The sequence below is a fragment of the Eumetopias jubatus genome, unplaced genomic scaffold (genome assembly GCF_037043125.1).
Source record: "Eumetopias jubatus isolate StellerSeaLion01/CBP00866 unplaced genomic scaffold, mEumJub1_p1.0 scaffold_2, whole genome shotgun sequence".
Taxonomy (NCBI): Eukaryota; Metazoa; Chordata; class Mammalia; order Carnivora; family Otariidae; genus Eumetopias; species Eumetopias jubatus.
The window spans coordinates 21292879-21419047 of NW_028274808.1; the positions used below are offsets into that span (position 1 = coordinate 21292879).

At 40.7% G+C, this 126169-nt stretch overlaps 1 protein-coding gene across 1 annotated transcript; it reads left to right on the forward strand.

Moving 5' to 3' along the window:
• The first annotated feature begins 16090 nt into the window (after positions 1–16090).
• MTMR7 (myotubularin related protein 7) lies at positions 16091–121623 on the forward strand. The gene is made up of 14 exons (XM_088021389.1): positions 16091–16361; positions 57862–57984; positions 59270–59432; positions 66276–66433; positions 76538–76666; positions 84021–84155; positions 92847–92979; positions 109895–110004; positions 111364–111489; positions 113273–113322; positions 114562–114762; positions 116020–116160; positions 117698–117824; positions 121261–121623. Exons 1-14 carry the CDS (start codon positions 16338–16340, stop codon positions 121621–121623), a joined length of 1983 nt encoding a protein of 660 aa, XP_087877515.1. The 5' UTR covers positions 16091–16337.
• The last annotated feature ends 4546 nt before the right edge of the window (positions 121624–126169 follow it).

Below are 126169 nucleotides of genomic sequence, written 5' to 3' on the forward strand. Positions count from 1 at the left end.
AAACTTGATGTCTTCTTCCTTCTGGCTTTGACTCTTGATAATTAAAGCTAAATTTTTGGAATTCAGAAATTTTTTTTTTTCAGGTTTCTGGCTCTCAGCTCAACCTTCTGCTACTCAAAGGCTTTTTGGTTCTAGTTTATACTTGACATCTTAAGTGTAAATGAAAGATGTTATAGTTTACTTGAGTAGTGAGAGGAAAGATAATGATAAAAGGAAGTGTAAGGAGAGAGAACTTCAATTAGTATTTCAAATATTATCTGCTACACTAACATGCGCTTTCAGATTGATAGTACTATTGAGTGATGTGACATTAAGCAACCCTAAAAATCTTTAAAAATAATCAGTATTGGGTGTGTGTGTGTGTGTGTGTGTGTGTGTGTGTGTGTGTGTGTGTATTCTCAAATATTTGGTTTCATTGTTTTTAGGTAGAAATAAAGAAAAAAACTGAGTTGTAAGTCTAAGAGGACAGACCATGGAAGAGAGGCAACAGGACCCCACAGCCTATGTTGACTTTCCTTCTCATCTAAAAATCTGCATACATTTGGATTTTCATGCGGTATGGACTGGATTCAAGCCAATTTTATCTCAGAGAGTGAGTATAACCCAGTGATATCTGGGTTAAAGAGCAAATGGTCACTGAACGTTAGCTAATTGTAGTCGTAGTGGTAGAAGTAGAAATTGTGGTGGTGGGAATGTTGTTGAAGAAGCAGACGTCCTGGTACCAACTATCTGAGGAAATAACATGAGATGAGACCAGCATGGTGGGTATTCCCTTAGCAACACTTGCTCGAGTCCTAAGTGAGAGAAACTGAGACTGATATCCTAACCCACCTTCTATCTTCTATAAATCATTACCAACAATATAAAGTGGTGTTCCAGAGGACCTCAAAATGGTAATCGATCAGTGTCTGGTTGCTGACCTTGAAGCAGGTGATGTCTCTGAGCATCTGTTTATTTGAGTTGCTATAACTGAGTACTTTTGGATTGTCTGAAAGAGGATGGGATAAGTTCTCCTGAGAAACAGAACCAATAGGAGATATATATTAAGTGTGTATATATATATATATATATATGAGAGAGATTATAGGAAATAATATATATAAATATATATTTATAAATATATAATCATATATATAAAATAAAAAATATATAAGTATATATAAAATTGTATAATCCTATTATCCTATATGTATTCTATATATTCTATGTCTATAAATCTATATCTATTCCTATCTACTCTTTATATTTAGGTCTAGATCTAGATAGATTTATTTTAAGGAATTGGCTCACGTGACTGTCAGGGCTGGCAAGTCCAAAATTTGCAGAGCAGGCTGTAAATTCCAGCAGGAGTTGATGTTGCATTCTTGATCCCAAAGGTAGTCTGGAGGCAGAATTCCTTCCTCTTCAGGGATCCCAGTCTTTTCTCCTAAGACCTTCAACTTATTGGATGGGGCCCACCCACAATAGGGAGAATAATCTGCTTTAATCAAAACCTATTGATGTAAATGTTAAAAACATCTAAAAAATGTTAAAAGCATCTAAAAAAATACCTTCACAGCAACATCTAGACTGGTTTTTGACCTAACAGCTGGGCACCTTAGCCCAGTTAAGTTGACACATACAATTAACTGCCAAAATTAGGAGTTTCACTTCTATCTTCTTTAGAGACAAGGGCGGTTAGAAGCATAACTGCCATGATAACATTTGCTCCTTGTTGGGTTTGAGCACCAGTGTAAAGATGGGTGAGCCCCAAACAAAAGCAGCCTCATGAGAAACCTGTGGACTCTGGGCTCAAGCAGAGCTACTCTACGATTCAGAAAAAATGTGGCCCAGAGTTGGGAAGAGAGGCATCCTCCACCTCTGTGGGAAATCCAGTATGGCTCTGAACTGCCGAAATAGTCAGCCTGGAGGTACCAGGAAACAGCCCTCTCAGCATGGATGTTAACACCCTCACTGAGGGTAGCAGTGGATGAGGTACCCCCAGCTGGGGTTTTTGTGACAGAGGCCAGAGACCAGCTTTTGGAGAACAGGTGTTTCTGGGCGTATCTGAGCAAGCCTCTAGGAATGCCTTCCCATGCCTGAGGGGAACATTTCAGGAGGCAGGAATTTCTGTCTGAGCAAGTGGAGACAATGAGCCAGTGGAAGACAAATCCACAGGCTAGCAAGACTCAGAGACTTCTTGGTTATACTCTTGTTACTTTATAGACTGTGAATTCAACTAATCTCCATTCAAATTTTGAGGATTTCGTAAGAATTCTTACAGGTATTGTCATCTAGATCTATCTACAAACTGTATGAACTCTACCTAATTATTAAAGACCAGTCTGTGGCTCAGGCTGAGCAAAACCAGCTCTGCTCAAGGTATACTGTGTAGACGTATACATGAGTGTGTTAACTTTGTACAAAATCTGGTTTTTGGTCAAACTGATAGAGCTATCTGAAGGTCAGTTGAGTTAGTCTAATGAACTTAAACGAGTAAGTTAGCTAGTTTGATGAACAAGAGCTTAAGATATGGGATAAGATAATAATGAATTCAAATTCTGGTACCACTTTGACTCCTCTGTGACTTGGATTAGTTGTTTAATGTTTAAGTTTTGTTTCTTCCTCTCCTTACATGTCTGTTATGAGCTCTGGCATATAGAAGGGGTTCAATAAACAGTAGTTGTTAATCTTATTACTGTCTACTTCATCTATCACCAATTCCATGCTTTTCCCCTTCAACTTTAGCTGACATCTGTGAAAGTAAGGGTGAATTCTCTACTGTGGTTCTTAACCTGGATGGGCCTTTGGAACCAGGGGGCACTTGTGGATGCTTTGAGGGAGGGACTATTTTTGCTTGTCACAAGGGGGATTCCACTCGCATTTAGCGTCCAGAGATCAAGGACAATAAATATCCTGCGATTTGTGGATCAGTTTTGCACTCCGAATTAATTGTCTCACCCAAAATACCATTAATGAGAAATGCAGCATGCCTCTCAACACAGTGAAATAAAGCAAAACTAAGCAAAAATAATTAAGACAAAAAACTCACTGTGAGCTTTGGGTTTAGAGTTTCCAGTGATAAATGAAAGTTCTTTGTTTTTGTTTTTTTTAAGCTGAAAAAGATGAAAATAAAGTGATTTTCCTGAATAGTGTCTCTCATTATGTCATGGGAGAGACAACTTGAGGAAAGTATTCATCTCAGCGGTACCTTGCACACTTAACTACAATCTGGTTTGTAGGAAATGACTCTTCTCGGTGCAACGAACGCTGTACGTACGTGTGTGTGTGTGTGTGTGTGTGTGTGTGTATGTATTTTTATAGCTTCTACTTAATAGAGATAAATTTATATCAACAGATTTTTCACTCTCCATAGTATTCTAGTTGTTCGATATTAAATTTTTTTTTCAGAAAAGGTGTTGCTTGAAGGATGAGGTGAAGGAGTAAAGATAATACCTTTACTTACAAATAACCTACATGACTTTAAAACAATCTGCACATCTAGTGCATAATGATGACCCCAATTTGCAGACTCTGAACTTCTACTTATCAGCCAATGAACACACATTCAGAGGTGTCTCACGATGATGTACTGGCCACATAACACGACTTTAAACTAAGCTGCTTTCTTTTTTATTTTTTTCCATAAAACTACTTGAATTGACTGTTTTATTACATTTTGCCATTATTATAAATAATTAGTAATAGGAAACTTATACTAGTGACATGACAATTGTAGCAGATATAAATAATTAGCCATGATCAGGCATTTAGCTTTAGTTATGAGCCAGAATTTTTGAACTAAGTCTGTCAGGTATGTATTAAATTATGAGGGAAAATTTAAAAGGTACAAAATGCTGGAAACGGATTGTTGAAGTCCATGACTGATAGTTGGAAGAGTACTTGTGGTGGCAATGGAAAAATCTTTAAAATTAAGGATTGGGAATTAACATCGACAACACTCCTGAGACCCAAAGGTTCAGGGGAAGTTCCAGAGCCACCACCAGAGATATGACTTGCAGCAGCTTCCTCTTCCAAAGCACAAAGGCTTCAGGTGTCCAGTTTTCACGCAATAAATATTTTAATACAGTCAGTGAACACTGTCACATTCTTCTGCTGGATCCTAGGCAATTTGTTTTCTCATCGGCTTCTCCTAACATTAAAACAAAATGCTTTGTTTCATGTCAATGCCACCTCGAATAACCTAAACGTATTGAGATATAAAATTACTTTAGAAAAGTCTTTTTTGTCTCTATGAATTTGCCCTATTTTTTGGTGTTTAGGGTAGGCATTATGTATCCTGCAAAGAGACAAATAATATCAATTTATACCACTATTGGGAATTTTGTAATATTTTTAAAAGATATATTTATTTATTTGAGAGAGAGGGAGAGAGTGCTCCCATGCATGCGCAGGGGGAGAGGGAGGGGGAGAGAAAGAATCTCAAGCAGACTCCCTACAGAGCAAGGAGCCCCATGTGGAGTTCTATCTCAGGATCCTGAAATCACGACCTGAGCCGAAACTAAGAGTTGGGTGCTTAACTGACTAAGCCACCCAGGTGCCCCAAATTTTGTAATATTTTTAGGCTTTCTAGTAAAGGAGGCTCTATTTTTAGTCTGTTGTGAATCTGTTGTCCTGCTTTGGTTTTCAGGGATCATGGACACACAAAAATGGGTCACTAAATATAAGGTCATGGGGAGTCATTGTTGAGACACCCCTACCCCTCCCTCCTCTCTTGTGTTCTTTAATTTAAAACTTCTAGAGTTTAAACAATGCTTTCAAAGCTGGGCCAGGATATTGTCAGTTAGAATAGATTAAGATCAGTTTTTATCAATTTTCAAAAAAAAACCATTATAGAACTATCTCTATTCAAAATTTTTCCCCTACAAAAATGAAGGGGGAGAATCGGAGGGGGAGATGAACCATGAGAGACGATGGACTCTGAGAAACAAACTGAGGGTTCTAGAGGGGAGGGGGGTGGGGGATGGGTTAGCCTGGTGATGGGTATTAAAGAGGGCACGTTCTGCGTGGAGCACTGGGTGTCATGCACAAACAATGAATCATGGAACACTACATCAAAAACTAATGATGTAATGTAGGGTGATTAACATAACGTAATAAAATAAAAAAAAATTAAAAAAGGGAAAAAAAATTTTTCCCCTACAAATTTTCTGTTTACTGTTCCCAAGACCAAAATGAATGAACAATTGCTAATGAATAATAACAAATATTACCATAGAATTCAGGTATGGATGAACTGAAGCTATGACGTGGTTCTACCTGAAAATAATGGGATTCCTATTCTGTGCTGTGTTCAAGCTGTTTTGTGCAGTGGTGAGGCAGTCCATAATGATCGCCAGATCTAAATGCGAATATAGGTGGTTCTCAGCAAGTTAGGTCCAGATCAAATCCTTGTTAGCTCACCATTTTGAACAAATCTTGTTCACTGCTTTTGTTTACAAAAATGTTCTCTCTGCCAAAGAAGAGAAGAGTTTTCTTGCAGGGCTGTCATTCAGAATTACTCATTATCTCCACAAGAAACCATAATGCAGCCCAAGAACAACTCTTACATTTGTTTATTAACAGTCTTGAGTTGGCCTGGCTATGAGTTCCCTGTTCATATACACTTTGCCAATATTTAGCGTCTGTATCCAAATAAAAAGAGGAGGGAGATTAAGGCAGGTTTTATGTAAATCCCATGGCCCAAACATCAAAAGTGGATTTCAGATTTTTACTAAAAGTTAAAGATCAATTAAGTCATTTTTACAGAACATTGGCTTTAAAGCACCACAGAACATTCCTACAAACTTGACTGTACTTCATAGAAAAATTTTTGGCTTTTTTTTTTTTTTTTTTTTTTGGTATTAAAACAGCACTGCCAAGATCCTGACAACTCAATAGGGAGCACCCTCCTCTTTTTTTTTTCCAGCTATTGTTTTACGTTTAGGATATTTGCTTTTATTGTTTCCTCATGGAGAATTAGCCTGCTTTTATCCTTACAAAAGGATTACTTCTCAGAAAGATTATTTTTGAATTGAAATTTTAGGAAGTATATACTTAGAAGGTCTCTCAACACTTCAGTATCCAACTTATGTTTTGCTTTAAAAAAAAAAAGCAAAATAGAGCTTATTCTCCACAAAAATATTTGCTTTGAGTCATGACGCTATGTCATGATTATTGATTATGGCTAGTTTTGATTTGAGATGGCCTTTTAAAAATCATGTTCTTTATAATTATTAAAATATGCACTGTGAATATTTGTAAAATATTTTTTAAATTTAATTTTAGTCAACATACAATGCAATATTGGTTTTTGGAGAATTCAGGGATTCATCACTTACATAAAACACCCAGTGCTCATTACAACTAATGCCCTCCTTAATACCCGTTACCCATCTAGCCCCCCCCATCAACCCTCAATTTGTTCTGTATCGTTAAGACTCTATTATGGCTTGTTTCCCTCTCTCCTTTCCCCCACCCCTTCCCATATGTTCATCTGTTTCCTTCCTTGAGTTCCACATATGAATGAGATCATATGGTATTTTTCTTTCTCTGACTTATTTCACTTAGCATTATACTCTCTAGCTGCGTCCATGTCATTGCAAATAGCAAGATTTCAATTTTTTGATGGCTGAGCAATATTCCATTGTGTGTGTGTGTGTGTATGTGTATGTGTGTGTGTGTATATATAGATATATATATATACACACACCTCTTCTTTATCCATTCATCAGTCGATTTGGGCTCTCTACATAGTTTGGCTATTGTTGATAATGCTGCTATAAACATCAGGGTGTGTGTACCCCTTAGAATCTATATTTTTGTAGCCTTTGGGTAAGTACCTAATAGTGAAATTGCTGGATTACGGGATAGCTCTATTTTTCACTTTTTGAGGAACCTCCAAACTGTTCTCCAGAGTGGCTGCACAAGTTTTGTAAAATATTTTTTAAAAATTAAGATCACCCATAAACCCACTTACCCAGATGGCATTGCTCTATCTGTATATTTCTTTTTTCCATTTTCTCTTTACTTTTGCACATATATACACAGGCACACATGGATTTTGAAACACAACTTAGATCATACTGTATATATAGTTTTGTATCTGGCTTTTGTGCTTAAAATTTTGCCAGAAGCATTTTTCCTGTCATTAAGTATTCTCTGAAAAAAATTAAAGCTCATACAGTATTTTATATATGACCACACAACATTTTATTTAATAATTCTATTTATTTTGATATTTGTTTCTAATATTTCACTAATCAAAATGTGACCAGGAGTACTGGCTGGACTGGAACTGGGGCCCAGATGCTTCCAGATTGTTAGGTAAGGCAAATCTTGCCCCTTAGGGGTCCATTGGAATATGATTATTTCCATAGGAGCTGAAGAGCCTCCTGAATTTACAAAAACTTGAACCTTGGACAGATATTTGCTAATGTCTGAAGAATTAGGGAAGCCTGTGATGCAGGCTGAGTACCAACCTACTCCACCAACGCACCCAACTGAATGCACAACTGAAAATGGGATAAAAATGAAAAGCATATCCCCCGACCACATGTAAAGCTAGTTGAGGCCTTTGCCAGTTCATTCCTGGATGATCTGAGCCCTTGTGCATCTTTCCTGTAGAGGGCTGCTGCATCTTCTGGTGTTTTTTTTTTTTTTTTTAAGATTTTATTTATTTGACAGAGAGAGACACAGCGAGAGAGGGAACACAAGCAGGGGGAGTGGGAGAGGGAGAAGCAGGCTTCCCGCCTAGCAGGGAGCCCAATGTGGGGCTCGATCCCAGGTCCCTGGGATCATGACCTGAGCTGAAGGCAGATGCTTCAGGACTGAGCCACCCAGGCGCCCCTCTTCTGGTGCTTTTTACCTCTGGACAAGGCAGTGCTGCCGAGGAAGTATTCCAGAGGCTCCCTGAGTTCCAGACATAATCCTCAGTGCCTCTACTACTCAGCAGCAACCCTGTTTCCCTCTGGATACTTAGGGTCAATCTCCATGGCTAACGACGTATCTCTTTTCTGGTGTGCTTTTGGTTAAATGACATGAGGAACATCACAGCAATCTCTATTTCCAATTCAGTGTCCCCCAGTGGAAGCATTTCTACCTTAGTTTTTACAACCTCTAAACCAAAAGTCCAAAAATTGTAGAGTCAGGGAGCAACAAATAGTAAGTGTTTGAATAGGTTTCCTAATAAAAGGTGCTATTCCCATTTCCACCCTTGGACTCATATAGTCTACCCATAGGAAACAGAATATAATACTGGAAACTCATTCCGGGCATACACTCTATCGTGTAGGACATCACCCTACTCTTTGAAGGTGTTTATTTCTTAGTTGATGTCATAATAGGTCATTCTATGAGTTTATGAGGCCAAAAGCTTCTGAGTGAATGCATATATGGAAAGACCAATGATTCCTGTGGACATTTGCCCATTTCTTATTTTTGTGAAACACATTTTTTTTATTTTTGGTGCAAAGAGAGATTTTGTGGGATACTGTGAGAGTGAATAAACATGAAGTAAGTCCAATGATGAGGTGCTGACAGGTATTATGGGGACGAAAGACAAATTCATATTTAAAGTAAGTGTTTATTCTATTGAGAAAAAAATATCTGCTCCTTCCATAGTGGGAGGGGGTTGAGTATATCAACCTACCACAGGTGGCAGGCTGTTTCACCAGGGATGGTGTCCTATAGGATAGGGGAAGGGAGGGGCTCAACCTCGGTCTCTGCAGACCGGGCACCCAGCAATGGTGGTACTGATTCAGACTCAGTGAGGGAAGGCCACATTGCGGAGTTCATATACAACCTCGATCCCTACCACGATGGTCACTCATACATGAGTCAGTACAGTAGGCTCTGCCGTGGTTGGGAAGGTCTTGAGTGACTGACAACAATAAAATGGATCATCCTATCCATATAATTATTGAGAATGTCGCAGTGTCACTGAATCAGCTGTCCTACAGTATTTATAAGGACAGTAACATTTTCATACTCTGGGCTCATCCTGAGACATCAGTCCATAAACATTTTCCTTAGTTCTCATTGCTAATCTCCAATTTTTTTCCTTCCAAGTTCCTGACATTTGAACAAATTGGTGGACACGTGACTTAAACTGGCATAGATCTGTACACCTAGCCATCTGTCCTTCGAGGCATATGAAGTTCCCAGAAAAACTGCACCAAGTGCTCTCCCCTTCATCCTTTGTGGCTGGGGGCCTGGGGTGGGGGCAGGAAATAGGAAGTTACCATTTTATGGGTACAGAGTTTTAGTGTCATAGATAAAGAGTTCTAGAAATGGATAGTAGTGATGACTGTATAACAATGTGAATGTACTTAACACCACTAAACCATACACCATACCCTTAAAAATGGTTAAGAATATAAATTTTGAGTTATGTGTATTTTACCAGAATTAAAAATAAACGAAAACTTTTTAAAATTAGCACAAAGGCACTGTGGTGGGCTATGCCAGGGACCACATGTGATTCTTCAACTGCAGCTTGCCAGAGGCTATGTGCCACATCCCTATCTGCTGCTGCAGATGCCTTGAGCATATTTGGATCTGCTGGGGTCAAAGGCCACAGTGGTAGATGTGTTTTCACTACAATGCAAACCAGCTGGACAGCCTTTTCTTGCTCTAGGCCCCACTCAGAGCTGGTAGCTCAGTAATACGGTAGAGCTAGAAGTGGTCGGGGTGCAAGGTGAAGCAACACGCCTTTCACACTGGAGAAGCTATTTCAATTTCTGGGAAGTTAAAGCTATGTCCCAGACTACTGCATCTCTCTGGAAACCTCACTGAGGTGGCGGGCCCCTGAATTTTCCTAGAATCTATCACCTACCCTCTGACACATGAGTGCTTTGCTTGGGCATCTAGGGCACCTGCTACTTTCTGCTTATCAGATCTAATCAGCATGATGTTGTCAGAGCAGTGGGCGAGCATGTATTCCTGGGAGAGTGGACCAATCAAGGTCCCTCGTGGACGAGTTGTGACAGAGATGCATAGAAGCGTGCTTCTAGATGCAAATAAACTGCTTATGATAATCTCTGCTTATTGGAATGAAAAGACAAGAGCTATTTTGGAAGCACTGCATCTGGAGGGAATACTGAAGTGAATTTTGAAACCTCAAAGAATTTGACAGATAGGAACCATCGGAGCAAAGACAGAGAGATAAGCCAATATAAGATACAGAAAGTGATTGGTTGACTAATTGACACATTAAAAAAATATTTGTGGAGCACCTACTATGTGCCAATGGCTCGCTTTGCTGAGTTTGTGCAAGAGAAGGGCAGGGTGTGGTCGGGCCTGAAATGACAGAATAAGGAAATGGTACTTAATTCGGAAGGCCACTGGAAACCTCTGGAAGGCTTGTCAGTTGGAGAGGGCCATGATTGAAGTGGCTTTTTACAAGGATGAATCTGGCAGCAGAGACTACCCCACAGCCAGGATGAAGCAGTGGGACCTGAACTAGAGTCATGACTGGAAATTCAAGGAAGGTGGAGGGACCCACTGGAGAAATGCCTGTGAGGGAGGGAATCTACATAGGTCTGGACATGGGGGCCAGCAAGAGGCATAAGCCAAAAACAGCCCCAAGCTTTCGAGCTTGAGTGATTGGGATCAACACGAGAACTCCTGAGGTCAAGAGGAGGGTCTGGTATTAGGTAATGGAATAACTGGTATCCTTAGAATGAAGTATCATGAGGGCAGGGGCTATTACTGCTTTGGGTCATATATTTTTTTTATTACGTTATGTTAATCACCATACATCACATCATTAGTTTTTGATGTAGTGTTCCATGATTCATTGTTTGAGTACAACACCCAGTGCTGCACGCAGAACGTGCCCTCCGTAATACCCATCACCAGGCTAACCCATCCCCCCCCACACCCCTCCCCTCTAGAACCTTCAGTTTGTTTTTCTGAGTCCATAGTCTCTCATGGTTCGATGGGTCATATTTCTATCCCCAGTCCTTGGCACAAGGTGAGCACTCAAAAAGTATTTGTCACAAAATATGTTAAATGCTCGATCTCACTGAGTTGTCACACCCACCCTAAGAAGGAAGTGTAATTCTCTCCTATATTTTTTGCTATTATTTTTTTTATTTTAAACCACTGAAGGCATATAAAAATATAGTAAATAAAATAAACATCCATATATAGAGAAACAAAGTAATACAGGTTTTATCATTACACCCATCTTACAACTGAGAAGCCTGAGGCCCAGAGTGGTTAGAAAACTGGCTTAAGGTCACACAGCCTATACACGCCAGAGCTGTGATAGGAAAATAGGCCTGTCCACCTCGAGAGCCCATGTTCTCAACCACACCTAGCTGTGGCATGGGTGAAACCTCTGGGTGGAGATACTCAGCAGGTGGACGGAAACATAATACGTGAGGCAGAGAGAGAATTGAGGCCTAAAAATACTGATATGGGAATTATTCTCATCAAAGTGATGGTCAAAGGGATGGCGGTGGAAAGGCAATACACAGTCCTAAGTGGTCTGAGGACAGACTTGGACTTGAGCAATGTGCCTTCTTGGAAGGAGAACAAAATGTAAGAGACTATTTTAAAACCTTGCCTGTTCACGGAGTAAGTGCTGTTTTTATGCTGCCCTAGAGTTTCCTTTTTGGTTCCTAGAAAAAGCGCAGAGCTGCCTGCAATCCACGGAGCGCTCACTCTCTATAACTAGCATCGGGCGAGGCCAAAGAAGGCATCGATATTTTGTGTCATTGAGTGTATTAAAATCCTGAAGGGGGAGGATGCTATGTTTTTGTTTTTGTTTTTTTCCAGGCAGAACCCCCACCGCAGGTCTGCTTCTGTCACATTGGGTATCTAATACATGTCTATCTGAGACTGGACTTTTGAGAAATATGTGCCCTCCTCCACATATAACTTGGACCATGGAGGTTTGATAGTGCTGAAGGGGACGGCATTGAGTTTGTAATCATTAGCAATACTACCCCCTGAGGAAACATTTCTTTTTTTGTCTTCACTGCCAAATCAGAAGTTTTAGTTGCCTCAGGAGAAATCTAAGTATTCCGGAAAAAAAGTCTTGCAAGTACTTGATAAGTATCCAAATCTCCTCAGGCCACTGAAGATCACAAGATTTTGGGAAAGTTCCCAGTTAGTATCAAGTTTTTGTTTAAAAAATTCCTATAGCAATACTATTCACAATTAGAATAGCTATGTAATAGACATTTCTTAAGATGTTCTCCAGAAGGTTGGTAATATATACAATAGAGTGCTTTAGGTCTTGGCATATACCATATGTTCTTAGATCTCTTTAAGGACGGTCTTCAACCCCCTTTAAAAATGCCAGAAACACAGAAGGTAGAAACAGGATATTATGTTGACTCTCTGTAAAGTCAGGATAGGCTAGTCTAAGTACAAAACTTAAACCCTTAAATCTCAGTGGCTTCTTGCAACAACCACCACCATTCTTTTAACTCGAAAGAATTGGCTGTGACTCTTCAGAGTTACTGCTTTCCAAGTAATGACTTGGGCAAACAGTCTCTTTCTTCCTTCATTTCAATCTAATGCTGAATAATTTTGGGTCACAGTCACATCATATATTTAGAGTGAATTTACCATCATTATTTTTTCTATAATCTTAAGATGTGATCTGCAAATATCAAGACAGGGAAGAGGGGGTGCCTGGGTGGCTCAGTCGGTTAAGTGTCTGACTCTTGATTTCAGCTCAGGTCATGATCTCAGGGTCATGGGATTGAGCCCTGCATAGGGCTCCACGCTTAGCGGGGAGTCTGCTTGAGATTCTCTCTCTCCCTTTCCCTTTGCCTTGCCCCCCTACTCGTGTGTGCTCGCTCTCTCTCTCTCTAAAATAAATAAATCTTAAAAAAAAAAAAAAAGGCAGAGAAAGCTGAAAGGCCTCGCTCCGGTTTTGCAGAACTTTGGCTCCAAAATGATACATGTCACTTCTCACAATCCACTGGATGGAAATAGCCACATGGCCCCAACCAACAATAACAGAGTTGAAAAGTATAGTCTCCTGTTTGCCCATGAAGAACGGGATAATTAAATATTAATGGGTACAGTCATATCTCCCATTTTTACAGGGTAAAAGCCAGTGAAAAATGAGACACTAATAATAAAATGAGGACAACCATGTTGTGCCCTAGCAAGGGAAGAAGTAGTCTGATGAATAGGCAGGTAACTAGATCTTAACCCTACTGTCTGATATTTTGCTTGATGATGATAAGAGTTTTGCGGAAATATACTTATTTTCCATCAAGGACTCACAAATACTGGAGAAAACAGCCATTTTGCAACCCACTGTGCAAAGGCTGTTGTAGTACAAATCTAGGTGTGCATCCATCTGCAAATTATGTAGTGTTTTAAGAGTAAGATCCCCCCCCCACCTTCTCACTTCTTGGTTCTGGGGCCAGATGGAGAGATTTCTGCTTCCTGAAGACTCACAGAGGCAGCATTCACCCAACTTTCCCACGGTTTATTCTAGACACACCAAATATCAAACTTCAAGAACTAAGTCTATGATTCTGAGTCTGCCCATTATTTTCTGTATAATTAATATGGAAAATGCAGGAAGTGAATCAATCTCCTTGAGGCTTCTTTTGGCATTTCCACGTGCTCTGTTGCTGTCTTTGTTGGTGTACTTTTCATTCCCTCTGTGTTGTCTGCATCACCGTTACGGAACTTAGTAACCTCTAACTCTCCTTTCAGTCTCCCAGTATCTGCCACAGTAACTCGTGCGTGACCATCAGTTAATCATTGTCAATTTTTTTAAGTTTTTATTTTAATTCCAGGTAGTTAACATAGCATTTTATTAGTTTCAGGTGTACAATACAGTGATTCAACACTTCCATACAACACCTGGTGTTCATCACAAGTGCACTCCTTAATCCCCATCCCCTATTTCACCCATCCCTCTACCTGCCTCCCCTCTGGTCACCATGGGTTTGTACTCTATAGTTAAGAGTCTGTTTCTTGGCTTGTCTCTTTTTGTCCCTTTCCTCATCTGTTTTGTTTCTTTAATTCCACATATGAGTGAAATCATACGGTATTTGTCTTTCTCTGACTGACTGATTCGCTTAACATAATACTCTCTAGCTCCATCCATGTCAGTGCAATTAATGTCAATGTTTCTTAAATAAAGGAGTGGCTAGTTTCTCTTTTTGCCCTACTTTGTTTTTTTTTTGTGTGTGTTAGAAATGTCTTTAATGATGATATATATTTAAGAATGTGCTGGTTACACAGAACAAGAAAAGAAGAACATAGAGAAAAATGAATTTCTGAATATTGGAAGCTTTCATCATCTCTTTGATCAACATTGTTAGCATTTCAATGAGGTACTCTGCATTTCCTCATGTCATTGCCCTCCAACTCTTGCTGCTTTGTTCAATCTCTTCTGCCCCAGTGAGTGGTATTCAGAGAAGCAGTGAAACTTGGGGATATGAGGTAGGGTAAGAAGAAAGTGCAGAGTGGCCAGCAAGGGTCAACACAGTGTGTGATCTAATAATCTGAATACTGATTGGGGCTGAGGGACAAGCGGGGGAGGGTTCCTCAGAGAACTGTTAGATCAAACTAAAATGTCTACTTATAGAGATTTCTTTCCCTGTTATTTTATTTATAAATTTTTATAAATATAAATTTATAAATTTATTATAAATTAACAAGCTTGTTCTATGCCAATTTACCCTGATAATTTGAACACACTTTTTGACTCATTTTAACCTAATGCGGATTTTATAGCTATGATAATGGAAGATGTATTTTTGAACTAATCTGGAAATTGTTTCTTAAAATTAGGCCATTTATATCATTCAGATTTATGTCTTTATGTACCAGTTAGTGTTGTGGGTGCTTAAAAAATATGCTAATATGAAGGTCAGTTGTATGCAAAAATTACTCACCAAGTAAACTCTTGATTTGCCCACCAGTGGAGCGATAGAGGAGCCCTGAAGTCACATAATTCCAGGATTATTATCCCATTCAGAATGCAAACCCCAAAGTAAATATAGGATTCTTAGTACTTACGGAACTTGGAGATGGACGCTCCCTTTAAGATCATTTAGGCAGATGACTTCCATTTTACAAATGAGGAGACTGAGGCCAGTGAGTTGGGATAAGGGTGCTCCTGACTCTTCCTGGTGTTCTTTAGTAAGGTAGAAATTATACCCTGGGTCAATTTTGTCAAATGCAAACATCAGTTTATGTTCTTGTTTTAATTGTCTCCCAGGGCGGTAGGAGGTTAAAATGCTACAAGATATGTGAAAAAGATCTCGAAATTTTAAAATAAAAGTAACACTATTGATTAAGCATTTATTTGGAAAGCTACAATGTGCTTACCACGCATTGAACAACAAGAGCTAGAAGCCAGAATCTCTTCAGTTAAAGAATTTACAATCCAATTAGAAAGAGATGAATAAAAGCTAGAAAAAAAAAACTGAATGGATATTATTCTAAGAACTATGTACAGTCCTGTGAAATTTTAGTTATAGTGGAAGGTTGAGCACTTAGGGTTGCAAGAAAAAAAGGTTGGGGGGTAGTGGTGGCATCTCTTCTCTGGCTTTTCCCCGATAGCTTAATACTAACAATAGCAGTAGCTACTCTTAATATCATAATAGAAAATTGTTATCTTATAATGGATGTTTTGTATCTTTACCTTCTAGTTCAGTCAGAGCTAAGTGAAGATGGCAAATGCACACCCAACACGGTGCCAAGGGAAGGCATCTCTTGCAACAGCTAAGTGGCAGGTTGATGTGAGATTCCTGAATTAACAGAACACCTCCTAAGGATCTAACACTGTTGCTCTTATTGCCACCCTTATCCCAAATGCTCTACCAGCTGCTCACGTCCTCAAACATACAGACATAGCCCACCAGGCCGTCCCGGATCGGGAGTGCAAGTGGCAGCCTTTTTCCTGCCCCACCCTGAAGTCCTATCGATCCTGGGACTTTCGGGAAGGAAGCCCATCAGTGCGCGGTGCGGAGCTGCGCGTACTCCCCAGCAATCGTCCAAGAGGCCACACCCAACACAAGTCCCCCATTGTGTCTTGGGGAACAGTAGCCTCACAGTATTATGCTGGCTGCCCCTCTTAAAGAGCAGCCAGCGGCTCTTGGCGACCCCAACCAGCAGTGGGCTGGGCGGCCGCACGCAGGACAGGTGGCAGGAGCGCAGAGGCGCGCGCGCTCTACGGCCGCGCCGGCGCCCCGGGCCCGCACGCCGGCCTCGCGCGGGCGCCGCCGCACCTGGAGGCGGAGCCAAGCCCTGTGGCCCGCCCGCTCCCGGGCGCGAAGCCCCCTCCCCGCGCCCCTCCCGCCGCGCTGCAGACGCGCGCAGGTGCGTGAGGCCGCGCCCGCCCAGGACCTTGCAGAAGTGGGCCCGCCATGGAGCACATCCGCACGCCCAAGGTTGGTGGCACGGGCGCGGGCGGAAGAGGGAGAGCCGGAACTGGAGGAGGGATGCTGAGCGGGCGGGAGGCCCGGCTTCCCTGCGGGGCGCTGGCCGAGCCGGCACGGCGAGCGAGGGAGGAGGAGGCAGCGCTCGAGCATCTCCGGGTTCGCTGTGAGGCTGGTCTTTCTCTCGCTGTCTCACAGGCCTAACTGTGGCTGTTGCTGGATCTAACCTCTTGTCCTTGAGAGTGCGCATTGGACAGGGGTGGAGGGGAGGGAACCCCAATCGTCCGTTGAGTAATAGAGCTGCTGATAAGCTGATAAACGCTCCCATCTAGTCTGGCACTAGGTTGCGGGTGCTGCCCCCCCCCCCTCAATTTTCTGTTGGCTGCTCTGAGCAGTTGAAAGAGAAACAAGCATTCCTGATGACAGGTGCAAGGGAAGGAGTTACGTGCAGGTGGATTAAAGGCACTCCGGAAGCTTGTTGAATCTAAGGGTTTCAGACCCACAGGGCTCACCCTTCAGCTACTCCATCCTCGGGTTGTCAGCTGCAGTGCACCTTACACGGAGCGGATGATCAATATTCGCTGTGGGGTGAATGTTATTATCAGTCCTTCCATCTTCTTGTCTTTTCCGCCAGTTTTCGTTCATTGAGGAGAAGGGCGCAGCTTACAGATTCACCACTGGTGTGTTTGAAAACAGCAGCAGGTTTTGCCACTTAACACAAGCGCCTGGTCCCTGGTCATTCCAGATAAATTACACTGGAATTGTTGATGGCTGCACCAAACTTCCCCACTCATAGTTGCACTAGTAATTTAGAGTGAAAACGATGATCAACATTCCTGTCTGATAAAAACCCTAAACTAGTGATAAGAATATATTTCAAGCCAGTTGGCTATCTCTCCTTATTACCACCACAGCTCCTTGTCAGGATGATCTCACGTTCAAAATCTAGGCCCTTGATAGAGTTCAGTCAAAGCTGGGTCTGTGTGGTTAGAATTTAGGCGGCCCCAGGGATCCCACTCATTTCATGCAAGGGAGGAGGGGGTGGGCATCGCTTTGTTATAAGTCCAGTAAGAAGAATTCATTCCTAAATTCTAGAATGGTTCCTAAGTACCTCTTTGTAGAAGCCGCTTTACAATGATCTCAGGTCGGTGGAAGAATAAATCTTTTAGTTTGCTAGATAGTGTCAGTTCCAATAGTAAATTTAAATTGTATTGATTTTGCACTATAGAATTAAATTGTTGCTTTACTATTGAGAAATTGTAAACATAGAAGAGAGCACCATAAACCACAAGGTAGGTGGCTCAGAGCTTTCAGGATTTAAGTGCTGCTAAATAATTTATTCCCGAATGACAAATTTAACTCATGGACTCCCCTCGTCCTTGCCAAGGGCATTTTTTCTTTGTCATGATGAAGGGGGCCCTTTATAAAAATGATATCTGATGTGAATGTCAATAGCAATAGTGATAGAGTGACATGGCACCATAGAATATGAATTTGGGGAGTAAAGACCTTTTCTAATCTGTGTTCAAACTCTGTACAAAGCCACGTGTGTAAACCTGAGCAGCAAACAATATTCTACTTATTCTTATAATTGGTTTCCATGAACATCCTCTAAGCAGAAATCCTCTTCTATCAGGAAATGGAAAAAAAGGGGGGAAAATGGAGAATCATCTGAAATGTCATTGGATTGAGGGTCATTAACATTTAGGATAACGCAGGTGGAAAAAATTAAATATAGAGATTGGGTGGAGCAGATTCATTTATTCATTCATTTCATCTCACAAGCCTTTGAGAACCTTTCATGTGTGAGGCTCTGTTAGGTCCTGGGAGCATGAAGCATCAAGGAACTCTTTGTCTGGAAGGGGAGACAGTTGTAAGTCTGGACAGAGATATATACAAGAGACTGGATGAGAATGAGCTCAACCATTAAGGGTGAGCGAAGTTTTCTTAAAGAAGAGTGGAGTCTTAACATGTAAGGAGTCAAGGAGGACCAGGAGCACTTGAAATAGCTGTCATGCAGTTGTGTCCATATGATGTAAGATGACAACCTCAAAGAAGCTGAAACCTTAGGAGTGATAAAGATGGAAATGATGAAATGATTGCTTGAGGCTAAACAACATCTCTTTTCATTTTGCATTTTTAAGTGCAAAACTGATTTTCACAGTATAAATGAACAATAGAACGTGGCTACTTACAGAGTATGTGTTGCAAAGTATATCATTAGTAATGGTTATATTCATCTTTATTATTTGCTTCCAGTATGCTCTGGGGAGCTGGATATGTAGTTTGCCTTAGATTTCATGATTCATGTCTTGGGCTATAAGGAGGGATATAAGGATGTTCGCAAGTTTTGTTTTTCTGATCTGTGGGTTTGCAGTGATATTTACTATGTAGATAGCAGGCTTTTATTTTAAGAATAATTCACTGGAAAAGAAGTGCACACATGTATGTGTATATAATATACAGTTGCTTTGCTACTACAATGAAAGTCATTTCCTCTTCATAAGCTGCATGATATCTATCACAGCCTCTGTGTTCTTCTTCAGTCTCTGGAGTGCAGTTTAAGGAGACAGATGCACATGAATAATCTGGAATACTTTGCACATATTTCTTTCTGTGTGTGTGTGCATGTTTAACTGAAGCCTTTAACAGAGCATATGTTAAGCAGGGTGTTTCTCTCCCAGAATGGTTCCTTTATAGAAAAAAAAATGTTCTAAGGACAAGCTAGTTTGCAGTTGGGTCAAAGTGAGGACACCAAGCATTACCTGCACTCATCACAGTGAACTTTTGGGTTTTTACTTCACTGTCTGGAATTTTTTTTTTTTTAACCAGTCTGAAAACTTGCTAGTAAGAAAATACCCTGCAAGAAGCTTAGGGATAATTTGGGTTCAGTTATATGAAAAGGCTGCAGGACTCCTGGACATAGCTTGAAGTGTTTTGTAGGATTTGGTTTTGTACTGGACTGAAGCTAGTGTGTCTAAGATCCTGGCTAAATAATCTCTACTGTTTATGCTTTGATCTTTCCGGGAAACTTTTTTTTTCTCCCACATCAGTAAATTTTAGTTGTAAAATAAAATATGTGAAGACCTCCCAAACTGCAAAACTGATCTTGAAGATGTCTTCTCTTTCCACCTCTTCCTCCTGGTCTGAGCCATTACTGGAATAGCCTACTCACTGGTAACTGTCCTCTGCTCTTCTCTACCCCCTTCTGCGCAGAGGGAGCCTGGGGATGCTTTGATGGCACAATTTGGTCATGTTACTTGCTCGCTGAAATTCTTGGGTGGCTTCCCTTTGTTTTGGTCTCTTTTTAAAGATTTGTTTATTTATTTTAGAGAGTGTGAGTGCGGGGTGCGGGACAGAGGGAGAGGAAGAGAGCATTTCAGTCAGACTCCATGCTGAGTGCGGAGCCTGACAGAGGGCTCTATCTCACAGCCCTGAGATCATGACTTGAGCCGAAATCAGGAGTCAGACGCTTAACCGACTGATCCACCCTGGGTGGCTTCCCTTTGTACCCAGTGTATAAAATGAGGATGCTCAGAGTGTCCCATAAGGCCCTGTGTAGACTGACCCCTCCTCACTTCCCCAGCCTCATTCTGTGACAATCATTTCTTATTCACTACCCTCTGGTCACAACTAGCCTTTGTGTGTTTCTCAAATGTGAGTTCTTTTCTGCCTCAGGACGTCTGCACTGCTGTTCCATCTAGGGGATACTCTTATTCTCACTCTCCCCCTGGCTAAAACTCATCTCTCTAGTTACAGACTAGATAGAATTTCCTCAGAGTGGTTATTGCCCAATTCCTCCTGAGTCAGGTTTGCCTGTTATATTGTATCACCAAACGCAATATTTCACCTTATGCTCCTTGTTCCAAGTTTTAGATTTATTTGAGTGTTTAATGTTTGGCTCCCCTGCTAGACTAGGAGCCCTGTAAAGGTGAGGATCATGTCTTGTTTACCCCCAACACAGTTCCTGGCACCGATTAAGCATCAGTAAATAAATTAATAATTGAATAATAGTAGTTCTTGGTTTCAGTTCTTCAGTTTTTACTATTTGCTTTAGTGATCCAGGCCTTGTGTGTTGTACCCGTGACTAGGGACAGTATTGTAAATCCTCTAATAGATCTAGTGTCGAGTACTTGTAGATGTCAGTATATTATGTCACATATATATAATGATGTGTATTTTGTGATTATATGTAGTTTTAATGAGATAAAATCCAAATAACATTAAATTTACCATTTCATTCATTTTATACAATTCATGTTTTTTAGTGCATTTACAATGTTGTGCAACCATCACCAGTCTCGAATTCAGAGCATTTCATCACCCCCCAAAAGAAACCCAGTGCCAGTTAGTAGTCAGTCCTCATTCCCCAAAGCCAACCACTAATCTACTTTTGGTCTCTATTAGATTTGCCTACTCTGGACATTTCATATCATAATCTAAGATATGGCCTCTTGTGACTTCTTTCATTTAGCATAATTTTTTCCTAGGTTCATCCAAGTCGTAGTATGTAATGACACTTCATTCCCTTTTATGCGGGGTAATATTGTACTATGTGGATATACCACATGCTGTTTATTCATTCACCAGTTGATGGGCATTTGTGTTGCTCCCACTTTTTGATCATTATGAATAGTGCTGCTATGAACACTCCTATACTTGTTTGTGTGTGTGTGAAAATAAGTTTTTTTTTTTTTTTTTTTTTGAGTATGGTTGACTCACAATGTTACCTTAGTTTTAGGTGTAAAATTTAGTGATTTGACAAATTTATACATTATGCTATGGTCACCACAGGTGTAGCTACCACCTGGACTATTACATGGCTATTACACATCACTGACTGTATTCCTTATGCTCTTTTATTGCCAAGATTTACTCATTCCATAACTGGAGCCCTGTATCTCCCTTTCCACTCATTTTGCCCAATCCCCCACCCCCTGAAAATAAGTTTTTAATTCTCTTAGGTGTATCCCTAGAAGTGGAATTACTGGGTCATATAATAATTCAATGCTACTTTTTGGGGAAATTATGGTTACATCTTACGTTTGATATTACTAAAACTTTCCTCTTCATGTGATTCCAACAATATAGAATGACTTGTATAGTATACAGAACCTAGATACTTTGGAAACAATTGTTTAGATGGTCTGGATAGATTTACATCAGAAGGGAATATGGAATTTAATTGTTGAACATTTAAACAGTTTCTTAGAAAACCAACCCAGTGAGCATGAAGTTATATTTCTATCATTCCAAATTCAATTCTAATTTGTGACAATGGCCCTTTTTACATAGTCATAGTGTGCTTTTTCCTCTCATACTGAACTTTTTGCCCACTGTTATTTTGTATATATATTTTATGTTCAGAATTCACTCACCTATTTATTGTTTTATTTTTTTTAAAGATTTTATTTATTTATTTGAGAGAGAGAGAGAGAGAGCATGAGAGGGGAGAGTGTCAGAGGGAGAAGCTGACTCCCTGCCAAGCCGGGAGCCCGATGCGGGCGGGACTCGATCCCGGGACTCCAGGATCATGACCTGAACCGAAGGTGGTCGCTTAACCAACTGAGCCACCCAGGCGCCCCTATTTATTGTTTTAATGAGTGTATATTATTCATGTAAGTAGTTTGTGTAACCTGTCTCTACTATTAGGGATTTGGATTTTGAGCCCCTGTGAAAATCCCTGGTAGTTTTCTTAATATATATTGCCCAGACTAGAAAGCCTTAGAGTAGGAACAATCTTAAGAGGTTATTCCATGATATCTTTCAGTATTTGAAAGATTCTCATATGGCCCAGTGTTTAGGCAAATTCTTTATAGTCTTAGCAGAAACAAAGGATAGAGATGGCAGAGGAGAAAGTCCTTGCTGATATAGAGGAGTTGTTTCCCACAGTTATATCTGTTTGTATAAAAGACATTAGTTTATCTTTTAAAAGAATAGAGGCATCTAACAGTTGACTCTTGGCAGTGAAGATATGGAGGTATTTCAGGCATCTGAGAAGAGAATGGACTAGAATCATGTTTTTTTTTTTTAATTGAAGTATAGTTGACATACAGGATTATCAGTTTCAGGTGTACAACAGTGATTCAACATTTACATAATTATGAAACGATCACCACGATAAGTCTAGTCACCATCTGTCACCCTACATGGTTATTACAATATTATTGACTGTTCCCTCTGCTGTACTTTACATCCTGTGACTTATTTATTTTATAACTGGAAGTTTGTACTTCTTAATCTCCTTCACTTACTTTGCCCATCCACCACTCCTCCCATCTGGCAACCACTCATTTGTCCTCTGTACTTACGAGTATGTTTGAGTATGTTTCTACTTTGTTTTATGTTTGATTTTTTAGATTCCACATATAAGTGAAATCATATGGTGTTTGTCTTTCTCTGTCTGACTTCACCGAGCATAATATCATACCTCTAGGTCCATCCATGTAGTTGCAAATGGCAAGACTTCATTCTTTTTTATGATGGAGTGATTTTCCATTTCATAAATATGCCAAATATTCCTTATCCATTCATCTATTGAGGGCTCTCGGGTTGCTTCCATATCTTGGTCATTGTAAATAATGCTGCAAAATGCTCCTATCTTTTTGAATTAGCATTTTTGTTTCCTTTTGGTAAATACCCAGAAGTGGAATTGCTGGATCATATGGTAATTCTATTTTAATTTTTTGAGATCCTCCATACTATTTTCCATAGTGGCTGCACCAATTTTCATTCCCCCAACAGTGCATGAGGGTTTCCTTTTCTCTGCATCCTTGCCAACATTTGTTATTTCTTATCTTTTTAATACTGTCTATTCTGACACGTGTGGGGTGATATCTCATTGTGGTGGTGATTTTTCTTTCCCTGATGATTAGCGATGTAGAGCATCTTTTCATGTGTCTGTTGGCCATCTGTATGTCTTTTTGGAACATGTCTGTTCAGGTCCTCTGCCCATTTTTTAAACGGATTGTTGTGGGGTTTTTTAGAGTCAGGTTGCATGAGTTCTTTATATATTTTGTATATTAGTCCCTTATCAGATGTATCATTAGCAAATATCTTCTTTAGTAGGTTGTCTTTTTGTTTTGTTGTTGGTTTCCTTTGTTGTGAAAAAAGCTTTTTAGTGTGATGTCCTATTTGTTTATTTTTGTTTTTGTTGCCCTTGTCTGTGAAGATAGATCCAAAAAAATATTGCTAAGGCTGGTGTCATTGAGATTACTGCCTATGTTATGTTTTATGAGCTTTATGTTTTCATGCCTAATATATAGGTCTTTAATCCATATTGAGTTTAGTATATGATGTAAGAAAGTGGTCCAGTTTCATTCTTTTGCATGTAGGTGTCCAGTTTCCTCAGCACCATTTATTGAAGAGACTGTCTTTCCTCCATTGTTTATTCCTGCCTCTTTTGTTTTAGATTAATTGACCATATAAATGTGGGTTTATTTCTGGGCTCTGTTTTGTTCCATTGATCTATGTGTCTGTTTTAGTGCCAGTACCATAATGTTTTGATTACTATAAGTATGTAGTATAATTTGAAATCTGGGAGCTTGATACTTCCAGTTTTGTTCTTTCTCAAGATTGCTTTGGCTATTTGGGGTCTTTTGTGGTTTCATACAAATTTTAGATTTATTTATTCTGGTTCTGTGAAATATGCCATTAGTATTTTGATAGGGATTGCATTGAATCCATAGATTGCTTTAGGTAGTATGGACATCTTAACAATATTGATTCTTCCAATCCATGAGCACAGTATATCTTTTTATTTATTTGTGCTGTCTTCAGTTTTTTCATCCATGTCTTCTAGTTTTCAGAATACAAGTCTTTAACCTCCTTAGTTACATTTATTTCTAGGTATTTCATTCTTTTTGATGGAATTGTAAATGGGATTGTTTTCTTAATTTATGTTTCTGGTATTTATTGGTGTATAGATTTATTAGCAACAGATTTCTGGGTATTAATTTTGTCTTCAACTTTACTGAATTTGTTTATTCTAATAGTTTTTTTGTGGCGTTTTTAGAGTTTTCTATACCATTTTGTGGGCAAATAGTGACAGTTTTACTTCTTCCTTACCAACTTGGATGCCTCATTTCTTTTGCTTGTGTGATTACTGGGGCTAGGATTTTCAGTACTATGTTGAATAAAAGTTGTGAGAGTGAGCATCTTTGTCTTTTTCCTGATCTTAGAAGAAAAGCTTTCAACTTTTCACTGTAGAGTATGATAGTGGGTTTGTCATATATGGTGTTTATTATGCTGGGGTATGTTCCCTCTATACTCTGTTGAGAGTTTTTATCATTTTGTTAATGTAGTGTACACATTGATTGATTTACACATATTGAACCATCCTTTCAAAATCCCACTTGATTGTGCTATATGATCCTTTTAATGTATTGTTGAATTTAGTTTGGTAATATTTTGTTGAGGATTTTGTGTTCGTGTTCATCAGGGATATTGGCCTGTAATTTTATTTTATTTGTAGTGTTTTTAGTTTTGATATCAGGGTAATGCTGGCCTCAGAGAATGAATTTGGAAGTTTTCTTCCTCTTCTATTTTTTGGGGAATAGTTTGAGAAGGACAGATATTAACTCTCTTTTAATATATGGTAGAATTGACCTGTAAATCCATCTGGACTTTTGTTTGTTGGGATTATCTTGATTACCTATTCAATTTCATCCTAATACTTGGTCTGTTCAGAATTTCTATTTCTTCCTTGTTCAGTTTGGAAGATTTTATGTTTCTAGGAATTTATCCGTTTCTTCTAGGTTTATTCGTTTTTTTCTAAGTCCAGTTTGTTGGCATATAATTGTGCATAGTAGTTTCTTATAATCCTTTGTATCTCTGTGGTGTCAGTTGTACCTCCTCCTCTTTCCTTTCCAATTTTATTTATTTTATTTTATCTCTGTATTTTTCTTATTGAGTCTGGCTAAAGGTTTTTCAATTTTCTTATCTTTGGACCAGACCAGCTCTTAGTTTTGTTGATCTTTCATATTGTTTTTAAAGTTTATATTTCATTTATTTCCCTTCTTATTTTTATTACTTCCTTCTACTAACTTTGGGCTTTGTGTATTCTTCTTTTTATAGTCCATTGGGTGGAAGTTAGATTGCTTATTTGAGATTTTCCTTATTTTTTGAGGTATTAATATAAACTTCCCCCTTAGAAATACTTTTGCCATGTCCCATAGAATTTGGACCATTGTTTTTCCATTCGTATTTGTCTCAAGGTATTTTTGGATTTCCTCTTTGATTTTTGTTGACCCATTCGTTGTTTAGTAGCATGTTGTTTGACCTCTATGTACTTGTGGGTTTTTCCCCCCAGTTTTTTTTTTATTATAATTAATTTCTAATTTCATATCATTGTGGTTGGAAAAAATGCTTGATTTCAGTCTTCTTAAATTTATTGAGACTTGTTTTGTGGCCTAACATGTGATCTATTCTGGAGAATGTTACATGTACACTTGAAAGGAATCTTCTGTGCTTGAATGGCATGTTTTTTATTTATCTATTAATCCATTTTGTCTAATGTATCATTTAAGGACTCTGTTTCCTTATTGATTTTCTCTTTGGATGATCTGTCCATTGATGTATATGGGGTGTGAAAATCTTCAATATTGTATTGCTGTCAGTTTCTACCTTTATGTCTGTTAGTATTTGCTTTACATATTTAGGTGCTTTTATGTTGGGTGCATAGATACTTACAGTTGTTATATCTTCTTGGAGTGATCCCTTTATCATTTTGTAACGACCTTCTTTGTCTCTTGTTACAGTCTTTGTTTTTAAAGTCTGCTTTGTCTGATATAAGTATTGCTACCCCAGGTTTCTTTTCATTCCATTTGCATAGAATAGCTTTTTCCATCCCTTCACTTTCAGTCTGTGTGTGTCTTTAGGTCTGAAGTGAGTCTCTTGGAGGCAGCGTATATATGGGTCTTGTTTTTTTATCCATTTAGCCAGACTGTGTCTTTTGATTGGAGCATTTGGTCCATTTACATTTTAAATAAGTATTGATAGGTATGTATTTATTGCTATTTTTTTTAGCTGTTTTCTGGTGGGTTTTGTAGTTCTTCTCTGTTCTAGATTCATGTTTGAATTTCCTCTAAGCCAAGTGCCCAGCTACTCCAAGTTTCATACTTCTCGTGCACAGAACTCACTGTGTCCCTTGGCAGTCCATAATGACCATGGACAGCTCTAAACATTAAGAAGTTTTCTTTATATTTAGTAAAAATCTGTTTCACTTTAGTTTTTGGCAGTTAGGTCTACCTCTGTTCATTGGGAGATTGCCCAGTAGTACATCAACCGTCCTTCCAGGAAAGGGCCCTTCAAGTATTTCATTTGATGCTGTCATCTCCCTAATGCTTCCCTCCTACCTGAGTAGTTAGCTTAGTGCCACCTGTTCTGGTAACCAACCAGTGGCTTCGTTTAAGTCCCTTTACCATCCTGGATGTTTTACTAAGTGAGTTACAAAAATATGTTTACTGCAGGTTTTGTTGAATTGGGAGAAAGTAAAATTCAATAATGATTTTTAAATCGTGTGTTCCACAGAGCCACATCTCAGTGGCCTTTTGGTGAACTGAGTGTGGAAGAGAACCCTTAAGTTAGCTCCACACATTGTGCTGTGCAGTCAAGCCTGCCCTGCCTTTTCCTTGAGTGATAGTGTCTTACCCTCATCTTTGTTGAGTGTAGTCTCATTGGATTTGGTTTATTGCTTAATTGCTTATTCTGTCTTTTGATCTGCTACACTTCTGCCCCTCTTGGTTTGTACCATTGGCATTTTAACAAGCTCACCTCCTGTTACCTCATCCATGATCTCATCCAAGAAAGAAACTAGGTTAGGTGGATGTGACTTCCTAGTAACCAAAGCTACTTTGCCCCCATCTCCCAGGATCTCAATCCTGATAGCAGATTAACTTGTTCTTTCAGTTTGGTGCCATCTACCATTTGAGAAACTTGTCCTTTATCACCTCTCCAGATAGCTTATTGAAGAAAAAAATGAAGTTGTCTGTGATGATGACTGAGTGAATCCATAATGTTCCTGCTGACTGATGGTTTCCTTTTCTAGGTTCATACAAAATTCCATTAAAGAAGCAATTTTAGAATCTTGCCTTGAATTAATGTCAAACTTACCAACTTATAATTACAAAATTCCATGTCCCCCATTTGAAAATAGTGATCTGATTTGCAAGTGTTCTCTGTGATTGAGAGAGCTCAGTAGACTCCTGAGAAGATTCTTTTTCTGTGTCATTCACTACTAGTATATCATTAGCACTAAGCGTTATCTCTTCTTTCAATTTCATTTAACAAATAATAATTTTCAGGTTATAAAAGTATTATTTTTGATTCTATATTAGAATTGATATAGAAATTAACTGCTGTTAATATTTGAATATATTTCCTCCTGCCATTTTTTTTTTATCTCATGAATACTCAACCTTTTTATTTGTTTGTTTAGAAATTAAGGATCACCCAGCTCAATTTTGTAGTATGCCTTTTTTAACTTACTGTATTGTGGTCTTTGAAAACATGCTTTTAGAAGACTATGTGATGTTTTATAATACAGAAATATCATTATCACATTAACCATTTCCCCATAAGGCTATTACAATAATGTTATGATGAAAATCTTGTTTATTAATTATTATCTGCATATGTGATTATTCCCTTAGGATAGAACCCTAGATGGAATTACTGTGTCACAGAAGATGAATGATTGATATATATTGCCAAATGACTTTACAAAAACATATCAAGTTTTAGAAATTGATTTTAGGTATAGTGTCCTTCTCACTGTGCCATTGCTTTATTATTTAGAAAAAAAATTTGCTACTGGGTATTATGAATCACAGACCTGTAGGTCTGAAACCAATATGATATGTTTTTAATACAAAAAATAAAGTCAAAGAAAGCCTAAAAAACAAAATAAAAATATTTGCTAATTTAAAGAAGGAGGATGGTACTTCATTCTTTCATTGTGGTGTTTTTTTTTTTTTACTAGTGATGTTGAAACCTTTTCAAACATGATTTTGGCATTTTGTTTTTTCTCTATATTACCTACTTATATCTGTTTTCATTTTAATAATTGGTGATTTTATTATGTGGATGGTGTGTGTGTGTGTATATATATTTACATATATATTTAATAACTTTACTTAGAATTCACATACTATAAAATTAATTCTTTTAAAGTATATAATTGTGTCCTTTTTTGTATATTCACCAACACAATTATCTGATTCCAGAACATGTCTTCACTCCAAAAAGAAACCCATACTTAGTAACAATCACTCCCATTTCTCCCTCCTTATCCATCAACCACCAGTGCACTTTCTGTCTTTGTGTATTAGCTTTTTCTGGACATTTCATATAAATTGAGTCCTACAACATGTGGCTTGCTTTTTTCACTTAGCATAATGTTTTCAAGGTTCATCCATGTTGTAGCATGTATCAGTACTTCATTACTTTCTATGCATTCTATGGATATACAAGATTTTGTTTATCCACTTATCAATTGATGGATATTTATCTTGTTTCCATTGTTGGGCTATTATGAATAATGCTCCTATGAACTTTTGTATACAAGTTTTTGTGTGGGCATATGTTTTTCTTTCTCCTGGGTGGAATCTCACTTCTCTAAGAGTGGAATTGCTGAATCATATGGTAACCCTAGGTTTAGCATTTTGAGGACCTGTAATGAAGTCATTGTAACGTTTCAAAGTTCCACCAACAATGTATGAGGATTCCAGTTTTTCTGTATCCTTGTCAGCACTTATTACTGTCTTTTTTCTTTTATTCATCTTAGTGGGTGTAAAGTGGTATTTATCATAGTTTTGATTTGCATTTCCCTAATGACTAATTATGTTGCCTGTCTTTTCATGTGCTTAGTGACCATTGGTTTTATCTTCTTTGGAGAACCATCTGTTTAAATCCTTCAATCATTTTTAAGTTACATTATTTGTCTTTTTATTTATTTACTTATTTAGTTGAAAAAAAGTTCTTTATATATTCTGGATACAGGTCCCTAACTAGATATATGACTTGCAAATGTCTCCTCCCATTCTGTCAGTTTTCTTTTCGTAGTCTTGATGGCATCCTTTGAAGTATAAAGGTTTTTAGTTTTGATGCACTTATGCATTTTTTTCTTTTATCACTTGTACTTTAGGTGTCAGTCATATCTATGTATATTTTTTGAAAAGCCTTTTTTTCTGCTTATAAAAGTATATCACAGAAAATTTAGTTCAAAAGAGCAGAAAGAAAATAAAAGTCATGCGTATCTCAAAACCCAGGAAAAACTGCTGTTAACTTGGTATAGATTTTCAGCCCTTTCTTTACATATAAATAGAAAAATAATATAAAGAGTTAAGTTCATTTTCTTTCTTTGTATATAATTTGGGGGGATAAGACCTGGTTTTTTATATGTCATAATACACTATAAATATTTTTTCTCATTTTATTAAACATTCTTATGAAAAGCGGTCATGACTACAGCATCTCACGTTGGATACATCGTAAATTATTTCATGTTGGGAGGCGATTCTCTGTGGCTCTTAAATGTTTCTGCGCTTTTGCTCTGAACTACCTTCTCAAGGATGATTTTATTGCAAATGGCCTTGGAAGATAGAAATAGTTTCTCCCTCAGGGGCAAAAGGAAAATTTGTTTGTGGTCCAAGATAATAAACATTATGTTTTCCTTGGAGGCAGAAGTTGGTTAGGGTTGCTGGCATACTTCTTATGAAATTGACTTTTCTTAAACTCTAAGCTCCGAGTTTCCTCATCTGTGACACAGATCTACTCTCTGTGCAACATCCATCCAGGCTGCTCCATCTTGCCCCTTAGACTTGGAGGTAGGGTGGGGGCATGGAGAGCTGATGGAAACATGATACTCATGATTCTATGTGTGCAATGAGTAATAAAGTCCTTTGTTTCTGACCCAGGAGTCTCGTGTCTTCTGTCAGCAGCCATGAAACCATGAGAAGCTAACTTATATGTTGCAAGTAGGTTAAAATCTCAGACACTTCATAGTTTTTGACAATTTATCCCCTAGTATTTGATACTTGTCTCCATTTTTGTTCCTATAATAAAGAACTGTGATAAACATCAGTGTATTTAAATTGTTGTGCAATCCCTGTTGCCTCAGATTAAATTTCTAAGGTACATTGTCAGGTTCTTTTTCTATATATTTTTATTTATTTTTAATTGTTATCATTGAAGTATAGTTGACATGTTATATTAGTTTCAGGTGTACAACATAGCGATTCAACAATTCTTTACATTACCCAGTGCTCACCATGTTAAGTCACTCTCTGTCACCGTACAATGTTAGTAGAGTATTGACTATATTCCGTATGTTGTACTTTTCATCCCTGTAATTTATTTACTTTATAACTGGAAGTTTATAATTCTTAGTCCTCTTCACCTGTTGCCCATCCCTCCACTCCCCTCATCTATTGCAACCACCACTTTGTTCTCTGTATTTATGAGTCCATTTCCGCTCTTTTGTTTGTTCATTTGTTTTGTTTTTTAGATTCCACATGTAAATGAAATCATATGGTATTTGTCTTTGTGACTGATTTATTTCACTTAGCATAATACTTTCTAGGTCCGTTCATGTCATTGCAAATGATAAGATTTCATTCTTCTTTATGACTGAGTAATATTCCACCGTGTGTGTGTGTGTGTGTGTGTGTGTGTGTGTGTGTGTGTGTGTGTACACACACACCACATCTTCTTTCACCATCTATTGCTGGATACTTGGGTTGCTTCCACATCTTGCCCATTGTAAATAATGCTGCAGTGAACATTGGGGTGCGTACAACTTTTCAAATTAGTGTATTCATTTTCCTAGGGTAAATACCCAAGAGTGGAATTATCAGATCATATGATATTTCTATTTTTAATTTCTTGAGAAACTTTCATACTATTATCCACCGAGGTTGCACTAATTTACATTCCTACCAACAGTGTACAAGGGTTTCTTTTTCTCATCCTCATCAACACTTGTTATTTCTTATCTTTTGGATGCTAGCCTTTCTGACTGGTGTGAAGTAATATCTCATTGTGGTGTTGATTTGCATTTTCCTGATGATGAGTGATGCTGAGCATCTTTTTTGTGTGTCTGTTTGCCATCTGTATGTCTTCTTTAGAAAAATGTCAGTTAAGGTTCTCTGCCCATTTTTAAATCAGATAATTTGCTTTATTGGCATCGAGTTGTATAATTTCTTTATGTATTTTGGATATTAACCTTTTATTGGACATATCATTTGCAAATATCTTCTATTCAGTAGGTTGCCTTTTTGTTTCGTTAATGGTTTCCTTTATTGGGCAGAGCTTTTTAGTTTGGAGTGGTCCCAGTAGTTTATTTTTTCTTTTGTTTTACTTGCCTGATGAGACATATCCATATATCCATAAATATGTTGGTAAGGCCAATGTCCAAGAGATTACTGCTTGTATTATCTTTTTGTAGTTTTATGGTCTCAGGTCTCACACTTACCTCTTTAATCCATTTTGAGTTTATTTTTGAGTACGGTATAGGAAAGTGGTCCAGTTTCATTCTTTTGCATATACCTGTCCAGTTTCCCTAGCACCATTTATTGAAGAGCCTCTTTTCCCCATTGTGTGTTCTTGCTTCCTTTGTCATAGATTAAGTGACCATATAAGCATGGGTTTATTTCTGGGCTCTCTAGCCCATTCTGTTGATCTATGTGTCTGTCTTTGTCCCGGTAGTATACTGTTTTGATTACTGTAGCTTTGTAGTATATCTTGGAATCTGGCATTATAACACCTCCACCTTTGTTCTTTCTCAAGATTGCTGTGGCTATTTAGGGTCTTTTACAGTTCTGTACAAATTTTAGGATTGTTTATTCTAGGTCTGTGAAAAATGCTGTTGGCATTTTGATAGGGATTGCGTTGAATCTGTGGATTGCTTTGGGTACTATGGACATTTTAACAATATTCATTCTTCCAATCCATGAGCATGGAATATCTTTCTTTCTAGTTATTCTTGTCATCTTCAATTTCTGTCATCTACATATTAAAGTTTTCAGAGTACAGGTCTTTCACCTCCTTGTTTAAATCTATTCCTAGGTATTTCATTCTTTTTGGTGCAAGTGTAAATGGGATTGTTTTCTTAATTTCACTTTGTGCTACTTGGTTATTATATATATTTTAAACCTTTTTGATGACTTATACTAGATTTGCCTCTAGAATTTTCTGCAACCAGTGTAGCAGAGGAACTTTCTTTTTATTATTCTTGAGAATGGTATGTGAAGGGTGGCTTCTCATTAATTTATATTCTGCCTTTGGTAAGATGGAATGTTTTTTGTGGCTGCTTATAACAGTAGCAATACAGTAATAGTACTGATGAAAGGAAATCTTTAAGTAGTACTGCTAAGTGTTAGGCACTATATTAATTTATTTGCCCTAAAATTACGCTATGAGGTAATTTCTATTATTAGCCCCATTTCACAGATGAGGAAACTGAGGTAAGTCAGCCAGCTATCGGGGCAGAGTGAGGATTCAAAACCAGACAATATGGCTTCAAAAGCCTATGCTCTCAACGACTACACAATCTTGTGTTTTGCTGTTGAGAGCAGGCAAGAGAATGCAGTTTGGGTTCTCAGTGGTTTTACCGCCACAATCCTGGGAACTTCTGCGGTCCTTTCTTGCATTCTTGCCTTCAAGTTAAGGGATTACCTCTGTATTATCAAACATTCCCCTCATGTTTTCTTATTCTTGCAGCTTGGTTTTATCAAAGGAATCAAGCCCTACATTGTGTTTTGATTCAGATCTGTCTAAAGACAGATTATTGCCCAATTGTTAGAGGTTCTTTTATTGCACAACATTTAACAGTATTGGGAGTAGTCTTGGTCATCAAATATGCTCTTATACTTCAAACATGAGGCTGATAGGTTATAGTAAAACAATCTACTTAGAAGTGGAGCTGTGACAGTTATATTTTCTTTAGTTTTGCAAGTGGGAATGGATTGTCTGAACCAAATTATCACAGGAGTTGTGGTTAAGCATTCCTTAAAAACCACTTGCACTTCTTGAGATCCTCACTTCTTGTAGGTTCAGCAAAAGTTTAGTTGAAGTCTGGTTGTCCCGTGTGGGGCTTGGGTATACAGAACACACACTGTGTCACAGAACTTAAGAATCCATGTTCATGGAGGGTGTTATGCTGAGTGAAATAAGTCAATCAGAGAAAGACACGTATCATATGACCTCACTGATATGAGGAATTCTTTTTTTTAACTTTTATTTATTTATTTATTCATGAGAGACAGAGAGAGAGAGAGAGAGGCAGAGGGAGAAGCAGGCTCCCAAGGAGCAGGGAGCCCGATGCGGGACTCGATCCCAGGACCCTGGGATCATGACCTGAGCCGAAGGCAGACGCTTAACCATCTGAGCCACCCAGGCGCCCGATATGAGGAATTCTTAATCTCAGGATACAAACTGAGGGTTGCTGGAGTGGTGGGGGGGTGGGAGGGACGGGGTGGCTGGGTGATAGACATTGGGGAGGGTATGTGCTATGGTGAGCGCTGTGAATTGTGCAAGACTCTTGAGTCACAGATCTGTATCTCTGAAACAAATAATGCAATATATGTTAAGAAAAAAAAAGAAGAAGATAGCAGGAGGGGAAGAATGAAGGGGAGTAAGTCAGAGGGGGAGATGAACCATAAAAGACGACGGACTCTGAAAAACAAACTGAGGGTTCTAGAGGGGAGGGGGGTGGGGGGATGGGTTAGCCTGGTGATGGGTATTAAAGAGGGCACGTTCTGCATGGAGCACTGGGTGTTATGCACAAACAATGAATCATGGAACACTACATCCAAAACTAATGATGTAATGTATGATGATTAACATAACAATAAAAAATTTAAAGTAAAAAAAAAAAGAATCCATGTTCATTCATTCAGTGTTTATATATAAATGCAAGGAGCTACCAGGTAGCTTTTTCTAATTAGGGGGATACAGACTCTGTGTGTGTGTGCATGTGTATGTGTGTGATGGAGAAAACGACAAGAAAAATAGTGAAATAAAGTGCGAGGGTGATGTTGGTTGGAGTGAGTTAGGATTGTTATTTTATATATAATGATATCACGGCCTTCCTGATAAAATGGTATTAGAGCAGAGACCTAAGAAAGTGAGGAAGCAATCTATCTGCATATCTAAGGAAAGCAGAGGGAACATCGGGAGCCAAGGTCCTTAAGTGATTGTACTTAGAATCTTCAGGAATAGCAGAGAGACAGTGTGGTCGAAGTCAGTGAGTTGGGGTAGTGGGAAATGAGGTTTGACAAGGAACGAGCTGTACAGGTAACGTACAGACCTTCACTCTGGGTGTGGAGATCTGTGGAAGGGATCCGAACTCTGACTTACATTTAGCAGGGTCTCAGGTAAAGTAAAGTGGTTGGAGGTGGGAGGGTAAGCAAAAATGGAAAGAGAGGGCTGGGGTGTAGGAGTGGAGTGAGAATAAACTGGATATAATAATTTAAAAGTAGAGTGGTGAGGATGTACTGATGGAGTAGGTATGAGAGTAGAGGGAAAGAGGAGTCAAGGATAACACCAAGGTTGTTGGCCCCACCACTGAAAAGATGGATTGTCAAGATTGGAAGAGCTACGAGAGGAAGATTGGAGGCAGGGTGAGAGGGAATCCAGAGGTCAGTTGGAGAGTTCTGTTAGACACACAGGTGATTTCCTTAGTAAAACCTGGGTACTCCCTTAAGGAACTACAGAATGACAATACCAGAGTGACATGCTTTATTTTTCATAGCACTATTTATTTTTTATCATATATATTTTATAAAGGCCTCAAGTCTTTTTGAGAGTAATCTGATGAAATAAATTCAGTCAATAGATATACACTTTGGAAAATTTTCTGACACATATGTTTGTGTGTGTTTGATCATAGTTCCCTCTGGATTCCATTGTTTTTAAGGACTGTTTAATGTTGAGTAGTCTATTATATATCATGTACATAAATATTTACTTTCAATAGCTTAATCTTTCTTCTTTGCTGACTTCACAAATCACCCACCAACATGGACTATAAACAAATACATTTCTTAGCATGAGAGGCATGTAATATTTAAATATGGGATGATTCTTTTATAATATGAGAGATCCTGCTTTGCTTTATTTTCTCTGGTTCATATATTTGCATCTGTTAACAAACAAGTACATTTATAACTTAACAATAACAACAAAAACCAAGCAGCTCAATTAAAAAATGAGTGAAGGACTTGAATATACATTTCTCCAAAGAAGATAGACAAATGGCCAATAAGCACATGAAAAGATGCCTAACATCACGAGCTGTTAGGGAAATGCAAATCAAAACCACGATGAGATACTTCATACCCATTAGGATGGCCATTGTGAAAAGAATGAAAATAACAAGGGTTGGCAGGGTTGTGGAGCAATTGGAACCTTTACACATTGCTGATGGGAATGCAAAATGGTGCAGCTGCTGTGGAAAATGGGTTGGCGGTTCCTCAAAAAGTTAAACATAGAATTACCATATCACCCATCAATCCACTTTTAGCTGTACACCTAAAAGAATTAAAAACAGGAAAACAAACAGACACTTGTATGCCCATGTTCATCACTGCATTATTCACAATAGCCAAAGAGTGGAGACAATCCGTGTGAGTGGAGACGATCCGTGTGAGTGGAGACAATCCGTGTGAGTCGAGACAATCCGTGTGAGTGGAGACAATCCGTGTGTTTGGTAACAGATGAATGGGTGAATAGATTGTGGTGGATACATGTAGTGGAATATTATTCAGCCATAAAAAGAAATGAAGTTCTGATACATAGTACAAAATGGATGAACCCTTAAGATGTTTTGCTGAGTAAAATAAGGCAGACAAAAAAGGACAAACAAATATTGTATAATTCCATTTAATATGAGGTATCTAGAATGAAGAAATTCTTAGAGACAGAAGTAGAAGTTACCAGGGCCTGGGGGTAAGGGAAGTGAGAGTTACAGAGTTTTAGGAGATGAAAATGTGTGGAAATGGTTATATACTAAGAATGCTCTTAATGCCACCAAATGGCGCACTTAAAAATGGTTAAAATGGTAAATTTTATGTTGTGTATTTTGCCACAATAAAGAAAAAAGCCAACAAATACTTTGCCTGCCACATACCGTTTGCTCAATAAGTATTTATTAACTGAGCGAATTTGTTGAAGGAAGGAGGGAAGGAAGGGAGGGAGGAAGGAGGGAAGGAGGGAAGGAGGGAGGGAGGGAGGAAGGAAGGAAAGGGGGGAGGGAGGAAGGAAGGGGGAAGGGTGGGAGGAAGGAAGGATGGATGGAAGGAAGGAAGGAAGGAAGGGATTTCTGCTATCCTTAATTTGGCAAATATACATCAATTATTAGCCTGATAGTGAGAGGTAGTGTGGCTCTGAAGTCAGGTGCCCACGGTTTAAATTCTGGTTCTGCCACTTACTTGTGGATACATTTTTTTTTTTTTTTACTTTTGGCATAATTTTAAAGATGAGAAATAATTTGCATACCATAAAATTCACTCTTTTAAAATGTACAGTTCAGTGCATTTTGTTGCATTTTGTGGAATCATCATTACTGTCTAATTTCACAACATTTCCACCGCCCTCAAGAGAAACTTCATACTCGTTAGCAGGCGGTCCTTGTGTGTCTCTGCCCACACTCCTGGCAACCACAAGTCTGCTTTCTGGTTCTGTATGTTAACCTGTTCTGGACGTTCTGTGTAAATGGAGTCATACACTATGTGGCCTATTGTGACTGGCTTTGTTCATTTCATTTGCAAGTTTCATCTATATTGTAGCATAAATTAGTACTATGTTCCTTTTCATGGCTGGATAATATTCCATTGTATGGATACACCCAACACCCACACTTGTTTATGCATTCATCAGTTGATAGATATTGGGTTGTTTCCCTATTTTGTTTTTTTGTGAATAAGGCTACTATGAACACTTATGTACAAGTTTTTTCATGTGAACATATGTTTTCAGTTCTCTTGAGTATATACCCAGGATTGAAATATTGGGGTCATATGGTAACTATACGTTTAACCTTTTGAGAAACTAATATTGTTTTCCAAAGCGGCTGCACCATTTTATAGGCCCAACAGCAATGTATGAGGGTTCTGATTTCTCTGGCCAACACTTGTTACTGTGTCTTTCTGATTATAACTATCCTAATGGGTGTGAAGTGAGATCTCATTGTGATGCTTTTCATTTCCCTGATGGTAAGTGATGTCGAACATCTTTTTATGTGCCTGTGGGCTATTTGTATATCTTCTTTGGAGAAATATCTATTCAAACACTTTGCTTATTTTTTTAAGTACCTTTTGGTTTTTTAAAGCAGTTTTAAGTTCACAGAAGTATTGAGCACAAGGTATAGAGATTTCCCATATACCTCCTGCCCTGATACATACATGCTTTTCCCCATTATCAACATCTGCATCAGAGTGGTACATTTGTTACTAATGATGAACATACACTGACACATCATTATCACCCAGAGTCCATAGTTTACATTAGGGTTCATTGTGCTGTTGTACATTTGATGGGTTTGAACACATTTATAATGACATGTATCCATTATTATAGTATCATATAGAATGGTTTCATTGCCCTCAAAATCCTGTGTTCCACCTGTTTATCCTTCTTCCCCCCCCCTCCTCCAACCACTGGCAACCACTGATCTTTTTAGTGTCTCCAGAGTTTTGCCTTTTTCCAGAATATCATATAGTTGGAACCATATATTACGTAGCCTTTTCACATTAGCTTCTTTCAGTGTAATACACATTCAGGTTTTCTCCATATCTTTTCATTGCTTGATAGCTCCTTTCTTTTTAATGCTAAATAATATTCCTTTGTCTGGATGTACCACATTCATCCCTTCACCTACTGAAGGACATCTTAGTTGCTCCCAAGTTTTGGTAATTGTGAATAAAGCTGCTATAAATATCGCTGTAACATGTTTTTGTGGGGACATGAGTTTTCAGCTCCTTTGGATAAATGCCAAAGAGTGCGTGGCTGGATTGTATGGCAAGATGATGTCTAGTTTCGTAAGAAATCACCCAACTGTTGTCCAAACTGGCTGTACCATTTTACATTCCCATCAGCAATGAATGAGAGTTTCTGTAGCTCCACAACCTCATCCACAAGCATTTGGTGTCAGAGTTTTGGATTTTGGTCATTCTGATAGGTGTGTAGTAGTATCTCATTGCTGTTTTAATTTGTAATTCCCTGATGAAATATGATGAGCATTTTTCCATGTGCTTATTTGCCATCAGTGTACCTTTGGTGATGTGTCTGTTAAAGTCTTTGGCCCATTTTTTTAAACCAGGTTTTTTTTTTTTTATGAGAAATGTCTTTTGCAAATATTTTCTCCCAATCTGTGGCTTTGCTTTTCATTTTCTTGGCAGTGTCTTTTGCAGAGAAGTTTTTAATTTTAATTAAGTCTAGCTTATCAGTTCTTTTTTAATAGATTACGCCTTTGGTGTTGTATTTAAAAAGTTATTTCCAAATCCAAGATCATTGAGATTTTCTCCTATGTTACGTTTTAAGCCTTTTGTTTATTTTAAATTGATTATCTTTTTATTGTTGAGTTGTCTTTATATATTCTGGATTCTAGACCTTTATACATTCTAGATACCAGATCCTTATTAGATATATGAGTTGCAAATGTTTGCTTCTGTTCTGTGGGTTGTTTTTTCTCATTTTCTTATTCTTTGAAGCTCAATTTCTAATTTTGACGGATAGAAGTCTGTCTATTTTTCTTTGGTTGTTTGTACTTTAGGTGCCTTATCTAAGAAACCATTGCCAAATCCAAGGTTACAAAGATTTACACAGTTTAGGTCTTTGATCCATTTTGAATTAATTTTTATATTTGGTGTGAATTAGAGGTCTAAATTCATTGTTTTCATGTGGAATTCCAGTGGTCCCAGCACCATTTATTGAAAAGTCTTCTCTTAATTGTCTTGGCACTCTTGTGGAAAATCCATTCCCTAGCGAATTGATTTTGCATAGGCCATGGATGCATGAGTTTCTTACTGGACTCTCAGCTGTATTTCTCTGATCTTCATGTCCATCCTTAACTTGTATCACACAGTCTTGATTATTGTAGTAGAGACAGGATCTTGAATGAGTCACCTGAGGCCTCTCAAAGCCTTGCTGTCCTCATCTATACCCAGTTAGGAGACCCAACCGGAGAATACATTTAAAGCACATAAAAACTTGGCATTCAGCACATTACAGCTGCTTTGTTATTTTTATTATCATCTTTATTGCACAAAGAGGTGGCCACAGGTTTGTATGCTGAAAAAACTATGAAATTTGATAACAGAAAACATTTTCTTAATCCAAGCATTTCGTTTGACTCATTCACTTCCCCGCTGTACAATGGGCGACGTTGTTTCCTCTGAAGGCACTCTGGAAAGGCTGTCTTCCTCTAACCCTACTCAACTTCACACCCATATTTGAGAGCATATTTTTCTTTCATAAAAACATTGATTTATCCAACACGGATGAATGTGGATCAGCATGGGTTTTAGGGAAGATGTCGAGTTTTGTTCAGGAAGCCTCTGCAGTGGCCGATGTTCCTCTAGAAAAGGCCTCAGTGACATCTCCCTGCGATGTTTTCCAGTGTCTGCATGCAGAGAGACACACTTTGATTTTTGTGGACGAAAGTAACATGATAACATTAAAGTTTTCAAAAGGGATATAATGGAGGCATTATATGCCTTGAAACTTTGGAAATCTTGTGAGGAATGACAGACCTGAAACTGTCACGTTGTATATGTGTCTGCTTTATTTAGTGATTAGTAAATTTCAGTATTTGTCCTTGAACTTTCATCATTAACTCATTCTGTTTGGTTATCACTTCTGTCCTATCCCCACCAGAAAAACAGTGTCTGGAATGTTTGTTTTCACAGAGCAGATGTACATATATTTTTCTCATCCTTACTTAAAGCTTATTTTTATTGGCTTTTCTGAACGGGACAAGCTGTGAAGTATGCATGAAATTAAACCATTTGACCAAACGCTCAGGATTCCATGACTTTGTCCCGTGTGATGGTTCAGTTTTGTATTCTTGTGTTGCACTCAGAGTCCAAGCAGCTCATTTTGTACCATATTTCTTAGGCCAGGAACAGTCTAAACTATTTTTTTTTTTTTTTTTTTAGTGCCCTTTCCCCTTGTGGACAGCTAAGTTGAAGCCTTTGGGAGTAAAAGTACTTCCCAGGATATAAACCCAACCCTTCCTCCCACAGCCATTTAAAATAGTTTAAAAATAACCCCCACTTAAAGTTTTGTGGCAGGCTATGACAACTTTATAAAAATTGTGTGTTTACTTTTCTCTTTTTTCATTTGTTAAAACACTGCTTATCACAGATTCCCGGAGAAATAAATTTATTGCCAAGCTATGAAAGAAAATGTCATCCCCTAGGGCAATGTAGCAACATAAAAGTCATTTAGAACATTCCAGGTGCATTTACACAGTACTTACATGTCGAAGTGAACTGTTCAGCCAGTTTGGGGAGTGGAGGTTGAAGAAAGGGATTCTGCCTTCTTGAGTTAAGTGGATAGATTCAAAGACCCTATTCATGCATTTAATCGTTCACATGTACCTTCATCAAATATTTCTCGAGTGCTTCCTGGAGGCCAGGTACTGTTTTAGGCCCCTGGAGATCTACTGGTGAACTGGAAAGACAGGGTCCCTAGTTTCATGGAACTTACATTGTAGGAAAGAATTAAATTGAAAAATATTGCCATATTCTTTAAACACATGTTTATAGTCATATAATCACTGTAAGCAAGACCTTAGAAAATCTTCCATTTTTTTAGATTTGCCAAATCCTGTTACCCTTCCCCTGGAAACCCCCTGGTTGTTTCCCACTTCACTCAGAGTGAAAGCCAGAGTCCCCACATTGTCCTGGAAGATGCCACAGATCACTCTGGCCACTTGGGGTGGCTCCTCCTCTCCTGCTCTTCGCCCCTCACAGACTCTGGTCCAGACATCAACTCCTTGTAGACCCTTGAGCATGTCCAAGCTGTTCCAACTCAGGGCCTTCACTTGTGGTTCCTTTTGCCTGGAATGTTCTTTCTCCAGATTTCCTTACAGCCGGCTCTCTTACTTAGGTTCTCGACTGAAATAGCCAATCATTTGATTCGAGGGGACTTTAGTGGACTTGCTGGTGCCTCTCTACACCCACCTGCTTACCCTGTTTGACTCTCCTCCCTAGCATCCTCTGGCATGCATATGTGTATTTATTTTGCTTATTACCTGTTTCCTGCCCACTCATTCCCAAGCTGAATGCAAGCTCCATGTGCGCAGTGCCTTTGTCTTGTGACTGCTGTATCCCCAGTGCCCAGAGCGCTCTGTGCCTGGCACAGAGTAGAGATGCACAATGAATAATCATTTAATGAATGAATGCATGAAGGGAATAGCTTAATGTGATCTTGTGTCCAAGCTTCACTACCTTTCAACAGCCTTGTTCCTTACCATTTTTATTCTTATTTGTTTACACAATTATGCTAATATTTGGTTAATTCAAAAGTAATTTACAAGAAAATAGAAGAATGGCTTCCAGTAAAAAATGTACCCGGACTTGGTACCAACCTCACAGATTTTAGTTTTGCAAGGAAAATCAGGTTTTAAACTTAACAGTGTAACCAAAGCTGTAATCCCATGGATTTTCACAAAGCTTATTACAAATGACAGCATGAAAAAAACATCTTGCACAGTAACTGGAAGCTCAGCTCCGCAGCGTACCCGCAAACTGACAGGACACTGGTGTCTTGATTAGTCTTAACTTGACAAAGAAGGATGTTATGAAGAGCTATGTATTCATATACAGTAGTCACATAGGGAACTTATGACCTAAAGCAGAGGCAAACTACCTTTCTTGAAACTTCTCAGATTCTTCACCAATGGGGTAACCTTCACCCTGTGTCACGACTAGTGGACTTAAAAAAAAAAAAATCTCAAATCTAGTTTAATGGTGTAGCTTTTATTTTTACCTGTGGGCTTGTGTTCACAGCAGCTTTTAAAAACTGATTTCTCAACAACAGCTGCATACCATCTCCCAGCTGTGGAAAAAAGTCAAAAGTCTTAGTTCTAAGTTGTTTGCATGGCACTTAGTTTTCCCTTTCACAAGTGAAGGTTTTTTTTTTTTTCCCCATCTCTGTTTCTTGTTTTGTGCTTGCAACATCTTCCACGCTTGAACATTTCTTACCTTCTTGTCTGAACATTCAAAATCAGTAATAAAACATTCCTAGTTAATCTTGCCGGATTCTACCTACAAGCAAGCCCTCACATACTTCGTTTTTATGATAATGTTAATTTTGATTCACTGGAAAATATGTTAGCACATACCCGTGCTCGGATTCAGGATGGAAAGGTGAAAAGGGCACAGTGCCTGCCCTTCGGGTCCTACAATCATGGGTTGTGATGTTGCTCTGAGATCACTTCTGTGGTCTCTCATTTCAGGAAGCCAATAAGCTGCAGACTGTGCCTCCTTCTTTCTCCCCACAGTTCTAATGTAAGTGTGGACCTAGCGTTGCTCATGGTGCCGCAGAGGATAGTGGGAATGAAAGAATCCATGCCTGCCTTGAGGCTATATATTTGCAGAAACAATGCCAGTTGTCTGGTGAAAAGAGCAGGCAGCATGGGGTAAATGTGAAGTAAATAGCAATGACCAGAGGGGTCCCAGCCATCCACAGGGTAGAGGGTGGTCGCTGTGCTGTGGAGTGGTCAAGGGAAGGTGGGCTTACAGAGGCAGGTCTTGGGTGTCCAGCTGGAGGGGTCACGCTGTGCTGGGTGAGTGGGTCCTCACTGTCCTTGGTAGCCTCAGCTCATTGTGATAGGAGAGCAGTGCAGCCTTTCTTCTTGGGCCCAGAAGAAGCCACCGCATCTTGGTGTCTGCAAAGCATTCTGCTTTATCCTTATTTTTCAGAATGGCAGTGATGGCCTCCAGAGGGAGGAGAAGGAGAAGAATGTGGCGTGGATTATGGGTCTGTCATTGGGGGCTGGGAGCCCTGGGTGAGGCATGGGAATGTGTAAATGAGCTGGAACATGGCCTTGCCCTGGGTCGACGGCTGTACCCTTCTGTCCTCTGGCCCTGATACTTGCCAGAATATGGTGGGAGGGGTGTGTATGACTTGGTTCTCTCCATGACTGGCTGTCTCCTCTCTTTGGACCAGCATTAAGTTCCAACTGGCACAACTTGCCCTTGGAAAAATGTTTTCCCATAGAGCTATATAAGTAGACAGTCTATGCTTTTCTAATAGTGCCTTTGTCAAAAATACGTCAACTTCAGAAGCATTTTAGAATTTTGGAAATACTTTTGGAAGAAAATCACCATCAAAATAAGCCCTTGACTTTCTGTAGAGCTTCATGGCAAGGACTCAGTCTCCTGAGACTGTTTTATTTTATTTTTTTAACATGATTATTGTTTTTAAACCAATGATATTTAATAGATCACTCCATACATTTATTCTTTGAGATACAATGGGCCTAGCATCTGTTCTCCATTTACTTTCCCCGTAACATCTTTCTTCCTCTTTTTCTCTTATTTGAGTTTGTTGAAAATGGTATTTTTGGTGGAGGTTATTTTAAGGTGGTGTTGAAATAAATCCTGGGACTGTCCTCTTATTCAACAGCACATGTTCTTTTAAGCCTACACATCCAGGGTCATCCTACCAAAATAAATTATATGGACCCTGTACAAAACTCTCAAGTGCCTGACTTTTTATTTATGAGACTTGGCTGGCATAATGTTTGTAGTTTCCCCTGAGCAAAAATGGTCTCCCCTTTTCTTGTCTCCGCTTTTTCCAAGAATTCCTAGCAGCTAAGGAGCTATGGCTCCATGTCTCTAACTATTTTAGCTTTATTATCCCTCTCGGGGAATTTTTTTTTTAAGCTTAGTTAAATTTCAGCCAAATCTACTGTTTTAACAATTGTATAGGTAGATGGAGCTCAACAACCTGCCAATTTATAGGCATTCAAGGCTATCTGAAATCATCAAGATGTTTCCTTTACCTTGACCTAAGCTGGGTAAAAATATCCTTATCTATAGAGGAAATTTGACTGATTTTTTAAATCTTTTAAAAGCAAATTTTGCAAAGCTTATGTTTTCCCCAGAGTATAACAGTATTTGTTGGAATTATTCAGAGATTTGTAGATGGCCTAAAAATCTGTAGAAATAGGTCTATCAAGTACCCAATTTCCCATGTGGAGAAAGGACTTAAATTTTCCAGCAAATTGGGGAAATATGTAGATACTTCACTTTGGAAGCTGACCCACCAAATAAATATCCTTCTAATGTGCATATGATTCCAGAATCTTTATTCCTTTTCAGTGTCCTTTTGTGCAACTACCATAACAAAATAGTCTGGGTAGACACATCTATCTTTTCCCCCTTTTGAAAATTAGATCAAGGTTACTGGGATGAACTTTTCTCTCAATATCTACCCATGGATCTGTCTAAACCCCTTGGATTACGAGTCCATTTCAAACTGGGTTTTCGTCTTTCCAAATTTGAACCCTCTTACTTCAGTTAAGCTGATTGAAACTAGGGCACCTGGGTGGCTCAGTTGGTGAAGCGACTGCCTTCGGCTCAGGTCATGATCCTGGAGTCCCGGGATCGAGTCCCGCATTGGGCTCCCTGCTCAGCGGGGAGTCTGCTGCTCCCTCTGACCCTCCCCCCTCTCATGTGCTCTCTCTCATTCTCTCTCTCAAATAAAATAAATAAAATCTAAAAAAAAAAAAAAAAAAGCTCGTTGAAACTAGTTCTGTCCAGAGAGGAGTTGGTGCCTGGGGAAGTAAGAGTGAAGATGAGAGCCCCACCAGCTAGGCGATAGAGGAAGACATGGGGTAAAGGATTATCTTCACATGCATGGACTCCGGTAGATCAGTGTATCTTCAGAGAATAATCAGTGGCATCTGGCATAGGATACTGGCAGTGGTTTGGGGTATGGAGAAGGGAACCTCCTGAAAAGGTAGGGGGGACAGGTTGTGGAAAGCCCAGCAGCAGCAGGGAGCCCCTGGGGCTTTGAATATGGAGTGACGTGACAGGAGTGTGTGGTGGGACGACAGCCCTGTGCTTGGGCTTGGGCGACAGCCCTGGGAATAGTTCGTGTGGTGGGCGTGCACTGGCCTCGGCTGGTCACCATCCGTTCTCACCACTCCCTCTCGGGGGCATGCCTGTTCAGTTCTCAGTCCCTGTGTTTGTGGTGGGTCTTGCACCTCAAGTCTGGCCATCATCAAGTCATCGCTGGTTTGAGGATAAGCATGTGACCCAGTGAAAGGCACTGAGTGTTTGCTTGGGCCTTTGGTGCTTTTCTTCACCGGCCATGGGAATGGTGGAAGGTGTGGCTGGGCTGCCAGAGCTGCCCTAAGCAGAGAGCCAAGAGCCAGCGGAGGGGGAACACAGAGAGATGAGGGCGAGCAGCTGGGGGTTTTGAACCTCTGGCCAGTCTGAAGCCAGCCCCACCACCTATGTTTATGGATGCATACTTCAGTAAGATCCCTTTTGGCTTAAGCAATATGATGTTGAGATTTTTCTCTCTTGCTCCTGGAAAACTCCTCACAGAGGTGGAGTCAGATAATCTGCAGGCAGTGTTACTAGTTAGGAGCCTTTTGATGAATAGTCTGGGTACTTGGTACAGAGTAGCCACTCAACCAATCAATAACATTAATTAACAAATTAAAAGGGCTTAATTAAAAGCTGATGGATGGCAGCTGGCTAATTTTCATGGGGTTCTGTCATAGGTACCTTGCTTTGTATTATATCCGACTATATTAACTCTGTTTTCAAAAACAATTCAGTTTCACAGCAGGACACATGTTTAGGCAGCGTGGAAAGAGGATTATTTTTATACAGTCTCAATGTGTGTATCCCACCAGCATTTGTCTCTGTTATATCAAAGATAGGGGTTTTATGAAGGGCAGAATGTCCAAGTATTTCTTCTGGTTGCATGTCATATATTTTCTTGGACTATGCTTTGTGATTTTTGCCCTTAGTTCTTCTCCAATATCTGACCTCTGAATAAAATGGTCCTGGGAAAAGACTTGCGTTGGTTTATAGTTTTAAACAGATTAAATCTGCCTTTTGGGAGAAGGATTAGTGTTCCTGATTATTCTATCAAATGTCTAGATAAGAAAACTCCTGAAGCCTCATGACTACCCCTTATTATTTGTTTAAACAACTGTATGTCAGTAGGAAAAAAAGTGCTTTTTGTTTTCAATTTTTTATGCAGCCACGTTTATTATGTAACATTTTACAATATGATTTTATTTTTCCAGTTTTATTGAGACATAATTGACATGTAACATTGTGTTAGCTTCAGATGTACAACATAATGACTTGATGTATGTTCCTGTTGTAAAATGATCACCACAATAGGTCTAGTTAACATCCATACCCTCATATCGTTGCGAATTTTTTTTCTTGTGGGGAGAAGTTTTAAGATCTATTCTCTGAGTAACGTTCAAATAGACAATACGGTATTAGAAGTGCTTCTTTTTAAGTTGGAAAAATCAAATGCTCTTCTAAAGAGATTCGAAACAGACTGAGGAATGTTTTATTGCTTCACTTTTTCTTCTTCGTCGAGATAACTTTGCAACAATAATCATATAGCCCACCTTCCTTGTATATTCTGTCGCTCCCACTACTTCCACAGGGGAAAATGAAGTCGCGGACATGAGGTGAGCATTAAGTGGGAGCAAGGATTAAATCTCTGAAGTCTCTCTCAATGGATTTGTTTATCCATTACTGTTTATTATTAATAACCACCGAGATACACGCTTTTTTTTCCCTCTCACACAAGCACTTACTTATAGGTGGGATCATTCATTATCCTGGACCTCTGGCTTCAAACTTAAAACATCTTACTTAGCAACACAGGGACACCTGCCATAAATAAAACCATTCAGAATTTCTAATAGGGTAGTTGTTTCTATAATTAATGCATGGCTGTCTAGAAGTGGAACTTGATTTCTTAAATGGTTCTCCTGATGCTGCTGCATGATGGCAGTACACCCTAGGAGGTAAAACATGCCAATACTCATTTCAAGACTGTCCAGCTAGTCCTGGGACCATTTGGGGAACGAGGCTCTCCAGGCTGTAATGACTGCCGTACCATGGGAGTTGGCTCCTCCAGACAAGAGGGAGTGAATAGGGTTCACTGGCCAACCAAACTACGCTGTAGTGAATTAGCAATGCCTTAGCTTTAGCCAGAGCTTTGTACTTGTTAACTATGTAACTCTCTAATTGAAATTTTAGGGAAAATAGAAGATAGGCTTTCAGCCATGATGCCTTTCCTTATTTACAATAGTAGTTCTGGACTGCAGAGGTAGAGCACAGGAGGGGCTTGGGAAAATGGATGTGGGCATCAGATACTTCTGGTTTAAATCTGGGTCTGCCACTCTCTAGCTGTGAGTCCATGGGCAGTTGGTTTACTCTTCATGCACTTCTGTTTTATCATTTGTAAAATGGGATAATCACGTCTACCTTTCAGCTAGGGTTAGAAATAGTGTATGGACCATACTTAGTACAATACCTGGCACTTGCTAGTTGCTCGGTAAATCATAGTGTTGCTGTTCTTGTTACCCTTCCTTTGTTATCCCTCTGCTCAAAAGGGAGAAGTTGAAAGGAATCTGCCATAATGGTGCTTCCTTCTTTACCATTGGCTTTTCTGGAAAAGTAGTCCTGGATTGGCCTGATTGTGATTCTCAGCAGTTAGCTAGCGGGGGAGTGAGGGAGTGGGTGCGGCTTCAAGCCAGCGCGGCCTCCATACCCAGGCCCGTGGATGCCCAGGGATGGATCCCCAACCCTGGAGCTTCCATGTCCCAGCTTTGGGACATGCACCATTTCTCCTAATCACTGTGCTAATTACTGTACAGTGTCATAGACCTACATTAACGATTGTGTATTTCAAACTGAAGTAATCATGCACATTTTTGTGTCATCCATCCTCACATTTTGTGGCTCATCTGACGTGTTCTGCTTATAACGGAAGAACCCTTTAGGAAAAATGAAGTCTGCCTTGACTTTTAGCTTTTCATTATTGTAACGGCCTCAAGTTTGGTGTCTGCTCACGTCCCCCCTTGTCACCTAGCCACTTTCTGACCGGTGATGTGGGAATGTGATGGGTGGGCAGTTAGAAGCCAGATTGGTCTGTATGCTGTATAGCCTGAATATCACCGTTAAAGACTGTAGAAAAGTGGGTGGCTAGATTGATAGATTTTAAAATATTATGTTTTTGGAAATGACATACACATATGTTGTATATGATTTCTTTCATTTTATCTTAAAGAATTTTATGAGCATTAAGATTAAATATAATACTCAAACAAAGATGCAGTCTGGTGTCATCTGTTATAGAAAGGCAACCAGAGTACTTTCTTTTAAATATTACAGTAAGATACTTTATTAATTCAGACTGAAAACCACATGATACTTAATTATCAGAGGTAGAAATAACCCAGGAAGTCTTACCAAGTCCTCCAGGATTCACAGGAAGCCAAGTCCTCAGACTCCAGAAAGAGGAAAGGGAAAGGGAGCCTGGAGACTGGGGAAGAGCCATTCTCTGCTCAGGCGGCTTCTCCCCCAGGCTAGTAGGCTTGCCCTGTTCATCTCTCTCCTTTGGGCCCTGGATGCTGGATGTGGGTGCAGACTCTGGTGCTTCCTTTCCCCAGGAGTTCTGTTGGCCAACGATGTTACCGAGTGGCTGAATTTCTGGAGAAGTGAACAGGGAGTCCTTATGGTTTGTATTTTCACAGTTACTGTTGCGTGTGCTTTCTGGCCTCTCTGTAAAGGACCAGTACCACTGAGTTCTAACTGCAGCCTTGTAGGGTGGAGAAAGACACTAAATATCCTTTAGGTCCTTTATAGAAGTGGGAACGGGAGATAGTGAGTAAACTGCCCAGGGCCCCACAGTTCAGTTCCAAAACCAGAACCAGCACCAGAGCCCAGGCCTCCTGACTCGCAAATACTTTACTTTTCGTGTTGGTAGAATTAGAAAATGTCATGATACCAAATTTAGCACGACAAACTATTTATCTAGCTGCTTTTCTTAGATTAGAACATAAACTTGTCCTAGGTTTTGGCTACTGCAGGCATTTTGATTTCTCCCTGTTCAGCAACCTCTGGATCCCTTCTCCCAGATGATTGGCAGTGACCTTCAGCCTAATTTATATGGTATTGAGGACTTGGTCTTTGGTCCAAGCAAAGCTGGTGGCCAGTGACATTTGCCTCTCTTCTGTCTTTTTCGGTAGAAGGTAATCCTAGCCCGCACTGCAGACTGCTGTCCTGAAGAGCAGCTTTACCTTTGTAGAGAGTCTGGTATGATTCTGGAATCCAGAATGTTCCACAATCCAATATTCGACCTACAGAGTAGAAGGTCAAGGCTCATATTCTATTAAGACTGAAATTATAAGGTGTTGTGATGGAGAGTTGCTGAAGAGAGGCTCTGTGTCTCAGTGATTTCCAAGGTCCCCCTGATTCCCAGGCGGCGAGGGAAGGATGGGGCAGGGCTTGTGTTCTGCAGCTGGGTGTCCTGTTTCAGACCTGGCGGTGACGTGGCAGGGCTCAGGGTTTTCACTGAAGCTTTTCAGCCTTGGCCTAGAAAAGCTGATGAAACCTTTTTTCCCCCTCAATCTAAAGCCGGCAGAGCAGGGATGGGAATGAAAGGGCCATTAACCTGGGGCACAGGCTCTTCCATTGAGTCTGTAAGATTCTTGAGGATAAACAAAGGTTCACTGTTATTCACCCTTTTGTTCTTATTTGGACCTAACATGGTGCTTTGCACGGGCATTTTGTTGAATGGAATTGGATGTTTGGTGGTCTCTCTTTTATTCTGAGAACACTGAGCATCCCCTCTTGCCAGTATTTGGGCTCTTGTATTCCATGCCCAGGCTTTCTGTCTTTGAGTTAATCTCAAAGAATATGCTGATAGTGGTTTGTGAATGTGGTTTTATCGTATAATTTTGTCTGCAAGCATTCAATTTTCAAATACTAATTTTCCTGTATAAAACTGGTTAAAAGAATTGTTTATCGATTATTCCACACATATTGATGTTGACGAACAGGACTAAAATGACCTCAGAGGCATTCACCTGTGCCCACAGCCTCGGTGCCTGATGAACTTGGGCTCTGAGTTAGGCAGACCCTAGCTCCAGGCTGAGCCTCGCCACACTGCCTGAGTGGCCTGGGGAAACTTGTCCCCAGGAACTGCGAACTGGGGATTATGTAAGGACCTAACTCATGGGGTTATTATGGAGATTAACTGAGGTCACTCATGCAAAGTGACGGCACAGTTCATGGCATAGAGTAAGTACTCTAAAAATATTTGTTATTATTTTTATTATTATTTTGGTAATTTTGACATAAACCAAATGACAGCTGAGATTGGCCTGATCTATGAACTATTGGGAAGGCTATTTTGAACACTCCCATTCCTTTCCCTTTGGAAATCCTAAACACTGCCTGGAATTCCTGCCAGTTCCCATGGAGGTTTGCGTTTCCACAGCCCTCTCTGGCATAATCTTCTGCTCCCACTGAGGTGATCAGGTTAGAGATCGTCCACCACCCACCCCCACTCATGTGTCTGTGTTCCGTGACACAGCTGTGGAGAAGTAAAACGTGCCTCTTACCTAGTTACACTGTCCCTGTCCAACCCATCAGCACATCATGGTGGATAACAACCGTCCTGAAGATTTGGGGCAAAGGGGAGGCTCAGTAAAGCAAAAGTCTTTTCCTGCCCATCCCTGGAATGATTTCTTCTGGTTCTGGCACTTCATTACCTAATCAGATAATGCTTAAATAGAAATATCTTCTAAAATACACCAAAAAATTAAAAGTGCTTATGTTTGGATTGTGGGACTAGGGGTAATTTTCTTTCCTTCTTTCTATATTTCTGAAACTTTAAACATTATGTAAATAAGTACGCATTTCATAATCTTTTAAAAAAAAGACAAGTGTTTTTTTTTTTTTACAGATTTTATTTATTTATTTGACAGAGAGATAGAGCACAAGTGGGCAGAGAGGCAGACAGAGGGAGAGGGAGAAGCAGGCTCCCCACTGAGCAGGGAGCCCAACATGGGCCTTGATACCATGACCTGAGCCAAAGGCAGCTGCTTAACCGACTGAGCCACCCAGGTGCCTCAAAAAGACCAGTTTTTAAGGCCAGGGAGAAAGCTTTCAAGGATTGGGGAAGACTTCGGTATTAACAAGAGAAATAAGTCCTTGCCCAGCAAACCTCATCTCCTTTTTCTGATCCTTTAAAATGTATTTCTCACGAGTTCCTCCTAATGGGAGTTGTTGTATTTTCTGTGTCACAGTTCCAGATGCCGCCTCATTGGCAGCATAATAGGATTCTTTTTTTAACATGTCTTGACAAGCCAGTTGTTTCTGGAAGGCTCCTCCTATCCTTTGGTCTTCCGCGGCTCCAGGATGGAGTTTCAGTGCTCAGGCTTTCCCACTCTGGCTTCTGCCCGGTTCCACCCTTAACTTAGAGAGAAGAGTCTCTACTTTCTCAGCTCCTGTGGAGCTCATTCCTCCTCTTCCTGATTGATCCCTGTGCTCCCAGGACCACTCCTGCTAAGGTCACCAGTATCTTCCGTGTCACTGAATCCAGTGGGCACTTTGCCATTATTGCCTGACTTGATTTCTCAGCAGCATTGGGAACGGACACTTCCTTTCTCTTAAACCATTTCCTCTGCACATGGTTCCTTGACAGCATGCTCTCCTGATGGTTCTCCTCCAGCTGGATTCCTTTCTAGTTTGCTTTTCTGATTCCTCTTCTTCTATTGTTCTTTAAAGGTTGGATTTCTTCTCACTCTCCATGTTCTCGCTGGGTAACCTCTTTGGGTCTCATGATTTCAAATATAATTTTTGTGCCACTGACTACAAATTTAACTGCATTTCAGCAAATCTAAGACATCAATGATGGTAAGATGCACCAAGATCTTATATCCCACAAAGAAAGACAGAAGCACTGCCAATTACATGACATAACGGCTTCTTACACATAAACTGTAAGACGAATTCCATTTTCAGAAATGTCAGAATATGAAAAAGGCACACTCAAGAATTAATGATATGCTGTAAAATGTTTTTGCATAGATGAACTGCTATTCGCAGAGTATGAATACCTGGTGTGTCTTAAGCATGGTGTTCCTGGGAACGCACAAATGAATCATAATAACGTTGTCTAGAGAAGCTGGTAGTTTCCTGAGTCCTGTCTCTCCAGGCATGAAATAGGCCTTATTACCATATAGCTTATTATATGTCTAAATAAGATAGAATTAAGTTACTGAACAATGAGGCAGAGTTATTGAGCCAGAGGGTCGTCAAGATGGTGCCCAAACTCTTGAGATTTGTTTCATTTTATCTACAGTTGACTGACTCTAGAGTCATAGTCAAGAATGATCTGGCTATCTTAGTGTAAACCACGTGGTGGCCTCTGAGCAGTGCTCCCTATCGTCACAGAACTTCTCAGACAATTGAATTTTAATTTTTACTACTCATTTATTTTGTTGTTACAGATCACTGGGAAATTGTGCTCTTCTTGTTTCCCTCATTGTTTTTTTATTTCTTTTTTTCTCCCTCTACTTCAAAATTACTTTTAACAGCAATGGGACCTATAAGAACTATTGCCAAATTTTGAAATGTAATTTTCCTGCAACAGCGGCCAAAGTTAACAAAAAGACACAGAAAAAAAATCTCATTAAGTATTCTAATCTACCACCATCTGCGAACCTCGTTCTGTTTCACTAAGCCTTTCTAAAAATAATCTGAGTGGTATAGCTTCCTTCACTTCTATGGAGAGAATAATCTATACTAAATTATGTTTGTCTCAAAATATTACCTTATGTTCAATCTGATTATCCCAATAAAGTTTTGTCTCCTTAGTCCTAAGGGCAGGGAAAATCATTTACATTCCATTTTTAGATGCTGTTAACTAGTGTATCACCCCTGAACCTCTACTTAATTTAGGTAGTTTAGCATGCAAATCAGTATTTTCCCATAGAAATGTTCCAAAAATAATATATCCCCTTGCTTTTCTTCTCCCACAACTCTCTTCCGTAAGACCTTTCTTGTTGTTAGTTCAGAATAGAACATTTAATGACAAAAGTTTAAATAAAATAATCTGATCATGTGGGAATTGAAAAATATTCTCCTTAAATACTCCTGGGTCAAAGAAGCAATAAAAAAAATGCAGTTATAGACTCTTCTAGAAAGGAAGAAGAAGAATACTGCAAATAAAACCCATAAGGTGCAGCCAAAGATTTACTTGGAGGAAAATGATTGGACTTTTAAGACTTGTTATTAAACAAAAAGAATGACAATGAATGAGCTGACTCAAACCTGAGAGTTCAGAAATGAACAAAGAAACAAAGCCACATGATATACCACGGAAAGCTGAAATATTATTAACAAAGGAGCAGAAATTAAATAATTAGAAAAGAGAAAAATTATTAAATTTGTAGATCCAAGACTTGTTAGTTTGAAGAAAACCCTTTGCTTATCTAATGACAAGAAAGTTAAAACGTAGTTCACAATTTAGGAATGAGAGAAGGGTTGAAGGGGGAGGGATTCATCTACAGATAGGAATTAAATGTGTCTAAGAATTTGAAAACCAGCGATTAGAAGATAATTTGTAAAGACAATAGATGTCAAAATGAGATTTAGTAAAAAATGGTAACATTGAAGGGAAGCTGGCTGGCTCAGTCGGTGAAGTGTGTGACGCTTGAAATTGGGGTTGGGAAGCCCCACGTTGGGTGTAAAGATTACTTAAAAAAATAAAATCTTTAGGGGCACCTGGGTGGCTCAGTCATTAAGCATCTGCCTTTGGCTCAGGTCATGATCCCAGGCTCCTGGGATCGAGCCCCGCATTGGGCTCCCTGCTTGGCAGGAAGCCTGCTTCTCCCTCTCTCACTCACCCTGCTTGTGTTCCCTCTTTCGCTGTCTGTCTCTGTCAAATAAATAAAATCTTTAAAGAAAGAGAAAATCTTTTTAAAAAATGGTAACATTGAGTGGATATATAACCACTTAAGAAATGGAAAGAATTATTAAAGAATTAATTCTGTATAAAGAAGTACCTTTTTTGTATATTTTTGTTTCAAAAAATGTGTATGATGAAATCTTTCTAATTAATGAATGTCATCATAATCGTGATGAATTCGCCTGATAAAAGTAGAACAAATAGGCTGGTACATGTCAGTCTCTCTTAAAAGCATAGATGCAAAAACAAAACAGTTATAGCTGGTAAAATATAAGAAATATTAAAACACCAATCCTGAGAATCCAAGACTTGTTTAAAGATTAAGAAATCTGTTGCTATTGTAATATAGGACTAAAGTAAAAAAGCAAATATTCATCCAAATACATATTTTAAAAAACACAGTGTTCATTCCTGATTTTTAAAAATCAAAATTCTTAGTGAATGAAGAATAGGTCACTTCCACAATATGATAACAAAAAAGCATCAACATCAAACTCAATGGTGAAATATTGGAAGTGTTCCCATTAAAAATAGAGGTACACATGAAAAGATGCTCAACATCATTAATCATTGGAGAAATTGAAATCAAAATCATAGTGAGATACTATCTTACACCTACTAGGATGGCTGTAATCAGAGAGAGCATAAAAAGTGTTATCAAAGATGTGGAAAAATTAGAACCTCATACATTGGTAGTAGGATTCTAAAATGGTACAACTGCTTTGGAAAATAATGTGGAAGTTCCTTACAATTTTAAACAGAGTTAGCATATGACACACCATTTCCATTCCTGGATGTAGGTGTGTTGTATGTGTATATACCCAAGAGAAATGAAAACTAATGTCCTCACAACAGCTTGCACAAGAACGTTCATAGCAGCATTATTCATAATAGCCAAAATTCTTAATCTCAGGAAACAAACTGAGGGTTGCTGGAGTGGTGGGGGGTGGGAGGGATGGGGTGGCTGGGTGATAGACATTGGGGAGGGGATGTGCTATGGTGAGCGCTGTGAATTGTGTAAGATTGTTGAATCACAGATCTGTACCTCTGAAACAAATCATACATTATATGTTAAAAAAAAAAGAAGAAGATAGCAGGAGGGGAAGAATGAACGGGGGGAAATCGGAGGGGGGAACGAACCATGAGAGACTATGGACTCTGAGAAACAAACTGAGGGTTCTAAAGGGGAGGGGGTGGGGGGATGGGTTAGCCTGGTGATGGGTATTAAGGAGGGCACATTCTGCGTGGAGCACTGGGTGTTATACGCAAACAATGAATCATGGAACACTATATCAAAAACTAAGGTAATGTATGGTGATTAACGTAACATAATAAAATAAAAAAAGTAGAAACAACCCGAATGTCCATCCACTGACAAATGGATACATAAAATGTGATATATCTGTATCTTTATAATGGAATATTATTGGCAATACAAGGCAATGAAGTAGTGACACATTCTACAAATGGATCAACTTGGATTGAAACATGGGTTGAAAACATGAGGCTGAATGAAGGAAGCCAGTCACAAAGTACGACATATTGTAGGAGCCCCTTTATATGAAATGTCCAGAATAGGCAAATCCACTGAGAAGAAGTACACTGATGGTTGCCTGGTGCTGAGGTGGTTGGGGAAGAAGTGAAGAGTGAATGCTAATGGGTACAGGGCTTCTTTGTGGGGCGAAGAAGATGTTTTAAAATTGATTGTGCTGATGGATGCATGAGGATGGTATGCACAACGCTGTGGATATGCTAAAAACCACTGAGTAGCACACTTTGGGTGGATATCTCAATAAAGATGTTATTAAAAAAGGAAACAAATGAAAATGTGCATGAATGCTGTTGCTGGTATTCACAGCAATCTGCCAGTAAACAAGGAGAGGAAAAGATGTATGAATACTGGAAAAGAAGAAACAGATTATTACAGATAATATTCCTATCAGAGCATCCAAGAGACCTCACTGAAAAAAATTAGTAGAGGCAGTAAAAGAGTTTGGTAAAGAAGAAATTATAAAACACGGCCATAGGCTCTTCTCCTTACTGATAGAAAGTTCTTATGAGTACATAAGAAATGATGATCACCTAGTAGGAAAGTAAACCAGTGACATGAAGGCCATTTACAAGAGACGCAATGGTGAATAATGATATGAAAGGAACATATCTATAACGAAGGAAATACTTTTTAAAACTATGAGCTAATAGGTTAAGACCCTCCTGTTGAATGAGCATCTTTTAGGTAGACATTCACAGGGCCTCAGGAATTATGTAACTATCTCAGACTAAGTCGTATGAATAAACACATATTTTAAATACCACATTTTTAATTTACCTCATCAGATCCTTGAAAATTGGGCAGAAGGGGGATGGGACCGTCCAGTGCTCTTCTCAGAAGGCTGCTTTGGTTCTAGGGCTCAGAGAAGACAAAGGCAACATAATGTCTTGAGTGTTGTTTGACCTTGGTGTCCTGAGGGGTACTCATTAGGTCTGCTCTCCTCCAAGGTTTTCCCTGGAGCAGGGGGGATGCCCTGTGCTCTCCAAATACGTCAGGGCCACAGCTTCCATATTAGACCGAAGACTGGAGCAAATGTGACTCACTAGTCCCTGAAGCTTCCTCATGGAAGCAGGTAGCCATCTTGACTTGAGGGGTGAGGGTTGAGCCAGTGTCTGTCTGTCTAGATGGTTGATCCTCAGCTGTAGTAAGTAGCAGTGCCAAGCCCACCATCATTATAGGAGTGTTCCTCTGGTCATTGTGGTGGCCCTGCCTTGTTAGAGTCATAGTTCCCTCAGTTTCCACTTGCCCTGAAGAGATTATCTTAGAATGTCCATTATATTTCATATTGGAATGATGCCAATCCACATATCCTTGAAACTGCTCTGCTTATAAGGGAGGTGTGCTTGATGAAAATTGTTGCCAGAGATCTCTCTCAACCATTCCAAGGTCAGTGGTGAAAATTTCACTTATTAAAGAGATTTTATTATAAATGAATGTGAGCATCTTAATTTGGTAGGTTTCCTTGTAAACATGCAGAACATTTCTCTGATACTTTCTGCTCTCATATATTTCCTGCTAGTTTATGTGGAAGCAGACTGCATTGAGGCTGTTTGTACTACCGAGAAATACATAGAGAAATATATTATTGTTCTTTTAATAGACATAATTCATACATGGTTATTGTAAAAACTCAGAGTGTGGATGAATACACTTCCTGCCTTCAATTAGAATTATATAGTTATAGTGAAATAAAAATGCTGACTTATTTAAAATACAAAGAGGGTATTCTTAAAGAATAGGGTCTATAAAGCTTTTGTGGTACATTTAAAATGATATTTTAAGCAATTGGTGAATTTTTATCTTTTGATCTACAGAGTCACATACTGAGATCTAATTAAGAGGATGAGTTTTGGGTTTTATTATTGGGAGAATCCTCAAAATTATATATGTTTTGGATTAAATCTAAGATTACCTACTTACTATTTATTTTTATGAATGGTCTTTTGCTTTATGATAACTCTGTCAAACTGATTTCTCTAGGTCGAAAATGTCTGCTTGGTAGATCGAATATCTTCTAAAAAAGCAGCCCTAGGTACTTTGTATTTGACGGCAACTCATGTCATATTTGTGGAAAACGCAGCTGACACAAGAAAAGAAACATGGGTATGCATTCTTTATTTTTGGCTTTATACATTTTCTGTCGTTTTAAGTAACAAGTTTTGGTTGGGCTTTTGATATTTGGGTGTTCAGAGGACTGTTTTTGGAGGATCAGCTTCGCCTTGTTTTGCACAGAGTCAAATCCATTTGATTTACTTATTCATTTTAAGCACTGATTATTTAAACATCATCAAAGACAGCCTAGAAATAGCCAGAAATATAAGTGCTTCATGTCACAGCTGTCAAGTAGAGATCCGAGAACATCAGTGCCAGATAGAGCACTTAGCTAGTGCCTTATTTGCAATACATTGTATTTGTAGGATCCAATAATGCAGACCATTTAGTTATTTTATTATGTTGTCTTCGCTTTTCTGATAATTTGACAACGAAGGAAAGAAAAGCTAGGGAAGAGTCCCAATGTCAGATATTTCTGCTACTTAGTAATGAGACCATTGGATACATCTTATTTTATATAGCCACCCAACCCCCGACACTCTGACTCGAACCAGAATCCCTGAATTGTAGATTTTTCCCTTTTCTGTATTCTGTGGACATTGTTACATTTTCAGCGGAAGGTGGTGGGCATTACTGGGTGGAGAGAAATAGTGACAGATGGTGACTACACTTGGGAGCATCGCATAATGTATATTGTATACCTGAAACTGATGTAACAGTGTGTGTCAACTGTACCCACATAACAAAAGATAACAAATGTTCCCATTGACTGAGCCGAAACCTACCCCCCGCCACACACTGAAGCACCAGAGAGATGCACTTCAGCCTGATTTTCTTTAACATAAATCTCTTCTCCAGCCTGCCTGACCACCAGCAGCTTAGAAAACAACAATCTCAAGTTGCTATTGAACTTGAGCATCCCATGTGGAATTAAGGAGCATGGTGGCACCTCCCAGCGGAACCGTCTCTAACTTTTGTTGATTGCGAGGTTTATTTCACTAACTTCTCATGACCTTATTTAATCTTAGCTATTAAGTGTGTTCACCATTTGACTACCAAAATGTTCCCTTACCTGGACTTGTACAGAATTGTATGCTGAATAGTTGGCTCTAAATAATTAGCCTGGATATCAGAAGACTTGGTAATGAAAAATAAAATGACAAACTTAGATGGCTCTTTCCCGGGAACATTGGTTCTTGTTGTCTGAGTGCAGGCGTTGAGCTAGCCAAAGACGGGGGGAGTGTTTCTTGTCCGTGTTCCTTCGGAGATCTGGGTTGTGCTCGTCTCATTTATCGGTTATCAGTGCTTAGCTTCTCCACATGACTTTTGGTTGTAGATTCTTCACAGTCAGATTTCCACCATTGAAAAACAGGCAACAACCGCTACCGGGAGCCCTCTGCTTATTCGCTGCAAGAACTTCCAGCTGTTACAGCTCATCATCCCCCAGGAACGAGACTGCCATGATGTGTACATCTCTCTGATACGCCTTGCGAGGCCAGGTAGGGTGGAGGAACTCAGCATTGCGGACATCGCACCCTGAGGTTCACAAATCGTGTTCAAGAAATATGCATAGCTTAAGAATTATGGTGTTTTAGGAACTATATGTTTTCCCAAATCCTCCAATGAGGCCAAGAATTCTGAATGATTCATTGCCTTTTAGGGGCTCTCCCTGAGTTGTTTACTATACGATCCTCTTTCATTTTTCTTAGTATTCACTTTGTCTTGGGTGGGGAGGGGAGGGTTTATAGCTGTTCCTTTTGGAGTGAAATCGTATTAAAATCATGCCCTTCCCATACTATGATTATTGAGCCACCTTGCTTGGAGCCTAAGATAAAACTGACAAATTGTTTTGTGTGGAGAATATTAATATCAAACAGCTTAAGGGCACTTCCCCCTCTTGGGTTTTTTATGGCTTTGTGATGGTGATAGAGGTTTCCCAAGGTTGGTATAACTAGACGTTTGTTAGCATCAGTTGTATTCACAGTGTGGATCTGTTGGTTCTCCTAAACAAAACCTTCTTAAGTGTCGTGGGAAGAATGTTTTGTTGATTGGAAAAATAGATGCTGTCAGTTTCTCTCCTGTTCTATCCCTCGGCTTGGGGTCTTCCGATTTATGGCTTCCTGGGCACTTCTAGAGAAGCGTTTCTTGTCTCTCTATGTGGCTTGTATGGGTTGCGGTGTCCTTTTGCTTAAAAAAAAAATAGACATCTGAGTTTCTGGGGAGAATTCCATAAAAATAAATCTTTTATATAAGAGTAATCTCCATGGTAGTGTTATACCGAAATCACTGACAAGGGAGATGGAATATATCTTTTTTAGTTACTGTGCTAAATGCTTTTTGATTCAGGACAAGAAATTTGGTTGTAACGTCTGCAAGGGGCTTGGCTGGGTCCTCCATTTCTTATTGTGTGACCGTATCATCTCCAGAGAGCGAAGACCTCAAGTTATTTCTTGAAAATGGTGCAGGGAGCTGTCAAAACCTGATAGTTTTGACTTGACTTTGCTCCCCTTTCAAAGCAGCTGGTGGAGGCTTTTTCATTTCCGTGTGTTGCAAAGAAATGCAGAGTTAGCCAGAAAAGCAGTTGAACTTTATTTAGAGGGTGCACTATAATTGGAACAGAAGTTCTGGGAAGATGTGTGTTAGGTTGCGTGCAGCAGGGAATGCGAGGAGAACTGTGTATCAGCAATTTCTGTATCACTGATTAATGGCTGGGCTGCGTAATAAATGTGCTCTGACCTGACTAATAGGATTTAGGAATAGCCCAGAGAACTGGGAAAGAGCTGAGTGGCTGGAAGGGCAGATCACAGTGAACGTGAGGGCTGTGGCTGGTGCAGACAGTCATTGCAAGGGTCCCCATGGAGGAAAATCTCTGTGTTCCTCACTTTTTATAAAACTCCCACTTTTTCTTAAAGGTGACATTTGGGAGGTAGGTATTAGACATAGCCAGAGAGCAAAAAAAGAAATCATAGTAATGAATTGAATTAAACTTACTACCTTAGAAGATTTTAAGAAAGCCACCAGCATTTTGAAACCCTGGAATCAGAAATGTCAGTTTACATAAAACACAGTACTTTAATAAGTGTGGGAAGATGAAATGGAACCCAGACAGTTTCACAGTTTAATGTTAGAAACAATGCTAAAATTAGGATCTGTTACAGCCTACAACCTTGGAAGCAGGTTTTTGAATCTGGGTGGAGGTAGAGAAAGGTGGAGGGGGTCCCAGCTGGGAATAGGGATGGCTTATCAGAGCCATCTGAAGATCTTTTACAAAATATACCTTCCCCCTCCTCTGGGTCTATCAGAGTAGGGGCGCGCGCGCGCGCGCGTGTGTGTGTTAGCACAATATAGATCTCTGTGGTGGTTCTGGTTAGTCACCAACACGAATCACCTATTTTCAGCTACCCTGATAGCTAAGCTTCAAGGTCCTGTAGAGGACAAATTTTCTTATTTTATTTTATTTTTTTTACAAAAGAAGAAATGCTTGGGAGTCCATTTAAGTCAAGTCCTATGAAGGAGATTTTCAGAACGCTTGAGATTCTCTCTCCACCGAATTAGGATTTCTAGGATAAAGGTACATCAAACTACTAAAACATTTAGCGAGATTTTATTGGTTGGTCTTTTGTGTGAATTCAGATCGGTAAGAATGAAAAATTAAAGTAGCCAAAGTCAGTAAGCTCTTTAATTCTTAATAAAGAATAATTTAGGTTAAAGTAAAACTTTGGACCCAGTGAGAAATAGATCCAGTGTACTAGTAAGGATATACATTTTTCTGATGAAAAGACCCCTATTTCTCAGAGAGCTTCCATTTTTCCCATGTGCATTCTCCTCCCTCTGATTTGGCTTCTGCTGTTTATTTTTCTATCAATTATCTTTCCCTCTGTAGTGTTCCTGGGCCCTTGAACATTTAAACCATCTTTGTTTATTTTCCCATTTTTTTTCTAAACGATAGTTTTTTTTTTTTTTTCAGTTCTTCTTAGTCCCCAGTTCTTCTGCACACATATTATGATTTTAAAAATCTTGTGATTGACATCATCTCATTTGCTCAGTTTCACTTTTTGGGGGGGTGGGGCTTAATTTCCCTTTTGACGTCCTTGTCTGTCACAGCTGCTTACGCAGTGTCTGCAGTGGTAATTTGCTTTTTATTGACCATACTAATCTCTGAGTCCAGAAGTCCTTTTCCATTAACGGTTAGCTTCCACAGCCCTGGTGTTTCATTCAAACACTTACTTGTTGAAAATAGACAGCAGACGTCTCCTTATTTTTATTCTAAATCTGCAAAGTGCAGTAATAACTGTGCTGTCTTCTCAACCTTGTTTCACTGGTTTTTCAGCCCCGCTTATTTTGGGTTGCCTGAATTAAGCAGAAGGTTGGGAGCAGCTGAGCTTTCAATTGTTACTTTTGGTTCTAATAAACCCCACATATGTGTGTCCCCCTGATGACTGCCGGTCACTTTTCCCTTCCTAGACCCACCTCTTCATTCAGCGAATGCCCATTTGTGTTTGATCTTTCCTTTGGAGTTTTAAAAAATTTGCAGAAGGGAAACAATCAGTAACATAACTGTATTATTCAGGTTTTACATTGGTCATTGCAAGTTTTCTTTTTCTTTTTAAAGTATTTTTTTTATTATAATATTGTTACCTTTTGTTTCTCCCAATTAGTCTATCTCGGTAATTCCTACCCTATTTTTTTCCCCAAAATATTCTGTTTTCATAACCAGTTAGCCTGATACCTGGGAAACAAACCAGGTTGTTTTTCTTTTTTCTCCAATTGCTTTGTCTTACCCACAGCTGCCTTATCTGGTGGTGTGAACACCCTTTCCTTTTTTATGGGAGAGAAGGGGTGGGGGCGTAGAGACGGGGCCATTTGGAGGCTGGGTGGTTCCAAGTTGAAAATTACCGCTTGATGGCATAAATACCCACCCAGGGAGTAGGAAGTGGGATTGCCCAAGAGCCAAGGCTTTGATGAGAGCAATAGGTACGGAACCCATCGCAGTGCTGAGGGCTTCCTTGTGTTAAGGAGTCCAGATGAACGGTGGTGCTCAAGGAACGCCAAGTCAGTCAACACATGCATCTCTCAGGCCATCTCCTGAGTTCTGAAACACCGATTTGGCTAGAAACGTCCCCAAAATGCTATCCATTCTTTTTTTTTTTTTTTAAATGCTATCCATTCTTAATTTAATGCAGTATTTTAGAAATAGTTCTTTTTCTTTCTGGATAGAAAAACCTTCAAGTCTGCCTTTGCTTGGCAATTATAAGATTTAAATAGGTAAATAAAGTAAATACTAGAATGATTTCTGCATAACTTTTTCTGAAAAACCTTTTTTTTTTTAGATTGGAGGTGCACATTCAGCTTACTCCCACAGTGCAAAGGCATGTGGGGTATTTGCTTCTTATGGGAAGAGCTCTGGAGGAGAGCCTTTTGGTGCACCTCCTCTTGAACCCTGCTGTCACTAATAGCAAAAGACATTTGATGTTGGGTGTGATGGCTCAGACTCCGTGGGGTGAGAAGCCGGTGGAGTATTTAACATGTCTGTTTTAAGAGATGAGGGTGAGGAATCAGGGATCTGACCTTTCTGAAGCAGACGTGTTCTCCATTCAGATTCTATAAAGACTAGAGATTTCTCTAGCCCTACTTTTGGTGGTGTTTTTAACTCACCTCCTTGTGATTACTAAGAATTCTGCTACATATTTTGCAAGAGATGGAGGTGAGAAGAACAGAACACTGTGAACGGGAAATATTCAGTAAAATTTACATCTGTGTTAATGGTACTTTTTAATTTCTCAGAGTAGGCAGTCATTCACTGAAGGCTTCCCCTGGGCTGGCCTTTGGGTAAGAAGCTTGCCTATGTTAATAAGATCGAGTTTTGGCTGACAAAAATGTGGGTTTCTTTGCCCTTGTGTAGAATTTTAGTTAAATTGGGCTAGAGCTATGGTTGATCACCCTTTTGCTTAAAAATAACCCGAAGAAAACATTTCACAGTCTTAGTGGCAACCAATCCTAATGCCTCCCAGTTCAAGAATGGTCTTGATATCTGCTATAAACTGTTCTTGCTTTAATTTCTGTTCTGTGTGCTTGCCTCCTCCCAATGACAGCAGGCGTGAGCCCATACAAAGAAAACTATCCATAGTCCTAGAATGGTTTTCTCCTTCTACCTTTAAATCTAGTTGTAACTGCTTGACAAAGGGAACTTAACGTCCATTATTAACCCCGTGCTCATAAGCTCTTCTTTCACTAAGGGAACTGAGGCTTTCGCAAGAGATTCTTTTGGCCTCTTAACCAAATTGCATTTGCGGTTAACGTTATGATATCAGAGGCCTGAGTCATGAAATGGTACTGAGAAATGGAAAAGATGTGTCAGTGTCCAGCTGATGGTTCCCAGAACAGGATCTCAATTTCGTAGTCTTCCTGCTCCAGTAGCCAAGATCACAAGAGACAGTTCCTACTGAGAGCATCTACTTCGTTTGTGTGTACAGACACCTGTGGGTGTGTGCTTTCTTATTGTTTGAAATTGTCAGTGTCTTAAAGCTTGAAGTTTAGAAGTATATCAGGAGAAACTGAAATAGAACATAGTTTATCTAACTGATAAACTTACTTTTGCTTCTTTTCTACAAGAAAGAGTGCAAGTCTAATGAAAAAGTCGGGTCTTTAAAATATCCTTATTTTTCTTCCTCCTTGTGGATGAGTTATTTCCATGGTAATCACAACAAGCCTGAAACTGAGGTTAGCTCTCAGGCTGCCTGTGTGTTTCTGTGGCCTTTTGCTGGTGGTGAGATCCTTTCTTGGGCCTCCAGACACTTGTGGAAGAGCCATTAAATTAACCACATCTGAATGTCATCAACAGATTAAGGAATAAATGGGGGGACCTAAGAAAATTGAGGAGAAAGAAACCTACTGGAGAAAAAGAAGATGATTCAGGGGATGGAACAAGGAAGGAGAAGACACAAAGTGGTCCATCTGGGGAGAAGGATCTGCCTTAGAGGGGCAATGCGTGTGATTAGAAGCATGTACTCTATAGCCAGATTGCCTGATTTAAATCCAGACTCCCCACTTACTGGCCATGTGGCCCTGGCGATATTCCTTAACCTACCTTTGCCTCAGATTTCTCATCTGTAAAATGAGGCCCATGATGGGTTAATACATTTACGAAGAACAGAATCTGGAATGAAACACGTGTTCAGTGAGAATCAGCCATGATTTATCTTTACCGGAGGTGCTTGGATCTGCACTATCCAATATGGTGGCCTGCACTGTCCAGTATGGCTTCATGTGGCTTGTGGGCACCTGAAATGTAGGCAGAATGAGTGAGGATGTGCTGTCAAGTGTGAAATACAGGTGGAATTTCAGAGACATTATGAAATAAGATACATCAAATATTAAAAAGTTTTATATGATACATATGTTGAAATGATAATTGGATATATTGGCTTTCTAAGAAAATATATTAGTAAAATTAATTTCATTGTTTTTAGTTTTTTAATGTGGCTACAAGGACCTTTTCAGTGACACATGTGGCTTGCTTATATTTTTGTTGAACAGCACTGGCGTAATTGCTTCCTTCAACATAACAAGATCAGAGCAGGAAAATCAAATCCTAGCTCTAAATGGGGAAGGCTGTTGGCCCTGGCCTCACAAGCAGAAAGGGTGGTACATAAAGACATAGACATCCTGGCAGAATTGAAAGCAGACTTTCATCAGACATCCTCGAATTTGCCCCTCATGACCAGGGTACCTTACACTATCAATTGATTTTTTTATGAATCCTATGAATTTTGTATGAGCAGTGCAATTATGACATTGATGTGTCTGATATAAGTTCAGATGTTTTCAGGGCAAACATCTGAATACATTTCACAGCTTTTCAATTGTTATTTCTCTTTTTCATATTGTGAGTATCAACATGGGGCAGTGGCCTGGGCCTCCCTCCACCTCTGAGAGGCCATCCCAAATCCAAGCTCGATATACATAAACAAATTGAGTTCTTGATGTCTAATGATACATACATTCTTAATTAATTTTTAAAGTTCCCTTTCTTACGTGTTCTGGAGAATATGTTTGGCTTCAAAAGCAACGTAAAAAAAAAGCGCAAAATGGAGAAGGCCTTGTTTCTGAAGGGAAAGGAGCTCTTGCAAAATTGAGTTCGCTTGTTCTAAGGTCTCCATGTCATTACTGGGAGGAGGTGGGTGAACCTGCCCACAGAGACGGAATACTCCTTGCAGTGTCCCGAGGGGCAAGAAGCTGGTTTGGCTTCTTGATGTAATCCAGCCCACATAGAATGCTTTTGGGGAGATTTGGTTCTGGATTTGACTTGGTTTGATTTGGCTTTATTCTCCTTTATCTTGCAGTGAAATATGAAGAGTTATACTGCTTTTCATTCAACCCCAAGCTGGATAAAGAAGAAAGAGAACAGGGCTGGATGCTGATTGATCTCGGTGAAGAGTACAAGCGAATGGGCCTCCCTAATAATTATTGGCAGCTCAGCGATGTGAATAGAGACTACAGAGTGAGTGCAGAGGCATCTGGTGAAATCTAGTTACTTAATCCAAGGGAACTCATGATTCACATAGCTTAGCATGACCTCTGTTTAATCTCCTTTAGTTTTTACAGCTCTTTGTAGATACAGATCTGTGGATTTGCAAGTCTCCCCTGGTTACTGTGAGCTGCATTTCCTACCTGCATCTAGAATCAAAGAGTTTGGCCAAGGGAACCTTAGAGAACCGCCCCCCCCCCCCACACCTTCCCCTAATGCTTAAGGAGATGGAAACCCAGAGAAGCCCAGTGGCGGGCTTCATGGCCAGGCAGTGGGTGGGAGAGCCGGCCAGGGCCAAGTTCTCCCATCGGCTCTTTTTATAGTGCAGCGAGTGATTAGTGGGGAAGTCACAGGGACTCTGATGGCAGTCTGGCACCAGCTCCTCTCTGTACTCACTGAACTCTTGATTGGTACACAAGGTCACCAAGAGGCTTCCCTAGAGAAATGTGGAGAAATGTGTCCACGCTTACAGAAAGGCCTATGGAGAGGAAGGGAAGCAGGAGAGGCAGAATCAATCTCATATTGTCCCCCATGATGGGCTTACAAATCAATGTTGGTTTCCCTATTAATTTTTAAAATATTTTAGGTAATAAAAGCAATGTAAGAATGTTGCAGAGAATTTATAAAAGCAAGAAAAAAGAAAAAATACCCACCATCTCAGTGCCCTAATGTTCTTCTATTAGGTTTTAAAATTTTCCTTCAGTTTCTTTTTCCCATCTGCATAGTTTTAATAGCTCTTTTCTTATATAAGCAATGCATTTAATGATTCGAAATTGGAAAATACAGAGGAAAGGGAACTGTTCCAATATATATAACAAATATGGAATTATATTACACATGCCTTGTGTTTGCTTTTCTTCACCCATCATACTGTTTTTTCCTAATAAATATATTTTATATCATAAAATCACATAGTATGGCTATATCCTATTCTTTCTACCTAATCTCCAATTTTTAGACATGCAGATTATTATTTTTATGATTTTAAATAAACATAGTGAGAACATCCTGGTGACTATACTTCTGCCCATGTTCAAATTCTTTTTAAAGACAGATTCCTAAAGGTGAAATTTCTGTGTCAAAAAGTTTACATAAATTTTTGTACATGTTGTCAAAAAGAACTGCAGAAAAGTTGGACCAATGTATATAAATTCTCAGCCTCCGTGTATGAGAATGCCTGATTCTTTGTTCCCTCACTGAGAAAGATGTCAGTTCTTTAAAAGTTTTTTTAACAACCTGATAGTGGGACAAGGGATGTCTCATCTTAATTGAATCTACATGCTTTGATTTCTTGATTTGTAGATTTGTATATGCTGATTGACCATTTATATCTTATCTCCTGTTAATTGACCATTTCTGTTTACATTTTTAAAAATTTTTTATTATTGACGTATAGTTGGCATACAATGTTATATTAGTTTCAGGTGCACAACATAGTAATTTAGCTAGTCCATACATTATGTAATGCCCACCACGGTGAGTGTAATCACCACACAATGTTATTACAATATTATTAACTCTGTTCCCGTGCTGTACTCCTCATCCCTGTGACTTATTTACCACTGGAAGCTTGTACCTCTAACTCCCCTTCACTTCTTTCTCCCACCCTTCTACCTCTCTCCTCTGGCAACCAGTTTGCTGTCTGTGTTTATGAGTCCATTTCTGTTTTTTTGTTTGTTTCTTTGATTTCACATAAGTGAAATTACATAAGTGAGATCATACGGTATTTGTCTTTCTCTATATGACATATTTTACTTAGCATAATGCCCTCTTAAGTCCATTTATGTCAGAAATGGCAAGATCTCATTCTTTTTTATGGTTGAGTAATATTCCTCTGTGTGTGTGTGTGTGTGTGTGTGTGTGTGTGTGTGTTGTTATATATATATATATATATATATACACACCACATCTTCTTTATTCATTTATCTATCAATGGACACAAATTACTTCCAGATCTTGGCTATTGTAAATAGTGCTGCAGTGAACAGAAGGATGCATATTATCTTTTCAAGTTAGTGTTTTTGTTCTCTTTGGATAAATGGTAGTAGAATTGCTGGATCATATGGTAGTTCTATTTTGAATTTTTTGAGGGACCTTCATACTGTTTTCCACAGCGGCTACACCAATATACATTCCCACCAACAGTGCCTTGGGAGTTCCCTTTTTTCCACATCTTGCCAACACTCATTACTTCTTGTCTTCTTTTTTTTTTTTTTAAATGAAGATAGTTTTTTTTTTTTTTTTAAATTTTATTTATTCACGAGAGAGCGAGAGAGAGAGAGGCAGAGGGAGAAGCAGGTTCCCAAGGAGCAGGGAGCCCGACGCGGGACTCGATCCCAGGACCCTGGGATCACGACCTGAGCCGAAGGCAGACGCTTAACCATCTGAGCCCCCAGGCGCCCCGTACTTCTTGTCTTCTTAATACTAACCACACTGACAGGTGTGAGGGGATACCTCATTGTGGTTTTGATCTGCATTTTCCTAATGATGAGTGATGTTGAGCATAGTCTCATGTGTCTGCTTGCCATTTGTATGTCTTCTTTAGAAAAACAGCTATTCATGTCCTCTGCCTGTTTTTCCCTGGGATTATTTCGATTTTTTGGTGTTGAGTTGTGTAAATTCTTTATATATGAAACCCTTATCAGATATATTACTTGCAAATATCTAAATATCTTCTCCCATTCGGTTTGCTTTGTTGATAGTTTCCCTTGTGCAAAAACTTTTTATTTTGGTGTAGTCCCAATAGTTTGTCATATAAATATAGTAATAATTAACTATATATATAGAATGTATGTAATATATTATACAAATGCATATATTTGATTGCTAGCTAAAGGAATAAAAATAGTACAGTCCTGGTACAAAAATAGACACATAGATCAATGCTATTAAACCTCCTCATGTTCCCTCCAGATCACCTTTTGCTCCAATGTCACTGACTGCCATTTGGTGTTGTCCTTCTCTATTTATAATGTTTCTACATATGTAAGTGGTAAAAATGTAGTATTTTGTGTGTGTTTTATATTTTCTATACGTGGTGTTACGCTGAATGTCGCTTACTGAAACTTGATATTTCACTTAACATTCTATTTATGAGATTCGTTTCATTTTTAGCAAACACATCTATAATAGTTAGCATGTGCCAGACACTGTTCTAAAAACTTGACAAATGTTAGCAGTCCCATGTGATAGCTGTTGTTATCATCCTTGCTTTACAAATGGAGAAACTCAGGCATAGACCGGCTAAATAACTGTCTAAGCCATCGAGAAGTGAAGAAACTGCTGAGACCTACAGCTCCCATTCCTTCATTCGTCACTGTGGTATTATACTGCGTTTTACAGGTAGACCACAGTTTAAAAAAATTACTGTTATCCTTTTCTCCCCCTCCCTGTCTTTTTGTTTTATCATCACAAAGCTGTTAACTGGCTTACGCATGACTCATAGTATATTGAGAGTTTCCATCTAGGAGTAGAATTTCTGAGTTAGAGTGTATGTGAATTGTAGCCTTACCAGATATTGCCAGGTTCTTTTCCAGAGTATCTGCATGGACTTACAGACCTAATAGCAAGATATACGAGTTCTCCCTACTCCACAGACTCACCGACAGTTGGTACTGCCTTTGTTTGGTGATAGACCTACTCGTTGACCCAGCAGTCTTACTTTTGGGAATTTATTCTCAAGAGTCAACATCATACAGACACACAGTATGTGTAAGGTGACTTATTGAAGCGTTGTTTGTAACAGCATATATTAGAAGAAACCCAAATTTCTTAATAGAGGATGAGTTAAATAAGTTTTGCTCTCTCCATATAATTAAATTAATGTGTAACCATTAAAAAATATGGAAGATTTCCATCTACTGATAAGAGAATTTGTTATTTGCTGTTTGTTATTTTTTTATCCTTTTTTCTATAAGGTTGTCTTTTTTTTATTGATTTGTAGAAGTTCTTTATAAATTCTAGCTAATAGTATGTTACCATGTATAGCTGTTGCAAATATCTCTTCTTCGGAGATGTTTAAATATTGACCCTGGGGAATCTTTGGATCCTCAGAAGTTTTGAGTTGTTAGTGTTTCCTGTTTTGTTCCGTGTTTTAGCATATATATTTTTTTTTAATCCTGGCCTACTTATGAACTCTGTCCCAATTTTACGCTATATAATTTCCATAGTTACATTTGTACCAATTATGGTTAGTATGGTTTTATAATAAGACTTGATATTGTATAGGTCAGTTCCTTCCACATCATTCTTTTGATATCTTGAATTTACAGATTATTTGGGGTAGAATGGACATGTTCATGATACTGAATTTTCTTCATAATTACACTTAAATCTAACAACCATAATTGTACTCTGTGACTAGACATTTGGGGTTTCTTTGTTTCAATTATTATGAAGTATGTGGCAATGAATTTTTAGCCTTGAAATGAAAGGGAGGAAAATCCAAGTTTACCAAAGAAAATTGGATACCTTTTTAAATTTTTTAAAAATATGACACGCCCTTGAGTCAGGAAGAAAATGAATCTAAGCTACATCTTGTAGAATAATATTTTCTTGGAAACACAGGTTCTTCCTATTTTTGATGAGATTTCCTTCTCGAATTAGTGCCACAAACATGACTCATATTTAGTCACTTAACTCCTACATGTAGAGACTACAAAACATGAGTTACTCAGCATTTCTTTTCCAAAGTAACACACAGCAAACCAAAACTAACAACCAACAAACTGTGTTGAAACAGAAAAGGTGAAAACTTAGGGGATTTTCTGATTTTACTAACACCATTGAAATGGGGAGAAAGGATTATGTACCCTTATTTATTACCAACTTAGACCTATAATAAAAGTTGATTTTCTCAAAAACTTTCTAATAGTCCATTGAGAAAGTTATGATGTTACTTTTACTTTTCATCTCGTGGTTGAGAAAATGTTTACTTTTTCCTCTCTTCTTTTACAAAAGTTATTTTTTCTTCTTTTTTTTTAGAGAAGGCGGGGGGAAGGCAGATGGAGAGGGAGAGAGAGAATTTTAAGCAGGCTCCACGCCCAGTGAGGAGCCCAACATGGGGCTTGATCTCACGACCCTCAGATCATGACCTGAGCCAAAATCAAGAGTCGGATGCTCAACCGACTGAGCGACCCAGGTGCCCCTATTTCTTTCTAATTAGAACGAAGCATAGGTTCAGAGCCTGTGCTGCTTTTTTCTGTTTGTGTGGTCTTGGGAGGCTAATCATCATCATCATCATCATCATCATCATCATCATCATTTCTATCATTATTACTCTTATTCCTACTTATCTACTTATAAGACTTGTCTATGATAGTCCAACTCTGAAAGCGAAGATTCCCTTCTGTACATAACTCCTGAAATCGTCTTTCTTAAATAAAATAATTATCATTCATTACTAGGTTAAAATTTTAACCTGTTTCTCTTGGAATAAAATTTAAAGTATAATCTAAACCAGTAATTTAAAATCTTGTTTCAGTTTTCTACAGCTGTGTTTTATGTATTATGTATTACTTTATTTTATTTATATATAAATCATTTTGTGTGGCTCGTACCCTCCTGCTTCTCCCCTAATAGTACATCATAAATTCCTTGAAATAAATTTTAGATCCTAAATGCTTAAGAAGAAAGTTGTCTGTGTAGATCTATCTCAGTCTCTGACAACTAACTCTCCAACGTGCTCAGTTGAGTGGTCCTCAATAAATACAGAGGTCTAATTAAGATGCCTTGGATGGCCTCTCAGATGGACACTACCCTACAGTGGTAAGTGCGTTTACTGCAAGAGTATAAGGTCAACAGAGATCGACTTTACTGGGAATGTAAAGCCTTGAAGCCAATAACTCTTTTGTTACTCATTACTTCCCTAGCACCTAACATAATGCCTGGCACATATGAAGTATTCAGTAGAAACTTGTTGATAGACAACAATATTGTACTGTAATCATCAAACTTGCCAAGAGTCTAGAACTTAATGATTCTGACCACTGAAAAGAAAGGAGAATTATGTAATGTGATAGGGGTGCTGATTATCACTATAGTGGCAATCATAGTACAGTATATAAATGTATCAAATTAACATGTGTACAATAGTATATGTCAGATATATTTTATAAAAACACTTGTTGAATGAGTGGAAGAATTATCAGAAGAGATTTTTCTTGGTGAGGCCAAACCAAGATAGGCAGGCACTCCAGGCAGGCTAATTTATTTAGTGGAGGACAAGGAAAATAATTTCCTCATTAATAAAAAAAAAAGTATGCAGAAATGATTTTAACTTAGTCCACTTTCATTGGCTCAGGCAGTCAATGTAAAGAAGGAAAATTCAGAGGAAAAGCCTTTTGTACTTTTCTGAACTCCCATTCTCACTTATGTGATTTTCCAAACCAGGCAAAATTTGGGGAACCTGCATTGATTAGTTTCAGAATTTGGTGGCATAAATTGCACTATGCTGTGCATTATTCATTGTCAGAATTTTGACTATAACTGAGTGGGCTTGTTGTAAAAAGGACAGTGGTCAGTGCTATGCAGGACCTTTTTTTTTTTTTAAAGATTTTTATTTATTTGGGAGAGCACGAGAGAGAGAGAGAGAGAGAGCGAGCGAGAGCCTGAGTAGGGGGAGGGGCAGAGGGAGAGGGAGAAGCAGGCTCCCTGCAGGGCTCCATCCTGCCAGGTCCCCTTATAGCTTCCCAAGGCCAAAGGAAGCTCAGCTTGTCTCATGCCTGTAACCTTTATGTGCACCGTAACTGCTATGGGACCAAGAGAAAGGGAAACCCTTGGATCCCCCAGGATCATGACCTGAGCCAAATGCAGACGCTTAACCAACTCAGCCACCCAGGCACCCTCAGGGCTGTTTTCTCCATGAAAGTGCTGTCAGATTTCATGAAAGCAGGATGAATTCCCTATTTTCCAGCTTGATTAAGAAGTTGTATCTTGAAACCTGAGCTTACCTGCCACCACGAATCTGACTTTTTTCCCAAAGTTGTTTTAGCTTCTCATAGAGCTTCCTATGCAAATGCTTATCAGAATGCCCATGTTTCAGTTCTGAGCCTTGAATTCTTTTCACCTAGACCCACTGCTAGTGCTCTGGGAAAAGGAGGAGTCCCTGTAACTGGCATCTGTCGTGTCCCTACATGGGAGGCTATGACCTCTGTGTGAGCCTGACTACTGTTGACTAGGTTGAGGCGTTGAGCTCTTGGACCTTGCTCATGCCAACCTAAAAGGTCCACGTTTTCCTACACTGTGGAGTAGGGAGAGCCCTGGTATTCTTAGAGGGTGGGAAAGCCTTCCCTGCTCTCTTTGGGAAGAAAGAGGACCCAGAGTGGATGGCAGTCAGGTCCCTAAGTAGGGTGGGGCCAAGAGTCTTACGGAGAGTGGGCTCCAAGGGTTTCCCTTTCTCTTGGTCCCATAGCAGTTACGGTGCACATAAAGGTTACAGGCATGAGACAAGCTGAGCTTCCTTTGGCCTTGGGAAGCTATAAGGGGACCCGGCAGGAGCTCCCCAGTTCCTAACTCACCTCTCTTATTCAGAAAGGCTGTTATGTAATAGGCAGGTTGAGAAATCTCACCTATTATTTATTTATTTTATTTCATCATAAATAACTTTGCAATTCCTTAGTGTTATAATGAAGAAAGTAGGTGATTCCCACCTTTCTGAAACCCTCCCATTTTCCTTTTTAAAACTGTTATTTTAGGAAAATGTTGTAAGCCTGGTGCAATGACTGCATGCCTCTTGAACCTCAGACAAGCAGGTGTGGTCTGTGTTGTAATGTTCTAGCTGACTGACCGAAGAGAGGTTCGGTCACCAGATTTGCATGGGCAAGAAGGTGTAGTGTCTTGTGGTAGTCATTCTGGTCAAAGCTCTTGGGGTCCAACTAGGTTGGGCCATCTGTTCTCAGTACAAGATTTTCCTCCAGAGTGTCCGTGTTCCTGGAATGGGATTTCCACCACAGTGTCAGTGCCAGAGGCTGGAAATCTTTGAAGTCTGCTAATCTTCCCTAAAATGTCTTTGGCTCCTTGTTGAAATTACACGTTGAGCCTAACAACATCACTTTTGTGGCCCTTTTATCTCCTGCTTGATGTTGTTCACCAGTCTGGTAACCAAGACAGCAGAAGGGGGCAAGGGGGGGGCATCCTCACAGGACAATTGTCATGAGCTGTGGTGCGGAGGCTGGGCTCTTACTTGGGGTGGGTTTTTGTTCCCTCCAGTTCTATCTTTCCAGAGGGGTAGGTGAGAGCAGGGTTGGACAGAGTTTGTGTGGCTGACAGATTTCCCTGTTGTTACTCCTCCTGGAGGACTCCTCTTGAAATGGCCAAGAAGATGCTTGACTTCTGGGAAAGAAACGGCTCTTTGGCGAAACCCAGGAATTGCTATCTGAGCAATCTTCACATTGCAAAGAGATTGACGGGCTGATGTCAGAATGAAATACATGCTGAGCAACAAGTTGGTGATTATCGTTGCCACCCCTCACATCTCTGTCAGACCCAGTGGTTTATAAAGTGCTTTGTCATGGGTGTTATCTGATTTGACCCTTCTGTCAACCCCATGGGATATTATTTCTGTGTTTTATCAGTTTTAGAGGTCAGCATAGTTTGACTCTCTGAAGGTCATGAAGTTGGCAAATCAGAGCCACGTTCTAAACTGCTGATTCCTGACTAAATCACAAGATCATTCCAAGGCTCTAGAGTTTCCACTGTGGGAATCACCGCTAGCAATGCACGGGAAGAGTAAAATCATTTCATACCATTGGTGAAATCACACAGAAGAAACAAAAATAAAGCTGTTATGTTGTGTGGTACCAAGTCAGATCTAGAAACTTGTCTGAGCTGGAAGCCCAGGGAGGAAGCTTCTTGAAGGAGGCGGAGTTGGGTTGTCCCCTGAAGAATGAGGAGACTTGGGAGATTTGGGAAGATGGAGGGGGAGAAGTATCCAGCGAGGGCATGGGCTTTGTCATGGGCACACTGCTGGTGCTTGCCACCCACTGGTGGGCTATCTTTCACTCAAAACAGGCAGCTCAATTTTTTCAGCTACCAGGATGCCGAATTATACTCTCTCCCTTTTTGATGAAAGAAATGCTCACCTGTCAGTGTCTTGCCCCTCGAAGTGCCCTCAGAAGGGACAGTGCACCAGGACAGACTGCTAAAGAGCGTTTGCTTCCCTTTGCTCTGATGCCGTGGAATCAACAGCTCTTCATTTCTCTGAAGTGGCTGTTGCTTTCTTCAAAATAGCCTCCTCCATAACTTGGTTAAGAAAACTTAAGCAGCAATGTCCACAATAGCCAAACTGTGGAAAGAGCCGAGATGCCCTTCAACAGATGAATGCATAAAGAAGATGTGGTCCATATATACAATGGAATATTACTCAGCCATCAGAATGGATAAACACCCAACTTTTGCATCAACATGGACGGAACTGGAGGAGATTATGCTAAGTGAAATAAGTCAAGCAGAGAAAGTCAGTTATCGTATGGTTTCACTTATTTGTGGAACATAAGGAATAAGCATGGAGGACATTAGGAGAAGGAAGGGAAATGAAGGGGGAGAAATCGGGGGGGGTGACGAACCATGAGAGACGATGGACTCTGAGTAACAAACAGGGTTGCAGAGGGGAGCGGGGTGGGGGGATGGGTTAGCCCGGTGATGGGCATGGAGCACTGGGTGTTATATGCAAACAATGAATCACGGAACACTACATCAAAAACTAATGGTGTACTGTATGGTGACTAACATAACATAAAAAAAAAATTGTAAAGAAAAATGGGGGCGCCTGGGTGGCTCAGTTGGTTGAGTGTCTGCCTTCGGCTTGGGTCATGATCTTAGGGTCCCTGGGATCGAGCCCCACGTCGGGCTCCCTGCTGGGTGGGGAGTCTGCTGCTTCCTCTGCCTCCCCTCCCCCCATGGTTTGTGCGCTCTCTCTCTCGTTCTCTCTCGCTCATTCTCTCAAATAAGTAAAAAAAAAAAAAAACCAAAAAACTTAAATGTGCAACTTATAAGTAAGTATGGTGAATGGAATATCTTGCGGCAGTTCACAAAGCATTACGAGATGTCCTCAAAATCCCCATGTGTTTCCCGTGACAGGTTTGTGATTCTTACCCTACTGAACTGTATGTTCCCAAATCGGCCACGGCACACATCATTGTGGGGAGTTCCAAATTCCGGAGCAGACGGCGATTTCCTGCCCTTTCTTACTACTATAAAGATAACCACGTAAGTCTCAAGGCATGCTTTTGTTTTATGCTTTGCTTTTCTTGTTTTATCATAAACAGGCATTTTTCTAGCGGCCTTCTGCTGTGTGTGTGTGTGTGTGTGTGTGTTTGAATTCTTAAAGGTATGTGGATATTGCTGTGTGTGGTATTACATAACACCACTCTGCTTAAACTCTTACCTCAGGTAGAAGTTGACCTTTCATGTTTATTTGATAATAAAGTAATGGGATACTGTCAGAAAATACCTTAACCTAATCATCTAAACGAATGCCTGTCATTTTCTAAGTGGTCACCTTGGGAAGCTCTGTGCTCCTTCAAACAGTGCTAGAGATCCTTTGAAATGCCTGCTATAGTAAAGCTTCCAGAATCCATGGCATCTTCTTTTTTTTTAATGGCACACTCTTCTGAGCATCCTCAGTATAAGAAATCTTTGTTTACGGAGAGCAGGTTTTATTTTTTAAATATGACTTATAAGGGGCACCTGGATGGCACAGTTGGGGAAGCGTCTGATTCTTGATCTCAGCGTCATGAGTTTAACCCCGTGTTGGGTTCCACGCTGGGTGTGGGACCTCCTTAAAAAAGAATTATTTATAAAAGCTAGGATTAGATTTGTCTGCACCTAACAGGGCCTCTAAGTAACAGTGCCTTAAACAGGATAGAACTTTATTTTCTCTCACATAAAACTCCGAAGGTGGGCAGTCTAGGCCCAGAGTCTCAGTTGTCCATTACTCAGCCCTCAGAGACCTGAGCTCCTGCACTTTTCTGCTCTGCCTTCCTTCGTCTTTGATCCTCATTGAGTGGTATAGGAGATGACTTTAGTACCAGCCACCATTTTCACAGAGCAGTGGGGGGTGGGGGGGGGCTAACGGGCTCTCACAGCTTTCTGAGGAAATCTCCTAAAACTGCCATGCAACACTTCTGCTCACATCCTGTTGGTCAGAACTGTGCAGGGCAGGTGAGAAAATACACTCTCCCGGGTAACTGTGTAAATAACTAAAAATTGTGGTTCCATTTCTGGGAAGGACAAGAAAACAAATTTGGGGAGCCAAGAATGGTCTTTGCCACCCACTTCAGAAGTTATTTGACTTGAGTGGGGTGAAAAGTTGGGTTTTCAAGCTAGATGATATAGTTTTGGATTCAAAGGCAAATTCACAGCCATAAACAATTGCAACAGATGTGTGTGAGTGTGACTGCACACGCGTGTACCTATGGGTGAGGGAGTAGGGTCAGGTCTGTGTCCGATTCTAAGAGGAGGTTTCCAGAAATACCTTGAGCAATGCCGTCTGCACCCGAGTAAGCTTACAGCCTTCTGTGCTGCCTGCTTTGGAGGCAGATATTCATTGAGCAGTGTAAGTTCCGTTAATTGAAAGGATATAAACTGTTTTACTTTTGGTTACATTCACTGGGGTCTAAAAAAGGCAAGTATATTATTAATGTTCTGTATTACTTGACTCCAACTATATTTCAGCCTACATAGAACTGGAGAAGTGGTGAAAGAAAGATGTGAATTTCTTAAAAAAAAAAAAGATGGAGCAAATAGGGAATTTCATGACATTGTATTTGAAATTAGGATGCCAGTAACATGGACACTTTTTGTAACATCCATTGATAAAGAAGTAAGAGAGGGAGGATCCTTTCTTTTATTGTTGTTGAAGAGGTGAAGGTGCGCTGGGTATTTAAAAAGTGTGCGTAGTGTCTACCCTACTTCTTTTCCTTCTGTTTTGATGTTCCTGAGAAAAGAGACTTTTTTCTTGGTCAGTTGTAATTATTGCAAAGGGCAAGTGTGCTATGTCTCAGAACAGGATAGAAGTCTTAGCAATTAGACCCCAGAAGCTCTTCACCTACTGGCCTCAGCTTTTCATAGTTCTGTTCCTGCTCTTGGAGGATCTTGACTTGATCTCCAGGCTGGAAAATGAACCATGCAGCCTTCATTTATAGTTGAAAATAACTGATTTCCTGTAGTTAGAACTTTCAGGAAGATAATGCTTCATGTTTTAGCTCTTCTTACAAAGTATAAAATAGAGATGTGTTTCTGAGCATTGCTTGATGAACCGGTTACCCCAGGGAAACAGTTCATGTGCCCAGACATACATACCCACTCTCCCACCCCCAGGAACTAAATTCCGTCCTGCATGGAGCAGAATGATCCATTTTGTGTTTTATAACAACATTTAGGTTTCAATATCAAGGTTCATGATGTAAATGCTTCTGACGCATCTAGGGATTTTTATAAAGGGACATACTGTCAAAGGTGGATTTCTGTGGTTAAATGGATGATGTGTGAGATAACAAAGCAGCAGTTCATGCTGTCATTGCCCTGGAAAACTCGTACATAAACCAGGCAGTCTTCCATAAAAAGTAAACAGATAAAAAAAAAAAAAAAAGGAAACAGGTGGATTATGTAAATTTGCTGATCTTTCTTTCTTCCCTTTTTGTGATTTTAGACATTTTAGTCTTTAGTATATGTTCTGCCAAAGCGAGCACTAAACATTTTAGGCTTAAGAATATGTATTCCTCACCCAATAAAACTTACTGCTTGTGAATAAGAATATCATATCTTTTAGTTAAACTATCGTTCCTCACACATCCTTGTGTTACTTAAGGGCCCCTCTGGCTGGTGAGGTGGCTTGGCTAATGTGCGGTAGTGGGGTCGGGAGTTAGATTATGGCATGAAATGCACATCGTTGCATGAGCTAGAAGTCCTGGGGGAGAATCCTTTGATATAAATGCCCCTGCTGAGGGGGCATCATTCCTTTCATATCAGCTTTTATGATACGTGGTGTTGTAATCACTTCCTAGTCATTTGTTGGTGAGAAGAGGATCCCAGCCCTAAGGCTCCAGGGAAGGCTGCCCACATGACACCCGACCCTGGGCAGAAGTGGTTGTCAGCGGTTTCTGGGTTGTGTATACTCACTTCCCAGGGGAGGAGGACACTGCGTGCCATTCAGGGCACCCAGGGGTGGTGCTCGGGAACAGAGTGAACCAGCAGGGACTGTGGGAGGCAGGCTTTGTAGTGAGGTGGGCACAGTGACCTCAGGTTCCTATGGGGGCATGTGATTGGCTTGTTGAATTCCATGGGCTGGCAGGGTACCGAAAGCCACTACTCAGAGATGAGCAGGTGCAGGAGCTCAGTCAGATCTTAGGGAGGGTTAGCTGGGGGGCTTTATCCATGGGAGCAAGGGGTGAAGGGGCACTTGTTGTTGGTCATTTGAGGCCCTCCCAATTTTACTGATGTCAAGGGAGAGCTCAGAATAAAAAGTTTAGGCCTTGAACTGCCCAGGGGTTATATAGAGCCATCCATACTCCCTTTGGATATCAAACTACTAACAGCTTTGTAGATAACAGTTAGAGATGTATAAATTATAAATGTCGCTTACATTCGGAAGCCTGTGCATGTTATTTACCAGCCCTTATAATTGCCGTATACTTTGTTCTTCCTTACTAAATGTTTCATTTTTTTAAAAAAATTTTTATTAACATATAATGTATTATTTGTTTCAGAGGTACAGGTCTGTGATTCATCAGTCTTACACAATTCACAGCGCTCACCATAGCACATACCCTCCCCAATGTCTGTCACCCAGCCACCCCATCCTCCCATCCGCCTCCACTCCTGCAACCCTCAGTTTGTTTCCTAAGAGTTAGAGTCTCTTATGGTTTGTCTCCTTCTCTGGTTTCGTCTTGTTTCATATTTAAGAAATCAGTTTTACTTTAAATGGTTAATAGTGTGATCTCCCAAATTCACAGTACAAATCTCTGGGAAACCAAACTCTGTTAAGATTTCCAAAGAAGTGATTTACCTTAAGAAAAACACTAACCTTTTCTCTTCCTTTTATAACTAATGTTTATTGAAACTCACTATGTGTTAGGTACAGTTCTAGGAAAATTATAAACCTCATCATACTCTGTAGTTTTTATATTATTATCCTCATATTGTAGATGAGAAAACCAAAGTTCAAAGACAATAGGTCAGTTACCCAAGATCATTTACCAAGTGAAAGCAAACTGTGGATTGAAAGCCAGACCTTCTTGGATGCCGCATCTTAATTCTCTCATGCCTCCTGCTTATTTCTGTACCTTGATGCTATATTATTTTGGTTAAGAACTCAGGATCAGAAAATGTTATGCCTGGATGGAATTTCTGTCTTCCCTAATTATTAGCTGTGTAACATTGAGCAAGTTATGTCACCTCTCTGTGCCTTGGTTGCCTCATTTGGAAAATGAAGCAAATCATAGATGGTAATTGAGAAGATTAAATAAAAATAGCACAAAGTTCCAAAAGACAGCCGACAAAATGGGAGAAGATATTTGCAAACGACATATCAGATAAAGGGCTAGTATCCAAAATCTATAAAGAACTTATCAAACTCAACACTCAAAGCACAAATAATCCAATCAAGAAATGGGCAGAAGACATGAACAGACATTTTTCCAAAGAAGACATCCAAATGGCCAACAGACACATGAAAAAGTGCTCAACGTCGCTCGGCATCAGGGAAATCCAAATCAAAACCTCAATGAGTTACCACCTCACACCAGTCAGGATGGCTAAAATTAACAAGTCAGAAAACGAAAGATGTTGGCAGGGATGCGGAGAAAGGGGAACCCTCCTACACTGTTGGTGGGAATGCAAGCTGGTGCAGCCACTCTGGAAAACAGTATGGAGGTTCCTCAAAAAGTTGAAAATAGAGCTATCGTACGAGCCAGCAATTGCACTACTGGGTATTTACCACAAAGATACAAATGTAGGGATCTGAAGGGGTATGTGCACCCCGATGTTTATAGCAGCAATGTCCACAATAGCCAAACTGTGGAAAGAGCCAAGATGTCCATCAACAGATGAATGGATAAAGAAGGTGTGAGATACACACACACACACAATTGAATATTATGCAGCCATCAAAAAAATGAAATCTTGCCATTTGCAACGACATGGATGGAACTAGAGGGTATTATGCTAAGTGAAGTAAGTCAATCAGAGAAAGACATGTATCATATGACCTCACTGATATGAGGAATTCTTAATCTCAGGAAACAGACTGAGGGTTGCTGGAGTGGTGGGGGGGTGGGAGGGATGGGGTGGCTGGTGATAGACATTGGGGAGGGTATGTGCTATGGTGAGCGCTGTGAATTGTGTAAGACTGATGAAACACAGACCTCTATCTCTGAAACAAATAATACCTTATATGTTAAAAAAAATAGTAGGAAGGGAAAAATGAAGGGGGGGGGTTATCGGAGGGGGAGACGAACCATGAGAGACTATGGACTCTGAGAAACAAACTGAGGGTTCTAGAGGGGAGGGGGTGGGGGTATGGGTTAGCCTGGTGATGGGTGTTAAGGAGGGCATGTATTGAATGGACCACTGGGTGTTATGCGCAATGAATCATGGAACATTACATCAAAAAAAAAATAAAAAACACAAAGTTTTTATAGTAGTGCTCGCCACATAATAAGCATTCAAAAAATGTTGGGTATTTTAATTACTAGTAGTAATGTTGTAGATGAGGAGCTCCCGTGACAGTTTACCGTTGAAGAGTTTTCCCTCTGCGCTCAGGTGACCGACATCCGTGAGAAAGGCTGCCAGGCAAGGGTAATATTCTCTCAACAGGACCCACAGGGGAAGCATTAGGAAAGCCCTCTGGGGCGATTTGCTTTCTATCCATTGAAGCTGCTTGCCTTTCGTTCCCAGCCCGCCTTTGGTCCCTGCCCTGCTTGCCTTTCTCTTCTAGGACCTCCCTCTTGCTGGCTGTCCTCATCTGAGTTCGGGCCCCCAGTCCCTTTCTCCTCCAGGCTACAGTTGCACTTCTGCCAATAACTCAAGAATCCTACAACTCTGGAGCAGCTCTGCTGCCCCTTTGCTTTTCCTACCACTCTACCATGTATTTCCCTCCTGGATTCTGAACCTGGCTGCAGGACCCAGAGTTCTTTTTCTCTTTTTTCTTTTTAAGATTTATTTATTTATTTATTTATTTGAGAGAGGGAGAGAGAGAGAATGTGAGTGAGCGGGGAGGGGCAGAGAAGAGAATATCAAGCAGACTCCTCACTGAGCGCGGAGCCTGACACGGGGCTCGATCCCACAACCCTGAGCTGAAGCCAAGTGTCGGACCTTCAACCCGCTGAGCCACCCAGGCGCCCCAGAGTTCTTGACCGACCTCAGTGATTGCCCGCCCTCGCTGTTACGGGGTGGTTCTGGAATGCTCTGGCAGTGGCCCAGTTATGCGTTGAGCTATTCTGCGGTTCTCGGGCTTGCCTGCATGTCCTCAGCTGAAGGATGGTATAGTTACTGAGAAACATTTCCACCTTTTCCAGTGAGGAGCACCAACGCTTCCTTTTTTTTCCCGGGGAAACCCAAACCCTAGCTAAGTTGTTCTGGGTTGAATTTCAGGGACAGTTAAGCTGTGCTTGGACTCAGAGCTGGGCTATCCCTTCCTGCACAGAGTCCTGCAGGGCGGGCACCCTGAGCAGGCTCTGCCACCACCATTTTCAGTGAGTTTGCCCTGCTTCACCTGCCCGCCTGCAGCAAGAGGCCTCTCTTCCTCACCGAGCCCCGCTCCCTCCATATTCTCATCCAGGGGGCTCACAGCCTCAGTGTGGATTCTTGGCAAGAGTCATTCCTTTAACTGTTAAAATAAAATCTAAGTCCCTAAAAAGCACTTTGCCTCAAAAGTCTCAGTTTTATAGCTACTAGGATGTATCCATACTCCCCTCCTAATACCTCAGGGAAAGGTTTACGCTATTGCACATGTCATCTGTCAGAATCGCAGCCTAGAGAAATGGCAGAATAGAACGCAGACTGATTCCGGAGGAAAGCCCTGCTCCTAGCTCACCAGGGGCAGCCTGGGGGTGTGCCTGCTCTCTTGGGTGGCAAAGGTCTTTCGTCACAACAGAAACTTCCCGGACATTTAGGATTAGAATTGGTTTTTAGTATTTGTGATGTTTCCAAACGAGCTGGTAAAAACTGATGGAAAGCACAACACAATAACTTACTTATTTATTTTTTACGAGTCTTGCTATTAGCAGTATCCTGTACGTTTTAGGAGAATAGTTATTTACTTTATATTTCTACCTCCAGCAGGAAAATGAAATAATACCGGTGAAAGGGAAAGTAGGCTACGTAAATGGCTTTATATTTCATAATTTAGATCCTATCTGAACATCCATATTCACTCCTAATTTCTTACGCAGAGAAACTTGGCACTGCTTGCCCTGGTAGTGGTTTCTCTGGCCTGAATTAAAAAGAAACCAAGCTTGATGTTTGGAAGGCATGAAGATGCTTCTACAAGCCGGCTTGGGGCTCGTTGCTGGGGCCGTGGTCTCGAGGTATCAGTGGGAGCTGACGCTGCCATGTCCCGCAGGCCTCCATCTGCCGAAGCAGCCAGCCCCTGTCCGGCTTCAGCGCCCGGTGCCTCGAGGACGAGCAGATGCTCCAGGCCATCAGGAAAGCCAATCCGGGAAGTGACTTCATTTACGTCGTGGACACCCGGCCCAAAGTAAGTGTTGCCGTTCCCGTGCATGTCTTCACAGCCCTGAATCGTGAACCTGGAGACGAGGCAAAGGTAAACAAACGGACTGTGGTCCCCGCTCCGGGTGCCTCGTCGGCAAAGGGGCTGTTCCTCTTTGTAAAGTCAGGATGGGGCCGCCCTGCTCGGCTGAGTGTTTCTCCGCGGGTGAGTGTGTTTGCACCTGTGAGTTGTTTCGAGGGGTGTCCTACGCTCCTCATCGCGTCAGAGCCTTTCGAGAGTTCCCCTGCTCCTAGCATCGTGCCGGGTACATGGTGCACACAACCAATGAGTGTGGTTTAATTTTGGAGCTTGCTCTCCTAAATACACCAAATTATTATTTATTTATTTTTTTGGCTTGTTTCTAAAATTGACCTTTCCTGCTCTAACAATAAATTACTGCGGAGCTCCCACAGTTCATGTTTTGTGAGGTGTTCAGCTATACTATTTCAAATTCAACTTGTAGCAATCTGGATCTGTGACTCGGGAAGATTTACAATATACGATGTCAAGTAGAAAAATAATCACAAAATAATATGCATACTGTTGTGTTTATGTCAAATAAAACTACAGGCATATACAAATTTCTGTTAAAATAAGAAAAGATCTGGAAGGATAAACGCCAACCTGTTAAAATTCCACGGAGAAGGGAGGATTTAGAGAGGTAGAGAACTTTCTACATGTCTCTTGTTTGAAATATTTTTTTTTCTTTAAGATTTTTATTTATTTGACAGAGAGGGAACACAAGCAGGGGGAGCAGGAGAGGGAGAAGCAGGCTTCCCGCCGAGCAGGGAGCCCGATGCGGGGCTCGATCCAGGACCCTGGGACCATGACCTGAGCCGAAGGCAGATGCTTAACAACTATGCCACTCAGGCACCCAAAAATATTATTTTAATTATGCATGTATTCATATACTGATTTTATAATTTAATAAAACAGTCAACAGGAAATAATGGATGTAGTTGTCAAGGGGTAAGCCAAGTCCATCTTGCAGGGTATCTCTCAGTCACAGAGGCCCATGCATTGTATGATTCCATTTATGTGAAATGTCCAGAACAGACAGATCCATACAGACAGAAGGTAGGCTGGTGGTTGCCTCGGGTTAAGAGGATTGGAGGAAGTGGGGGTGACAGCTAATGGGTGGAGGGTTTCATTTTGGGGTGATTAAAATGTTCTAGAAATAGATTGTGGTGATGGTTACACAACTCTGTAAATATACCAAACACCACTGTGGATGAATTGTATGGCCTGTAAGTTATATGCCCATGAAGCTATTTTTTTTTTTAAGATTTTATTTATTTATTTGACAGAGAGACACAGCGAGAGAGGGAACACAAGCAGCAGGAGTGGGAGAGGGAGAAGCAGGCTCCTTGCTGAGCAGGGAGCTCGATGCGGGGCTCGATCCCGGGACCCTGCGATCATGACCTCAGCCAAAGGCAGATGCTTAATGCCTGAGCCACCCAGGCGCCCCTCCAACGAAGCTATTTTTTAAAAAGAGCATAAGGACACAAGAAGCGTTATAACAGGACGTAGGAAGTATGACTGACAGCCCCAGTCGCTTAAAAGTATACCCTGATGTGAAGACTAGGTAACTATAGACATAGTCTATACTCATGGGCCATATGAAAATTGAGAATTGGGTATTAGCCATTATGTAGGCACTCAGACCCTGGCAGTTTTCAATGCTTCTCTGAGCCTCACGTCATCAAATGCTGTGATTCATGGCCTGGTTCCCTTAACTTGGTGTTTTGCTGGTGTAAGTGAGATCGGCGCCCTGGTCATCCCCGCGAACTCCCACAGTCCCGAGCTCCTGACCGAAGGGCAGCTGTGGGGTACCGGTGGGCGGGGCGGCGGCCGAGGCGCCTCTCTCAGATACCGGATCCGCAGGTCCGCCCCGGAGATCAACGATAAAACCCATGTTACAGCCAGATTCCGTTCCAGCAGACGATACATAGGGGATTCTCTTCCTTTCAGGTACTCTGAAAACAAAACAAAGCTGGTCTGCTGGTAGATTTTCACCTGAACGATACCAGCAGCCCTCTGACTTTCCTGTTCTCTTTGCATGTGTGCTTCTCGCTCTGGCCCGCCGCACCATCACCCCTACCTGCTCACCTTGACTCTTTCCTGTCCTCTGTTGTACCTTCCATGTAAGTAAAGTGCAACTGTTTGGCATTTCCTCGTGACCAGAGGTGAATTAAAGAACGCCTGCGTCTTAGGCACATGTACTGAGCCTGAGGTAAGAAAAGGAAGGGCAGGGGCTTTCCTGAATTGAGGTGCCCTTCTCCTGTCCTGTTCCCAGATTCAAGGAAAAGCCAGACAGATTCACCGACTCGTTCCAGGGCCAGTGATGCAAGTGCGTACTGTGTTTACTATGCGTAAACCTTCTGGGACGTGTAGCAGTTGTTGAGCCAGGTGGATTCCGGATTTAAAATGAATTAATCCAGAGGATTTGATTTGAAGGGTATATTTAGCACAAAGCGTGTTTACTTGAGGCGATAAGAAGTTTGATGCTGATCCATTAAAGAAAACTGGTGTCTCATTCGAGGGCCCCATTCTTGTATTTGCTCACGCATCCACATACTTCACGTGAGTTCTAAACTGTCTGCTTAGATCTGTTTGTTCAAGAACAAGGCTGTTGAGTTTTGGTTGCCGAGTGTTAGGCTTCCTTGGTAGCCAGGAGACGGAGCCCAAGCTTGCTATAGGTGGTGGGAGTGGGAAATGGGGCGCCTGCCCTGGGTTTGCTCTCAGGATCAGGGGCATCTGGATCATTCCTGCCCTGGGAGCAAGGCTCACCCTACATGCTGCCTGTTGAGATGAAGGCCTTCTGAATTCCTTGTTGACATTACAGTCTTGGGAGGCAGAGGCAGTGAGGTCCTCAGCATGTATTGAATATCTGCTCAAAAACAACTATACCCTTGGGGTCGTATATTACTGCTGGGATTTGGTGCCTTAAGAAGATAGGAAACAATATCGATGCACTAGATGTTGAATTGTAAAATGAGAGGAACTAATTTTCTCTCAGCCTTGTCGATGACTTGTTACTTTAGTCTCAGACTTTGCTGAGCTTGTAATAATGCTCGTTTAATTCTTACAATCATCCTGAAAATGAGGGGATGTAGATTTCGAGAGGTTAAGTAATCTGCCCAAGTTTGCAGAGTTCAGGACAGAGCCCACGTGCCAATCCAGGCTCACCTGTGGCCAAAGCCTGTGCTCCTTCCACTCCACGTGATGCTGTTCATAGCAGTCTCCAGGGGAGCCTTGTGTGCACATCAGCCTCAGGAGGGTTGGCACCTCTAAGCACACACCTTGTGAACCTAGAGACACGGAGCTGAAGAACCAACCAGAAGCTCATCTGGAATCAGGCCAGGGTCAGAGGAGCCACAAGGGCTCTGAGCTAGGCTCTGCTGCCAGCACCTTGGGAGGGAGCCCTGAGCAGTGCTGAGAAGGGGGGAGGGTAGGTAAGCACCTGCCTCCACTCATGCTCAGCCTCTTGTCGTTGCTCCTTCTCCAAAGACAGCTTTATGGTTATGGCTTCTAATCGCACCCCGTAAGCAGGTTTTTAGTTGCATTACAGGATGTTGGATACTTTTTGTTTCTCTGGGATCAGTAATTAGGTGGTTTCTACTCACCAAATCCTGGGGGGGGGGTGGTCTGAGAGAATCCGTTGTAAAGATTGGGGTGCCTGAAAGAGGAGAATCTAGGACCTCCTCTTTTTGTGGGATGTGTCCCATCCTTGCTGATGGCCACTGTGGCGGCGAGCCGGGGGAAAGGGAGCTGGAGAACAGTAGCGTTCAGAGGCAGGGGGCAGTTTGCACTCCTGTCTGGTAGTGCAGGGGTGGAGGGATTTCCCATGGGTCAAGTGCACACTGAGGAAGGAATTGCCTAGGAGCCATCTTGCTAGTGTCCCTCCAAAGATGGCTCGTCCCCTGGCGGTCCCCAGCTGCGTGTGAATGCAGGGTGTCTGCTAGGGAGTGAAGTTGAGGGGATTTGGAAGAGGCTCAAGCCAGGGGGATCTCCCGTGTCACTGACCTGTGTACCCCGTATCTACAAAAGCCCACATACGTGCCCTGGGAGATGCAGCATTTGGACCCTTTTCACCGAGAGGGCGGTGAGGGCCAGTAAGTGTGACCAGAAAAGCAGCAACGTCAAAGGAGAGAGAATTGTGGTCTTGCCAGCTTTATAAAAAGATGTTTACCACTTATCCCTCCTCTGTACCCCCTCCACACCCCCTCCCCGCCCAAGGCAGATAGCGCCTAGAAGAAAGAGGAACGGGAAGGGAGTAGGAGAGCAGACCCCTCACCTGTCCTGATAGCCTGTAATGAGGGAAAGAGATAATTTTGCATCATATATGGAATTGGAATTTTAAATGGAGCTGGATGGTGATTTTTCTCTCTGGGTGTAATCCAAAAGCTATTCATTCTGCCTAAGATGTCCTTCGGGGTAGGAAAGGAAGAGTTCCCTAGCAGGGTTGTATGCAGTAGTTGCAAGAAAGCAAGCCTTCTCATATTTTCATGTTTATGTCACAAGTTCAGGTTCTTCAATTCACCAGTTAGAGATGGAGGGAGGGAAAGGAGCGTCATGGGACGCTTGCTGCTAGGCTGTGGCCCAATCCTCCTCCTGCCAAGATAACTTTTGTTCTCATTTCCCAACCCTGTCAGATCAGCTCCTGTCACTATTCAGGTACAGAATGTACTCTGCTGAAATTGAGACTGCAGGGTTAAGATAGTTGTAGTCTTCGGAGTGACGAGGCTGATGCCAAGATTATCGTTGGCTAAGTTCTCATGGTTTTGGTGTGTCTGACTGATTGATTGAGGGTCACAGGAAGAATCTGATTCTGTTTCTTAACATTCTTGGCCTGTTCACCTTTCCACTTCACTCCAATATTCAGTCCTTTGTTTGGCTGGTCAGCCGGTCAGTAAATCTTCACTGAGTCCTACTGTGTGCCAGTTGGAGGGATATGGCCACAAACCAGGCCTGCAGGCTCCCCATGGAGCCTATGTCCTCCACTCCAGCCCAGAGGATCTTCTCTGCCATCAACCTACATCCTAAAATTTTCAAATAAACCTGGTCAGAATCCTTCAGGTGCTCTCCACCATCACGGGTAAAGTCTAACCTTCTGAATCGGGCCTCTCTGTAGAGGAGGACTCAAAACAATTTTTAGCCTCCTCTCTAGCTCCTGCGACCATCTATGAGCAATTGACTCCACTGGCACTGGTCGGCTCACTGATACCCATCTGCCCCTTGATTTTGTGTCCCACCTCTTCTGGAATGCCCTCCCCTTTGTCTCCACTTCCCAGGCGATTGAAGTCCATCTCAAGGCTTCTTGCTTTCATGAGACGTGACCCCCGATCCCCTAGGCCACATGGGGCTTCTCCCGCCCAGTCCTGGTGGGTCGAGTCCGTTATTATTTGGTGCTGTGTGCTTCCCCCGACACACTCAAAAGCTTATGGTGGCAGGGACAGCTTCTTATTCATCTTTTTATTCTGTTCAGCATCTGACACACAGTAAGTGTTCATTAGGAGTTTGTGGAGAGGGCGCCTGGGCTCAGTCAATTAAGCGTCTGCCTTCGGCTCGGGTCATGGTCTCAGGGTCCTGGGATGGAGCCCCATGTTGGGCTCCCTGCTCAGCGGGGAGTCTGCTTCTCCCTCTGCCCCTTCCCCCGTTTGCACTTTCTCCCACTCTCTCTCAAATTAAAAAAAAAAAAAAAAAAGTTTGTGGAGAAATGAGCGGGTTCTTTTTATTTCACTGATAAGATTTTCTGCCCCCAAAGATGCTGAGATGATTATCAAATAGTGGCGTGATCTTGGGTGAGACAACAGGGTCTTTTTTTTCCAGCTGTACTTGTTATTTCTCTGTTGTATTCCTTATGCATAAAGTGAGGCTGGAATGCAGTTACCGCCAATGTTTTATTTCTTCGAGAATTTTTTGGAGTTGAGATGAATAGCTTTCCCTTCACTCGTGAGATGGAGTTCTCAGCCAAAGGCGCGGGGGACAAATTAGACTTTAATACTGTTTGGTGTATACAAGGCACACTCTTATCTGGAGATTCATAAAATAGGTCCAGGATAGCTTCTTGAATTTTTATTACTCATAAAACCATACTTCCTTTGAGAGTTCAGCATTTGCTACGCGTTATCCTGATAGGTCTCGGGTGAAATCTGTGGAAACCTTGACAAAGTACACTTTGGATGATAGATTAAATATTGCCATCTTCTGTTCATTATGAGAAGTACCATTGACTTTCAAGAAGCCATCTTGTGTTGCTCCTTTGCTTTGAAAGACTATCAACAAATTATCCCAGGTCACAGGTACTCAACTATGTAAAAATGTGAACACAGAGTTCTAATTATACATTCAAATGATAATACTAGTGGTATTTGGGGTTTTATTTATTACACTATTTAAAAAGAGTATCTCCACGGGCACCTGGGTGGCTCAGTCGCTTAAGCGTCTGCCTTCGGCTCAGGTCATGATCCCAGGGTCCTGGGATCGAGCCCCGCATCGGGCTCCCTGCTCGGCGGGGAGCCTGCTTCTCCCTCTCCCACTCCCCCTGCTTGTGTTCCCTCTCTCGCTGTGTCTCTCTCTGTCAAATAAATAAATAAAATCTTTAAAAAAAATAAAAAATAAAAAGAGTATCTCTGAAGTATGTGGTGGATAGGCTTAAATTATTTAAGATACGGAAGAAATATAAGGCTCATGTAGCATCGGGATTCTTGCAAGTATCCTATTAATTGTTTTATTTTATAAAGCTTGTAAAGGATAGGGCAGCAGCTTTGGAAAATAATCATACAAAGGAGTGATATAACAGTACATTTCAAAAGAATGATGCCTGTAGGTAATTTTAGAGAAAAATTTCCCCTTAAAATATTTAAAATTTTAAAGCATAAACAGGAGTTGTCTTCAAAATAGCATAATTTTTGTATTTTTTTTTCTTGAGGAAGGCCAAACCCTTTATTCTCATAGCATGCCCAGGAGAAAGGTGACAATCACTGGGAAGTGTCTTGGGGTGATGGGCCCCAGCTGATGTCATAGGCGCTAAATTGTGAGCAGGACAGCTGTGGAGGAGGGAGGTGTCCACCAGCCCATCAGCTCAGAGCGGCACCAGCTTGCCCTCTGCTGCTTCATTTTTCACTTCTAATATGTGTTATGTCTATTAGTTAAATTACAAACCTAACATATCTTGGTAACAGAGAATACAGGGGCATCTAAAGCAGTATTGATAGTGTCCCCTGGCACTTGTCACCTCTGTGTTTCTGCTCTAACTGCTGCCAGGTTGGTCTCGTTCATACGTTTTAATCTGCTTATTCAAACATGTATAAACATAAATACGTATCTGTACTTTGTTTTACAAGAAATGAGATTATTGTATGAATATTATTCTTTAGGTTACTCTCTTCACTTAACCATGTCATGGGCCAATTCCAAATCAGTCTGTCTGTCTCTGTCTCTGTGTCTGTCTCTCTCTCTCCAAAATCTATGTCTTTTTGTCTCTGTAGAAGTTCAGGGTGTGGATATACCATAATTTATCTGCCCATTGCCCTATTGAGATACTCATAGGTTGTCAGGTTTTTACTATTATAAAGTTTTAATGGATATCTATCTTTATGTGCTGGTAGTTTTAATTGTGTGAAGTAAAGATCTGGGCCAAAGAATATTTTTGTTTTTAACTTAGCTTAGTTTTTAGCTTCATTTTTTTAAACTTGGCTTTTTGAGAAGTATTTGTTAATTTGTGAAATCGATATATTTTTTCTGGCGGTGAGTTCCTGGTGTCAGTTCTCTGCCTGGGAGAACCCACCTGCCTTTTGTGGACAGAAGTGGAACGTGATCAGTGGCTAGTGTTTCCTAGGTTGTGCCCACCCACTTAGCCAAACAGCAAGGGTGGAATTTTAGCAGTAATACATCCATTCCAGAAATGTATTTCCCAGCTAAGGCAGGACTTGTCCCCTTCCTGGTTTTAGTTACACAGGACAGGGGCAGAAGTTTGCATTTAATAAATTTCTTCAAAGTCTGTTCTCTTTAACCCAGTTTGTACTGGGAAACCCGACCATATACAAAATTGTGGTAATGAGAGTGGTCCAAAAGACCTCTTAGCAGGTCTCTAGATTGAAATAAAATGACTGGAGAAATGGCCCTGGAGATAGTTCTACATGTGCTTGCCATTTTAGTCAGTGAGTCCTGCTCAAGGTTTAATTGGGGGATTCTTGTAGGCAGATTAAAATCACACCACCATTCCTATAGGATAATGTGTTTATTGGCAATATAATACTGGAAGATATAATTTAACTCACAGAGCTTTGGATTGCCCCCTGTATCTGCTGATATTCTTCTGCCAACCTACAGGTTATAACGTTTGGTTAAGTCAGGGCAACTTGGCTCTATCACAGAATTCCATACTCAATTTGGCATCTCTGATGGAACCGCGAAAGACATCTCCGGAAGGGTTTATCTGTAGAATGCTTTCCAGCTAAGAAAGTGTTCCTCACATCAGCACATTTATGCTGCTGAATATAAGCTCAGCAGAAGTGCCTGAATCACATAGCTTGGTAGAATGTTCCAGTGATTTGAGACATGTTATATTTCCACACACCATTTTGAATGCTGTTATTGCTGTTGGTGAGATGTTTAGTTTGTTTTATGCCCTGAATATCATTGGTGATGACTCTGTTTTGCTGACCACCGCAGCTCAATGCGATGGCAAATCGTGCCGCAGGGAAAGGCTATGAGAACGAAGACAACTACTCCAATATCAAGTTTCAGTTTATTGGGATAGAGAACATCCATGTCATGAGGAGCAGTCTGCAAAAAATGCTGGAAGGTAAGCCATTTCCTATGCATAGCATTAAAAAAAATACAGTGAAAGGTTGTAATGTCAAGTAGAATAAGATAGTCTTTTTTTAAATTGTTTTTACCATGATGCTGTTTATATAGGTGGGATGAGTCGACACGAGAATATCGTATTGCATTAAACATTTAAGCCTTTCTCTTATTTTTTGCAAGTGTCACGGGGAAATGGTTTTTCACTTGGTTAGCAAAGTCAGGCACTGTCCAGGGCTTAGTATCTAAGATAAAAGTGCACAGTCTCCTTCATGACATTAGTTTGACTCACATTTAAGGCCATTTAGATAAAACAGTCCTACATTTAAAGCAATAGCCAACTCTGTTCGTGTATGGAGATGAAGTGTATGAAATGAATCCTGGTGGCCGAATGGCCATTAGAAGTGAGGGCGTTGCCTCCCATTTCTCAACGCCACAACCGCTGCAAGTGCGCGTGGGCTTAAGTCATGTGCTTACCGGCGTCCCGCCCCCCGCCCCCCCGCCCCTGCCCCCAGCACCTTAGCCGCAGGACACATACACACAGGCTTATGGGGGAGGAAATGGCAAAGATGGATTAGGTAATGTGCAACAGCCATTCTTGTGGCCAAACCAGCCATAAGCTGATTAGCAGAAATTGTGCATTTCAAGCAAAACCGGCCTCATTTACTGCTTGCTTATGCTCCATGTGATTACAAAGGCGCTCAAGGAGGCATCTATTGCCACAGTCCACCACTTCTGGCTCTGTTAGGAGCCGCAGAGAAAGGGGGAGGCAGAACACTTTGCTTTGTACCTTGGGGTGCTGGAAAGGCTGTGAACGCTGCGCTTGCACTCAGGGTGAAGGCCCTGGAAAGGTGGAGCTGAGCGCGAGGACAGTGGGCTGTCTGAATAGGAAAGGCGGGGTGGAATGAAGGAGGACAAAGAAAGTGCTGAATTCCTTTTTTCTAAAGGGGTACACATTTGTTCTCAGCATGCAGTTCTCTGCTTCATGGGAAGGACAGGGGGCAGTGAGAACCTGCGGGTGGGGCTGGAGGGCCTTGAGGGGCACATTCCTGATTTCCATTCTCCCTCCTGGATTCCCTGGGTCAGCGCCCTGGCTGTGAAACTTGCAACCCAGCAGCCACCCTCACTGGGCTGTTAACCTGTCATAAAACGAGAAGCTTGGACTAATAATTTCTCTGGGTCCTTCCAGCTGTGTCGGATCTGTGACTCTACAGTTTGATGCCCCTGGTTGCAAATATTTGAACTTTGGACATTTGAATCGTTAGAAGAAATCTCATCCTAAATCTGAAAAAAAAAAAAAAAAATCACGGCCCCAGAGAATCTCCATCTTATTTTCACAGGAAATCCGCCATGGCTCAGGTCATTGTAAGGGAACCTTACAGGGCATGATTGTTTGAGCTTTTTTTTTTTTTTTTTTTTTTTTTAAAGATTTTATTTGAGAGAGAGAGAGAGAGAGACAGCGAGCATGAGCAGGGGGAGAGGCAGAGGGAGAGAGACAAACAGACTCCCTGCTGAGCAGGGAGCTGGACACCGGACACGGGACTCGATCCCAGGACCCTGAGATCATGACCTGAGCCGAAGGCAGACCCTTAACAGACTGAGCCACCCAGGCGCCCTGATTGTTTGGGCTTCTTAAACTTCTGGAGATAATCATGGGCCGTGTGGCTGTCTGTGCTATAAGCTGTGCTTTTTAGGTGTCAAAAAATCGGACCAGCTTCGTACTGTTGTTAAAAGGATAGTTTAACATTAGTATGAAACGTGTGCATCACTGTCAATCATTAAAAAACATTTAGGTTGATATGCTTCATATTTTTCATTTAGTAATTTCATAAGCTGACTTCCGACAACCTACATTTTCTTCAATGCAGAAAGTAGCTCTTTGGAGTTTTGATAACCTCTCACTCTGACTTGAGTTTTGGAGCTAGCATTTATTTGGTTTCTTATTAGGAACCATTTCTCCCGTGCTTCTACCTGTGGTCTGACTCTCTTCTTCTAAAGGACGGCAAACTGACCGAGTCCTGGAGGGCAGTCCCTGTTACGTGAGGGATCATAGTAATTGGACATCACTTTTCAGCTCTCTGTCAGTGCAGCAAGCAAGGACAACCTTCTGGATGCCTTTCAGGGAACTTGACCAATGTTTGACTATCTGTTTTACCAAGTAAATTATAAACCACTTTTGGAGGCTCAGCTGATGAAGTGATGCAATCAGACCCACCTTCTAGGGCTTTTCCTGCTTCTAACAGCTGTCCTTGGCATCAAAGAGATTGGAAGGTTTGTGTTGCTGGTCACTTGGTAGGAAGAGGGATAGTGCATTTTTATTCATGGTTATTATTGTCTTTGATTTTTTTCTTTTTTTACCACTGTTAACATTGTCAGAATAGATTTTGGATAACAGAAAATAAAAAATTGTTTGCATTCTGGCTCTGTCTCTGAGCAAGAGCTGCAGGATATTTCATCAGAAACTGAAATTTAGGACCAAGTTCACATCCGGTATAGGTCCTTTTATAGAGCTCACTTAATTTTAGCTTTGATTTGTAAGTCCTAAAGCAAACTGTGTTGCAGTATTCATACCTCCCAATGAGATAGTAATGATGCCTTCCGTTATGTAGCAGTTTTGTAATTGTTTTCTACAATGCTTTCCCTTTTGACCATAAAATGTTTTTCCCTCAAATAATAAAGGGATGCCCTATTTTTTCTTTTTTTATTGGAAGAGTCAATAAGAAAGCCCACATGTCTCTGCCATATGGACCTCTCTATATATGCTATTCACAACATGGCAGGTTCTTTTTTCTTTTTTTTTTAAGATTTTATTTATTTGACAGAAAGACACAGCGAGAGACGGAACACCAGCAGGGGGAGTGGGAGAGGGAGAAGCAGGCTCCCCGCCGAGCCAGGACCCCGATGCAGGGCTCGATCCCAGGACCCTGGGATCATGACCCAAGCCAAAGGCAGATGCTTAACTGACTGAGGCACCCAGGCGCCCCGGCAGGTTATTTTTTCAAAGCTTAACTCTCCAGTTCTGGAATCTAGTATATTACATTAAAAAAATATATCTTTCCTTAAGTAGGCTCCACACCCAGTGTGGAGCCCAACACAGGGCTTGAACTCATGACCCTGAGATCAAGACCTGAGCTGATATCAAGAGCCGGACACTTAACCAACTGAACCACCCAGGCGTCCCACATTTAAAAATATTTTATATTACATATTTAAGTTTTTAAAAACACACACTTCCCAGGATCTCATAACAAAGCAGGATTTGAGTCTAGTACTTTCTATCATGTTAGAGCACTCCTCATTGATTTGTGGGTACGGTGTTGGACAGGCTCACAGATAACCACCCCACGTAGGAATGGTGTTATAACATCTACGGGGTAATTACTATGTACACGACACTATTTTCATTTTCTCAGGTGTATTTATTCAAGTAGTCCTCATGGCCGTCTTGTTTGAGCTATTCTTTTTTTTTTTTAATTCAATTAGCCAATATATCATTAGCCATCATTAGTTTTTTGATGTAGTGTTCAATGATTCATTAGTTGTGTATAACACCCAGTGCTCATCAGATCACGTGCCCTCCTTAATGCCTATCACCCAGTTACCCCATATCCCCAACCCCTCCCTTCCACGACCTTCAGTTTGTTTCCTGGCATCAAGAATCTCTCATGGTTTGTCTCCTTCTCTGATTTCTTCCCATTCACTTTTCCCTCCTTTCCTCTATGGTCATCTGCACTATTCCTTATGTTCCACATATGAGTGAAACCATATAATAATTGACTTTCTCTGCTTGACTTATTTCACTTAGCATAATCCCCTCCAGTTCCATCCACGTCGATGCAAATGGTAGATATTCAACATTTCTGATGGCTGAGTAATATTCCATTGTATATATGAATCACAGCTTCTTTATCCATTCACCTGTTGATGGACATCTCAGCTCCTTCCACAGTTTGGCTCTTGTGGACATTGCTGCTATGAATATTGGGGTACAGGTGCCCCTTCTTTTCACTACAGCTCTATCTTTGGGGTAAATACCTAGTAGTGCAGTTGCTGGGTCATAGGGTAGCTCTTTAACTTCTTGAGGAACCTCCATACTGTTTTCCAGAGAATCCTCATTGTACAGATGAGGAAATTGAGGTGCAGGGGCTAAGGAACTCATGCAAACTCACAACAGTAGATGATAGAACCAAGATTTTCACCTGATCAGTATGGATCCAGATGCCACACTCTTCACCACTTGGCTTTATGGCCTCTCTAGGTAGCTAGTTGGGTAGAAAGTACCCTGGTCTGAGAGTCTGAAGACCTGGGTTTGGGTTCTTGCTTTATAGTCTCTGAATAAACTTGAACAAACCTCATTTCCTGTATTTGTAAAACAACGTTAGTAATGTATCATCCCTCACTTACAGATTTATTGAAAAGATTCCTTGCAAACTATAAAGTGCTTTCTTTCCATTGTAAGGTGCGTTATGCTTTCTCTTGGGAAGCAATGCTGCACTTGGAAGTAAGTACTGAATAAAATGAGTAAGTTAATGGGCTATAGATTAATTCAGTCAGCAAGATAAATATTTGGGAGGTCCCAGGCCTTTTTATGAGTAGCTTTTCTCAATTTCTTTATTCAAGAGACATGGAGTAAGACAGCACAATTTCAGAGGCACGGAAGTGCTTGCCTTGGGATACGGTCAATGTCCACTCAGCAAAAGTCCATCAAAAATAATTTAATAAACCACCTTTGAAGCCTTGTGGACATTTTCTCAGCAAATTATTTCACAGAGAGACAAACCTCAGCCCAGTGGCAGGTCATGTGGGAATGGATCCTGAGCACAGGAAGAAAGGCCAGTGTCTGTTCAGCAGTTTGGGCAATACTACAGTGAAGAGCTGTTTGAAAGGGGCCAGAGTCGATGCAGTTTAAAAGATTGAAATCTTTTTAGCAGGCCGCGAAGTGCAACCACATTTGTCATATTCCCTGGAATTGTAGGCATTGACAGTGGAGAAAGTTTTGTGGCAAAATCAGGTGGCCTCAGAGATCATATCTGATCTGTACTTTTGTGTGAAGTTTCTGAGGCCAATTATTCAGAACCTTCATTAGGTGTAGAAAGGATGGTTGAAAGCAGAGAATTTTGAGTATGTCCTGGGAGGCGGCGGGTATTATGGTCATCCGACTAACTGCTCTGGTCTCCCTGCCAGGTTGCCTTGGGCACACCAAGGTCTAGAAAGGAGCAGACCCTAACACACCCAGCTCTGAGGGTCCCATGAAACACTTCTCTCTGCTCAGAGTTACGGTTGTGGCTATCAGTTCAAATGTCCCCTTTGTTGGAGACTTTCTTGCTCACCTCATGTCTTTATGAGGTGATAACTAATTCAACCTGGAAGATATCTTTATAGATATTCAGATTTAAGTTTTTCAATTTAAAGTATTTCCTATTACATTGCCTACCGGTTGACAAAGTTCTACCAGATACGACCTAATAAAAGGCTATAAAAGTTCATCTTTTTTCTGTTCTCTATGTTTTGCCTTTTTACCACTATTAATTTCCTCAATTACTAACCCGTTAAATGAGACAGCCAACAAGACCTGGCGGAAAATCTGGTTATTGTCCTTCAAAAGTTAGCAACAAGGCATGGTTTTCCACACAGAAAACCTAATTTCCCATTAAAGTGGAACTAGATAGCTTCACATCTGAGGTTTTTCAGAAAGCATTTTGTATGACCAACAGGCCTGTCCTGTCAGGCTTTACTAGTTATCAGTTCACGGTCACTTGGAGGAAAGAAATAGATCAAGAGCATGTACTTTGCTCTCTGTGGTGTTGTAAGAGGATGTAGAATGTGGCCAGTGAATGCTGGGTATCAGCTAATCTGGACAAGCATATCCGAAGCACTAAGGCACGAAAAAAAGAGCATGCCCCTTGGGGGAATAGGGACTGTGGCCCGGCCTCCGGCTCAGTTATTTACGGACTGTGTAACCATGGATGATGCCTTAGTAAACTTCTTTAAGCTGCCTTTCCAATCTGCGTATTGGGAGTAAACAATACCCCACCTGGTAGAGAATGTATGTAGAGGAGCAGGAGCTATCCCTGCTTAGAGTAAGTATGGAATAAGTCGGTGCTACCGAAGTTCTCTCCGACATTCGTCTGTACGTCAAATAGTTATCGCGAGTTTTCTACAGGCTAGGCATTGGGTAGAAAAATGCTTTATTCATTGATACAAAATGAAATACTGATTTTGATGTAGGGCAAAAATCATGGGCAGGAAGAAAAGATGATGCTTGCTTATTACTGAGGGCTGTCCTGGGTAAGGTTGAATGTTTTAACTGGATGTCAAAGTCAAAGACTTCATCTCTGGGCGACATTATCAAGGAGAGGACAAACAAAATGATTTAATGAGAATAGTGGCTATTTTCATCCTAATTATGCTGTCCTGGGCGCCTGGGTGGCCCAGTCGTTAGGCGTCTGCCTTCGGCTCAGGTCATGGTCCCAGGGTCCTGGGATCGAGCCCCACATCGGGCTCCCTGCTCGGCGGGGAGCCTGCTTCTCCCTCTCCAGCTCCCCCTGCTGGTGTTCCCTCTCTCGCTGTGTCTCTGTCGGATAAATAAATACAGTCTTTAAGAAAATAATTATGCTGTCCCTTGACATTCACTGAGGTAATTCAAAGATTAATTTCACCCTCAGAATTATTGTTTTATATTTTGTTCATTAGTTTTTGGATAACTATGGCATGTACAAAAGGAATGCTTGTGGAAGACAGTGCCTCCCATGCAACTAAAGGTAGACATGACTAATTTTAGTGACAAGGTGAGCTGGTTTTCCATAAGGCTGTAGTTGGGGTTTGGCAATTTGGTATTTGCTTGCCAGCGATGGTGAGGTTTGAGATTTGGTGAGAATGTTAGCCCTGGCAGCTTTCTCAGGGTGGGACGAGCCCCTACCCGCTCCCTCCCCTGCTGCTTATCTCACCACTTCAATTGTTTGTTGCCACCATCTTCATCTTACATGATTCCTGGGTCTTCTCTCCAGTGGCTACTGCTAATACTTTATATCCACCCCGACTTCCTAGCCTCTCAGCATTTTCTCCCAGTCTAGACTTCTCTATTTCCATTTGCTTTAAGTTTCCTATTTAGACTTTAAGCCTTACCTTCAGTTAACTTCCTGTTCATCCTGGCTCAGTTTGCATAGTGACTTAATCATTCTCTATTTGTAGTGGAAAAAATATGGACGTTGGAGTCAAGGGAACTAGATTCCTCTCACAGTGTCCTTACTGGGCCGCTAGCATCTGAACCTGTTCCTCTTCAGTAAGTTGGGAGAATCAAACCTACTGTAGATGGGAGGTTGTGTCAGTTCACTGAGCGAAAACTACCAAGGCCCAAGCTTATATACATAGATGTAATATAAATGGGCACATATATGTTTTTATTTATTTGCCACAAGTGGTGTTTTTAGATACAAATTCACATGCAAAGCTAATAAATGCTGAGGGCATTCTTTGTGAACCTGCTGCTTGATGTCCCTTAGGACAATGGTAATTAGTATTACTGGAGTTCATGTGTGTATACATGGATTTATACACACTTTCATGTTTATCAGTAGCTGGACACACGCATACTCATGCACATGTGTACTTGTGTATACTGTTTGCTACTAAATTTAGGCTTGATCGCACCTTACCGATTCTTATGATCATCAAATTCTTTAAAAGAAAACAAGGCTGTACAAACATGGGTTTCATGGAATTACTGTATAGGGATTCCAGAAAATAGCACCTCATGCACAAGGCCGGAACTGTTTTAAAGAATAATCACTAATCTTGGTGTGCTGTGGAGAAACTAATATGCAAAGCTCTCTAGTTAATGTAGAGTTCTCTATAAAGAGGGCCCATGTTGCTTGGCCTGGGGAGGGAGGAGCACACCACTTAACAAATGGAATACAATTTGTGCAGAGCTCAGAAGTTTATTCTGTGTCAGCATGGTGGGCTCTAAGTAGAAGGCAGACCATAAAACAGGCTTAACCAAACTTTTCCATGCCACAGGCCATCATAAAGTCCTCTTTCAATGGGTTCACCTGCTAGGATGTTCAGTGAAGGGAGATTATTACCCTTTTACCAGTTCTTTGAAGATCATTTCATTGGGCTTGATGTTCTGACTCCAAAATGGGAAAGGGACAAATCAAACATCAGCAGAACTCAGGTGGCTGTCAGGCTGGTAATTAAGGGAGGGCCGTGAACTCTTCAACTTTAGGTCTTAGGAGACAAGAAAGAGTGATCCCATGGGATCCAGACGGAGACTGTCTTTGCATCCTCCCTGATCCCACCCAGCAACCGTACACGACGAAATGAGATTGGTGTTAGGAACTCTCTTAAAGAAGATCATCCAAGGCTTATTTTCTTCCAAGTAAATTTCTTATTTCCTCTTGTTTCCTTATGTCCTATAATTATCTATCTTTTCCTTTTTTAGTGTTATCTATACATGTTTTATGGGATATGGTTGCCCTTTTACGTAAAACAAATATTGTTAGACCTGGGCATTAGACTCCCGCGAAGTAAGAATGAGTCCCTGTGGCATATGTCTCTGATGTCAGCTGAAATGAACTTCGTTCAGCAAAATGGTTTGTCAATATTGGTTTGGGTTTGGCAACGAGAGTGAACAAATCAGTATTTCTGCCTTTTCCTGAGTTTATCCAAACAAACCCACCAGTTTTAGATTTAAAAATGCAGGCACTGATTGTTTGAGTCTCAAGTGTTCCCCCATCTGTCCGTGTGTATTAATCATCTGCAGAGCTGTTTGCTTTTACCTGGCCGCTCAGCATTTGGCAGGAGAACACCCTCGAAGTGGGTACCTTGCTTGAAAACCTGGTGAGGTTATTTTACTTAACGTGCACAGCTTTAGTGTTCCTGAAAACAGAAATGTTCAACAAGGAGCCATTCTCAGTGGGAAGAAAGGAGCTGGCCTGGCAGGGGATACAGCAGCTTGTCTCCTTGCTGAGTGAGCTAAATGAAGAGGGAAACACTGGCAGTACATTTTAGGGCGCTCTTTCTGGGAGCTGTCTGTTCCTCTCTTGCTTCTGGCACAGACCATCTCCAGGTTAGCTAGAAAGCCTGGTGTCTTATTTTTAAACGTGCTGTCTTTTCCATGCCTTGTGGGAAGAGAAGGTGAAAAGGATCATTTGTTCTCGGGCTGAGCCTCAGGGTTTGGACGCCAAGATATCCCTCAGGCTCCCTGGACCTTTTGAAATAAACAGGAATGCCAGCTAGCCCTAAGCCCTATAATAACAACCAGAAAGTTTGGCCTATTTAGTGAAAAGAAAAAAAAAAACAACTGTTTGCAAGGTCATGTTATCTGTGAAAGATTTAAAGGAATCAGTGGAGTCCTGAGACTCTACGTGGTGGAATGTGTGTATTTTAGGATGAAGTTGAACACTTTGGGTCATGGCCTGGGGTTAAACAGACCAAAAAGCAGGCACCCGGGGAGTGTCAAGAGGGCCCTGCCGAAAGCTGGAATTTCAGGCGCTTCCCACTGGCTGGGTGCACAGGCAGAGGCGAGCCTGCCCCCTGCAGGAGCCGTGTGGTACTGCTGGGCAGTGTCGCTGGGGAGGGAAGCCGGGCTTGCCCAGGCTTAACTAGAGGCTGTCCTTCTGCCTTTGCATCAGATTCCAACTGGGTGCACACCCCTGAGCTCGCGGGAAGACTTAGGAGGTGCACCCTGGCTAGCTGGCTCCACAGCATCGACTTCGATGTACTCTCCCTCCTGAAGCTACCTGCTGTGCCTTGGAAGTCTCCTTGGCCCAGGCTGGAAGCCATCCCTCCTTTGCCATTTCCCCTCCTAAATGCGCTTTTACCAATTTACAAAAGACAAACACACCCTTTATCACATCCTCAGTCTTGTTATGATGTATTATTCCAGGGTCCACGAGAGTTCCTAATTTAAAACGTTATTGCAAGGGTACATGTGCAGAAACGTTGGAAGACTGCTGATCAGGCTAACCTTCCTCGAACAGTCTAAGTAGCTGCTATCCCAGAGAAGGATAATGGACGTCACACGTGGGGACATTTGTAATTTTACATTTTCTAGTGGCTGCATCAAAAAAAGTGCAAGGAAATGGGTGAATTTTCAGAATACATTTGTATTTAAGTCGATATATCCCAAATATTATCATTTCAACACGAAGTCATTACAAAAACTGTATTTTTTTATTTTTTTTCATACTAAGTCTTTGATATTTGGGATCTACTTTGCACTCACAGCGTATCTCAGTTCAGACTTGCTCCATTTCAGATATTCAACAGCCACATGCGACTAGTGGCTACTACACTGGATGGTACAGTTCTGAGTGACCAAGTGTGTAATCTTTAAGCTGATAGTAGGTGGGAGGCAAGGAGCATTTAGAGTGGTTCGTGTTTGATTTACAAAAAAATCAGGTAACTGAGATCGATAGACATTGCTTAAGAGCATGGACTTTGGAGCCAGAACGAATCCCAGCCTCACTGCTTATCAGCTGGTGACCTTGGACAAGTTACTTAACCTCTCTTTGCATTGGCTTCAACTTTCATAAAATAAGGATAATAATAGTACCTTCTTCCTATGATTGCTATGAGGATTAGAAAACCATAGTATGGAAAGCACCTGGAGGAATGTCTGGCACCTGGTAAGTACGATTTAAGTTTTGCTATTATTATTACTACTAGTAGTACGATTTCTAGTTAAACCCACCAGGGTAGCTGTGGTGTGGTGGCAGAAACTCTAGGCTTCTTTGTCAGAAGACTTGGGCTCTTCTGCTCTTGATCACTTTGTGTTCTGACCTTTCTAAGCCTCAGCTTTGGGGTTGGGTGTGAGTGAGTCTGTATCTCCTACCTGTCAGGACACCACGCTGGATGAACACGTAATAAAGCATATTTCATAGCTACCACCTCTGAATCTTCTATCTCCCAGTGTAGTGTATATGTTATCTCATTTCACCCTTCAATTAACGCTTTGAGGAAGGTGTTTTAGCCCCGTGGCACACTTGAGGAAATCAAGGCTTGGTAACTAGCTCCAGGTTGCATTGTTGGGTGCACAGAGCTGGAATTTGAATGCCAGAGGATCGGACTCTGAAGCCCATGGCCTTGACCAGTACCACGTGCTGTCGCCCCTGCACAAATCGCGATTATTACTAAGATGTGCAGGTTAGTTCATATAAAACTAAAATCTAAGTGAAACACGGAGGCCTTCCCAATTCCCAAGATGTCAGATTAAATATGAAACACCCTCTGATAAGAACACCTAGAAATGCCAGATTCATATAGCAAACATTTCCTTAAATGAATGACTGAACTTGTAAGCAAGACGAGGAATAAGCCTTCGGGGAATCGAGACCACAGTGAGACAGAACCGCGCATCCACTAGGGAAGCAGGAGTCAAAAAGCCAAGTGATAACAAGTGTTGGCGCGGATGTGGGGACAGCAGAACCCTCGTGCACTGCTCGTGGGATGTAACCGGGTGCAGCTGCTGAGGAAGACAGCACCTCTGGCAGCTTCCCAAGTGGTGAAACCGTGTGGCCCAGCGAGTCCACTCCTAGGTATGTCCCCATGAGAAACGAAACATACTTCCACGTAGAACTTGTACATGAATATTCATAGCAGCATTATTCATCAGAGCCCAGAAGTAGAAATAACCCAAACGCCCGTCGGCTGATGAATGGGTAAAAAAGGTGGCATACCCATCCTGTGAAATATTTGGCCTTAAAGGGGAATGAAGTACTCACGTGCTGCAACTTGTATGAACCTTGGATACATTATACCAAGGGGAAGAAGCCACTCACGATGAACCACGTATTGTATGCTTCACTTTATACGAAGTATCTGGAATATGCAAATCTATACAGAAAGTAGATCGGTGGCTGCCTAGGGCTAGGGGAGGGAAAATGGGGGTGACTGCTAATGGGTTTCTTTCAGGGGTGATGAAAACATTCTGGAATTGAGTATGGTGATGGATACACAACTCCATGAATGTATACTAAAAATCATCATACACTTTGAATTGTACCGCAAGTAAATTCTATCACAAAACTGCTAGAAGAGAGAGAAGGGGGACTGTCCAGGTGCCAGAAGGGAAGGGGAGGGGGAGGGGAAAAGAGAGGGGGGCATTGCCTTCAGGGAAGGCTGAAGACTTCAGGTATTGCTTAAATTTAGCTTTTATTTCTCAAAAAATGTTGCAGTTATAGAGGGCCTTTAAAAAAAATAATTCTATGTTTATCACCCAAACAAGAGCAAAACCGCAGCCCTCTCCCCCAGCTGGGCCCACTTCCACTCCTGCTTCTTGGGTAACCGCTTTCTATTGCCTGAGGCCTCGGCCTCCATGTTTCTGGCGTCACCTGAGTCCACTGCGGTTGCTTGATTCTTCCTCTTGGTGTACGGTCTGCGCGTGTGCCTCTGTGGAGGAGGAATGGCGGCTTTCATACACTCTCTACCTTTCACATTTCCTCATCTGCCTCAGACAGTTAAATCACAATTTTGATTAACTCCTAATTCAGTGTGTACACTCTTATTGTGGAAGTATTCTTTCCAGCTGAGGCTTTTTATAAAGCCTGGTTGTCTTTACTCTGGTTGTATTTCCTTTCTAGAACAACTTACTGTCTTCCCTGACGTTAATAAAGGAGGGAGTCCGCACTGCTCTACAGAGTTAAACACGGCCGCGTCACTTTGCCTTCCAGATACCCGGCAGATATCTGTGCTGAATCCCAACCTGGCGCCCCGGAGAGGGGAACGCGGGAATCCTGGCCGGGAATGAGCAGAGATGACCAGACAGCTCCACCGCAGTGGCGGACATGATTTTTTCCCCCAAGCTGCTAGAAGTGTGAACTCAAACACATCAGAAGAGTGATGCTTTTTATATTCTGTTGGAGCCTTCCATTCTCCTGCTCCAATTCAGATATATTAAACTTCACTTCAGATTACTGTTCTCGTATATCATGTTCTTGGTGCTAATCCTGTCTCTTTTTTTTCTCTCTTTGCTCTTACTTGAGAATACCGTTCCTTGGTGTGTTGTAGGTTTGTATTCTATTCAGTCACATTTTTCTGTGGGATTCCACAGGTGTTGCTCCTGAGTAGTTTTTTGGTTTGCTGCTTTCTGCCAGGTATCATAAGATTCCAGGCCAAATATGGTAATTTCTCAACTAGGGGATCCTGCACATAAGGAAAAGATACTTTTGGATCCCAAACATGTATGAGACTAGACCTAGGGTTTCAACATCCTGGGGATAAATTAAAAAAAAAAATTTTTTTTTAAATTTTCTCAGGATAAATTTTTATTTTCCTCATGTGGAGTCCAGGCATCCTGGTCATCACCCTGAGTCCACAAGTGGATTTTTTTTTTTAATGGCTCAGTTTGATAGAGGGAATCTCTGTTCCACGTCCTGCCTCACACAGACCCAAAATTTGATCGTCCCTGTTCCAGTTATACTTGGCATACCGGTGCAAGTACTCACCCACTTCCCCTGGCCCCTGCTAAAATGATAAGGAAGTGGTGGGAAAAAAAAAAAAAAGAAACAAAAGAGTGAGACAGTGGGAGAATGGGAGAGGAGGAGGTGGCAGCAACAAAAATTTCAATGCTGGAAAATGGACGGATGAGTAATGGACTAGACAAAAGCTGAAATTTATGGTGGGGGTGTGAGAAACATAGAAGCAAGCCAGACAGTCCCGTAGACCCTCAGAAAGCTCCAGAATGAAGCATCAGTTTCCTCTGAAGCAGGCGGACTGGTTGAATGTTTGTCCTTAGACACCCAGCCTCCTCCCTCACCTGTGCTGCCCAGTGAAGGCTCTTCCCTCACCTTCACAAGGGAAGATGATGATGAACTCTCCGGAAAGGTTGACGAGACACACTCTGGGCTCACAGAAAGCAGGCATAGCTGGAAGAACGGGCAGGAAATACCAGGCCAAAAAAGGAGGCAGTAAGAGTTAGGGAGAAGACTACCTGTAGTTCATCTCCCAGCTCTGCTCTGAGCACACTGACATCCAGTCTTACTGAGTCCCTCAGGTGTTTGCAAGTCCCTCCCTGGGGCCTGCAGCCATTCCACGAGAAAGGACTTGCTGGTCCTGGAGTTTGGGCGTTCAGACCAGCCACATGTCACGCAGCAAAGCCCTGCAGCTGAGAGACTTGCTTGTGCACCCAGCACTTCCAGACACCTTTTAGTGCCCTGCGCTTACTTATGAATGGACAGAGATCACCGCACACTTGAGGAAGCCCATGGAAGACAGAGACAACACGCACGCACACACGCGCACACGCAAGGAAGTGAGCATAACGATTCTAGAAAAAAGCTGACTCATCCAGACAGTAGAAGAAATGAAAACAAACAAAAAACTGGCATTAATCACCTTAGAGAAATAACAGTGACCAAACTGACAGCATTGGCACTCCCAGGTGTTGGCCAGGATGTGGGAGAAAGGAATTGTCCCACCCTGTTGGTGAGGATGCAGACTGGGCCAACTCCTCCGGAGAGCGGTTTGGCAATACGTGGTTAGGACCCTCTGACCCAGCCCATCTCACTTACTGAAATGCATGGGTAGGGAGATTTTCCACAAGGTGATTGTAGACCGATGTCTTCTGAGGCACTGTTTGTAAATATTGAAAAAGAAGAAACAACAGTAGGGGAATAATCATATTCATAGAGTGGAATATTATATGCCTGTCAAATGAGTGAAATCTTACATAATATGGAAGTCTCAAAAATAAAATGTTGGCTAAAAAAAATCAAGTTGCAAAGGCTAGAAGTGTGAATGAGGATAATTAATAGTCATGAGGACTAACTTATAAAGCAACATATAAAGTAACTGATGGGCTATTATCCCCACTGTACACCCAAGTAAACTGAGGCACAGAGAGGCTAATTAGAGTGTCCAAGAGTACACAGCTAGTAAGTAGTGAAGGGACGTACCCCTGCCTGGCAATGTTCATGGACTTCAGGCGGAAGAGCAGGATGACATAGGAACATGGGACTTTATTTGTAACATTTTTTTCTTTGAGAGAGCTGAAATAATTGTGGCCAGTCTGAGTGTCCGTTACATTACTTTAAAACCTTTTATATGTTCAAATATTTCACAACTTAACACACTTTCATGACTAAGGAGACCAGAACCTTGCAAAAGGCCTGCCGCTGAGTGCCGAGGGGCGCGGGGCTAACCCACAGAGCCATCGATTCTGTGCATCAGTCTGTGTATTTTTCCCTGAGCTTCAGCAAAGGGAAAAAAGCTTTCCCGTACTGTTCTGCATGTGCTCTATCAGGAGAGTGTGTGATGTGAGTGGGAGGGGGTAGCCCTGTAACCTCAGACAAAGGGACAGTGCTCGTGAGTCAGAGCCCTGCCACAGAGAACTCAGTTCTCTAGCTGCTTATTAGGTCAGTGGAGCTGTGCTTCCAGCTCAGCAAGAGTTTGGGATTTTGCCTGAACACATTTATAATACGGTTTTCTTAGGTAGGGCCTTTTGGAATTTTGGTGTTATTTTCTTCATCATTGCTGTCCTCTGTGACTCTGAATATAACTATGTGTGTGTTTTAATGTGGCTCTTATATTGTGGAAAAAGAGAGTGAAACCTCTCATGTGGCATGTCTGAGGAAAGGACAGTTAAGAAATATTGTAGTTAACAGTTACTCTATTCCAAATGTGCAATACCTTTCTCTTTTTTTTAAGATTTTACTTATTTATTTGCGAGAGAGAGAGAAAGAGAGAGAGAGAGAGAGGGAAGGCGCGGGAGCACGAGCGGGGGAGGGAGAGGGACAACAGACTCCACGCTGAGCGCAGAGCAGGACCTGGGGGCTCGGGGCTTGATCCCAGGACCCTGAGATGACAGCCGGAGCCGAAACCAAGAGTTGGACACTTAACCGACTGCACTCTACTTTGGAAGTTGAATCTGGGAGTTTACAGTTGGAAGGACACTTAGATATAGTTTAGTACACCTTGCCTATTTTAAACATGAAGAGATCGAGGCTCAAAAAGGTTGAAATGACTTGTGCAAGACTGTACAGCTACTGACAGACAGCGCTGGGAGTAGGAGAAAGGGCTCCCTACTCCCTGCATGTATCACAGCATCGCAGAATCCAAGAAAATATACTTTAGCAAACAAACAGAAACGTCTATGGAACATTATTTGTCGTTGACTTATAGGATTCCTCAAAACTACTTCATAGGTATAAAACCCATTTACTTTGGAATGTATATTTCTGATACATAGAACCCTAGCTCTAAAACTTTTACATTAAAAGTAAGCTCTAGAGCTGAAATTGCTTGTGATAACAACATAGAGGTGTTGACACACCTGCTTTAGTGTAAACACAGATATTATGATTCTAGCTGACCTTTATTTTCAGTCAAAGGGAAAGCCCCTAACTTGATGCTGGAGAAGCAGTTCAGAAGGACAGGGCCTCAGTTTTAAGTCCCTAGGCTTTCCTCCCAGTGGGTAGGGGTTGTTGGCAAGGAGAGTCAGAGCATTTCCTTCTGAGATGTTTAGGATAGTTGTTTTGTGTTTTCACAGTGGTCCTAAACGGAAGAGGTTGGGTGCTGCAGAGTTGTAACTGGGCAGGTGCTGGGGTTCCTTACAAGAACTTTCCTCTGCAGCCCGCTCATTCATGGCCCACTGCCAATCTTTGCTAGGAGGGTAAATAGATCTTCTCTGTTGGACCTTTACTGTGGTCTGTGATTTTCATTAATATTGGAGTTTAAACTTTACAAACATACTACTTCTGAACAAATGCAGCATCCCCTAGGACCAGAGAAGGTAGAAGAGCCTCACTTGAAGTGGTTCAGTAGAATCAGTTTTAGTAAGTACGGACATATATCCTGACTTAATTTCTTCCAGAAAATACAGTGATGAAGGAATCATGAACAAACTCCCTGCAGATATGAGCATATACAAAGTAAGAGATTGTCTTTAGTTTGCTTTCATCACATGATTTACCTTGCAGTGTGTGAACTGAAATCTCCCTCAATGAGTGACTTTCTGTGGGGACTGGAGAACTCGGGCTGGTTAAGGCACATCAAGGCCATCATGGATGCAGGAATCTTCATTGCGAAGGTACGGGCAAGGGCAGCACTGCCAGCGAACTCTGACTTCAGAACAGAGAGGCTGTTTCCTCCCCACCTGCTGAGGCTGCCACATGGTAAGCTGTGGCTCGCCCAGTGGGGAGCTGGCTTTGCCGACCACTTTTGGCCTCTTTAACATGTGATTGCTGCGAAAGAGAGGACGGTGCTCTGTTGATAGGATGGCAGCACAGTCGTAAATGGTAAAACATTTTCAGAGTATTCTCTCTTCGGGTAGGCCTGGTCCTAAATGGAGGAAAGAATTTTCTATTGGAGAGTACATACATCCAAATGGGTGACACTTCAGTGACCAAGGCTGGTCTTCCGTCTTAGTAAACTGCAACTCCTTTGCCATGATGGTGTAAACAAGTCATGTTTGCAAACCTGGTAGGTAGGTGCCCTTCTGCCACGGGAACAGTCTTGCTGCGACTTTCATATAAGCAGGTTTTAGATGCATTTTCTATTTTGTTTCTCAGTGTTTTTTGTTGGTTCTGTTTGTTTCTATAAATCCCTCTCAGATTTATACCTGAAGACAACCATGTCTTTTCTGAGGATATGGTATGCTCCCTTTTATTAGATAATTCATTTATTTACCAAGTATTTATTTAGTGCAAGGCACTTTTCTACGTGCTGAGCAGGCAATGCCAAAGAAACCAGATCAAGTCTCTTCTCTTACAGAGCTTGCATTCTGGTATGGGACACAGAAAGTGAATAAATAATAAATAGAATTTCTGATAGTGAAAGTGCTATGTTGCAATCTCTACCATGTTTCCCAGTTTATGTTTCCTGCCAGAACACTCAGCTAAAAATTGTGTGTGCATTTGCAGTAGCAGACAGAAATTCTTTTGAGACTCCCTGCTATCATTTTTACCTTATTTTCTCTTCCTTCCCCCACCCCAGGATCCATTACTTGCCTATCCTTTTATCTCTAATTTCATAGTTTTACTACATATAATTTTTGTGTCTTTCCCTTTTTGGAAATGATTGAGCCCAGTAGCAGCTGCAGAATTTCAATATTGGAAAGGTCTTAGGAACCCCGATGGGAGGGTTGAAGGTGCTCAGGAAGCATGCTTTTATTGTAGCGCATACACGTAGTTGTGGTGGTCTGGGGTAGCTCCGGGGTATAGTGGGAAGGAAGAGTTTTGGTTGCCAGCACCAAACGACTCTTTGGCCCCACCGTAACTGGATGGGGCACGAAACACTAAATTAGCTGTTTATGTTTTTTTTTTTTTTTTAATTATTATTTTCTCCCCCTTTTCTTTCTATAGGTATAAAACCAAACCTAGGTCTGAGGAGACGTTTTTCCTTTCGTAGCCATTCTTTTCTGACTCTTTGCTGGTCCTGTGTTTGTTAGGCAGTTTCGGAGGAAGGGGCGAGCGTGCTTGTGCACTGCTCAGACGGTTGGGACAGGACTGCCCAAGCGTGCTCCGTGGCCGGCCTCCTGCTGGATCCGCATTACCGGACTCTGAGGGGCTTCATGGTGAGTGCGGCCGCCAGGCTTCTGTCCCACGCGCGGCCTTGAACAAAATGGACCTCCCTTTCGGCAACTGTTGGCAACTTGTTTTTCCCTCTCTCTGTTATTTTTCTCTTAGTACATCAGCCAGATTAAAGGGGAAGAGGTAGAAATTGGTCTTGGAGTAAAGAAGTGACTTTCTGGGATATTGGAACCAATTCAAATTAGTGCTAATTATTAAATGTGAATTTGGGGGCAAATATAAAATATATTCAATATATTGAATATATAAAATAGTGAATTTTATACGTTATTCGCTCATAAACCAAGTTTGAGGTAACATGTGAACATGTGGTACATTTTTTCAGAAAAAAATATTTGGAGAAAAAAGTTTCTATCCTCTGCATGCAAAGTCCTTGAGAGGACTTATTACTTTGATTTTTTAGGTAGTCCTTCACGACTGTGGCTGAGAGTACTGAAAATTTCAGTGTTTCTGTGCTCTCTGTTGAAATTATGAGCACATCCTTTCCTAGATTTTCACCTTTTAGGGATGCATCACAGTGCAACGTGTTCCTTCTACCCGCAGAATACGTGTGTAGTTGCTGGGATGGTGAAGTTCTGGCCAAGCTGGAGCCCTGTTCTTAACATGACTGCAGGGGCTTCCTAAGTGGTTCCTGGTTCTTGCCTCTGGCACCATGATTTGGTAGAACGTGCTTCAGTGGATCCTGCACCCATGCTAGGGATAGAAGCTGACAGAGGAGCCTGAACGGGCTCTCTCTACTGCTCGATGGCCTTCACCGGTAGATCAGCTGACACTCTGGGGGCAAGAGAGGAGAGGCAGAGGCAGGTTTCCTTTACGGGCTTTTTCTTTTTCTTTTTTTTTTTTAAAGTGTCAGAGAACTTCCAGTTCCCTCTGATAGCATTGAGACATCAGAGTGATCCTCCAGCTTCAGACCCCTCCCCTGGACTGAGGTTAGGGTTCCTTCCTTTCCATTTGGAGACTGGAAGGTTTCTGGCTCACACGTTTCTTCACACCATCCTCTACCACCATGGACTCTTTTTTGATTCTGCCCCATTAAATTTACGTGTTGTCAAGGGCAAACTTCAACCACTCCATATTTTTTAAGGGAAATCCCTGGCCATTTTAGAGCATTGGTGATAGCGATGGGATTGGTCTGTATTATTTGATTCTTTTTAAAATCCAGATAATTTGAGATTGTAAACTTATGTTACCCCAACTCCAAAGCAGGGCTGAAACTCCTCTATTATGTCCCCAACACCCATCGTTTTAGGATTTTTCTAATGTGTAGTAAAGATCACAGGAATATATTCCTAATTGTTCTTGTATGAAGGTTGGTATTTGATATTACACTGAGACCTGTTGGTTGAGAGATGGGCTTTGGTGTAGAAAGAACTAGGTTATGAGGTAGCATCAACCACTTAGTAGCATGATCTTAGAAGTATTTAACCTCTTTTTCAGTTTCCCCTTCTGAAAAATGAGTGATCATACTTGTCCCACAGTGAAATGAGATTATATATGAAGCAGTATGAACAGTGTTTCTAGAAAACACTCAGTGGGTGCTATTATGTTTTCATATATCCATTCCCATTTATTTTTCCTGAGGATGACCTTCAGCTTGCCCTTCTGCTATGCATCTGTGTTGGTGGACAATGAGTGTGCATTCATCTGCACTACCTGAGGATGGTGACTTCTCCAAGATCCTTTGAATCCTTCAACATTGTTGGTTAGGTCTCTTATTTTTCCTTGTTTTCTTCTCTCCATGATATTTATAATTTCTTTTTTGTATAGGTATTAATTGAAAAGGACTGGATTTCCTTTGGTCATAAGTTTAATCACAGGTAAAAAAAAAATACTTTAAAATCTGTTGTTTTGAATGTGTAGGATAAAAAAATTCTGTTTCTGAAGTTTTCAATTTAGTGGGGAAAACAGCCTTATTTTGTATATCTTATTCAAAAAGTTAAGGTTTTGTTGTATACATTGTATCATGAAGTTCTACTGTCTAGTGGCAGCAGTATCTCTGAGAGGATATATGGACAGAAAGAATGTGGAAATGGACAAAGACTAGCTATATAATTGTTTTACAAGGAAACCCTTTTTAAAGCTACCAAGTTGAGTGGAACTGAAACTTCTGAGAAGTTTCCAGTTTCTAATGTTTTCACTCTTGGAAGAACTCCTAAACTGATCTTCACTCATTTCTACTCCTAAAGTTGGTTATCCATTGCTGAGCAGATGAGGTTCTATATTGTTATTTTGAAATTGATGGCATCCAAATCACCCTTTTGGATTCTAAAATTCACATAATAGTGTAAAGTGTAAAGGACTAGGCAATCTTCATTTAAAAATCAATACAAGGGGTGCCTAGGTTGCTCAGTCAGTTGAGCATCTGATTCTTGATCTTGGCTTGGGTCTTGATCTCAGGGTTGTGAGTTCAAGCCCATGTTGGGCTTCATGCTGGGCATGGAACCTACTTAAAAAAATCAATACAAATGTGAGGGAGAAGATTCTGATGTACTCTTGAAAAACAAAGAAGGGAGATATAAAGGTATGGGAGTCTGGGAATATGGGAATTGTCACATGGGAAATAAATTATGTGACAGGTTTTAACATTGCTCTAGAAATATCCTGAGAAACTTGGGAAACCACATTTTTTTCAAGTGGTCTTTCTTCCTCTTCCCTTCCAACAAAACAGTGCAAAAGCAAAAAACTCTAACACTCCCACAAATTGCTAATTAAATAAAGTGGAAGATTTATTTCAAAAGTCGCGAATGTACTTTTTACAACTTAAAGAATGCTTTTAAAAAAAAATGTTCTTTTGCCATGGCAAGTTTCCTTGAATTTTATATCTTGCACTAATGCTTTCTTTTGTAACTGTATGTCCCTTTTCTAGCCAGACCTTCAGTACAGTTTCTCTTGAAAGTGGAATTTAAGAAGTTAATTTTTTCCACTTCTGCACCCCAGGTTTATAAGGTTTATCTAGAAATTAGGGTTTCTTGTATTTAAACTAGGGTTTTGCATTTATAGCTTTGTAAATAAAAAACCTCAACTTGCTATAAAGTCTCTAATATTTTGTTGTATAGATACGGCAATCTAGATGGTGATCCAAAAGAAATCTCTCCAGTTATAGATCAGTTCATTGAGTGTGTCTGGCAGTTAATGGAACAGTTTCCCTGTGCCTTTGAGTTCAATGAGAGATTTTTGATTCACATTCAACATCACATTTATTCCTGCCAGTTTGGAAACTTCTTATGTAATAGCCAAAAGGAGCGACAAGAACTCAAGTAAGTGTTTTCCTGTTTAATTTTTATCTAAGGATTTTGTGATTGAGAATTTTAAAATTCTGGAGACTATTTTAGCCACATATCTATACTGGCAGCTGAAAGTTATTTTCTTTTTCCTGTCATCGCTTCATAAACGGTTTAATGTCAGTGCCTGACAAAGACAGACACAAGCTCATTTGCCACACTGACACCCACAGACAGGGCGGCGGACTTGACGCACTCACGCTGAAAGGAAACTTCCTGGGTCAGAGAAAGCAATTTTTGTACTTAAAAGGAAAAAGTTAGACATCTTCAGTGGATGTACGCTCCTAATAAGAACTGCAAATCTAACTGGGAAAGCAAATTCAAAACTCAAGTCATTCTTTTACTCAGATTAAAACTGTATTGTTTTTATCCAGGAGGAAATCAGTGAAATGTATAATTTAAAATAAATTGCAAAGTCAAAAACTTAACAGCAAAGTGCTTTATGAACTGAAATGAGAGAACAGTTTTGAAATTTTCATAAAATGATTTTAACTCTGGTGTATATAATACCAGATTTAATTCTGGAAATGATCAGTTCAGGTAAAATGGACTTTACTGGTTTTATATAGTCTGAACAGAAAGAAAATGGCTTTTTCTGTTGCATACTAGTTTGTTTTCTCTCAGGAACTTCAAGTGTGATTCCTACTAAATGGTAAATGATGAAAAGTAGCAGAGTGCTTCCTTCAAGCTCACCTCTTTTCCTAGATAGTTTTGGGCTTTGCTGTGACGGACCCGTCACTTTAATGGTGTCTGCTTGCCTTTGAATCCCGGCTCTTCCACTCACTATGTATGTGTCTTTGTGACTACGTGACTTTGAGAAACTGCTCAATCTCTCTTAGCCTCGGTTTCCTCACCTGTACAATGGACAGATCTCGTAGTTGAGTGAGGGCTGGATGAGAGAAAAGAGGTAAAGCATTTAAATAGTACCTGGCAAATAATAAAATTTCAGTGATAATTATTAGGGGAAAAATTTCCCCCAAATTACATAAAGTTTTGTTTTACACTCAGAGGAATTAAACATCTTGTCAGTACAGAGAGCAGAGAAGTTGAGACTCTTACAGTGCCCTTCTGCTAGATCATGAAGACACACACACTGTAAATTTCCCTGCTACAGAACAGGGACGTGGGATATTCATCTAACAATTATTGGTCCCTTTCCAGTTTTAGTATTACATATCTATAATTTCTAAGAACCAAGATGGGTCATTTTCAGGCTTCTTTTCTTTATGACAGAATTCAAGAAAGAACATACTCTTTATGGGCTCACCTGTGGAAGAATCGGGCCGACTATATGAATCCTCTATTTAGAGCTGATCACAGTCAGACCCCGGGAACCCTTGGTCTCCCCTCAACGCCATTCAACTTCATGTACAAGTATGTAAACCTCTAGGACCTTACTGAGTATGCTTATGTACCTAGATTCTGCCACTGTTTAACATCTGGAGGCCAAAGCAGATGAACACTGAGCCTCAAGGCTTTTTTTTTTTTTGGACATAAAACACACTAGAAGAGGATGCTTTAAATATCTGATCTGGTATTTTTGCCAGTGTCCCCTCTCCCCTCCTTTCCCCCTACATATGGAATTCTCTTTAGAAGTCAATGTTTTATAATAATGATCTTTAAAAATATAAGTTCCAATATTATTAGAAGCAAAAAAACAGAGAGGGAGGGAAGAAGAAAGGAAGGAAGCAAGAAAGGATAGAGGGAAGGATGGACCAAATAAACCAAGTGTCTTGTAAGTTAAATGTGGAATCACAAGTTTAGGTAGTGATCATGATTTAGCTTACCTTCCTTCTCTGCTGAAATTCTGCCTAGTGGAACTATTTCCCTGTGGAAATAAATTATTTTTAAGACTGTACATATATTGGGATGGGGAGAGCAGGGTGGCATCCTACAGATTCTATTAGAGATGTAGGTTATATTTTATCCTTTGGCTTCTCTATGTGGAAGTTGTATGATGTGGAAGGATGTCTCAGAGGTCAGCAAAAAGACAAACACACAGAATAAACTGAGAAACCACATTTTCTCTCTATGCACCTCCGAAAACACACTTAGTGCTTAGTGGCTTCCTCTATAGTTTTTTTTTTTTCCCTCCTCAATTTGCTTTTGTTCTTAATTATTTCTAATTATTTGCCCAGAATTTTAAAGAATATTGTCACACTGAAAAAAAAAAAAAAGCCATAAAACAGCAGTTTTGAGAGCTGTTGAGATACAATGCAATCAATTGTATTACTCCTAATTTGTTAGTAATAGCCAGTGAACAAATACGTTATAGAGGGTCAAGCACTATTCTAGGCACTATGGATACAACAATGAATGACACTAAAACCCTGCCCTCAAAGTACTTTTCTAAGTAAAGCATGGATCTACAGACATCCCTATGATAATACTATCTATTCTTTGCAATCCAGTATGCTTTATTGTGTAGGATAAAAAAAAAGGAAGATTTATTGCAAACGGAAATGTCAATTTTTGATGGTTGTGATAAAAAAAAAAAAAAAAAAGACAAGCCAAAACCCTCAATTCTGGAACTGAGAGATTCTAAATGTTAATATAATCACGAATTTTCCAAGTTTACTTCAAAACTGAGAGCCATTTTCTTAAAAAGAAAAAAGAATATGGTAATATGTGCTACTTCGGTCTACTTTAGAAAGATACAGGCCTTCTTATTTCAGGACCATATGTACAAGTAGACTCACCATGAATTTATCCTCCTGAAAGAAATTTACTGACCCAAGAAAAAGAGAGCATCAACATGAAATCATTACCTTAAGTAAGTCTCGTCTTTGAGCCCGTAATTCGTGATCATTAGGACTTTGGGACTCTGGCATTATGGATACCTTAGAAGACTTGAGGGAGTGAATTTACAGACTGATATGGTAGTATCCTAAAGCTCTGCCATCTTTTGCAGGTTTTGGAATGGGATGTACAATCGCTTTGAAAAGGGACTGCAGCCCCGACAGTCTGTTACGGATTACCTTATGGCAGTGAAGGAGGAGACCCAGCAGCTGGAGGAAGAACTAGAGGCCCTGGAAGAAGTAAGACACGCTCGTTCTTGTTCGTCTCTTTTTGATGCTTATTTCTTGACAACCACTGTTCCATGAACACTTCTCATGACTCAGGATATGTGAAACGCAGCAACATAGCCATTTCATATTTTTAGCTAAGTGGATAACCTGAAACAGAACCCCACCTAGACGTCTGGCTCGGGGCTCACTCACATGGTTTGCTGAACTTGTCGGTTACTCCTGTAATAGGTCAGGTTTTATTTATTACTGTTATTTCAGAGAACGAAAATTCTTTCTGAAGGGTACATAAAAAAATGGGATTCAGAGTGAAAGAACAAAATCAGATATATGCACATGTGGTAAAATTTTCTTTTAGAATATTATTATTACATTAGCCAATGAACGGTAATAGCTGAGACCAACTTAGCAACAGCCTAATTTTTTGCTTTTATAATTTCCCAGTAATTGGCCAGGAAGGTTATAATATACATATTTTTGCTAATTATATAATTTTGCTTCCAGTGATACCACTGGTTTAGTTGCTCACTAAAACCACTTGGATTCTTTGCTTCATTCTGCTTCACTCATCTTAAAACTCCGTGGCGGGCGCCTGGGTGGCTCAGATGGTTAAGGGTCTGCCTTCGGCTCAGGTCATGATCCCAGGGTCCTGGGATCGAGTCCCGCACCGGGCTCCCTGCTCCTTGGGAGCCTGCTTCTCCCTCTGCTTCTCTCTCTCTCTCATGAATAAATAAATAAAATCTTAAAAAAAAAACAAAACAAAACTCCGTGGCATCATCAGGTCATTCACTTGCTCAAGAATTGGCAACCAATTCCTGTGGTCTGGACCTGAATTATGAATTGAGACTAAATATTAAAGTAAGATGAAAGGCCTTTTCTCCCCGCTCCTAAGATCATATGTGGTGTAGATTGGTAATGTCTAATGAAATGAAAGTTGGCGAAATATCACAAGATGAGTTCCAACAAAGTCTACTCCTTTACTAATGGACAGTCACCCCTAAGAATGATGGCTTGGGGGACATGCACTATGGTTCAGGGACCCCACCAATAAAGATAGTCATGTAGAGGTAGCTGGTGAGGCTGACTTCTCTGGCTGCTCCCATAACATTACCAGGAAACATCATGTTTCAAGATAGAAGTACCATGGAAGAACTTAGGTCTAGGGTTGCACAGTCAAGTCCATACAGGAGCCAGATGGATGAAACAAATTCTGTGACTAGTAAACTGTTGGTTTTGAGAACTTTTGAAATCAAGCATAAATCTTAATCTATTATAAATCTGCAAGGGTGAAACAAACCATCTTTGGACCTATATGGAGAGCTCGACCTTGAGTTTACATGACTGGAGAAATAGTTTTTGTGCATCAAAATCATCTCACAAAAAAATCCTACTGCCAGGGCTCTAAGTCCAGAGATTCTGATGGAGAATCTTTCGAGCTCCACAATGATTGTGAATTGCCACCAGGGCTGACAGACCTTGAATTAAATAACACACAGAAACAACTGAAATGAAGCAAAGGTTAGATTTTTAGGATTCCGGAGCTCTGGTAAAAGCCTTTATGATTTTTGCCATTTTTAAGTTCACTCACGACGACATCAGTAGGCCAATTTTATTTCCTCTTCCTAAGCTTTACGAAAAGCTTAGGATTCTCCTGGTCTGTTCCAACATTCTTTTTGTTAAAATACTAAAACTGAAAAAAAAAATTACTTAAAAAACAATAAAAGACATTGGCTCTTTATAACAAAGTCAAAACCCCCTAGTTTGGCATTTAAATTTTCCCACAATTCAGTAATCAGTCCTTTTAGCTTTATTCTCTACTATTGTCCTTGCTCAAAATTTTTTTTTTTAATTTTTTATTTAATGAACATATAATGTACTATTTGTTTCAGGGGTACAGGTCTGTGATTCTGGGTCTTAAATACCACCTAGTGTTCATTACAACACATACCCTCCTCACTGTCCATCACCCTGTCACCCCATCCCCCCACCCCTGCCCCTCCAGCAACCCTCAGTTTGTTTCCTAAGGTTAAGAGTCTCTTATGGTTTGTCTCCCTCTCTGGTTTCGTCCTGTTTTTTCCTTTCTTCCCCTATGATCCTCTGCCTTGTTTCTTAAATTCCACATATGAGTGAGATCATATAATTGTCTTTCTCTGATTGACTTATTTTGCTTAGCATCACACCCTCGAGTTCCATCCACGTTGCCCTTGCTCAAATTTAACTGTTCTCTGCTTCTTGTACACAATGACCTCTTCCTACTTTTGTGTTTTTCTTCTCACTGTCCCTCCTGCCATAAATGCTCTAACCATCACCAGCACCCCCCAGTTTAATTCCTTCACAGTCCTGTTAAAATGCTCCTTCATTCCTGAAGCTTACTCGGATCTCTTCCCTCTAGCCATCCCACTCGTCCTCTTAAATAATTTTGAGCTCTTCCAAATTCTTACATTACCTGAACTCTGCCTCCATACTCCAAGTTCCTTATGGCTGGATCTGTATTTATCTCTGTTACTCATATTGCCCAGTACAATGCTCTTTGCACACAACTTAGCATGAACGCTTTTGAAATGATTATGTAATACTTGGTCTTTTCACACCTCCCTTGCTGATGCCAAAGGATGAAATCTGGTAAAATGTATTTTGAACAACCCAAATGTCCATCATCTGATGAAGAAATAAATAAAATATGGATATTCATGCAATGTAGTGTTATTTAGTCATAAAAAGGAACGAAGTATTGATACATGCTACATTGTGGATGAACCCCAAGAACATAAACTAAGGGAAAAGAAACCAGACATAAAAGAACACATGGTTTATGATTCCATTTATACGAAATGTCCAGACGAGGCAAATCCACAGAGCTAGAAAGTAACTTAGTGGTTGCCAGGCCTGTGGGAAGGGGGAATGGGGAGTAACTAACTACTAATGGATATGGGGTTTTCTTTGGGGATTAAAATATTTTGGAATTAGGTAGTAGTTAATTGTGTAACCTTGTGACTATACTAAAACCAATGAATTGTATATTTTGGGGGGGCAGTTTATGGTAAGTGACTTATATCTTCATTTATAAACTTAGATAATAAACACCTCATTCCTGATGTTTTAAAAAAAATGTATTTTGAGTTCATAGGATGAAAATCATTATGTAAAACCTTACAGGTATAGAAGGAAGGATGACTCCTGATTGCCAGGTGCTTTACATAGTTTTTTTTGTTGTTTGGGTTTTTTTTTTTTTGCATTTTACAGAAAATGTATATACTAAGGCAGGTATTACCTTCCTTAATTAGAGATGAAGAAACCAAGTCTCAGAGAATCTAACTATTTTGTCCAAGGTCATAAAATCTAGCTTTGGACCCATGTCCATTTAAATCCCACGTTCTTAATATTATACCTAGTTGGAAAGTAATACATGCTAAATTATTAATGATTTTTCTGTTTTTTTTTTTTTTAGAGGCTGGAAAAAATGCAAAAAGTCCAGTTAAATCACACTAAAGTGAAGAGTAAGCAGAGTGAACCCAGCAAACACTCAGGGTTTTCCACCTCAGACAACAGCACAGCCAATACTCCCCAGGATTACAGTGGAAATATGAAATCATTTCCATCCAGGAGTCCCTCACAAGGTGATGAAGATTCTGCTCTCATTCTAACCCAAGACAATTTGAAAAGCTCAGATCCAGATCTGTCGGCCAACAGTGATCAGGAGTCTGGGGTGGAGGATTTGAGCTGCCGGTCTCCAAGTGGTGGGGAGTGTGCACCAAGTGAAGACAGTGGCAAGGACCGTGACTCGGATGAAGCGGTGTTTCTCACTGCCTGAAGTTTCCCTGTGGAGATCCAAAATAAAGGACACACAAGACACACTTTCCAAAAATAAGGGAGCAGTGCAATTTAAAACAAAAAATAATTCAAGAAATGGTACATGTCATTGAGAATTATAAAATGTAGCAATGAAAAGGGAAAAAAAAATTCCAACACTTAGTTTCTTTAGATGTTGAACAGGAAGTAGCCATTTCTTTTATCAAACATATATAAAAGATTTCCCCATTTTAAATGTTGTTCTAGACTCTGAAAGTTTTGTTCACTACGTAGTGCTGACCTCTTCCATCACCTGAGTTATCATTACAAATCTTCCTTGTCATAGCATGCATCTGCTCAAAAAGTGCCCTGACTCCTTCTCCCCTCAAGCCTGTTAGCCTCAGTCTTTCCCTTCCAGATATATATTTTGTTTTCTAGAACATTTGACATTGCCTCCCATCCTGTTATCAGTATTTCTAGTAACAGAACACACTGTGGAAACGTACCCCTTTTGGTTGGCAGATGTGTCTCTGTAACTGAGGAGCTTTGTAATTGCTTGAGCTTATCTTTCAGGTTTAATGATCACTTTAACTTTTCCTTAAATAATATATTTTGAATTGTTATAATCTTGTTTCCTTTCTCTGGAATCTCATCATTTAAAAAATGCTGAAACATTATAATTCACTTTTTCTCTAACACGGGTCTAATACCTAATAAAATAGAAGCAACATTTACTCTTTGGTTCTTAAAATATGAATTCAGATCATATTAAATATAACATTTTAAATTATAAATGTTATAAAACATAGCATTTTAAAATAACCTTTTATTACTATTCCAGTGATTGCATTACCACAACAGTGTAGCATTTTGATGAAGAAGAATACCAGTTAAAAACTAGAGAATTTGGTTGTCCTGTCTATTTAACAATAGAATAAGTTTTATCACCTATTGTTTTAGAAACTGTGTAACTGGTTAATATGACTTAGCATTGGTAACCACTGACTGCTGAAAGTTCTGAAAAGAGTTTGATTATAAACTTTTGATCTGAAGAAACTTAGTGGAGAAAGTTTAGACAGAGATAAGTAACATTTACAACTGCATGGTTTTTAATTATCATTACCTTCTAGAATGTAAAGGGCCCACTTTTATAATCAAATGAGGGGAGGGCGGGGGAGAGAGAATCTCAAGCAGACTCCCTGCTGCTCATGGAGCCTGACATGGGGCCCAATCTCACAACTCTGAGACTATGACCTGTGCTGAAATCAAGAGTCAGATGCTCAACTGACTAAGCCACCCAGGCACCCCTACATCAGTGTTTTGTTAATAAGTTAAGGTATTAAATTTTGCTGAAATGGGAATAAGGTAAGAGAAGGAAGAGGAATAACATCACCAACATGGTGACAGAGGTTGTTTCTGACTTTGCCCCCCTTCACAAGAAGACTAACAACTGTTCATGGACAAGACACCACTGAGAGGATCCTAGAGAGCTCAGGAGTGAGGCTAAGGCCCCCCCATGGCACAATAGAGACCAAGACAGACTGCATTAGAAGGGTAAGAGGGACAGCTACATGCCGACCACAGTGCCCCTCCCCCAGGCTGGCTCAGTACTATATGGAGAGACCCCCCCCCTTGAGCCTACGGTTCCTCTAGGGGGAGAGCCCATGGGTGACATCCAGCCTCCCACCCATCCAATGTTGTGGGTTGCTTAGCTGGAGCCCCTACTCAGGTTTCACTCCACAAGGGCTGCAGGGAAAGCCGTGGGGCTCAACCACTAGGAGCCTGAGACAGAGAGGGGGAGAGGGACTTCCAACAACCAACACTTGGGAGTTGGAAGACTGAGTTCCTATGAGCACAGCCTAAGAAATAGTCCCAACCAGTGGTTTTGTTCATCTGCAAACCAGGTCAGTGGCACAATCCGGGGTACTCAGCAGGGTTCAGGCCTGCCAAATGTGGGTCCCCAAAGGAGTTCTGCTGGCCCTGGTGCCTGGTCTTCTCATGCCTTGGCAGAAGAGCCGAGCCACAGCTACCCTCCCGATCAGAACATCTCTTCAGGAAAGTTTGGGAGTTGCCTGAAGTGGGCTCTTGCCCACACAGTAACCAGAGACGTAGCCCTCTCCAGCCCCCACACCTACAAAGCATGGCCTCCTGCGCCATCTGACAGGAAGGGCTCACAAAAACACCTGGAAGCTGTGTGATCCAGCAACTCTTAAGCCAAGAAATAGGTGGGCAGAACTGATAGCACCAAGAGCAAATCCAGTGGTCTTGTTTGGCCAGGGAACTTGAGGCATGGGTTGGCTTGAGTCAAGACCACAAAGAGCATTAATGGCCTTTAAGCTGCTTCTCCTGCTGCACCCAACCAGGGAAACTAGTTCATAGCCCCACTTATTGCTGAACACAACCTTCAACCCACCCACACAGGAAACCTAACCAGAGCACAAGGAACCTGCACAGCCCACCCAACATCCCCATTTACAGGGCACTTGAATAGAGCACAGCCCACGGCTTTCCATGTCTGTAAAGCAAGAGTGGTCTCATCTGACCAGGATATTCAGCACAACTCTTGCCTGAATCAGGTCCCCAAACAAGCTATGCAGGCCCTGGGTTCCATCCTGCTGCCCTGCTAGGGCAGAGAGGATAATTCAAAGCCCTAACAAATGCTAAATATAATACCCAGTCCCAACCTTCTAGTAAGCCTAACCAGAGAATCCAGGAAATCACAAAGACCATCCCACAGCCTGACTTTAGTAGGGAACCAAGCCAGCAGTGCTATCCAGCTATTCTCAGTCCCTGACATACCTCTGAACTCAGAGCATGAATAGCTGCCTTGCCCCCAAACAGACTCTAATAGGAGGCCCCACCTACCCAAGGATGTTATCAGCAGACATGTCCAGAAACCCAGACTGAGCTGACTGGTGAAGAAATGTCTCTGCCAAATCAAACATGCTAAGTCTGAAAGAGGAGAACTCTTACTCAAATGCACAGGTACCAACCTAAGGAATCAAAGATCTTGTGAAAAATCAGGTAAGTTTGATACCAGCAAAGGAAACAGATCAAGCTCTACTAACTGACCCAAAAGAAATGGAGATCTGTGAGCTGTCAGATAAAGAATTCAGAATAATTCTCATAAAGAAGTTTAGTGAACTGTAAGAACACACAGACAGCTAAACAAAAATAGGAAAACAATACATGACCAAGAAGTTCAACAAAGAAATAGACATCATTAAACACACCCCAAATACTAGAGCTAAAAAATATAGTAACTGAATCGAAAAATTCAATAAAGAGTTTCAAAAACAGACTCAACCATGCAGAAGAACAACGCAATGAACTGGAAGAAAAACAATTGAAATTATTCAGTCAGAGGAGCAAAAAGAAAAAAAAGAAAAAAAAGTGAAGAGAGGCTACAGGAAGTATAGGACACAATGAAAACAAATATTTGCATTATGGGAATTCCAGGAGAAAAAGAAATGGACAGAAAGTTATATTTAGAGCAATAATGGCTGAAAACTTCCCCAAACTGTGTAGAGAAATAGATACCCAGATCCAGGAGGCCCTAAGGGCCCAAACAGGTTGAACTCAAATAGGGCTAAATCAAGACACTTTACATTGTCAACAAAGACAAAGACTTTTGAAAGCAGCAAGAGAAAAGAGAGATTACAAAAAAGGGAACTCCAAATAAGGCTAAAGGTGGACCTCTCAAAAGAAATTTTTCAGGACTGAAAACAATGGGATGACATATTCAAAATAAGAAAAACCCGAAGTTTCAATCAAGAATTCTATACCCAGTGAAGCTGTCCTTCAGAAATAAAGGAGGGATAGACTTTGCCAGATAGACAAAGGCTGAGGGATTTCATTACCACTAAACCTGTCTTACAAGAAATTCTATAGGGAGCTCTCTGAGTGAAAATATAAGATCACTAGCTAATAGCATAGAAACATAAAAGGCAGTGTAAAACTCACTGGTAATGATAAATAGTAAAAAAATGGATTCTGTAATAGGGTAATGGTGGTGTGTAAGTCACTTAAGACTCTAGTTTGAAATTTAAAAACAAACATAGTAAAAGTAACCATATCTTTAATAATCTGATATTAACTACACAGTAAGAAAAATGTAAATTGCAATATTAATTAACTAAAATGTAAGGATGTGAGGAGAAGTGTAAAGCTTAGGAATTCAATTAAAGCTGCTATTAGTTAAAAATAGGGTGTTAAATTTTAAGATATTTTATGTAAGCCTCATGGTACCACAGGGAAAAACCTTAGTAATTATACAAAAGAAGACAACAAAGAAGTCAAAGTATACTGATAATGACAAGATATCAAACCACAAAGACAAAAGAATAAGAAACAAGGAACAAATCAAACAAACACAAATACAAAACAGCAAAATGGCAATAGTTAATCCTTATCCATAATTACCTTAAATGTCAATAGATTAAATTCTCCAAAGACACAGAAAGGCTACGTGGATTAAAATAACAAGACTCAAGTGATAATCTGTCTAGAAGAGACCCATTTCAGACTGAAAGGTAGACTGAGAGTGAAGAAAGACATTTCAAGCAATT

Coding starts and splice junctions, on each gene's coding strand:
- MTMR7 (XM_088021389.1), top strand. CDS start 16,338: ATGGAGCACATCCGCACGCCCAAG. Junction 57,985..59,269: donor ACACAAGAAAAGAAACATGG/GTATGCATTCTT, acceptor TTTTGGTTGTAG/ATTCTTCACAGTCAGATTTC. Junction 76,667..84,020: donor ACTACTATAAAGATAACCAC/GTAAGTCTCAAG, acceptor CATGTCCCGCAG/GCCTCCATCTGCCGAAGCAG.